At 42.4% G+C, this 111289-nt stretch overlaps 3 protein-coding genes and 1 long non-coding RNA gene across 5 annotated transcripts; 1 reads left to right on the top strand and 3 right to left on the bottom strand.

Annotated features, from left to right (window-relative positions):
* Window positions 1-2358: 2358 nt before the first annotated feature.
* Window positions 2359-11957, bottom strand: LOC106561125 (synaptotagmin-1). 2 transcript variants are annotated; one of them, XM_045688115.2, is made up of 8 exons: window positions 11871-11957; window positions 9511-9680; window positions 7852-7938; window positions 6745-6912; window positions 6442-6609; window positions 6143-6260; window positions 5705-5838; window positions 2359-3726 (listed from the first exon to the last, which is right to left on the bottom strand). In XM_045688115.2, coding segments are annotated over exons 1-8 (1086 nt in total). In that variant the 5' UTR covers window positions 11872-11957; the 3' UTR covers window positions 2359-3486. The 2 variants fall into 2 exon arrangements, with proteins under 2 accessions (XP_045544071.1, XP_013980243.2); XM_014124768.3 differs by lacking the exon at window positions 11871-11957 and having other exon boundaries at window positions 9511-9854.
* Window positions 11958-13700: 1743 nt separating this feature from the next.
* On the top strand, window positions 13701-18885 carry LOC106561018 (cytosolic 5'-nucleotidase 1A). The gene is made up of 6 exons (XM_014124566.3): window positions 13701-14012; window positions 14135-14257; window positions 14415-14544; window positions 14662-14784; window positions 14982-15148; window positions 18091-18885. Exons 1-6 carry the CDS (start codon window positions 13977-13979, stop codon window positions 18361-18363), a joined length of 852 nt encoding a protein of 283 aa, XP_013980041.1. The 5' UTR covers window positions 13701-13976; the 3' UTR covers window positions 18364-18885.
* A 20951-nt stretch (window positions 18886-39836) lies between these two features.
* On the bottom strand, window positions 39837-41594 carry LOC145858548 (uncharacterized). The gene is made up of 3 exons (XR_014378949.1): window positions 41161-41594; window positions 40964-41044; window positions 39837-40037 (listed from the first exon to the last, which is right to left on the bottom strand). It is a non-coding gene; the product is annotated as an uncharacterized LOC145858548 (long non-coding RNA).
* Window positions 41595-43632: 2038 nt separating this feature from the next.
* On the bottom strand, window positions 43633-46204 carry LOC145858547 (uncharacterized). Its single transcript, XM_082956598.1, has 5 exons — window positions 46166-46204; window positions 45756-45849; window positions 45344-45451; window positions 45027-45155; window positions 43633-44370 (listed from the first exon to the last, which is right to left on the bottom strand). The coding sequence occupies exons 2-5, from the start codon at window positions 45839-45841 to the stop codon at window positions 44283-44285; spliced, it is 411 nt and encodes a 136-aa protein (XP_082812724.1). The 5' UTR covers window positions 45842-45849; window positions 46166-46204; the 3' UTR covers window positions 43633-44282.
* Window positions 46205-111289: the final 65085 nt, after the last annotated feature.

Here is a 111289-nt window from a genome sequence, read left to right as displayed (position 1 = left end):
AAGACATGCAGTTGCCCATGCCCAGGACATTGCCTCAACATTCTACATGTTCATCACACCAGCCATCGAAAAAATCATCCTGCAAATGACAAATTCTGAGGTTTTCTGTAAATATGGAGACAACTGGAAAAGGATGGATGAGATTGACCTGCGTACGTACTCTATGTAGTGCTGCTAGTCTTAGCGGGTGTGTATAGGTCCCGAGGCGAGGCTACATGTAGTCTCTGGGATGCAGAGAGTGGAAGGGCGGGTTTCCGTGCCACGATGCCACTGAAAGTCTTTCACACTTTCTCAAGAATGCTACGATTTGATAACAGTGAGTCAAGACCTGCAAGACGTGTGAGAGACAAACTGGCGGCCATAAGAGAGGTCTGGGAGAAGTGGGTGGAGCATCTGCCATACCTCTACAACCCTGGGCCTGAAGTAACAGTGAATGAGCAACTGGTTCCAGTCAGAGGTCCATTTTTAGTTTCATATTTGTAATATAAGTGATTTTCACTGTTCATTTTATTATGTATTGCTGTAATATCATTGATTTATGTGATTGTTTTCTGTGACACTGATACTAATTACAGATAGGAATCTCTTTTGTCTAAAGGTCGCTGTCCTTTCCGGCAGTATATGCCCAGCAAGCCAGAAAAGTATGGCATCAAGATATGGGTGGCCTGTGACGCACAATGCAGCTAAGCTTGGAAGATGCTAGTCTACACAGGGAAGCCGACCAGTGGAGGCCCGGAAAAGAACCAGGGGATGCGGGTTGTGCTTGATGTGACACATCTTATAAACTCAGCCACCAGCTCCTGTAGAGGAAGATCACCATGGTTGGCGTTAGAAAGAACAATGAAGTGAAGTGTTGGTGCAATGTTGGACGCTTATGAATGCATGGAGACAGACACACAACGTCCACAGGGTGGGTGGGCACAATTTACATTTCAAAGAGCCCCCTTTATCGCCTCAGCTCTTCATTTTCAGGTGCCTGACGTGCTTCGATAAGAACTTTGTCAGACGACCAGGGAAGGCCCCGCCTGCCTGTGGTCAAGACACCTGCCCCCCCCCAAGGCCTTTCTATCTCCCCCTGCCTATTATTCAACACCTGTTATGAAAACATTGACGACAAACAGACTTCAAAGACTTTGAGTGTGCAGCGTGGCTTGGGCAGCTAACACCAACATTATGAATTAGATGGAGCCCCATTGACAGATAATCTGCTTGTTTTCTGTCCATTGGCCTCATGCCAAATGGCTCTTGGTGTCATGTGATGTATCTGATACTTTACCAGGGAGTATGCCATCCATGGTTTATTGATTAGGCCCGTAGTCACGATCAGAAAACAGAGGTTTCATGGTTCTTTGATGTAACTGTGCCCAGCCTTGGGAGGCTTACCACAGGCCAGGTCACCCAGCGGGAGGCCATGTGTCACAGGACCGTGAACATGGACGGGCCAGAGCGGATCAGAAAAAGGATCAGAGCTGACTGAATAGACAGCAGCGTGAGGCATGACCTTTGGTTTTGGCTCTGCTGCTGGATCACTTAGATACTCAGGTTCTGGGAACACATCTGCAGTTCTGCACTCACACACACTTGTCATCCATTCATCTCTTTCCAAAGAAGTAGCAACAATTCACCAGAATCATTCAGAGGATTCAGAAAAAAAATCTATTTGATTTGTAATGAATCATTTGAAATGGAAACGAGAGAAACTCCATTTGATTTCCAATAAAAAACGTTTGGAATTGAGGACATTTTCTTTAAATCCTTATTATATATATATTATATATTTCCTCTTAAAGTCATAGCTTCTTCTTCGACTTCAACTGTCAGAAATCTAGCATGACTACAATCCGGGTCAAACAAAGTACCATGATTTAAAGTCAAAACATTTCTGAGTTACACCCAAGCTTTCATATTTGTTGCAATATTATTGTATTGAGCATATGTCTGACAACATACCCTCAAATGATAAAATAAATGTATTTACTTCTGTCATACCATTTAATGTGTTACACCTGACCACCTGCGAGAGCTGTAAGCAATATCCCAGTAAAACCAGCTCCTTATTAGGAGGTTTTAAGGAACCTGTGTACAGTAGGTGCTGATGACACTGAGACAAAGCCTCTATAAACATTATAAACCATCTCTGGCTGAGACTCCAAGCCCTTGATCTGTTTTCATCCCTGTTAATGAGGTATCATAAGGTCCTACAGGCTGACACTACTGTGGCTCCTTGATTTCCCACTGTCCCAACTCTGTGTCACTTGGGAGACAGGAGGCTGCTGAACTCAGGTTAATTGAGCCATGGTAAGCCACATGATATTATCACCTGAAATTCAATCAGACACAGTCAATTAGACGCTTGCGGAAATGAGAAGCCATACATGGATTTATTGCATATTTCCATCAATTAAGAGTATTAGACTATTTCCATATAGGGGCAGTGTTTGTTGAATAACTTGAGGCAGACACTATGACATTTGTTCTACAATTGAGACAAATATACTGAACAAAAATATAAACACAACATCTAAAGTATTTGTCCGTTGTTTCATGAGCTGAAATAAAAGATCCCAGAAATGTTCCATATGCACAAAAAGCTTATTTATCTCAAGTTTTGTGCACACATTTGTTTACATCCCTGTTGGTGATAATTTCTCCTTTGCCAAGATAATCCATCTACCTGACAAGTGTGGCATATCAAGAAGCTGATTAAACAGCTGCACCTTGTGCTGGGGACAATAAAAGCCACTCTAAAATGTGCAGTTTTGTCACATAACACAATGCCACAACATTTGACGGAGTGTGTAATTGACATGCTGACTGCAGGAATGTCCACCAGAGCTGTTGCCAGAGAATTGAATGTAAATTGCTCTACCATAAGTCGCCTCCAACGTTGTTTTCAAAAATTTGGCGGTACATTCAACTGGCCTCACAACCGCAGACCACATGTAACGCGCAAGCCCAGGACCTCCACATTCGGCTTCTTTACCTGCGGGATCATCTGAGACCAGCCACCCGGACAGCTGATGAATTGTTAAAGCCCTTTTGTGGGGAAAAACTCAATCTGATTGGCTGGGCCTGACTTCCCAGTGTGTGTGCCTGGCTCCCAAGTGGGTGGGCCTACAGTATGCTCTCCCAGGCCATGGAGTCGTTTTGTATGCTAGTCATACTGTCTGTGCAGCATTCAAGTTTGACTGTAATGCTATACTATACTATACTTGAGTATAAAACCAATAAACAATGGGCTACATAGAAAATAGTTAGATTATTTTCCTATTGTTAACTGGACCTATCACGTATGTATTTCATAAAATGTCTATAAAAATTGCAACTATTTCAATCCATATTGGAATATTTTATCAGCGTTTAAAAGTGCTAGAGCCTCCAAGCTGCTATTAGCTAAATGAAGTAGAGGACGGAAGTGGGTTATTTCTAGCCTCTTCCCACAGTCGCTGGAGTGCCATGAGTCTGGCAAGCAAGTCTTAAGTTTTCTCAAAAGTTCTTATTAATGAAGGGGATCCTGACTGAGTGTTTGAGTTCGAGGATGGAGTCCACTTGTTCACTGGAAAACAGGTTGTGCCACTGGGCCACAGGCTTACGGGGGTTGGACAGCATGTCTGCCCAGTGCCTCTGCTGGTTCCCCGTAGCATCACAACCCAGGAAGATCTTCCCAATAGCATCGTTCCTGGTAAACTTGTCATGGTCCCACACGGAAATCACCAGCTGAAGCCTCTGGAGGGAGGAAGCAACAGCAGACAACAGTCACTGAAAACTGTACTACAGAGGAGGTCCCATCACCTTTTTGTTTAAAGGGGCAATCTGCAGTACAAACAATATTGGTTTTGGTAAACAGCTGAGGAATGGGGTTGAAAAAATATAACCACTCTCAAATGTATAGACAGAGCTATGGATGCAAGGACTGACCATCCATTATATCAAAATGATAGTTTAACCATGCTTTGATGCTATACAGTGTTTGTTTACAATTAAATCAAGCTGTCGAAATGTTGGACATTACATTTTTGCATCTGAGCTCCTAGGGTGTGCGGCTCTCCCTTATTTTCAAGTTTTCTACTCCGCTAGCCAGCACCTCGCCTTAATAGGTGTGCGTTTCTTTTTCTTCACGGAATGAAGGGTACCTGTCAAACCACGATGTGTTACGACAGGAAAAACTAAATGTCACCTTACGTTATTCAGTGGTGTTTTCCTTGGGTTTAATTTATTTCAATCATGCCCACATGCCCACAGCTGGCAGCACCTAAGTAATCATCAATTCGGAGCGCAGCTGCACCGGACCCGATCATGAATGCCCATGGTCAATTTGGTTTGACATTCAATATCCCTATGGGCAAGTTAAGGACCACAGGAGGCTGTTGATGGGAGGACTGCTCATAATAATGGCTGGAATGGAGTGAATGGAATGGTATCAAACACATGGAAACCATGTGTTTGATGAGTTCGATACAATTCCATTGGCTCCATTCCAGTCATTACTATGAGCCCGTCCTCCCCAATTAAGGTACTACCAACCTCCTGTGTTAGGGACGATCAGTCAATTGCACAATGTACAGGGGACAATATTTTAAAATGTCAAATGCTCCAAATTTCAATGACTTAAAAACAACAAACCAATTATAAACTGCTGAAATTCATATACAAATATTGAAAGCATTTAACGAGACAACTAAAAGATGTGCAACATGAAAATGTCATATTTACATTGTGTAGTTCATTGACGGTCCCTAACTATCCCCACAGATAGACAATCCAAAGTCAAACCAATTTTGCCACAGGTCGCACACCAGCCGGCTAAAGCTATTTGGCGAAAGAAGTTGGCTAGCTTGCTAGCTAGTCTAGGCTACTTCCAAAGACAAGACCTGGTTATACTGTTTCAAGTTATCTAGAAATGTGAGTGACTGTAACTGTGTACTGTTTTGCAGAGTGAAAGAACAAACGCTTCATGAGATACCCACATCAGAGATACACATATCAAAGCACTCCTCCAAGACACAAATCTTGTACTCAGTCAAATTACATAATGAGGAGAATTGAAACCAAGGCTAAAACAAGAAGTTCAGCCCCCTTTAAGGTTTAAGACTTGCTGCCACTCCAATCTGACCCCTATACATTTTAAATTGATGGGGCACTATAACCGCATAGGAGTTGAATTGGTACAACATTCTCACTCATGGGTGCAAAAGGTTAGCTTCTTACAAGGCACAACTCAAAATATAATAATGAGCCAGAAACAACAATACCATGCACCCACTAGTGGTCAAAAGGTTTTTGCTGCTCCAAAGGTACAGTACAGTACTGTATTCTATGGGGTGGAATGGAATTCCATTCTAAATACAGCAATTATTTCCCTGCCTACAGCATTTTCCCACAATGCACCATCATTTACAGTATGCTTCAGTAAAACGTTTCTGAGTATCTAACTGTTGATAATACCATAAATTACCGTATAAATTACAGTTTCGTTAAATATAACTTACAGCTTCGTACTGTGCATTCTTTAAAAATAGTAAAAATTGATATACAAATCGCAGATTGATGATTTAAATTACTTTAGACAAAATATAACAATGGATTGTGAAAGGGATGGCTTCTTTTCTGGAGCTCCATAACATGCAGGCAGCTGAGCTTGAAACTGTCTGGAGAGCCAAAAATGCCTCATCTTAGCCATATTCTGAGATACGATCATACTTACTTGAATTTGTTCAAATGACACCACAAATGTAAAAGATTCGTTGAAGTAGGGATTTTGTGTGGACTTTTTAACAGATGTCTTCTTTCTCTTCCACTTCTTCTTGTCCAGAGCTAGCTGCACTTTTACATAGGGATCTACAGTGTACATGAATGACAGTAGAATGTAGTTTTAGCATCCGGTATTATTTGTAATAATCTAAACTGGCCACAATAATCCTGTAGTATTATTTGTAATATTCATAACTTAGCCTGGAATCCAGACCTGTTTTGTAACAGTCCACTCCTTGTTACTCCATGTCATATGTTTGGCATGTGACACTTTGTACAAGGAGTGGAATTTCAGCACAAAACCGGTCTGGATTCCAGGCTAATCATAACTAGCCTCTTCACAATAACAACCATTCAGTCTTCCTCTCGGAGAGCCAGGGCTTGGACCTACCTGATGAGCCCCCTAAATCCATACTCTTTAGGTTCTTGGCTTCCAGGATGACAACAGTCAGTTTGCTGGTGGTCGGGACGTAACGCAATGAGAAGCAGATCTCCCCCAGAATTATATCCTGTAATCGCAGAAGGTAACCAGAAACGACATGAACAATCAGTTGGAAGTACAGTATGTAGGCCAATAGTATCTAAATGAAAATTAGGTAGAGGTAGACTAAAGAGGTAGACTACAATTATTTTGCTTCCTGTTCTTGTATCAGCATTATGACCGGTCCAAAAATCAAGTCACATCCTAACCTCAGACTTTGAGGGTTCACTAAGGTTTTTCCACTCCTCGATCACATGATTCCAGTCGTTGGTTCCGAGCTGCAGCCTCAGCTCCCCGATGACGTCATGTTTGGAGAACCTATCGAAGTCGAACACCTTCATGACTACAGTGGACTCATTGAGCTCAGCTTTGTCAATCTGGACACAAGACAGTCAGATGAGATTGAAGAGTGGGGCAGAGACACAGACTCACTAACACTGTATATGAAACAATAGCCTGGCTAAAAAGCTCTCAAACATATAAAACATACAATAGGAATATCAATCTAATACCTCAAATGTGAAGTGTTCATTGAAAACAGGGTTGAGGGTTTTCCTGTAGACCTTAGTCTCGAATGTCTTTGACTTGTTGGGGGTGATGTAGACTTTAACATAGGGGTCAGAGGTGCCTCCCAGGTCCATAGCTGGCAGTGCTGCAGCCTGTTTAATCCCCACTGTCAGCTGCAGGGGATGAGAGATGGCAGGACAGTCAAAGACAGTAGGGAAGATAAAGGGCCACACACACATGCAAGATCACTGTAATTCCAACTGTTGTATGGTATAAAAATAAAGACACTGAAGTATACTTAAGTGACATTTTGAAAAATCAGACATTTCTCTCTTGTAATGTGTAATAATTCATATAATATACTGTATATAAAAACGTATGTGGAAACCCCTTCAAATTAGTGGATTTGGCTATTTCAGCCACACTTGTTGCTGGCAGGTGTATAAAATCTAACACAAAGCCATGCAATCTCCATAGACAAACATTGGCAGTAAAATGGCCTTATTGTAGAGCTCAGTGACTTTCAACGTGGCACCGTCATAGGAGGCTACTTTCCAACAAGCCAGTTCGTCAAATTTCTGCCCTGCTACGGCTGCCCTGGTCAATTGTAAATACTGTTATTGTGAAGTGGAAACCTCTAGGAGCAACAAAGGGTTAGCCGTTGAAGTGGTAGGCCACACAAGCTCATAGAACGGGACAGCTGAGTGCTGAAGTGCGTAGTGCATAAAGATTGTCTGTCCTCGGTTGCAACACTCACTACCGACTTCCAAACTGCCTCTGGAAGCAACTCAGCACATGAACTGTTCATCAGGAGCTTCATGAAATGGGTTTCCATGGCCAGAAGCCGCACACAAGCCTAAGATCACGATGCGCAATGCCAAGCGTTGGCTGGACCTCACTAATGCGCTTGTGGCTAAATGGAAGCAAGTTCCCGCAGCAATGTTCCAACATCTAGTGGAAAGCCTTCCCAGAAGAGCGAAGGCTGTTATAGCAGAAAATAGCAGAAAAGTGGGGACCAAGTCCAAATTATTGCCCATGATTTTGGAATGAGATGTTGGCTTGTGGTGGCTACAGGGTTTTGATAAAGTTACAAGTTCAAAAAACGAACTAACCTCTTGTGCCTTGTATTCCAAAGAGTAGAGTAGTCTTCCACGGTTTTTAGCTGAGCCGTAGTTTGCATCATCTGAGCCAGGTTGGACCTGCCCATCAAGAACACTGTCATAGCGTGAACCAGCCAATCACATTCATTGGCTACACAATCAATCCCTCAAGCAGTGGCCCATCCTAACATACAGTCAAAAGTTTGGATACACCTACGCATTCAAGGGATTTTCTTTATTTGTCCTGTTTCCTACATCGTAGAATAAAAGTGAAGACATCAAAACTATGAAATAACATATAGGGAATAATGTAGTAAGCAAAATCATGTAGTAAGACTTAAACAAATCTAAATATATTTTATATTTGAGATTCTTCAAAGTAGCCACCCTTTGCCTTGATGACAGCTTAGCACACTCTTGGCATTCTCTGAACCAGCTTCATGAGGTAGTCACCTGGAATGCATTTCAATTAACAGGTGTGCCTTTTTAAAGGGAATTTGTGGAATTTCTTTCCTTCTTAATGCACTTGAGCCAATCAGTTGTGTTGTGACAAGGTAGGGGTGGTATAAAGAAGATAGCCCTATTTGGTAAAATACCAAGTCCATATTATGGCAAGAACAGCTCAAATAAGCAAAGAGAAATGACTGTCTATCATTACTTTAAGACATGAAAGTCAGTCGCAAAGACCGTCAAGCGCTACGATGAAACTGGCTCTCATGAGGACCGCCACAGGAATTGCTGCAAAGAAACAACTAATAAAGGACACCAATAAGAAGAAGAGACTTGCTTGGGCCAATAAACACGACCAATGGACATTAGAGCGATGGTAATCTGTCCTTTGGTCTGATAAATATAAATTGGAGATTTTTGGATGATGTCCGCAAGTGTGGTTCCCACCATGCATGGAGGAGGAGGTGTGATGGTGTGGTGGTGCTTTGCTGCTGACACTGTCTGTGATTTAATTAGAATTTAAGGCACACTTAACTAGCATGGCTACCACAGCATTCTGCAGCGATACTCCATTCCATCTGGTTTGCGCTTAGTGGGACTATTGTTTGTTTTCAACAGGACAATGACCTAAAACACACCTCCAGGCTGTGTAAGGGCTATTTGACCAAGAAGGAGAGTGATGGTGTAGCATTAGATGACCTGGTCTCCACAATCACCCAACCTCAACACAATTGCTTTAGGATGAGTTGGACCGCAGATTGAAGGAAAAGCAACTAACAAGTGTTCAGCATATGTGGGAACTCCTTCAAGGCTGTTGAAAAAGCATTCCTCATGAAGCTGTTTGAGAGAATGCCAAGAGTGTGCAAAGCTGTCATCAAGACAAAGGGTGGATACTTTGAAGAATCTAAAATCTAAAATATTTTTTTATTTGTTTAACTCTTTTTTGGATAGAACATGATTCCATGTGTGTTATTTCATAGTTTTGATGTCTTCACTATTATTCTACAATGTAGAAAATAGTGAAAATAAATTAAGAGAAACCCTTGAATGAGTAGGTGTGTCCAAACATTTGACTGGTACTGTACATAAGGAGCTAAGGCTACACCTCTACTTCACTCCTCCACAACGGCGACCAATCCAAGCAACAAGAAATGGATAGAATGGAGCAGACGCTCTGAGTTATCCCACGAAGACCAAGCTAGTACTACCACCTTTACTTACTAGCGATGTAGTCGTGGAACCAGTCACCCCTTGTAGATTGATCTGATGGTCCGGCTTGTTCTTTCTCTTTTTCTTGCTCTTGCAGCAGTATTTCACAAAGACCCAAATAATACACACCAAAAACAGCAAGATGATGACGGCAAAGATGGTGTAAATGGCCCATCTTGGCACTGCGTGAGATAGAAAAAGACAGCAGTTTGTCTCATTATGACACACTTCTGAAGCATGAGGCAAGAGCACAGCCAGCAAGATTAAGGAGAAATAAACTTGTAACAAGCTGAAATGGAGAGCTATTTGAAAACATTTGCCTTGCATTTATTTGACAGCAGCAGCCCCTAGCTGCCGAGTCCTGAGAGTCAGTGTAGTCAAGTAATCTCACACATCTGAATCATGCAGCAAAGAGCGCAGCCAGCAGGAGATATGAACATATATAACAAGTGAAAATTGAGAGCTAAGAAATGTGCGCTTGGAGTGGAATTTGGAATTAGATATGTCACATAGAAACAGGTGCCCAGGCAGGCAGGCAGCTCTACTCGTCTATGTCTGTTGAAAGTGGGACAGATGGGGGGCAGTGTAGGGGTGCCCACTCATGAGAGTGTGTGTGTGTGTGTGGGGTGGGGGGGGTGGGGGGGGGGGTCAGAAGAAGAGAGGGGGTGGAAAGATAGATGAGGGAGAGGTGTGGTGGAAGAGGTGCGGCAGTTAGGTGGTTACTTAGTGAATCTTGTGCAGCAGCTGGTCTATAAACGCCGTTAGTGGGCGTTAGTGGGGCTGGCGTTAGTGGGGCTGGCAGTAGTTTTGTTATTAAGTAGTGGTAGGGGTTATTTTGCCGTTTGCTAATGGGGTTTTAGGAAACATGGTGTATGTATAGTGTGAATAGCTGAGACCCAGAATCAAGAGGAAACAGCAAAAACAGGCAATGAGGAAAAGCAATTTGGGTAATTCATAGCTCAGGTTGTTACTGTGTCTGCTGACAGCAACTGCTCCTTTAACACAGTTACTGTACTGTTGCTCCACAGCAGCCTCTTCTGGTTAAATAAAGCACTAATCATTTTCATAGCTTTGATGTTGAAACTATTTTCAAACTCATGTTATACCCCCCACCCATTCTTTCTTAACATCCATTCTTTAAAAACATTGTGCCTCTGCTTGCAAAAACTTGGTTGCCATGACAGAGAGCGGATACTTAGCCATAACCATTGTTAAACAACTGCAGAGTTGAGTGCTGACAGCTCCACACAGGCAGTAGCCCATTAAAAGAGGGTGTGCTGCACACCCTGATAATTTGAGACAAAATGGCCATAGCACAGGGGATTACTTTTCTTTACATGTACACAGCAAATTGGCCAGTATTACCTAGTGTTGATTTTTCAGTGTAACATTTCTAGAGTTGATTCAGGAGTTAAATTAACTATGTAAGTGTTAAATTAACATTCATTGGTGTTAACAACCAGTGTTGAACCAAAACCACACCCATCAGTATCATATATCCCAGAATGCTCTTTTGTAGGTTGATTTTTCGAATTGTTTGTTTCAATATCTATGTTTTTGCAGGGACATAGATTGATTAATAATAATCCAATGTGTTACTTAATTTATTGCACCATTACTAAAATGGTTGTTCCAGTTTAGATGCTTTAGGTAGTCTCATATCTTAGTCTTCCTGACCCTGGCAATCATTCTGAATGCAGGTTGTGGGTGAATAAATTTTCAAAATGTTGGATATCCCCACACTGGCCAGCATAATGTGACTTGCTGACCTGATGTGGACTGTAAACCATGAGTTTGAGGCCACTGTATTAAGTTAAAACTAGGCCCTCAAAATAAGGCCTTATGAAATACATATTAGATTGTTTTAAATAATTACATTTTAATGATAACTTCATATTCACTTAGGATCTCACTTGGTGAAGTCCACACAACTGAAAATGAATGAATGCAGCAACCATGTCTCTGTCAGTAGCAATACAGTCACGGGTGGTAACTCTACAATTCATTGAAAAGCACTTTGGGAAATATGCAAATAAGGCTTTAAACTAAGCAGTGTGTTAATTTAACACTGAAAAGTGTGGACCCATATAGACACTGGAACAGTGTTAAATGTAATACTCTCAGTGTTTATTTAACCCTGGAGAATTTGCTGTGTAGTAAATACAGTTCACATAATTTGAGCGTTAGAACAAAAGTTGAAAGAAAGTACCACAAGAGTTTGTCTCACAAGAGCTTGAGTCGTTGTTCCCATGAACACAACCAACAACCATACAATAGTTCAAAAAAACCTAATCAATAGATACCTATATTCTGACAGAATCAAGTTTTACAATATAGGAAAACGAATATGTAAGCACAGAGTTAACACTCACTGTTTCAGTACCAGTGTAGTTTGTATCCTTATTACTGTAGCCTACTTGAAGACTGTATTACTCTATCCTTCATCCATGCAGTTCTCCAGCAAAAGGGAGTTACAGGATAACAACAAATGAGGGGAAGGAAGTCACTTTGCCCTGAAAGTCTGAAAGTGGCTGGATCAGCCCATAAGCGTTCTGTATGAAGTGTTGATCAGTGAGAAGAAGACGTGATCGCATGGGGAAGATAAATATTATACCATTATGCATTTTGCATAGTTCATTGCTAAGTAGATAAAGGCCAACTTAGTTAGGCTGTAGCCTTTAATATTGTTCCAACTACAGTATCATTTAGAATACAATTTTTGAGTAACCTATGTTACAGGTGCGTATTACTAGTATAAAACAACACAATAAGCGGTGTATTCTGGTTTACACACATCTTTCTGTAGTGTTCAAGTACTCAATCTTCAGCCATACAGAGTTTACACTTTACAAACACACATTTAGGTTATCTATTGACAGAGTTGATGCATGTGTCAGTATACCTAATAAGTAACACAACAAAGACATTTCCAGAATGAACCACCCATGGTTTTGACTATATTACTCTAAAAAAAACATGTATTTTAGACAGTCACGTGATAAGCACATTTTGGAGAGGCTTGAGTGGGTTTCTTTTAAATGTGTAAATATTGCACTGGTATATTGCTTGACTTACCTTTTTGTGCAATGATAACATATAAGTTTGTTTACAGAACAAACCAATGATGTGTGCTGATCCCAATCAAAAATAAATAAATAAATAAAAATAAAAAATAGATATAGATGTACTATTGTAAAGTGGTTGTTCCACTGGATATCATAAGGTGAATGCACCAATTTGTAAGTCGTTCTGGATAAGAGCGTCTGCTAAATGACGTAAATGTAACTGTAATCGCTTCCCTTTATTTCGTTACAACTTGTAGATAGGTATGGTAGGAAGCCAGTGGAGGCTGATGGGATGAGCTATAGGAGGACGGGCTCATTGTAATGACTGGAATGGAATCAACGGAACGGTATCAAACACGTCAAACATATCAAAACCCGTGTTCGATTCCGTTCCATTTATTCTATTCCAGCCATTACAATGAGCCGGTCCTCCTATAGCTCCTCCCACCAGCCTCCACTGTAGGAAACTTTGATTTATACCCTAACACATTTAACAGAGGCAGTGACTACAACAACTCATGTACACACAGTGACACCATACAGTGCGCGCATGCGTGTGCTTGTGTGTCAGGGAACACGTACAACATTGGAATGCTTGGCTCCATCAGGATTAGAAGAGGAGAGACATTCGATTGGCTAGGAGATAGTACAGTAGTCTGGAAATGTTTTATACACATGGGGTATACGCCTTCTACAGTAGAGTATCAAATAACATCTTGGAGGAAAAGCAAGAGTAAACAGAAGCATTTTCATTTACATATGAAGTAGCATAAAAAATGGTTCTGTTACACCACTGTGCAAAGTGACAACCGTCCCTCCATGAGTGAAGAGTCACCTCTCCTATCATCTCATTAACTATTTATATTTATCTCATTACTCTCTTGTATTCAAATTACAAACGTGCTCTATTGATGGACTCATCTGACTACTTTGTATTTATACTGCAAGTTTTGAAGTCCTCTTGGTTTCATAAATATGCAATTTATAAATATGGTTGCCATGACAAATAAATAACATCATCTCATAATTTGCGAAGTTCTGTGGAGTTCTGCTAGTCCTACTACTCCTGTACAGCGGGTGGCAGTATTGGATAAGTATCTGAGAGTTTTTTTACGAAAAACACTGTAGAAAGGGAGGGCAATTTTACGGCACTCGTTTAGGAACTCGCTCACAGGAAGGCTACTAGTTTCAAATGGTTCTTTATTCTGCATAATCTGTTCAACATATGTTGAAGTTTGTCATTATAGCCTATTCAAATAGACCATTTTGCAAGAACAAATGCCTTCTAAAGTATTCCTGAAAGTAAATTGGCTTTGTACTTTCGTTTTCATGGTTAAGAAACTTTAGAGTTTGGAGATTGCTTGCGTTATTATTTTTCAAACTATTATCTTTCAAACTGCTTTATCAAGCAGGATGGATTTAATGGTGCGCAACCCGGATGTCAAGCAGGTGAGACAACGTCATGTCACATATCCTGCGGCAGAACTGTATTTTCATAATAGTCAACAGAAAAACGACTTATATACGTCTATGTTTGAGCACTGCCGTTGAATGTTTATGTCTGTCTCTAGAGAGACGCAGCTCAGGCTGTGGTTGTTGCAGTGTCATCAGATGCAATTTTTGACCCAGAAGTTGAGCAAGTCCATGGAGCAACAGAACCTTTGAGAAAGGGAGATGCTTTTTCTTTCATGAAGGTGAATAATCGTTGTTTTAAGCACCCATAATGTCTGCACAGGTAGCAGTATTACGAAGTGACATTTAAAAGTGTTATGCACATAGAAATGGAATTAGTATTTACAGAAATATAGTTGGCCTTACGGTTATGGTTTTGCATGCTTTCATCCTCATCAGGCCATCCAGGTAGTGAATGAAAGACTGCTGACCATGAACTCTGATGAGACATTGCTGTTTGATGTGATTCTGCTGTCCAATGACAGCGAAGAAAAACACTCACGGATCATTGCCAGTGCAAAACATTATGGTATGGCATACACTCCGAATTAGGCCTACAATTGGGGTATTGGAGAGTACACAGCAAGATACTGTATGTAAGATGAATCACTATTTTGTGTTTTGTATTTCTTGTATTTGCCAAAAGGTCTTGATATTGGCAGATTTTGCTTCTGCAACAAGGAGGATTCCATTGAGAGCCTGCAATCAAACAACGTGAAACTGTTCCTATCAATGGATACTAATGATGTGTGCAAGGCCTTACAAAAAGGTATGGTTTTTCGAAGTCTTACATTAACTCAGAAACAAACCTTAATTTGGTGAACATTTGTTATCGTAAAGGTTTTAATTAAATACCGCCCTCACTCTCACACACACACACACACACACACACACACACACACACACACATAATCTGTCTCTCAACCCAACTGTTACATTCCCCTGTTTCTTTGGCCATTGTGTCAGGTGTTCCAGCAGCCCAACTGTACCGTCAGACAGACCCACATCAGACAGAGGATCAGCTCAAAGTGGTGTTCTCAGGAGACGTGATTGGATCCTCAGAGGAGATGCTGCCTGGCCTAAGAGAACAGGGCTTCACCGAGACCCAGCTGCAGGGCTTTAAAACTGCAAAGGTACAGTAGTTGTGGTATAACAACATACCTGTCCTACCCTTCTAGAAGACATGACTATATAGAACCATAACGGGTTCAAAGGCTTACTTCATATGGCCTTCAAAAAGGTTCACTTCATATGGCCTTCAAAAAGGTTCTATATAGAACTGCAAAGCACTTTTATTTTTAGCAGTGTAAATAAGAGGTCGACCGATTATGATTTTTCGCCGCCGACCGATTATTGGAGGGCCAAAAAAAGCCGCTGCCGATTAATCGGCTGACTATTATTATGATTTTTTTATATATATATATATATATATATATATATATATATATATATATATATATATATATATACATACACACACACACACACACACACAGCTCTGAAGTGACAACGATACTGAAGAGTCTGCTTAGGAGACAAATACTCTCAACTGTTTGAATAATAAAAATAGAGTTTAAGTTACCTGTGATGAATGCTGAAAACAAAAACTGTAATTTCTATATGCAGGAAATCCTATTTTAATAATGGGCATGGTAAGAATTGACTACCAAAGTGCGAGTCATAATTCCCATGACACCTTCGAGCAAAATCTGAAAAGCGGTTCCTTCATTTATTCCATAGGATATTTTTAGATAAACTTAAAATAAGGTCTGTGTTTGGTTTAGGCTTACACCACCTTGCCAATTTTCTAACTGTGTAGATATCCATAGGATATAACTCTGATCAATATAAGCGAAGATAATTTTTTTTGTAGAGTGGATTTATGAAAATATGTTGACAAACGTTACCTAGTGAGATTTACACGGGTATCAAAACGCCGAGGCGGTTTAAGCACAAAACACAGACCTTATTTGAAGTAGATCAAGACATTCTCTATGGAAGACATGAACGGTAAAATAACGAAGGAACCCCTTTCAAGTTCAGCCGCAAGTTATTACAGGAATTATGATGCATTATTTCTCTCTAAACCATATATCTTTGACTATTACGAGCCTGCTGCTGCCTACCACCGCTCAGTCAGACTGCTCTATCAAATATCAAATCATAGACTTAACTATAATATAATAAACCTTAGTTTCCGGATTTGACCATATTAATGACCTATCATCTCGAAAACATTATTCTTTCAGTGACATACGGAACCGTTCCGTATTTTATCTAACAGGTGGCATCCATAAGTCTAAATTTACATTTTACATTTACATTTAAGTCATTTAGCAGACGCTCTTATCCAGAGCGACTTACAAAATGGTGCATTCACCTTATGATATCCAGTGGAACAACCACTTTACAATAGTGCATCTAAATCTTTTAGGGGGGGGTTAGAAGGATTACTTTATCCTATCCTAGGTATTCCTTAAAGAGGTGGGGTTTCAGGTGTCTCCGGAAGGTGGTGATTGACTCCGCTGTCCTGGCGTCGTGAGGGAGCTTGTTCCACCATTGGGGTGCCAGAGCAGCGAACAGTTTTGACTGGGCTGAGCGGGAACTGTGCTTCCTCAGAGGTAGGGGGGCCAGCAGGCCAGTGGTGGATGAACGCAGTGCCCTTGTTTGGGTGTAGGGCCTGATCAGAGCCTGAAGGTATGGAGGTGCCGTTCCCTTCACAGCTCCGTAGGCAATCACCATGGTCTTGTAGCGGATGCGAGCTTCAACTGGAAGCCAGTGGAGAGAGCGGAGGAGCGGGGTGACGTGAGAGAACTTGGGAAGGTTGAACACCAGACGGGCTGCGGCGTTCTGGATGAGTTGTAGGGGTTTAATGGCACAGGCAGGGAGCCCAGCCAACAGCGAGTTGCAGTATATATTCCTGTTACATTGCACAACCTACAATGTTATTTCATAGTTCCGTAAAATTCTGGCAAATTAGTTCGCAACGAGCCAGATTCTCTATACCCTGATTTTGCGTGCAACGAACGCAAGAGAACTGACACAATTTCACCTGGTTAATATTGCCTGCTAACCTGGATTTCTTTTAGCTAAATATGCAGGTTTAAAAATATATACTTCTGTGTACTGATTTTAAGAAAGGCATTGATGTTTATGTTTAGGTACAGTCGTGCAACGATTGTGCTTTTTTTCGCAAATGCGCTTTTGTTAAATCATCCCCGTTTGGCGAAGTCGGCTGTCTTTGTTAGGAAGAAATAGTCTTCACAGTTCGCAACAAGCCAGGCGGCCCAAACTGCTGCATATACCCTGACTCTGTTTGCAAGAGAAGTGACACATTTTCCCTAGTTAAAATAAATTCATGTTAGCAGGCAATATTAACTAAATACGCAGGTTTAAAAATATATACTTGTATATTGATTTTAAGAAAGACATTGATGTTTATGGTTAGGTACACGTCGGAGCAAAGACAGTCCTTTTAAGCGAATGCGCACCACATCGATTATATGCAAAGCAGGACAGGCTAGATAAACTAGTAATATCATCAACCATGTGTAGTTAACTAGTGTTTATGATTGATTGATTGTTTTTTTATAAGATAAGTTTAATACTAGCTAGCAACTTACCTTGGCAACGTAAAGCAGGTGGTTAGAGCGTTGGGCTAGTTAACGTAAGGTTGCATCCCCAAGCTGACAAGGTAAAAATCTGTCGTTCTGCCCCTGAACAAGGCAGTTAACCCACCGTTCCTAGGCCGTCATTGAAAATAAGAATGTGTTCTTTAACTGACTTGCCTAGTTAAATAAAGGTTTAAAAAAATAAAAAATTATAACATTTAAAAATATATATATATAATAAAAAAAGTTACAAAAAAAATAAAAATATTAAAAATACTTTTTACAAAAATCGGCAAATCGGTGGTCAAAAATACTGATTACCGATTACGATTAATCGGCCATTCCGATTAATTGGTCGACCTCTAGTATATAATACTGTATGGGTTTCCATTGATAATGCACTTACTATATGTGAGTTGGATTAATTACTCGCTTTCACTAAAGTATTGCTGTTTGTACTCAAGGGTTCCATGAAAGAGTTTACCGTATTGATGGGAGAGATGAGGAGGAGGTTTGGGTTGGAGGGCAGCCCCCTCTGCACCGGCCTGATGACAGTGTGGAGCTCCAGGGATGTGTGTGCCAGCGCCCTGAAGACTCTACGAGGCTGGGGACTGCTTGTGGATGAGGCCTTTTGCCTGGCCGGAGCCCCTCGTAGCCCCATCCTTAACTTGGTACGGCCTCACATACTCTGCCTCGATGGCCTGTATCACATGGAGGGGTTCACTGCAATGTCATGATGGAATCTTTGGAATGCAAGAAAGATTATTTGGAAGGTAAGAAGGGTTTTACATAGAACCCTTCTGAATCTGAATAAGCTTTTTTATCGTATTTTTTTTCTTTATTTTAAATAGTGACCGAGCATTAGTGTTTGAACTTTAGCATCAGGAGTGAGTAATCTGATGTGTAAAAACATAGGTTTGAGAATGTTTTAAACTGTACCTATATGGGAATATTTGTGTATGCATCTGGTATTCCCTTGATCATTTTACATATATAGTAGACATAGTGGTTATTTTTGACATGATTTCTGTCTTTCTATTATTATTTTCTGTTATTTTATTAAGCTGAGAGTAGGAGAATAAAAGGGAATAAGTTAACCGGCTGTTGATGTTTCACTGTAACATGTATAGTGTTGATTCAGGAGTTAAATTAACTTGACACTCAGAGGTGTAAAAGAACCACACTGTTGGTGTTCATAACCAGAGTTGAGTGTGCTTTTGTCATATTTACTCTGTGTAAAGTAAAACACTCAAAACCAGGCTCATCATTATTATATTTCCCAGCATACTCTATTGCTGGTTGATTTTCAGAATTGTTTGTTTCAATATCTTTCTTATTGCATGTACATTCATTTGTTGATTAATATTATTCTACACACAAAGATAAATAACATACATTTTTCTAAAATAATCCAATTTGTTAGTAGTTGGATTTATTGCACCCGTTAATGAGATGTTTTTTTCCAGTTTAGATGATTTAGGTAGTGTCCTTACTCAATCTTCCTTACACTGGTAGTCATTCTGAATGCAGGTTGAGGGTGATTAATTCCAATTGTTGGATGTCCTCACTGGCTGGATTCTAATAGGAATTACACATCACTTTGTTAGCCAGCATAATGTGACTTGCAGGCCTGATGTAGCCTGGAAACCAGGAGTTTCCTAACATCACTGTGTTAGGGTATAACTAGGCCCTCAAATATATGTATTATGATATTTGAAACGTATTGTCATAAAAAGTCTAATTATAAAGGCTAATAAGGCTGGTGGAACAGTTCATAGAGGGTTCTACGAACAACCCTTCAAAGATAAAAGGTTCTCAGGGGAACCATTTATAGGGGGTTCTAGGCAGAACCCTTCATAGAGGGTTCTATATAGAATAATTTACAGGGGGTTCTATGAAGAAACCAAAACAGAGGATTCTCGGTAGAACCCTCTGCAAAGGGTTCTACATACCACCAAAATGGGTTCCCCTATGGCATGTGTGAAACTCATGGAATTAGTTTGACACCCCTGCCCTATGGGGACAAACCAAAGAACCCTATATAGTTCTTCTTAGCACCTTTTTTCTAAGATAGGAATAAACATGAGAATTGTAACTTCATGTCTTAGCTAGTTTGTTCAGAAAACACCATATAAAACGGATGAGACATTTATTGTTGTATTGCAGTGATTCATCGGAAATACAATGAAACCAAGTCCAGCGCATATGTCAAGGAGGGAAGAGACTATTCAATGTATTATGGACTGGAAGTGTAACTATTTATCTCAGCCAGGATACATACACAGTATGTTTGAAATGGAGGAGAAACACATTTTTGTCACTGACAGATTATATAGTTTTAAAACATCTTCTTTGCTGATCACTTTAGCTCTACCCTATATCACAATATGATCTTTCTTCTGTTCCATTGACGTCAGAATACCTCTTTCCCAATGGAGACCTCAGTATCTGTGGCCCACAAAGTGCAATTTGTCTCTCTAGTTTCCTTGATATAAAGACTAAAGGCTTCTGTTTTTACCCCCCATCCCACACCCACTTGAGAGATCAACTTTATGTGCATGATCAAACTTCTTAAAATCAACTGCTCCTCTACATTCTGTTTCCCTAACTAAATAGTTGAGTGTCATTGGCAGAATTAGCATTGGGGATGTACACTGTGTAAAGGTGGCTGTGAGGTCGTGGTGGGCACTGGCACCTCCCTGATCCTTAGCCCCTATGATGAGATCAACGCTCTGCAGAAGGCTGTTGAATCTGTGCCCTGGAACCATGGAAAAGTAGGACATAACAGATGACATATTACATTTCTAGAATCACCCAATAATCCTTTATTTTTTTACATTCTGATGTCCACATCCTTCTTGTATCTCCCATATTCAAGAGGGTAAAAATTATTTTGCGTTTAGGTAGGTCCTTGAATACCCATTTCACAACCCTCTAGAGATTCTAATGCCATTCACGCGTGTAAACTGTGAGAGGGAGTTAGATGCTTACTGTTGTTAAACGCTAGCTGTCATTTCGCTGTTGTTTCACAGTGCATGGTTGACTGTGAGAAACTGCCTCCCCACTGTCTCTTTCACTATCAGTTGAAGGGTCTAACATTTACATTTTAGTCATTTAGCAGACGCTCTTATCCAGAGTGACTTACAGTAGTGAATGCATACATTTCATAAATTTTTTTCCCATACTGGTCCCCCGTGTGAATTGAACCCACAACCCTGGCGTTGCAAACACCATGCTCTACCAACTGAGCCACACGGGACCACCTCTGACTGAGAACAACAGTACATTACAGGCAGTTTGTAGAACAAACTTAATGTACTACTCACTTTGACCAGTCGAGGGCAGCATACCATTACTATACAACCTTGTTAGTAGATCAAGAGAGGAAGGGGAATAGAGGCCCAACTCAGCGGAAAATCTGTCTCCCTCCAGCAGGTGGCGTTTTTTCATTGTTTTGCCCACCAACCAAGGAGTTTTTGTATGGAGGTCAATGAGAGTGTTGAATTTGTTCAACAAAAAAATATATGGTTTATTTGCTACATGGGGTTTATTTGATTGAATAGAAGTTTTGTAATTCTTAAGTTGTTACAAGTGTACTGATATAAGTAGGGCATGTGACATCCCGGCAACTTTGAGAACAAACACTTTATATTGAAGTTGTCTCGAGAAGGCTATGCATATTCATGGTATGAGGTTAGTAGCGTAGCATCTCTCTCCATTGAATACAGGCGGTTGACGTTAACAACCTCATCGAATATTCAAAAAAGGATTACAATAATGAGATGTATCCACCATTCCAAAGAAAGGATAGGTTGGAGCTAGGCAGCCCGCCGTGCCGCTTTGTGGACAATGACTTTCATTGTTAGGGCGGAGAGACTATCTTGTCAGTATATCCTTAATTTTTGGTATATCTGTAGATGTCACTGATGCTCTTTCTTACCTTCTTAACTGTGAGTGTGTGTGCGTGCCTGTACAAATGTCATTGTACTGTAAATTAGCTGCTGAGATTAATTGCACTATGCTTTCATAGGTTTAGAAGTATTATTTTATAATAACAAACTTTGTAAAATTATATTTGGCCTGTAAATGAGGCAAGGAGACAATGAACTTCTCTCACACTGGTATAATTTATTTTAAATGATTTTATCACAGTATTCAAAGTTATTTTTTTTGTGTGTGTCAGTTGAATCTATGACTAGTTTGGTGCCAGTTTATTTGTGTTCATTTCCCTGTTGAATCTCCCTATTTAAACATGACCTATTTTTTAAGTTTTTGTATGTGAAGATATGAATGAATCAAATAAAGACTTAACACCCAGTTATTTGGCCTTTCTGTGTACATTGTGTTCTTTCAGAGTAATTGCAGCTGATTGGGTGTAGCTGCAATGTTGCACCAACAGCAATGTTTATCAGGATGTGCTATGGTTGGCTGTTTTCATGAGGAAATGAATGTGATTTCCTTTGACCCTTCCACTTCAGTCCCATCTACAGTATATGGATTGTCATTAGTCCAGATGCCCTCTACGTGCTTTTCTTCCTGGGTACATGCATACTGTACATGTCATTTATTCAATGTTATGAGGATATTAGGCTACTTTATGTTCCGATTTGAGCAAGGAATTTGACATTAGGTAACAGTGATATTACCAGTGTTATGTTCAAGACTACCTAAAGCGAGACCGATTCAAGACCAGAACCGGAGCAAATTGAGACCGAGTCAAGACCGAGACCAGAAAAATGCAAGTCCAATTCAAAACCACGATTGAAATTTTGTCAAATCACCAACATAATAAGAGTTCAAAATGTCCAGTATTTTTGTGTTCATATTTCAGAACAACATATGGATTCTTTAGACCAGGGCTGCCCAACCCTCTTCCTGGAGATCTACTGTCCTGTAGGTTTTCAGTCCAACCCTAATTTAGTGTATCTGATTCAGCTAGTTAAGGTCTTGTTGAGCAGCTAATTAGTAGAATCAGGTGTGTTAAATTAGGGTTGGACTGAAACCACACAGGACGTAAGATCTCCAGGACGAGGGTTGGGCAGCCCTGCTTTAGACAGTCAGAATAGTGAAAAAATTAATGCTGAGGGAAAATAGAGCCACTCTACAAATGATTAATAAGCAAAACACAGTGGGGAACAATGAGCCCTTCAGAAAAGGCCTAAGGATTTATAAAAATAATGATTACAGTAACATAACAAGAATGATAATTATATTATTATTTTCAATGACCTTGTGATTTAATCTCTTCAGTTTTTGTTGGAAAGGAAAGGGTTTTAAAACTGAAGAGAAAAAAGAGAAAAAAGATCCAATCAGGATTTTTCTTTGCTGTTCTCTGGGGAGATACATCTAGCTAGCTACATCAGCGATTGGCTAGGCCATCAGAAGCTAGATAAAGGCATCTGCCATTCAACTGTATTAGGGCAATTTTTTGGAGTGACAGTGGAATCAAACAATCATATTTTGACTTAATGGGTGGGACTGTTTTTACAAAACCTATGGAAACTTCTGCCTTCTTAAAGGCAACAGGTCACAATAGCAATAGACAGCAATAGTTTTCCCACGTTCCAGCTAGCTAGCTAGCTTTTGTTGTCGGCTAGTTTGCAGCGGCTGCAGCAGGTGTTATCAAAGAGGATGATGTTGCTAATTTGTTAGCTTCTCCCTTTTCAAGAATAACTTTCAACAAGAAGGTGATCATCTGGTGAGCGGAACTGAGTTTTTTTATTGCAGCGGGCTTGCTGTTAGCCATCTCTTTGAAAATAACATGTGTGTGAAACATTGTTGCATTTAAAGTGGAACTGAAAGCATTTTAGCAACATTAGATCTTATAAAAAATCTGTTTATATACACCCCCAGGAAAAATGACACTTTTTTTATTCTTAAATTCTTAGAATGTTTGGGAATTAGGTATACTAATTTGAAACTTCTATACTAATATAGAGTGGGAAAGAGTTTGTGCGTTTGGACAATGAATAGACATTGCAGTAAATATGTCTTTTTCATATCTGCAAAGTAGGTCACCGGTTACTTTGTGTGGTAAATGTGAAATGTTTTTTTGCAATGAGAAGTAATAGTTGTACGTTTCGATTGGGAAATGCTTAATGGTTGTGTTTTTGTATTCTTATGATTGTGACCCACTGGCTCATTATTATATCCGAGTGTATGGACTGCTTAACATCATGCTGTGTGTGACTGCTGTCTTTCCATCGGCCCTATGCAGTGGTGTAGTGGTGCCTGGAGAAGTGCATATACTCTAATTTTGTCAAAACGTTTCCAAACGTCCAGCCCAGCGAAGGATTATTCACACAGGGGGCTTTTCCTATGTTTTCCTATGGTTTTTTATGAATTTTCTTATAGATTTTTCAAATTGTCACTCTCAAAATCACACTTTTCTAATTGAACAAAATACCAAAATGTCATGGTTTAAGTCTACAACAATGCTTAAACCACATCAATCTGATTGGGTGGGCCTGTCAGGGCCTGGCTCCCCAGTGGGTGGGCCCCAGTCCACCCAGGTCTACGCCCCTGATGCAAACAGCCCATGATGACCATTGCGCATCACAAATAGCCTACTAACCAACACTTCGGACTAAACTTTTTAAATCTAGTTTGCATACCCATTCTTGTCTTAGTTAGCATTTACTGGTAGATATCGTAAGTTGAAACGTCTTGCCTACCCTACCGGCTACCGATGTCATTCTTCTGTGAGCTGCTCCATGCCAAAACCTGTTGACAGCTGTACACTCTTGCTACCTGCAGATGATATTCCGTTGAAACTAGGCTATGTGTGCGGCACGCATGTGAATACACGATTTCAAAGCACGTGAAATATAAACTACTTTGTGCATGATTTCTCTATTGTACTGCATAATACCTTCACTACACTACATTGATACGCATCAGTAGGGGTTAAGAAGTGAATATATGCAATGCCCACTGAAAAAAAGTGGTTATTGGGCTTATACCTGCATAGGCCTACCCTCCCCTACACCACTAGCCCTTTGGTTTTACAGAAAGTGCACTCTCCTACATGAGGGTGCTGGTATTACGGTTGCTGTCCTTTCAGTATCACAAACCTGTCACACACCCAAGTCCTATAGGTTTGCCACTGCGCAAACATGTCTATAATAGATATAAAGCCTGTTAAGATATTCATGTTTAAAGAAAATACTTTATATATTTGTCCTGGCAAAGTGGTTTTATGCCCTGACTGAATGGAAGCTGAAAATTCTTTTTTTTTTTTTTTTACTCTGCAGTTCTTGGAAAGAAATTATGAGTCCTCACTGTCCAAGACCGAGTACAAATGTATAAAATATGTTTTATTGTAACATTAACCGGATGTGTGGTGTTTTACAGGCCCCTGGAGCAAATTAGGGTTAAGTGCCTTGCTAAGATTTTCCACCTTGTCAGCTATTCGAACCAGCAACCTTTAACCGCTAAGATACCTGCAATTACAATTCGGTTACAATTCGACACAAATACTGCAGTGATAAATAACAGCAACGAATTGAGTTAAGTCTGTGCTATTGATTGGATCGAGAAGTAGACTTTTTGACCCCATGGTATGTCATGGGCAGTGGTGGAATAAGCACTAAAATTGTCATACTTGAATGAAAGTAAAGATACCTGAATACAAAATGACTCAAGTAAAAGTCACACAGTAAAATACTACTTGATTTAAGTCTAAAAGTATTTGGTTTTAAATATACTTAAGTATCAAAAGTAAATGTAATTGCTAAAATATACTTAAGCATCAAAAGTATGATAAATCATTTCTTATTCCTTATCTCAAGCCAACCAGACGGCACAATTTTCTTATTTTTTTTCTCCCATTTATGGATAGCCAGGGGCACACTTATAAATAAAGCATTTGTCTTTAGTGAGTCTGCCAGATCAGAGGCAGTGGGGATGACCAGGGATGTTCTCTTGATCAGTGTGTGAATTGGACCATTTCCCTGTGCTGCTAAGCATTCAAAATGTAATGAGACTTTTGGGTGTCAGGGAAATGTATGGAGTAAAAAGTCCATTATTTTCTTTCGGAATATAGTGGAGTAAAAGTAGTCGAAAATAAACAGTACAGTACAGATACTCAAAAAATCGTACTTAAGTAGGACTTTAAAATATTTTTACTTAAGTACTTTACACCACTGGTCATGGGTACCTCTTGAGCTGACAAAAATCCTAGTCCTCGAAAACAGGTTCTAGGCTGTTTAAATAAAATGTATCGAATAAAACTGAAAAGTCTAACATAAATATGACTTAGTTGGTTTTCAGCTCTCCGCTGTGCTCCCAATGGTGTGCATCATACTGTCATACAGTGGATGTAAGTGGTACTACATTACCTATTTTTGTAACAGTCCCTGCTAAATGTTCATTGGCTCAGAGAGGCTCATGTGAGGATGTAGATATGCTTGTGAAAAAAAGACAGCTGAGAGAAGTCCTAGTGGAACCATGGGCCTCTAATCTTGGTGGAAGTGAATGCCAAGTTTGAAACGAGAAGCGTGTCGAGTGGAGTTGGAGAAGATTACGGACAACAGTAGTGTCGAAGAATGGAATTAAAAATAAGTGTCCATAATTGAAGGGGATGTCAAGTGTATTCCGAACTAGGATTTGTTTCTTGATGGGGTGCGATTATTATAATTGTTTTATTTATTCTTTTTTTGATGAGGATGTTTATCTGGGAGATCCCTTTGGGGTCTCAAAGATGGTGAATCGTATGTTGGGAAAGTCCAACAGTGGGCTTATCCTGATAAATTGTGTGTCTGAGGAACAAAGGAAGATGGCAGTGGGCCTCACAAGAGTCATTTCCGGGGTGTCGGTGGAAGTTAAGGAAGAAAACCTCCTGACGAGAATCCCAGGTGTGGTTTGTAAAGGAAATTGTGAAATATTTGGCCATGTTTCAAGTGTGTGCTGACAGGTGGAGTATACACAAGTTTGGAATGAAGAACGGCCATGTTACAATTGTGGTGGGGATCATGACTCAGAGTTTGTCGAGTGCCCTGTAAGAGTGAAGGAGGTTGAGGTGGCAAAAGTTAAGGTGGTACATCAGATTTCCAATCTGGAAGCAATTAAAAGAATTGAGAGAGCAAGTGAAGTTGAAGAAATAGTAGTGGATGGGGCACAGCCCATAGTGATAGGCCTATTTGTCAACCAAGATAACCAGACATGCTGCACTTGAAGAAAGTGGATTCTGTGGCGTTCATTGCAACTGTGATAAACTCCATGGCTCATGTAGCATGGAAATCGAAGAAATTGGACATCATTGTGGCTGCAGGTCTCGTCAGGGGAGAGTAGGACTGACAGAGGTTTAGTTTGCAGTGTTGTACGGAGAGAACTTGAATTCAAGGTGTTGGTGAAGTTTAAGGGTGGAGTCACGGCAGTGAGTCCGATCGAATTGACTAGTGATTTGAAGAGTACATTTTTCGTAATGGAAGTTTGGTGGCATTGTGTGCCGATGCCAAACAGCGTGAGAAGGCTCTCAAACTCAAGCAGGTATGTAAAGGTGTGGTTGATAGTAGAGTGCAGGATAAAACCGCGTGGCAGTGGGTTATTACAGGAGTTCCAGAAAGTGTTAACAGGAAAAATAAATAAAGGAACACTTGAAAGGAGGCTCTCTTATTGAGGATATGAGCCTCCAGATGACACGATATAGGAAGAAAGTGGATAACCTTTCAGTACTACTAAAGTTTGAGGATCTGGTACTGACAGAAAAAGTTAGGATTGGGTATATGATTTACTATGTGCGAGCTTATGTTCCGAAACCATTGCGTTGCTATAACCGTCAAACGTTTGGGCATGTGACGGCAGTGTGTAAAGGCAAAAGGAGATGTGTGGGGGAGAACAGGCATACGGGGAATGTGGAGAAGTGGTCCGCATACCTTTTATAAAGCAGGGGATCCCATATAGGCTTGTGGGAAAGGGAGTTGAGCAGGAGTATGTAGTGGTGAAGTGTGGTTGGGAGGGGGAATCTGGTAATAGTGAACTTTTACATCCCGTTTTAAGACTATAGTTGGTGGCCCTTGAGAATGTAGAAGGTCAAGATAGGAGACGGGTAAATTGGTGTGGGGATTTTAATGCCCACAATACGCTCCGGGGAGGGTCACAGACTGATCTAAATGGACAAGTGTTGGAGGAACTCCTGGATAAGAAAGGGCTTGTGAGTCTTAATGACGGCCGGGGAAACAGGATTGACCTAGTAACTGGAAATGAAAGGATCTTACTCTGATCTCAAGTTCAATGGCAGGAACATGAAGTTGGAAGGAATCTACAGTGGTTAGTGATCACTATCCAATCATGTGTATGGTAGGAATAAGGGTGGAAGATACAGCAGGAAATGCTTTGAGGAGATGGATATTTGGGAAAGCGGAATGGGGTCAGTTTCAGGAGTTGAGTGAACAGGGGATGTTGCAGGTGGATCTCAGTGCAGATATAGAAACAATGAATGCTGTAGTAAGAGGAGAAATAGAAGGGGCCGCAAGGCAGGTGATACCCATAGGTACAGGGGGGAGAAGGAGGAATGCAGTTCCCTGGTGGACTGAAAAGTGCAGAGAAGCTGTGAAGAGCAGGAACGGGGCTTTCAGGGTGTTGAAAAGGTCCCATAACTATCAGCACTTGATACAGTATTAGCAAGCACAAGTAGTAGTGAGGAGGACCATTAGGACACCTAAGAGAGAGTATTGACGTCAGTTCTGTTGAAACATAGGCAGTACTACTCCTGTGGGAGTGGTATGGGGGATGATTAAAAGGATGAATGGGGTCAGAAGAGATTGAGATCTCCCTGTGCTGAAAAGTGGGTGGACTGTTGCAGAGAGACATGGAGAAAGCAGAGATGTTAGCCCAGGCATTTGTGAAAATGCACAGCTGAAATAATATGACAGAGGAGTGAAAACGTGGGAAAGAGAGGGTCATAGGTGAACATCCAGGGATCCTGGAAGAGAGAGGTGGTGGAGGATGCATTGAATGCCCCTTTTACATTGGCTGAGGTGTGTGTGTGTGTGCTAAAGCTGGGGTAAAATCTCCTGGGAAGATTACATCATGATCCTACATCATGATGGCTCATCTCAGTGACACTGCAATGGGAAAAGTGTTGGGCCTTTGCAATAAGGTGTGGTAGGAAGTGAAGCTGCCTAACAGTTGGAAGAAGACCGTAGTGATGCCGATACGGAAACCAGGGAAAGACCCAACTAATCCATCAAGTTAGGCCGATTAAAAATAGGCCAATAGCGTTGACATTTCATGTCTGTAAACTTACAGAAAGGATGATAACAGAGCCTGTGCTGTGCCAATTCACACACATATGGATCAGTCCAATGTATTCTACATCTCCGAAGCTTTCTATGGATATAAGGGTTTACTAGTCCTTTCTTCATGATTCTCTCTATACTTTCTTTAATCTGGGCATAGCAAGTAAAGGGGTTACCGTAAAATTGACAGTAGTTTACAGCCAGCTCGGTGCAAAGTAAAATTCTGTATTTCATATTCCAGTACACCTAGGTAATATAAATACAGTATCAAAGCAAGTACTGTGTAATGATAATCACAGTACAATACCATAAAATGTACTGTATTATACTGTAAAAAAGTAAATTCTACCTTAATCGGAATGGATGAATTAATGAAATTCATTGAGGGGGTTTGTATTTTACCGTAATTAAAAGAGATTGGTGCTAGCAGGTTGGCTGCTAGGTAAAGTGTATACACATTACAGCATATTAATTCATATTTGGTGTTTATTACTTGCACTACAGGGCAAAACAGATCAAAAGGACATGGCAAAATGCTGAACCATTTAAGGTTTAACACTTGCTGACACTCCCATCTATCCCATATACATTTTAAGTTAATGGGGAACAATAACCACAGGACCTATATTGGTACAGCATTCTCACTCACGGGTGCAACAAATATAGCCTCTTACAAGGAACGCTCATGTTAATGAGCCAGAAACAACACTAGTGGTCAAAAGGTTTTTTGCGCTCCAAAGGTACAGTACTGTATTCTCTGGCGTTGAATTATAGTACCATTTGGAAATACAGCAATTCTTTCCTTTCCCACAATGCACCATCATTTACAGTAGGCTGCACTAAAACAATTCAGGGTATTTTACTGTTGATAATATCCCAAATTATCGTAGAAATGTTTGCCATTACAGTGTAGGTGAAAATTGCTCCAAGGCTGTCAGCTTAAGAGATGTACAGTGGGGGAAAAAAGTATTTGATTCCCTGCTGATTTTGTACGTTTTCCCACTGTCAAAGAAATGATCAGTCTATAATTTTAATTGTAGGTTTATTTGAACAGTGAGAGACAGAATAACAACAAAAATATCCAGAAAAACGCATGTCAAAAATGTTATAAATTGATTTGCAATTTCATTTATTTGTAAATGGGCAAACGTACAAAATCAGCAGGGGATCAAATACTTTTTTCCCCCACTGTAGCCATTCTCACAAAATGTAACATTTGAATGTACATGGATTATTTAATTACAGTACAAAATGCACTTGTTTGCGTCACTCTATTGCTCTTTACAGGCCTGCCTGCTGGTAACAAGGGCCTTATCATAAACAAGCACTAACAATGGGTTGTCGCTATCAGCATCTGTACTGCCAGCTATTTTACATTCAGACCCTGAAGCTGTGTCCCTGTCAATGTCCAATAATAATCTCAGTTTAGTAATACTTACCCTGTTGAGCTTGAGTTGATCTGTGATGCAAAAATACAAGCAGAAAACTCAACACGGTTCTCAAAGACACTATTTATACAAAAGTATATGTGGACACCCGTTCAAATTAGTAGATTCGGCTATTTCAGCCACACGTGTTGCTGACAGGTATAAAATTGAGCACACAGCCATGAAATCTCCATAGACAAGCATTGTCAGTAGAATGGCCTTACTGAAGAGCTCAGTGACTTTCAATGTGGCACCGTCATAGGATGCCACCTTTCCGACAAGTCAGTTTGTCAAATTTCTGTCCTGCTAGAGCTGCCCCGGTCAACTGTAAGGGCTGTTATTGGGAAGTGGAAATGTCTAGCAGTAACAACAGCTCAGCCGTGAAGTGGGCCCGGTGAAGCGCGTAAAAAGTGTCTGTTTTCGGTTGCAAAGCTCACTACAGAGTTCCAAACTGAATCTGGAAGCAACGTCAGCACAAGAACTGCTCGTCGGGAGCTTCATTAAATGGGTTTCCATGGCCGAGCTGTTTCACACAAGCCTAAGATCACCATGCGCAATGCCAAGCGTTGGCTGGAGTGGTTAAAGATGCCACAATTGGACTCTGGAGCAGTGACAACGTGTTCTCCTGAGTGATGAATCACGCTTCGCCATCTGTCGGTCTGATGGACGAATCTGGGTTTGGCAGATGCCAGGAGAACGCTACCTGCCCGATTGCATAGTGGCAACTGTAAAGTTTGGTGGAGGAGGAATAATGGTCTGGGGCTGTTTTTCATGGTTCGGGCTAGGCCCCTTAATTCCAGTGAAGGGAAATCTTAATGCTACAGTGTACAATGACAATCTAGACGATTCTGTGCTTCCAACTTTGTGGCAACAGTTTGGGAAAAGCCCTTTCCTGTTTCAGCATGACAATGCCCCCATGCACAAAGCGAGGTCCATATAGAAATGGTTTGTCGAGATCGGTGTGGAAGAACTTGACTGGCCTGCACAGAGCCCTGATCTCCAAATCAAAATCAAATCAAATCAAATTTATTTTTATATAGCCCTTCGTACATCAGCTGATATTCTCAAAGTGCTGTACAGAAACCCAGCCTAAAACCCCAAACAGCAAGCAAAGCATGTGAAAGAAGCACGGTGGCTAGGAAAAACTCCCTAGGAAAAACTCCCTAGAAAGGCCAAAAACCTAGGAAGAAACCTAGAGAGGAACCAGGCTATGAGGGGTGGCCAGTCCTCTTCTGGCTGTGCAGGGTGGATATTATAACAGAACATGGTCAAAATGTTAAAATGTTCATAAATGACCAGCATGGTCAAATAATAATAATCATAGTAGTTGTCGAGGGTGCAACAAGCACGTCCGGTGAACAGGTCAGGGTTCCATAGCCGCAGGCAGAACAGTTGAAACTGGAGCAGCAGCACCCCATCGACACCTTTGGGATGAATTGGAATGCAGACTGCGAGCCAGACCTAGTCGCCCAACATCAGTGCCCGACCTCACTAATGCTCTTGTGGCTGAATGGAAGCAAGTCTCCGCAGTAATGTTCCAACATCTAGTGGAAAGCCTTCTCAGAAGAGTGGAGGCTGTTACAGCAGCAAAGAGGGCACCAACTCCATATTAATGCCCATGGTTTTGAAATGAGATGTTCGACGAGCATGTGTCCACATACTGTACTTTTGGTCAAGGTGTCCACATACTGTACTTTTAGTCAAATATCCACACTTCCCTTTGAGGACCATGTTGAGCTTTCTGCTTGTGTTGTTGCTTCACAGATCAACTCAAGCTCAACAGAGTAAGTATTACTAAACTGAGTAATACTACATTCAAGATTAAAACATGCCCTGCTCCATTGTACTATCAATCCTGATGAAATAGAGTAGGAATAGTGTGGCCTTTGTACCTGCTGGGTACTTGTCTGCAGTGTCAGTCTGGCCTGAGGAGAGAGAACTGACCTCAGTCCCAACCTTTGTAACTATAGGGCTCATCTGTTTTATGATCAGAGGAGAGGAGCATGTCTATGGTGGACTTTTCCACTCATAAAACACACACATTTGTTCTGGAGACATCAGACAATAATGCGAGCCGCATGACTCACGTTTCATTTGCAAAGAAGTTAATGAAAGCAGATCTGTTTTTGAGATTGAGATGAGATCTATTTGTCTGATCATTATATGACAAATGTGCACGTTATCTGTTTTGAGGGCAGTATGGGAGCATACTGTATCCAGTCCTATAGGCTATAGCATACAGAGAATTGAACCAAAATGTGAATAACCTGTATGAAGAAATAATGTAAGGTATGACCTCCCTAAAATACGAGGAATAAGGCCGTATATGGTTCTATTATGGAACTACTAGGACACAAGTTCTGAAGGATAATGAAAACGGGAATGTGTGGAGGCACGTTTAGTCAGTGGCTATAAACGTCATGCCTCTGTGCTGTAAATGTACAACAACCATCCACATGAGCCAGACAACAAATAACAGACGTTACAAGAAATCTTCCGGTTTTTTTTCTTGCTTTGACTTTGTGAAAAGGGACAGCATGACGAATGATTGCGTAATATGATTTTACTATGGCACCACACACAAACCAAACACACAGAGAACAGGAAACCGTTGGCCAGTGGGAGTCTGCCTCGTATAAGGAGGGAACAGAAGCAGGAGACAGATAGGCCTATATTACTGACTATGCATGCATCACTGTTAACTACCCCGTAACACATTTCCGGTTGTTTTTATGGTAACTTACTGTATATGCAGTGAGCTGTCTGTAAGTTACAGTAAAAAAAAGGTACAGTATGTTACCATAGTGAATTTTAATGTAGCCAATACTGTTACTGTAATGTTTTACCGTTGCTTTTACATTAACTGGCTGCTTGTAATTTACCATAAAACAGTACAGTGCGTTACTGTAATCTTTTTACCATAATTGTAATTAATTAAATTAATTGAGGGGAAATGGGGTTTGTATTTTACCATAATTGCATGGGATTGGTGCAAGCAGGTTGGCTGTGTTGAAATTACGAAATTTCAATTAATATTTGTTTTTTTAGTTCACTTCTAGAGGCCTAACAAAGGTGTCAAAACTGGCTGCCACTCCAATCTGTCTCCAATATACATTTTTTGAGCATTACAGTGGCTTGCGAAAGTATTCAACCCCTTTGGCGTTTTTCCTCTTTTGTTGCCTTACAACCTGGAATTAAAATATATTTTTTTGGGGGGGGGGGTATCATTTGACTTACACAACATGCCTACCACTTTGAAGATTATTTCTATTTTTTTATTGTGAAACAAACAAGAAATAAGACAAGACAATGAACTTGAGCATGCAAAACTATTCACCCCCCCCAAAGTCAGTACTTTGTAGAGCCAAAATGTTATAACCCAACCCTGATCTGTACTTCTCCACAAATTTGTCCCTGACCTGTTTGGAGAGCGCCTTGGTCTTAATGTTGCTGCTTGCTTGATGGTACCCCTTGCTTAGTGGTGTTGCAGACTCTGGGGCCTTTCAGAACAGGTGTGTGTGTGTGTGTGTGTGTGTGTGTATGTGTGTATATGTGTATATATATATATATATATATATATATACACACACGCACCACTTTGCCGTTATTTTTTTATTTTTTTATTTATTTTTTTCATCTTCACCAATTTGGACTATTTTGTGTATGTCCATTACATGAAAACCAAATAAAAATCTATTTTAATGTCACGTCCTGACCATAGAAAGATGTTATTTTCTATGGTAGAGTAGGTCAGGGCGTGACGTTTTTTTTTCTATGTTTTCTATTTCAATGTTGTCAGGTTCTAGGTTTGTATTTCTATGTTGGGGTTTTGTTTGGGATGATCTCCAATTAGAGGCAGCTGGTCCTCGTTGTCTCTAATTGGAGATCATACTTAAGTAGGTTTTTTTTTCTCCACCTGGGTTTGTTGGAGATTATCTTTGAGTCAGTGTATGTGTCACCTTTTGTTGTTTTTGTTATTCAGTTTATTCCTATGTATTGCATAGTTTCACAGTGTAAATAAAATGTGGAACGACACACACGCTGCACTTTGGTCCGTTTCTCCTTCCTACAACAACCGTGACATTTAAATTACAGGTTGTAATACAACAAAACAGAAAAAATGCCAAGGGGGATGAATACGTTTGCAAGGCATTGTACTATCACATATCTGTTAAATTGGTACAGCATTCACATGAACAGGTACCACAAATTTAGCTTCTTACAAGGCATGCCTCAGAAACAACAATACCATTTACCCACTAGTGGTCAGAAGGTTTTGGGGGCTCTAAAATTACGGTACGGAACTGTATTCTGTGGGGTGGTACAGTACCATTTGAAACGCAGCAATTCTTTCCCCGCCCACAACAATATCCCACAATGCACCATCATTTGCAGTATACTGCTGTATAATGCTTCACAGTATTTTACTGGTGATGAATCTAAACATTTATCATATAAATCAGTGTTCCATTACAGTGTAATATTCGGTATGATAAAAAAAATTAAACGTATGTTGTACACACTTTGTTTGGTTGGTTCACTTCAGACCTTGATGTCTCTCAATCCAATCAGAGTTGTTTGGAAAAAGTTGCTAGTTACCAATCCTACAATACTGTGCGGTTACGGTAATGTACTGTTAAACCAATAGTTATTTGGAATTAACGATATTATTATTCTTTTTTTATTTTACCTTTATTTATACAGGTTTTTCTCATTGAGAGAACATCTCTTTTCCAAGAGAGACCTGGTCCAATATTTAGCATTTATGCCTAAAACCACCCAGAATGCATAGCCATTTACAACATTTTGCTGTAAATAATGCATATAGTACTTTAGTGTTAGTTTTTACAGTATTATACAACTTTTTTTTCTTTTTTTTTCTACAGTGTATAGCAGACACTACAAATGATTTGGGGTAAATTACATCCATAAATGGATTTTACCTCTACAGGATCGGTCGGTCCCCCGGGGTACGGTTGAGCTAACATAGGCTAATGTGATTAGCATGAGATTGTAAGTAACATTTCCCAGGACATAGACATATCTGATATTGGCAGAAAGATTAATTTCTTGTTAATAATCTAACTGCACTGTCCAATTTACAGTAGCTATTACAGTGAAAGAATGCCATGCTATTGTTTGAGGACAGTGCACAGTTATGAACAGTTATGATGTATTAATAAACCTATTAGGCACATTTGGACAGCCTTGATACATAATTTTGAACAGAAATGCAATGGTTCATTGGATAAGTCTAAAACTTATAATGTACATTGCTGCCATCTAGTGGGCAAAATCTAAATTGTGCCGGTGCTGGCATAATACATTTTGGCATTTCTCTTGTATTTCAAAGATGATGGTACAAAAAAAGTACTAAAAAGAGCATGTTTTTTTGTATTATCTTTCACCAGATCTAATGTGTTATATTATCCTACATTAATTTAACATTTCCACAAACTTCAAAGTGTTTCCTTTCAACTGGTATCAAGAATATGCATATTCTTGCTTCAGGTCCTAAGCTACAGGTAGGTAGATTTGGGTATGTCATTTTAGGAGAAAATTGAAAAGAAGGGGCAGTCCTTAATTGGGCTATACACTAATTAAGAAATACAATGGGTTAATAAGGAAACGATTGGAAGTAAGATGGTTGTATTATTCAGATGAGAGATGGAGGACCTTTGAATGGCTGGAACTCAAGACAGGGGTTAGAATATGGTATATAACCTAGTTTCAGGTAACATTTTACTCCTGTCCAGACTCCCTGAGCTCATCTGTGATTCTACACCTCAAGGCTATTTAACTCCAGCCACCAATGGCTGGTTTTCATTATTTGTTTTTATGTAGTTCAAAAATAGATTTAGATCTTGGAGGCCAGGTGTGTGGACTGACTCTCTGGCCATATATTGGCAACGACAAACCCAGCATGTTTATACTAAATGTACTCAAAGCTGAAGCCTCAGAGTCCAGGTGAGACCTTTGATAACCAACTGTGTGCTGTGCAGTCCAAATGTCAGCAGTTCTGCACATTGTGTTCATATTCATTACATGCATGTAGCACTAATTCCAAAAAGTTTTGTGACACTGTAAAGTCCATGGAGAATAAGAGCACCTCCTCCCAGCTGCCTACTGCACTGGGCATTTGGAGAATAGGAAACATTGTCACCACCGATTTTAAATCTACGATAATCGATCATTTCAATAAGCATTTTTCTACGGCTGGCCATGCTTTCCACCTGGCTACCCCTACCCCGGCCAACATCTCAGCACCCCCTGCAGCAACTTCCCCAAGCCCCCCTCCCCTCACTTCTCCTTCACCCAAATCCAGACTGCTGATGTTCTGAAAGAGCAGCAAAATCTGGATCCCTACAAATCATCTGGGCTAGACAATCTGGACCCTCTCTTTCTAAAATTATCCACCAAATTGTTGCAACCCCTGTTACTAGCCTATTCAACCTCTCTTTCGTATAGTCTGAGATCCCCCCCCAAAAGATCTAAAATCGTCGAAAGCCAAGTTAACTTCACTAGGGTAGGGGCACTATTTTCACCTCCGGATGAAAAGTGTGCCCAAAGTAAACTGCCTGCTACACAGGCCCAGAAGCTAGGATATGCATATAAGTGGTACATTTCGGTAGAAAATGTAAAAAGTTTCCAAAATTGTTAAAATAATGTCTGTGAGTATAACAGAACTGATATGGCAGGCGAAAACCTGAGAAAAATCCATCCAGGAAGTGTGATTTTTATTTTGTAGTTTTCTATTTAACGCCATTACAGTATCCATTGACTTAGGACTCAAATTGCACTTCCTATGGCTTCCTCTAGATGTCAACCGTCTTTAGAACTTGTTTCAGGCTTGTATTCTGAAAAATGAGGGCGTTAGACCACTTTGAATGAGTGGACCATTCAGTGTCCCTGAGGTTTTTCATGCGCGAGACCGAGAGCACGCCTTTCTTGTTTTCTTTTTATATTGACGAAGGTTTTGTCCGGTTGAAATGTTATTGATTATTATGACTAAAAACAACTAGAGGTTTGACTATGTTTCTACGAACTTTACTGATACTTTTCAGGTTTTTCGTCTGTCTGTTAACATCTGTTAACATTAACACTCTAGTGTTAATGTTTAACCGAATATGCCTTTGAGCCTGTGGATTACTGAACAAAACGCGCGAACAAAACAGAGGTTTTTGGATATAAAGAGGGACTTTATCGAACAAAACAAACATTTATTGAGTAAATGGGAGTCTTGTGAGTGTAACCATATGAAGATCATCAAAGGTAAGTGATTCATTTTATCACTATTTCGGACTTGTGTAACCTCTCTACTTGGCTGGTAACTGTTTGTAATGATTTGTCTGCTGTGCGCTGTTCTCAGATAATCGCATTGTATGCTTTCACCGTAAAGTATTTTTGAAATCTGATACTGTGGTTGGATTAACAAGAAGTTCATCTTTAAACCGATGTATAACACTTGTATGTTTTTATTAATTTTTATAATGAGTATTTCTTTTTTTGAATTTGGCGCTCTGCAATTTCACTGGATGTTGGCCAGGTGGGATGGTAGCGTCCCACACCCCCTAGAGAGGTTAACAAACAGATCACCAACCATTTCGAATCTCACCGTACCTCCACTAAGCAATCTGGTTTCCAAACTGGTCATAGGTGCACCTCAGCCATGCTCAAGGTCCTAGACGATATCATAACCGCCATCGATAAAAGACAGTACTGTGCAGTCATCGACCTGACCAAGGCTTTCAACTCTGTCAATCACCGTATTCTTATCGGCAGACTCAACAGCCTTCGTTTCTCAAATGACTGCCTCGCCTGGTTCACCAATTACTTCTCCGATAGAGTTCAGTGTGTCAAATCGGAGGGCCTGTTGTCCGGACCTCTGGCAGTCTCTACGGGGGTGCCACAGGGTTCAGTTCTCGGGCCGACTCTTTTCTCTGTATATATCAATGATTTCGCTCTTGTTGCTGGTGATTCTCTGATCCACCTCTATGCAGACGACACCATTCTGTATACATCTGGCCCTTCTTTGGACACTGTGCTAACAATCCTCCAAACGAGCTTCAATGCCAGACAACACTCTTTCTGAGGCCTCCAGGTGCTTTTAAATGCAAGTACATTTTTACATTTTTACATTTTAGTCATTTAGCAGACGCTCTTATCCAGAGCGACTTACAAATTGGTGCATTCACCTATAATATCCAGTGGAACAACCACTTTACAATAGTGCATCTAAATCTTTTAAGGGGGGGTTAGAAGGATTACTTTATCCTATCCCAGGTATTCCTTGAAGAGGTGGGGTTTCAGGTGTCTCCGGAAGGTGGTGATTGACTCCGCTGTCCTGGCGTCGTGAGGGAGCTTGTTCCACCATTGGGGTGCCAGAGCAGCGAACAGTTTTGACTGGGCTGAGCGGGAACTGTGCTTCCTCAGAGGTAGGGAGGCGAGCAGGCCAGAGGTGGATGAACGGAGTGCCCTTGTTTGGGTGTAGGGCCTGATCAGAGCCTGAAGGTACGGAGGTGCCGTTCCCCTCACAGCTCCGTAGGCAAGCACCATGGTCTTGTAGCGGATGCGAGCTTCGACTGGAAGCCAGTGGAGAGAGCGGAGGAGCGGGGTGACGTGAGAGAACTTGGGAAGGTTGAACACCAGACGGGCTGCGGCGTTCTGGATGAGTTGTAGGGGTTTAATGGCACAGGCAGGGAGCCCAGCCAACAGCTAGTTGCAGTAATCCAGACGGGAGATGACAAGTGCCTGGATTAGGACCTGCGCCGCTTCCTGTGTGAGGCAGGGTCGTACTCTGCGAATGTTGTAGAGCATGAACCTACAGGATCGGGTCACCGCCTTGATGTTGGTGGAGAACGACAGGGTGTTGTCCAGGGTCACGCCAAGGCTCTTAGCACTCTGGGAGGAGGACACAAGGGAGTTGTCAACCGTGATGGCGAGATCATGGAACGGGCAGTCCTTCCCCGGGAGGAAGAGCAGCTCCGTCTTGCCGAGGTTCAGCTTGAGGTGGTGATCCGTCATCCACACTGATATGTCTGCCAGACATGCAGAGATGCGATTCGCCACCTGGTTGTCAGAAGGGGGAAAGGAGAAGATTAATTGTGTGTCATCTGCATAGCAATGATATGAGAGACCATGTGAGGATATGACAGAGCCAAGTGACTTGGTGTATAGCGAGAATAGGAGTGGGCCAAGAACAGAGCCCTGGGGGACACCAGTGGTGAGAGCACGTGGTGCGGAGACAGATTCTCGCCACGCCACCTGGTAGGAGCGACCTGTCAGGTAGGACGCAATCCAAGCGTGCGCGGTGCCGGAGATGCCCAGCTCGGAGAGGGTGGAGAGGAGGATCTGATGGTTCACGGTATCAAAGGCAGCAGATAGGTCTAGAAGGATGAGAGCAGAGGAGAGAGAGTTAGCTTTAGCAGTGCGGAGGGCCTCCGTGACACAGAGAAGAGCAGTCTCAGTTGAATGCCCAGTCTTGAAACCTGACTGATTAGGATCAAGAAGGTCATTCTGAGAGAGATAGCAAGAGAGCTGGCCAAGCACGGCGCGTTCAAGAGTTTTGGAGAGAAAGGAAAGAAGGGATACTGGCCTGTAGTTGTTGACATCGGAGGGATCGAGTGTAGGTTTTTTCAGAAGGGGTGCAACTCTCGCTCTCTTGAAGACGGAAGGGACGTAGCCAGCGGTCAAGGATGCGTTGATGAGCGAGGTGAGGTAGGGGAGAAGGTCTCCGGAAATGGTCTGGAGAAGAGAGGAGGGGATAGGGTCAAGTGGGCAGGTTGTTGGGCGGCCGGCCGTCACAAGACGCGAGATTTCATCTGGAGAGAGAGGGGAGAAAGAGGTCAAAGCACAGGGTAGGGCAGTGTGAGCAGGACCAGCAGTGTCGTTTGACTTAGCAAACGAGGATCGGATGTCGTCAACCTTCTTTTCAAAATGGTTGACGAAGTCATCCGCAGAGAGGGAGGAGGGGGGGGGAGGGGGAGGAGGATTCAGGAGGGAGGAGAAGGTAGCAAAGAGCTTCCTAGGGTTAGAGGCAGATGCTTGGAGTTTAGAGTGGTAGAAAGTGGCTTTAGCAGCAGAGACAGAAGAGGAAAATGTAGAGAGGAGGGAGTGAAAGGATGCCAGGTCCGCAGGGAGGCGAGTTTTCCTCCATTTCCGCTCGGCTGCCCGGAGCCCTGTTCTGTGAGCTCGCAGTGAGTCGTCGAGCCACGGAGCAGGAGGGGAGGACCGAGCCGGCCTGGAGGATAGGGGACAGAGGAAATCAAAGGATGCAGAGAGGGAGGAGAGGAGGGTTGAGGAGGCAGAATCAGGAGATAGGTTGGAGAAGGTTTGAGCAGAGGGAAGAGATGATAGGATGGAAGAGGAGAGAGTAGCGGGAGAGAGAGAGCGAAGGTTGGGACGACGCAATACCATCCGAGTAGGGGGAGAGTGAGAAGTGTTGGATGAGAGCGAGAGGGAAAAGGATACAAGGTAGTGGTCGGAGACTTGGAGGGGAGTTGCAATGAGATTAGTGGAAGAACAGCATCTAGTAAAGATGAGGTCAAGCGTATTGCCTGCCTTGTGAGTAGGGGGGGAAGGTGAGAGGGTGAGGTCGAAAGAGGAGAGGAGTGGAAAGAAGGAGGCAGAGAGGAATGAGTCGAAGGTAGACGTGGGGAGGTTAAAGTCACCCAGAACTGTGAGAGGTGAGCCATCCTCAGGAAAGGAACTTATCAAGGCGTCAAGCTCATTGATGAACTCTCCAAGGGAACCTGGAGGGCGATAAATGATAAGGATGTTAAGCTTGAAAGGGCTGGTAACTGTGACAGCATGGAATTCAAATGAGGAGATAGACAGATGGGTCAGGGGAGAAAGAGAGAATGTCCACTTGGGAGAGATGAGGATTCCAGTGCCACCACCCCGCTGGCTCGATGCTCTAGGGGTATGCGAGAACACGTAGTCAGACGAGGAGAGAGCAGTAGGAGTAGCAGTGTTATCTGTGGTGATCCATGTTTCCGTCAGCGCCAGGAAGTCTAGGGACTGGAGGGTAGCATAGGCTGAGATGAACTCAGCCTTGTTGGCCGCAGACCGGCAGTTCCAGAGGCTGCCGGAGACCTGGAACTCCACGTGGGTCGTGCGCGCTGGGACCACCAGGTTAGAGCGGCAGCGGCCACGCGGTGTGGAGCGTTTGTATGGCCTGTGCAGAGGAGAGAGAACAGGGATAGGCAGACACATAGTAGACAAGCTACAGAAGAGGCTACGCTAATGCAAATGAGATTGGAGTGACAAGTGGACTACACGTCTCGAATGTTCAGGAAGTTAAGCTTACGTTGCAAAAATGTTATTGACTAAAATGATACAGTACTGCTGGCTGGTGGAGTAGGCTAGCTAGCAGTGGCTGCGTTGTTGACTTTGAACGTGTAGCAAGTAAAACTAAGTGCATGCTCTTTAACCGATTGCTGCCCGCACCCTCCCGCCCAACTAGCGTCACTACTCTGGACGTTTCTGACTTAGAATATGTGGATAACTACAAATACCTAGGTGTCTGGTTAGACTGTAAACTCTCCTTTCAGACTCACATTAAGCATCTCCAATCCAAAATTAAAACTAGAATTGGTTTCCTATTTCGCAACAAAGCCTCCTTCACTCATGCTGCCAAACTTACCCTTGTAAAACTGAATATCCTACCGATCGTTGACTTCGGCGATGTCATTTACAAAATAGCCTCCAACACTCTACTCAGCAAATTGGATGTGATCTATCACAGTGCCATCTGTTTTGTCACCAAAGCCCCATATACTACCCACCACTGCGACCTGTATGCTCTCGTTGGCTTGCCCTCACTACATATTCGTCGCCAAACCCACTGGCTCCATGTCATCTATAAGTCTATACTAGGTAAAGCCCTGCCTTATCTCAGCTCACTGGTCACCATAGCAATACCCACCCATAGCACTCGCTCCAGCAGGTATATTTTACTGGTCACCTCCAAAGCCAACACTTCCTTTGGCTGCCTTTCCTTCCAGTTCTCTGCTGCCAATGACTGGAACGAATTGCAAAAATCACTGAAGCTGGAGTCTTATCTCAATCAATCCAATCAATCAATCAAATGTATTTATAAAGCCCTTCTTACATCAGCTGATGTCACAAAGTGCTGTACAGAAACCCAGCCTAAAACCCTAAACAGCAAGCAATGCAGGTGTAGAAGCAAGCAGTGCAGGTGTATCTCCCTCTCTAATTTTAAGCATCAGCTGTCAGAGCAGCTTACCGATCACTGTACCTGTACACAGCCAATTTGTAAATAGCATACCCAACTACCTCATCCCCATATTGTTACTTATCCTCTTGCTCTTTTGCACCTCAGTATCTCTACTTGCACATCATCATTTGCACATCTATCACTCTAGTGTTAATGTTAAATTGTAATTTTTTTGCCTCCATGGCCTATTTATTGCCTTACCTCCCTACTCTTCTACATTTGCACACAGTGTACATAGATTTTTCTATTGTGTTAGTGACTGTACATTTGTTTGTAACTCTGTGCTATTGTTTTTGTCGCACTGCTTTGCTTCATCTTGGCCAGGTCGCAGTTGTAAATGAGAACTTGTCTCAACTGGCCTTACCTGGTTAAATAAAGGTGAAATAAAAATAAAATGGTGCAAATTAGTTAACAAGGGTCTCTTGGCTTGAGGAAAACTAGTTTCCGCTTTCAGTGTTATCACCAAACACATGGACATAAACAACAAGTCAAATACTCTTTATTCACAACAATGACAATAAAGGAAGGAACATCATGTGACATTTCAGAATTGTTATCAGATTAATTTACAAAGAAAAGGGTAAGTCCATGACAGTCTTTATATACTCTCTTAGAAAAAAAGGTGCCATCTAAAACCGAAAAGGTTCTTCAGCTGTCCCCATAGGAGAACCCTTTGAAGAACCCTTTTTGGTTCCAGGTAGAAGAACCCTTTTGTGTTCTATGTAGAACCATTTCCACAGAGGTTTCTACATGGAACCCAAAAGAGTTCTGCCTGTAGCCAAAAAGGGTTCTCATATGTGGATAGCCAAAGAACCCTTTTGGAACACTTTTTTCTAAGAGTGTAGTATCAGGTTCAGGTATCATTTTACCTCCCGTCTATAGATTCTTGGGTAACATTTTGTAATAACTTTCATAAATTAGCCATTACTTTTAAAAGTGTTATAAATACTCATAAATAATCATGCTTATAAATGTTTACAAATAATGAAGTACATATTTATGAATAGTTTGTTAATGCTTAATCATGAAAGGAATTATTTGTAAAGTGGTACTGACACTGGTGGTACAGGTAGTGTGTGTGTGTGTGTGTGTGTGGTGTGTGTGTGTGTGTGTGTGTTATTTATATATAGCACTGAGACATTTACAAAGAGTGCACATGTAAGAGGGGTAAAGAAATAGTTTTGGATCTTACACATCCACTGAACAGCCAATATACGGTACTGCCATCAGGGCACCGTCTCAGGTTCTTAGCTCTTTAAACCAAGAGAGCCACTAACAGTCTTGCACTGATATCAGTACATCTTTTAAGTGAACATTTTATTTGTGTGACTTGTGTTTGTCTTGTAGAGAACAGCACTTTTAATGAAATAGATTTGTGTAACTTACATTTACCTTGTGTATATACCTTGTAAGCATTTATATCTGTCATGTGTGAATTTTGCTGTTTATATGTTCACTATATATCGTTAGAGTTATCTTATCCAACTTGCCACAACTGAAGTTCCTTCTGTATGAATAAAGTAATTCAAATAACTACAGATTAGTCTAATTAATAAAACATATTTATTACCCCCTGAGACCTCAATGTCATAACTTTCCATGACTGATTAAACATAATCTAATAGAATAGTATCTTAAAATGATCAAGCAGCCCACTGGTTACCACTGTAACATTAGGCCGTCAGACTACCATAGTAGTCCAGCTGGAGACTTCAGTCGTTTCCAACATTTCCAGCCCTGTTGTCCTCCAGTTATAACTCAGCCGCCCAGTGGTAGACATTGGGACACATGTACTGCTTCAACAGCAGGTTGACCTTCTCTGTATCTCCTCCTAACCCACTGTGGACAAGCATACAGAGTGATACATTATGATATATTAAATCAGGGACGGGGAACTTTGATGGGGGTGGGGGCCACAAAAAATATCAGCTCATCATGAGGAGTAGCAGTGGCTCACGACCCGGTCTGCGTACCCACATCCGTACCCACACATGCAGTCAGAGCCAGACCTAGCCATTTGGGGGCCCTAAGTTAAATTGTGATATCTGAGTGAGAGTGACAAACTCAATGTGAGCCCCTGGTCGGTAATTCAACTATGATTTCTACAAGTTTAGATAGCTGACTAGACTAACCCTACCAATCCAAAAAATTGGTACGGGACCATGATGTGTTGGTGTTTCCTGCTGTTTGTATCAAAACAGTTTAACACAGGGATGGGCAACTTGGAGGCCCATGGGGAAAAAAAAATCAGTGGGCCTACAAAAGGGCATGTTGCCCATCCCTGTGTTAAACTATTACGAGTTTTGATATGTACACCAGGAAACAACAACACGTCATGAAGATGTTTGTTACTTAGTTCATGTTCTGTTACAGAGAGAGAGACAATATGATGACCCTGGTGACATCATAGAACTAGAACCTATAAAACTGACATCCACATTCAAGTTAACGTTCTGTGATAGAATTACTATTTCCATGGGTGACACTGACGTTACCTTTTCTTAGCACTCTGCATGCGTCGGAGGAACGCGCAGATTGAGCTGTGCTTAGCTTTGGACCTCAAGTACTCAGCGTATCTATTGGAAAACTCAATGTCCCCCAACTGTCTCGTCTGTGGGCCCGATCTGGATTGAGTGGAATAACAGGCGGATAATTGAAATGGTGAAAACGTGAGTATTATATTGTACTTATATTGCCAATATGGTCTTATTAGGATATTTAACTAATGCAGTTATATGTCACACATGAAGCCCCCATAGTAAGAGAGATTGGTTGATATGAGGAGCATGGACGGGGCCTCTGTGTAACTTACCTCAGGCTGGCTTCAACCAGGGCATTCACATAGTTCCTGGCGAACAGGGACTGGGTGTTTAAACGACTGATCTCACTCCTGATGATCCCCTCCAGACCCCCCTGGTTACTGTGGTGATGACATGATATGATATTATGTTGTAGGATAACATACACCAGCTACATACACCCACTAATCATGGTCCTCTATAGATTAGTTGCTAGAGCATGGCACTTGCATCGCCAGGATAGTGGGTTTGATTCCCAGAACCACCAAATTAAAAGTGTCTGCTAAATCTAATAACTGATTATATTACCCATGTATGATCCCAGCGGGCAAAACTGGTTGAAATTATGTAGTTGCAGAGGACCAAATGGAGTAAAATCCAGATCAGTCAAGGTGATCTCTAAATTAGTGGAAAAGAGAATCTTACCTCTCCCACAGAGGAAGGGATCCTGTGTGGTGGAAGATAACTGTTGTGAGCAGTAGCATCTGTCCCAAGGTGATGAGAAAGGCCATGATTTTACCTTGGAAAAATACAATCCTTCAATAGTTTGGGACTAACAAGAGAATCACCATTGTCCTACAGTAGATCTAGTCTTCAAGTCCCATAATCTGACCAAAGATGTTATACAAGTCTAATTAATCATACTGTAGGCCTTCATGAGACCTTTTTCACCAGATTTGAGCACAAACACAACAGTGAAACACTAACAATCCCAGTCGCCAGACTAGCACTAAGAGTCTCAACGCCTTAGAAGTACCTTGAGCTGCTCCATTCAGCTGAAGTGGCGGGTGCGCTCCAGATCTAACAGAGAGGAATGAGGGCAGTAAGTTACTCACCCTGGGCTGGTGCGGCGTGGAGCAGAAGAGTGACCTTCACTTCAGAGAGAATGCAGGGTCCCTTTGAGCGGTCGCCTTATGTAGCCCTGGACAATATTGATCCTCTTCACAGAACCGATGTGCTATGATGTCAGCGGCACCCTTCACAATCAAACTGACCCTCTTTTCCTGTCTGTCATATACTTTTATTGTCATTCCTATTTGCTAATGTCATTAAATCTCTGTGTAATTAGTGTTCTAATCAGGGCACGATGGTCGTGTTTACTTTATTTAATAGAGATCGATCACATTACCGGGCTTCACTTCCTTAATTGGTTTGAACTGCTGCAGATTGCTACTGTTTGGCATGTCATACGGGTGTTTTCACATGATGAAATCTGAAAAAAATAAATGTCAGAGAACTGATTGCTTGACATACATTAAAATGTAGGAGTTGATCCTAGATTATCAAGTACTTGCCCACTGGGAACAGATGTCAGTTCAATGTCTAGTTTTGATTTACATTTGTTTGAGTTGTCAATTAACGTGAATTTAACATGAAATCAACAAAAAACTATTTCAGTGGATTTAGGTTAAAAGACAAAATGCCCTTACGTTGATGACTTTTAGCAAATCCAATCAGTTTTCCATGTTGATTTAAAGTCATCACATAGATTTTTTGGGTTGAAATGATGTGGAAACAACATTGATTCAACCAGTTTTAACCCAGTGGGTAGTTTGCCTCATTGGCACAGAAAACAGACACGTTAATGTGGCAGATGTATCAATTACAAGTACTGTAAGATTCTCTGACCAGTCAGGTCGGTTTTGACCATGTAAGATTCAACAACAAATGTCTCTGAGTGTGATTGGTTAAATGTTTCTGGAAATGTCCTTCAGTCCACAATCTGTTCATGCTGGATCTGCTACAGTATTTTGCAATAATAAATATTGTTGGGAACAGAAACAACTGTAGATGGCAGCACGGAGCCAGCATAGCCAGAATCATCAATGTGGGCTGAACGTATGGCCGATCTAGACGTTATTCCCTCCATAACCATTCAGGACAGAGAGAGTAATTATAAGCCATATAGAGCTTCTTCTAGTAGCATCTTTCTTTCTCTCTCTCTCCCTCTGTGTGTGTGTGTGTGTGTGTGTGTGTGTGTGTGTGTGTGTGTGTGTGTGTGTGTGTGTGTGTGTGTGTGTGTGTGTGTGTGTGTGTGTGTGTGTGTGTGTGTTTGTGTGTTTTTTAAACAGTTAGCAAATGTCAGCCTCCATCATTTTCAATGGGAATTAAAATGTTATTCTAATTATGGCCATATTCAAAGTCTAATCCTCAAGGACATACAATTGATAAGAAAAAAATCTCCTCAGGAAAATAAAGCCTTAAATAAACTTCCGTGAACTTGAATGAAATTCATTGTAACGGAAACCTGTCATTGATACAGTAATTTGGGGTATTATCGACAGTAACATTTTGAATGGTACTATCATTCCATCCTTCAGAATACAGTGCCATACCATATTTTTGGAGTGCCAAAAACTTTGGACCACTATTGTGGGCATAGTATTGTTTTTCCTGGATCATTATCAGGTGTGCCTTTGTTGGAGGTTATATTTGGTGCACCCGTTTAGTGAGAGTGCTATACCAATTTAGCTGTTATGTGGTAGTAGTGCCCCATCAACTTTAAATGTATAGGGGACAGATTGGAGTGGGAGGAGCAAGTCTAAATAACCCTTTAATGGTTGATCATTTTGCTAAGTAGCACGCTGTCAGTTTGGAAGCCTTTGTTAAGGCCTCTAGAAGTGCAAGTGATATTAAACACCAAATATTCATTGAGATGCTGTAATGTGTAAACACAATACCTCGCAGTCAACATGCTTTCACCAATCCCATGTAATTAAAGTAAAATACTGTGAAATACAAACCCCATTTCCCCTCAATTAATTCCATTAATAAATTAATCCATTACAAGTACAGCAGCATTTACAGTACTTTTTTGTACAGTATAATACATTACATTTTATGATATTGTACTGTGTCATTAGACAGTACTTGCTTTTGATACTGTATTTAGATTACAGTAGCTGTACTTCATTACGAAATATAGTACCTTACTAGCTGCCTGTTCCACTAGCTGCCTGTAAGTGACTGTCAAATTGACGGCAACCCCTTTAGTGTTGAATAACTTTGTATAAATATTTAAATAACTTTAATTAAGTTATGAAGTGGGACGGGACCATATTTTCTATCCTCAAGTACATCTATATTCCATTGCTCCCTTCATTGCATACACACAACAAACTCGGGTGCAAGACAACGAATGACCCAAAGGTAAATACTACATTTATTTCAGCATTGAGACGACAGGAACAGACTAGATAACGTCAAGCATTTAGAATGAGACTTGTCTGCCACAGTTCAATGGGTTTCTGCTTCTAGGAATGCACATTGATCTCAAGTGGAGTTGCTCATTCTTCAGCTAATCTTAAAAACAATTAAAAAATACATGGATGCTGAACTTAAAGTTTTATGAATGAGACTTTGTGTTTGCAGTATATTGATAAATTCTCAAACACAGAAGCTTACTGTGAGCTGCTTGATGGCATGCCAAGTGCACTAAAACAATAATGGTTTCAGGCAACTCACTGTCCCCTCAAGTCAGGTTCTTTGGAAGTGCAGTATACTATGGAATACTATTCATAATATTCTGGTTATGTAACTCATTCCATCACACAATGTCAAATTCCTTATTATGATTTGACCTGTGGAGATCTCAGAGACAATAACAGGGAGATGTATTCAGGATTTTTTTCAATTTACAAATAGCATTCATAGCTGAAGTTTTACTCTATCCCTCTCCCTCTCTTTTCGCTCTCAAAGGATCCTCTGACATGTAGATCATCACTGCAGTTTTAATTTGCCCTCTCTGTCTTTTAAGCACTTAGCCTGGCTGGCGTGACCCACGTTTGGTATCGCCAGACTAATAAGCACCGGATTACAAATCGTTAATAATGTACTGTCATCATGATACTGTGGCTGTGAATAGGAGATTGTCACTTTCTAATTTGATGGTTCAATCATTTGCATCTTCATATGACGAGAACGCAAATGACAGAATAACACACTCTGTGTTGGAGTTTATTAAAAGCATTTATATACTGCTGCACACAGTTATGAGCTAGGAGACAGCGTGGCCTGGACTGCCTGGTATGGCAACTCCTCGGCCTCTGACCGCAAGGCACTACAGAGGGTAGTGCGAACGGTCCAGTACATCACTGGGGCTAAGCTTCCTGCCATCCAGGACCTCTATACCAGGCGGTATCAGAGGAAGGCCCTAAAAATAGTCAGACTCCAGCCACCCTAGTCATAGTGTTCTCTCTGCTACCTCGTGGCAATTGGTATCGGAGCGCAAAGTCTAGGTCCAAAAGGCTTCTTAACAGCTTCTAGCCCCAAGCCATAAGACTCCTAAATACCTAATCAAATGGCTACCCGTTATTATCTATTACCTCGACTAACCAGTGCCCCCGCACATTGATTGACTCTGTACCGGTATCCCCTGTATATAGCTTCACTACTGTTATTTTACTGCTGCTTTTTAATCATGTGTTACTTTTGTAATTTGTAATTTTTAACTTATCTATTTTTTTTACTTAAAACACTTATTTTTCTTACAACTGCATTGTTGGTTAAGGGCTTGTAAGTAAGCATTTCACTGTAAGGTCTACAGCTGTTGTATTCAGCCTATGTGACATAACATTTGATTTGATTTGACTCTCACATCCACTTGCGCAAGCATTAGTAGGGCCAGAAGTCAGAGATGGAGGGGTTAGGGTGTATGTGTGTGTGTGTTTGTCCTCTGAGCTTTGCAAAGTACTTCTCATAGAGTCTGGCTAGATGGATTGTGTTCAGTTTGAGAGACAGCTTCTTTATGTATGGAAAGGAATGAAGCAAGTCCTCTTTTCTGACACACAGGCAAGGTACCCATCCAGCTCCCCTGTACCTTGTGACCTTTTAGGCATCAGCGATGAGGAGAAATCCTCTTTATCAGATGAATGCTGCCTCAGTTGCTCTGTCTCGTCCTCTATCGTTGTGTCAAGATGATTCTTCAGGTAGACCAAACCTGTATTGTGGCAAATACACAACATAAACATATTGAATATTTCAGCAAATTCTGCTTCATGTGGCAACTTAGTTAATCATATCACTGACAATACAATAGCCTAAACACAGACATCCCACACTTGTTATTCTCAGATACTGAGACTGAAGTGAGTCAGGTGTTCTCTAACCTAAAAAAAGTGTCTAATGTTGAGATGAGTAGGTCTAGCTGTACCTATTGTGTATGCTCACAGTTATATGCAAAATAAATTAATTTAAACCAACTAATCTATTGTTCTCCCTCACTTCACATATGTTACACACACACACTGAATAAAATGAGAATGATGTGTATATAAAACATTATTTGTGAGAGACACTGATGTTGAATGAATATGTCAATCATGAAGCTTAATGTAATGAATAATAGGCGTACTTCCACTCCCATTAATGTGTCATGAATGTCTTCATAAAGGTGTTATTAATGCTTATGTAAAGTTTAGATCCCAGGCCCCAGTTATATTAAAGTTTTACTGTCACGTCCTGGCCAGTATAAGGGTTAATTGGTATTGTAGTTTGGTCAGGACGTGGCAGAGGGTATTTGTTTTATGTGGTTCATGGTGGTGTTTTGGTAAAAGGGTGTTTGATTTAGTATTTCCGGGTTTTTGGTTTATGATCTATGTTTAGGTAATTCTATGTCTAGTCTAGGTAGTCTGTGTTTCTATGGTTGATTAATTGGGGTTGGGACTCTCAATTGAAGGCAGGTGTTTTCTCTTTGCCTTTGATTGAGAGTCCCATATATTAGGGTGTGTTTGTGTTTGGGATTTGTGGGAGATTGTTTTTGCATTGTGTGTTTTTGTGAGCCTGCAAAACTGTCATTTGTCGTGCTTATTGTTTTCTTGTTTTTTCTCGTGTTCAACGTTCTTTAATAAATTAAGAAAATGAACACCAACTCTACTGCGTATTGGTCCACACTTTCAGACGACGATTTCGCTATATCATCGGATGATGAAGAAGTTCGTGACAGAATCTCCCACCTAACCAGGACCAAGCAGCAGAGGAAGAAGCAGAGGAATTTTGATTTGGACAATCGGGAGAGATGGACATAGGAGCAGGTTATGGCCGGAGAAGGCCCATGGAGTATGGCTGGTAAGGACCGGGAACGTTTCCGAGGATCAAGACTGGCGTTGAAGCACGAGAGACACCCCCAATACATTTTTTTTGGGGGGGCACACGGGTAGTTTGGCTAGGCCTAGGAAGAGCCGGAAGCCAGCTACCCGTGGTTATATGGAGGAGCGTATGAGGTGGAGAGCGCCATGTTTCGCTGAGGAGCGCACTCTCACCCATACGCACGCACAGTCCGGTGCGCGTTATTCCAGCCCCTCGCAGGTGCTGTGCTAGAGCGGGCATCCAGCCTGGTAGGAGGATGCCTGCGCAGCGCATCTGGTCGCCGGTACGCCTCCGAGGACCAGGCTACCCAACTCCCGCTCTACGCACGGCTACCATCAGGCCTCTGCACAGCCCAGTCTGTCCTGTACAAGCACCCCGCTCGTACAGGGCTACTAGTTCCATCCAGCCAAGACGGGTTGTACAGGAGGTAAGATCAAGACCGACTGTGCGCCTCCATAGCCCTGGGTTTCCAGCTCCTGTCTCTCGTGCGGACCCGGAAGTGCGTCAACCCAGTCCGACTCGTCCTGTTCCCGCTCCCCGCACTAGCCTGGAGGTGCGTGTTCCCAATCTGGTACGCCCAGTACCAGCACCACGCACCAGGCTTCAAGTGCGTAAACCCAGTCAACAGTCACCAGAGCTGCCCGCCAGTCAACAGTCACCAGAGCAGCCCGCCAGTCAACAGTCGCCAGAGCAGCCCGCCAGTCAACAGTCGCCAGAGCCGCCCGCCAGTCAACAGTCGCCAGAGCCGCCCGCCAGTCAACAGTCGCCAGAGCCGCCCGCCAGTCAACAGTCGCCAGAGCCGCCCGCCAGTCAACAGTCGCCAGAGCCGCCCGCCAGTCAACAGTCGCCAGTGCCGCCCGCCAGTCAACAGTCGCCAGTGCCGCCCGCCAGTCAACAGTCGCCAGTGCCGCCCGCCAGTCAACAGTCGCCAGTGCCGCCCGCCAGTCAACAGTCGCCAGTGCCGCCCGTCAGTGAGGAGTCGCCAGAGCCACCCACTAGTCAGGAGCTGCCAGAGTGGCCAGACTGCCCCGAGCTGCCAGAGTGGCCAGACTGCCCCGAGCTGCCAGAGTGGCCAGATTGCCCCGAACTGCCAGAGTGGCCAGACTGCCCCGAGCGGCCAGAGTGGCCAGACTGCCCCGAGCGGCCAGAGTGGCCAGACTGCCCCGAGCGGCCAGAGTGGCCCGACTGCCCCGAGCGGCCAGACTGCCCCGAGCTGCCAGACTGCCCCGAGCTGCCAGAGTGGCCCGACTGCCCCGAGCTGCCAGAGTGCCCCGACTGCCCCGACTGCCCCGAGCGGCCAGACTGCCCCGACTGCCCCGACTGCCCCGAGCTGCCAGACTGCCCCGAGCTGCCAGAGTGGCCCGACTGCCCCGAGCTGCCAGAGTGGCCAGACTGCCCCGAGCTGCCAGACTGCCCCGAGCTGCCAGAGTGGCCAGACTGCCCCGAGCTGCCAGAGTGGCCAGACTGCCCCGAGCTGCCAGAGTGGCCAGACTGCCCCGAGCTGCCAGAGTGGCCAGACTGCCCCGAGCTGCCAGAGTGGCCAGACTGCCCCGAGCGGCCAGAGTGGCCCGACTGCCCCGAGCGGCCAGACTGCCCCGAGCTGCCAGACTGTCCCGAGCTGCCAGACTGGTCCGAGCGGCCAGAGCTGCCAGACTGCCCCGAGCTGCCAGACTGCCCCGAGCTGCCAGAGCGGCCAGACTGCCCCGAGCTGCCAGAGCGGCCAGACTGCCCCGAGCTGCCAGACTGGTCCGAGCGCCCCGAGCTGCCAGACTGCCCCGAGCTGCCAGACTGCCCCGAGCTGCCAGACTGCCCCGACAGCCTGGAACGGCCAGAACCAGAGCCACCTCCAGAGATAGGTGGGTTGGGGAGGGGGGGTGTAGCACAGTGCCGTCGTTGATGGCAGACACCCTCCCAACCCTCCCTTTAGTAAGGGGGAAATTTTATTTTGGTGTTGTTTGGGGTTATTTTTGTTAAGGTGCTTCTGGGGTTAGCACCTTTAAGGGGGGGGGGGGGGGGTACTGTCACGTCCTGGCCAGTATAAGGGTTAATTGGTATTGTAGTTTGGTCAGGACGTGGCAGAGGGTATTTGTTTTATGTGGTTCAGGGTGGTGTTTTGGTAAAAGGGTGTTTGATTTAGTATTTCCGGGTTTTTGGTTTATGATCTATGTTTAGGTAATTCTATGTCTAGTCTAGGTAGTCTGTGTTTCTATGGTTGATTAATTGGGGTTGGGACTCTCAATTGAATGCAGGTGTTTTCTCTTTGCCTTTGATTGAGAGTCCCATATATTAGGGTGTGTTTGTGTTTGGGATTTGTGGGAGATTGTTTTTGCATTGTGTGTTTTTGTGAGCCTGCAAAACTGTCATTTGTCGTGCTTATTGTTTTCTTGTTTTTTCTCGTGTTCAACGTTCTTTAATAAATTAAGAAAATGAACACCAACTCTACTGCGTATTGGTCCACACTTTCAGACGACGATTTCGCTATATCATCGGATGATGAAGAAGTTCGTGACATTTACCCAGCAAACATACATTTATGTTATTGAATGATGTGATACTTGGCTATTCTCTGCTTTCATACATCATCTGAGTGATCTAAACAAATATAGTTAGCTAAAATAAGAATACAATTTGACCCATTCTGTCTGGCTTTTAGATTAACATTATCCTAATTTACACAGACAAAGTACATAGTTACAAATTCTAGGTCTCTATAAATATGTCATGACCAAGCAACCTAACGTTAGCTAGCTAGCACTTGCTGACATTAGCCAAGCTCAGGGACATGTGATTGTATACAAATGTAAACAAGGTTTGAAATTATTGTTTAGTCTAATATTATATCTGTTTGAGTTTATTGCGGCCCATTTGTTGTCTATAAATTATTTGTAATCATTTGTAGAGAGAAAATCATGCTGTGGCTGATGATCCCTGGCTTAGCTAATGTTGTTAGCTAGCCCAGATAACTTGCATGGCTAGCTAGCCACCACCACACATAAGGTGCTATCCACAATAAAGGCTATTATCAACGGCTGGTGGTTAGCCATGTAGCTACCTAGCTAACTAACAAGCTAGACAACAAGGCTTCTAGCTGCTAGGGTCAATCATAGCTACATTTTTGTTAATTCATATCTCGTTATTATGGAAGTCCAGAAAGGACATATGAATAAAAGGAATTCCTTCGTTATGTCGAAATCACAACTTATTTATCTCATGATCACTGTGCATCTGACTAGGTATCCCCCGTTCCCTTTCCCTTCACAAAAGTTGTTTTGTCGAGATCACAAGATAATTTTCTCATGATTAAGACATAACAAAAGTTCCCTTGTCGAGATTACAAGATAATCAAAAGTGCTATGCATCATCCATTAATTTGTTCAGATGCACGATAACCACCTCATCAAGGAGCCCTGTGGCTGCGTTGATCGCAATACACTCGTGGGGCATTTAAGCCCTGATGGACACCTGACAGGCAGCATGCCGCCCCAAGACCACAGCCAATTGCATGCAAGGAACAATGCAGCTAACTTGGGTAGTCTTGTGAGCTAGATAGTTACTTAAGTATTTGTGTTAGCTAGCTAACGAGCTAGCTTGTTATCTTTCCTGGTTGTTAGCTTACATAACTGATGTGTATAATTATCAGGGACCCTTCATGTTTCGTTGATAATATTTAAATTTACAGTTGATGAGCTCCATTTCAGACCGGCTGATCAGATTCAATAGCAGCCTCAGAGGCTAATAAATTGGGATGCTGCCTTGTAGGCTGTTCCATATGTAACGTTCCTTGCAGACAGCCTACAAGGCAGCATCCTGACTTGTTAGCCTCTGAGGTTGCTATTGAATCTGAACAAGCTCTGAGGCTGAAATTGAATCTGATCAGCTTGTCAGGAATGGAGCTCACGGCACTCTGTAGATTTGTCCCTCACAGTTATACACATATCAGTTGTGCAAGCTAACAACCAACATAGATAACAAGCTAGCTATCTAGCTAACAAGATTTCCTAGCTAACAAGACCAGCAAAGTTATCTGTGTTGCTGCTTGCGTGCGATTGGCTCTGGTCTTGGGGGTGGAACACAGCCTTGGAGACAGGGATGCCTGTCAGGCTTGTTCAGAACTTAAATGCCCCACGAGGGCTTAGCTCCCCCATGAGCTCTTAGCCCAAGGTAAGAGAGATTTCGCTTGCTAATATTCTAACTTATAAACTGATAATGAGCTCCAAACACAAATAAAAGCATGGTATTAGCATGAAATGTACCATCCCTAAGTGTAGCAATCAATAAAAACGTATGTGCTAATCCATTGTGGTCTCTGCCGCTTCAGCCATACTGTCAATGGGCAATTTTTGCTGGCTCCGACCGAAAACTTTCCGTGCCATCATGATCTACTATTATGTATTACATACAAATTTGTACTCTGTAATGGATGGCTTTAAAAAGGTAGCGAAGTGCAATACTTAATTGAAAACATATACTATTTAAAACCTTTTTGGGCTCGAGGGCACTATTTTCACGGCCGGATGAAAAGTGTGCCCAAAGTAAACTGCCTTCTACTCAGGCCCAGAAGCTAGGATATGTATATAATTGGTGGATCTGGATAGAAAACACTTTAAAGTTTCTAAAACTGTTAAAATTATGTCTGTGAGTATAACAGAACTTATTTGGCAGGCGAAACCCTGAGGACAAACCATCCAGGGAAAACAATTTGAGCTCACTATCTTTTCAATTGGTTTTCATTGGGGAACTAGATTTGAGGGACCTGGTTGCAGTTCCTAGGGCTTCCACTAGATGTCAAGTCTTTAGAAATTGGTTGATGTTTTTCCTTTGAGAAATTAAGAAGTAGCCCTTTCCTTTCTGAGTGTAGAGCCAAGTGGACTGTTTTGTTTCGTGCGCATGACCTGAAACTCGCTCCACTTTCATTTTATCCGCTATTGAACACAGTTGATCCCCTCTTAAATTGTATCGATTATTTACTTTTTGAAAAACCTAAAGTTGGATTAGGAAAGTTGTTTGAAATGGTTGGATCAAGTTTACAGGTAACTTATTAGATACTTTGTAGTCATGTTGGGCGAGTTGGAACCGGTGTATTTTCTGAATCAAACGCGCCAAATAAATGTACATTTTGGGGATATAACGACAGAATTTATCGAACAAAAGGACCATTTTTTATGTTTAATGGACATATTGGAGTTCCAACAGAAGAAGATCTTCAAAGGTAAGGCATGAATTATATTGTTAGTTCTGACTTTTGTGTCGCGCCTGCCTGGTTGAAATCTGATATTCATGTGTTGGTATGCTGGTCGCTGTCCTCAGATAATCGCATGGTTTGCTTTCGCCGTAAAGCCTATTTCAAATCTGACACTGCGGCTGGATTAACAAGAACTTCATCTTTAAACCGATGTATAACACTTGTATGATTTATGAGTATTTCTGTTTTTGAATTTGGCGTGCTCCAATTTCACCGGGTGTTGTCAAATCAATCCCGTTAACAGGATTAGCGCATGAAGGGATCCATAAGAAGTTAAACAAAAGTATGTGGACACCCCTTCAAATTAGTGGATTCGGCTATTTCAGTCACAACCATTTCTGACAGGTGTATAAAATCGAGCACACTGCCATGCAATCTCCATAGAGAAACGTTGGCAGTAGAATGGCCTTACTAAAGAGCTCAGTGACTTTCAATGTGGTACTGTCATAGGATGCCACCTTTCCAACAAGTCAGTTCGTCAAATTTCTGCCCTGCTAGAGTTGCCCCGGTCAAGTGTAAGTGCTATTATTCTGAAGTGGAAACATCTAGGAGCAACAACGACTCAGCCTCAAAATGGTAGGCCACACAAGCTCACAGAATGGGATCACTGAGTGCTGAAGCGCATAGCGTGTAAAACTTATCTATTCTTGGTTGCAACACTCACTACCTAGTTCCAAACTGCCTCTGGAAGCAACATCAGCACAAAAACTGTTATTCGCGAGCTTCATGAAACAGGTTTCCATGGCCGAGCACACAGGCCTAAGATTACAATGCCAAGCGTCGGCTGGAGTGGTGTAAAGCTCGCCACCACTGGACTCTGGAAAAGTGGAAACGCGTTCTCTGGAGTGATGAATCACGCTTCATATTCTGGCAGTCCGACGGACCAATCAGCACCATGGAGTGAATCCTTATCACCGCTACACCTGGCTATCAGCGGAGCCTTGTCTGGCAGCGAAACAGTTAATTCAGCCTCATTTACTGCCTTTTAGAAAAACTGCGGATATGGGTGACTTGCTTAAATAAATGTGGTTTCTTCTGACAATTGAGATGTACAAACTATGGCATAAGGGAACGATGAGCGGATAAGAGGCAATCCGAGCTAGGATGGACGTAAGCAATATAACAATGTGTTCAACACTTTTGAAATGTACAGCGACAGAATTCAGAACATGGGCCGTTCTTACAGTGTTCTCCCTGTACACCAAGTCATAGCCTAAGGATAAATAAAGGTGGCATATAAGCAGACAATGAAAGCTCTTACAATGTTCAATGATTACATTTATCTAAAACACGCTATAGGCTACATGTGCACCACCAAGTTAGAATAGTAGGCTAAGTTATGAGGGGGAAAGGGACCAAATTATTAGGTTGAGGCACATGGGCTACTAGCAGCTTACTACACAACATACACTTAGTATTACTTTCTTGGCTACAGTATACTGTACATATCTCCCTGGCATATTACATCATTTATGTAGCAGCATATAAAAAAAGTTTGGACTCACCTTGTTGTGCTGTGCTCACTTGAACAAGAAGGTGGTGCGGCGGTCCTTCTTGTGCGCTCTAGAAAGAGGTCAGAGTTCCCGACTTGGAATTCCGAGTTGGATGACCTTTAAAAATAATTTTCTGTATTTTCCCCAGGCGGAGCTAGCTTTTTTCAGAGTTCCCAGTTGTCTTGAGCTCACTGAAGTCTAAGATATCCGAGTTTCCAGTTGCATTGGATATATTTACCATATCATATGGCGAAAGAAACATAAACATTTTACCTTATTATAAGTAGACATAATTGCAAATGATTAAATCCTTCTAATAGAAAAAAAACTATTGTTACGAATTGAACTTTAATTGAGTTGACTCTTCACATGGGCTGATTTCACTGAACAACAAAAGAAAGGGAATATTGAATGATCCCCAATGATTCATTGCATCTCCAAAAAAGTTTTCAACATACAGTTGAAGTTGGAAGTTTACATACACCTTAGCCAAATACATTTAAATTCAGTTTTTCACAATTCCTGACATTTAATCCAGTAAACATTCCCTGTCTTAGGTCAGTTAGGATCACCACTTTATTTTAAGAATGTGAAATGTCAGAATAATATCAGAGAGAATGATTTATTTCAGCTTTTATTTCTTTCATTACATTCCCAGTGGGTCAGAAGTTTACATACACTCAATTAGTATTTGGTAGCATTGCCTTTAAATTGCTTAACGTCTTATAGCTGGGTGGCAGTATTGAGTAGCTTGGATGAATAAGGTGCCAAGAGTAAACTGCCTGCTACTCAGGCCCAGAAGCTAAGATATGCATAGTATTAGTAGATTTGGATAGGAAAACCTCTGAAGTTTCTAAAACTGTTTGAATGATGTATGTGAGTATAACAGAACTCATATGGCAGGCAAAAACCTGAGAAAAAATCCAACCAGGAAGTGGGAAATCTGAGGTTTGTAGTTTTTCAAGTCTTGGCCTATCCAATATACAGTGTCTGTGGGGTCATATTGCACTTCCTAAGGCTTCCACTAGATGTCAACAGTCTTTAGAACCTTGTTTGAGGCTTCTACTGTGAAGTGGGGGAGAATAAGAGCTGATTGAGTGAGAGGTCTGCCAGAAGGGCATGAGCTTCAGTCATGCGCGCACCCGTGAGAGGTAGCTGAGTTCCATTGCATTTCTAAAGACAAAAGGAATTCTCCGGTTGAAACCTTATTGAAGATTTATCATAAAAACATCCTAAAGATTGATTCTATACATCGTTTGACATGTTTCCATGAACTGTAATGGAATTTTTGGAGTTTTCGTCTAGCCTGCGCGTTGTGAATTTGGATTTGTGAACTGAAGGCGTGAAAAAAAGGAGGTATTTGGACATAAAGGATGGACTTTATCTAACAAAACAAACATTTATTGTGGAACTGGGATTCCTGGGAGTGCATTCTGATGAAGATCATCAAAGGTAAGTTAATATTTATAATGCTATTTCTGACTTCTGTTGACTCCAACATGGCGGATATATGTATGGCTTGTTTTTGTGTCTGAGCGCCGTACTCAGATTATTGCATGGTGTGCTTTTTCGGTAAAGCTTTTTTGAAATCTGATACAGCGGTTGCATTAAGGAGAAGTTTATCTAAAGTTCCATGCATAGCACTTGTATTTTCATCAACATTTATGAGTATTTCTGTAAATTGATGTGGCTCTCTGCAAAATCACCGTGGTTTTGGAAGCAAAACATTACTGAACATAATGTGCCAATGTAAACTGAGATTTTTGGATATAAATATGAACTTCATCGAACAAAACATACATGTATTGTGTAACATGAAGTCCTATGAGTGTCATCTGATGAAGCTCATCAAAGGTTAGTGATTCATTTTATCTCTATTTCTTCTTTTTGTGACTCCTCTCTTTGGCTGGAAAAATGGCTGTGTTTTTCTGTGACTAGTTGCTGACCTAACATAATCGTTTGGTGTGCTTTCTTAGTAAAGCCTTTTTAAAATCGGACACTGTGGTGGGATTAACAACAAGTTTATCTTTAAAATGGTGTAAAATACTTGTATGTTTGAGGAATTTTAATTATGAAATTTCTGTTTGAATTTGGCGCCCTGCACTCTCACTGGCTGTTGTCATATCGATCCCATTACCGGGATTCCAGCCATAAGAAGTTTTAACTTGGGTCACACGTTTCGGGTAGCCTTCCACAAGCTTCCCACAATAAATTGGGTGAATTTTGGCCCATTCTTCCTGACAGAGCTGGTGTAACTGAGTCAGGTTTGTAGGCCTCCTTGCTCGCACATGCTTTTTCAGTTCTGCCCACAAATGGTCCCATGGTGTTTATACTTGCGTACTATTGTTTGTACAGATGAAGGTGGTACCTTCAGGCATTTGGAAATTGCTCCCAAGGATGTACCAGACTTGTGGAGGTCTTGGCTGATTTATTTAGCTTTTCCCATGATGTCAAGCAAAGAGGCACTGAGTTTGAAGGTAGGCCTTGAAATACATCCACAGGTTCACCTCCAATTGACTCAAATGATGTCAATTAGCCTATCAGATGCTTCTAAAGCCATTACATTATTTTCTGGAATTTTCCAAGCTGTTTAAAGGCACAGTCAACTTGGTGTATGTAAACTTCTGACCCACTGGAATTGTGATACAGTGAATTTGTGAAATAATCTGTCTGTAAACAATTGTTGGAAAAATTACTTGTGTCATGCACAAAGTAGATGTCCTAACCGACTTGCCAAAACTATAGTTTGTTAACAAGAAATTTGTGGAGTGGTTGAAAAACGAGTTGTTTCCTGCATTAGCCTTAAGGAAGAGTTCCAATAAGGAAAGAAATAACATTTTGTTTCAATGTCAGCACTAACATCTAAATCACGCTAATAAAATACTCTATATGCAAATGTTACACCACAAGAACAAGGCAGACACAATAGATTGCACTGGAGACAAAGAAGTTCAATGGACACGAAAAGTATACTGTCGGTGATAGTAACCTCTGTTGCCATAGCAACAGATTCAATACAATTTGGGAAGCCTTTTTAACTTGTGGCACTCCAATCTCATTTTCACCTCATTTAACACCTGATTTACATAACAAAAGGTACATCTCAATTGGTTGTCCAGGTAAGTCATGAAATAACACAGACGGTGGAGTGGGTTTTTCCTCTGTTTCTCTATTGCTCCTCTATTGTTTATCAAGCAAGGGGGAGGCCGATGACATCATGGATTCCCATCAGACCAAGTCCTTGAATGCCCTTCTCCTTAAAGTTTGCAGTTGTCTGAAAACCAATATTTTGGTCCCCCAAAAAATGACCCTTTTTTAGTTCAGGGTCAACCAAACTGGGGCCCGCGGGCCAAACCTGGCCCGCAACGACATTTGGTTCGGCCCTACAGAAGGAACTTAGTCATGACCTCAATTTACTGTTAAGTTACAAATTTAGAATACATAAGGTGCAATTTCGAAATGTGGTAGTGCATCAGCAGTTTTTCACTTATGTCAGTCACTGACAGTCACTCAATTTGTCCATGTCAGCTGAATGTTTTTAGATTGCTAGGTAAGGTAGTCTAGCCAGCTATCTAAACCTTCTGGTAGGCTAATCATCACCACATTACCAACCGGGCACGCAGGGAATGTGCCCAGGGGCCCTGACCTCCAAGGGGCCCCCATTTTGATTTTGTTAGTCGCTCTCACTCATATGAACATGGATGTTGCATCATGGAAATTAGCAAAAGTTTCTCTACACTCCATGGGAAAATGGGTCAAATTGCAGAAAAATCTCGCTTAGGGCCCCAAAAAGGCTGGAAGCGCTTCTGCCTGATGTGCTTCCCTGATGTTTTCCTGAACTTTTCAATACCTTTTTTCAATACCTTTTTTCAATAGCTATTGTTTAAAGACCCTAAAAAACAATTGTTTACCTTTTTATGTTTCTAAATACATAATGTATATTTGTTCGGCCTGCTGTCCACCACTCCGATTATATTTTGGCCCACCAAGCCCAAACGTTTGTTTGTATCACATGCAGGATCCTCCCTGATGTCTGACCCTGTGTAGATGTGTATTCTCTGTTTTAATATATGAGCTATATGACTGTCAACACAGTAGAGCCCAGCAGGGGTTCCATGAAATGATCTCCTCCATGTCATAAACTAAACTGAAAAATATAAAAAAGACAACATAAAGAAACCATGATAAACATCAGCTGTAAACTATGAAATGACTTGTTTTCACGATGAGATGCATCTTCTAAACATGGAAGAGGAGGTGGGGGCAGAACCCAAAGAGGATGGATGACCAATTGTATTTGACAGTCCCACCTCTAACTTCCCACTGAGCACACACCGATTGAATCAACGTTGTTTCCATGTCACTTCAACTAAATTATGTTGAACCAATGTAGAATAGACATTGAACTGATGTCTGTGCCCAGTGGGCTCTGTCTACCCTTTTAACCAAATCCTTTTACTGCACTGTCTGTCCTTGACACTACATGCAGTAGGATGGCACTGAATAGCACTAACAGTACTGACAGTTAGCAGGGTGCCAGTGCCATCCATGTGACAAGTTGACCCATCACAGCAGCCGGTGCCCAGCTCCATATGGCACTTCCCAAATCCTCCTGGCACCCATATGCAGACACTACATTGCATTGGAAGGCGGTGATGGCTGAACTGATGTTAGCCTGGGCGCGAGTCGGTTTCTGCTGTCTTAAGGTTGGCAAGAGTACAAACAGATCTGGGAGCAGGTTGCATTGACGTGACCTCAGCATGCAGAACCAATCTCAGTAATAGAAGGCATGGCAGCACAGGCCAAATGAAGCATCTGAACCTGTGGAATGAGCCATCTGTGCTGGCCTGCCATGCAGAGTCCCACAACGCTGCGAAGACACTCGCATTTCTCTGAGTATCAATGCCCAGAAACGTAATCCTTTTGGCACTTATTTCTCATACCTGTTCAGCTCAAATTTTTCACCTTTTACCATCAAGGTGAGAGGGACGAGAGCCTTTTGGAGAAATTTGGTGTTTAATGCTGTTTACAGATTTTGTTCGGCAGAGAAACTCAAGCCCACTTTCTTCCTGTATACCTCTGATAGTGCCTGTAATGGATCACTCACATTCCATCCGAGGGCTGCAGGAGGTGGAGTGTGGCTCAGTTGGTAGAGCATGGTGCTTCTAAGCCAGGGTTGTGGGTTCAATTCCCACAGTGGGCCAGCATGAAAATGTATGCAGTTGCTCTGGATAAGAGTGTCTTTTAAATTACTACAATGTAAATATACAATTAGGACAGGGAAGCCAAGGTGAGCCGTTCCCTTTCTCTGGCGTCACCACAAGGTGACGCCCAAAGCTGCCCTGTTTTCTAATCACTGTCTCTCTTCCTAACTCCAGCAATCTGTCTCCAGATTACCTCATTGAGCAGGTAGGCATGAGAACCTTCTCTGGAGAGACAGAGATGATGAATCACTCCAACATCTGATCGGAGGGGGGATGTTTGGGATGAAGACCCCTGATGCTGTCTAACAACCTCATATCATCAGTTCATGCCTCATTGTTGAATCATGATGATGTCATTGATCTTCAGGCCATAGCTCTAGAAAGAGGCCGGATTTACAATTTCGAGTTGGATGATCATTCAAAATGTATTTTCCCAGTCGGAGCTCATTTATTCCAAACTTTCCAATTCTCTTGAACTCACTGAAGTCAAGTTTTTCGCAGTTCCGAGTTAACAGTTGTTTCGAGCGCGGCACAAATCATGCTTCATTGACAGCATGGCCAGTGTTGAATGTTTATAATTTTACACTTGGAAAGAGCCCCTTAATCCCAGATTTGGGACCACAAAGTCACTCCACTGAATACTGGATAGTGATTGCTTTGCAATGCTTGCAGATAGCCACTGTCACTGATTCCTTCCAAACCACCCATTGTTGAATTTGCGATTTGCAACTTGTTCTGTAATGTTTATGTCCAATGGCCGATTAGCGTAGATACATTTTATATATAATTTCTCTTCATATAACAAGGATTAAAATGATTTACCAGTAGATTGTCAACTTGATTCATGATGATGACTGCTAGCTAAGATTTTTAAAAGTACGATGTTGATCAGTCCAATCAAAGCTACTCTACATATAATGTGATTTGACGTAATTTTATCTGTGGCCAATGACCTTGAGCCTTCTTGGATGGACACTTCTAATGTAACTCTATGGCAGCACACAAGGGGCTAGAATGTTCTAGCTCTACCCTTAAACTTGACAGTGACGTAGTGTCCCCATGAGTGACAGAACACTAAGTCAATCACGACGCAAAGCTCTGTATTTTCTGCTGGTTTGCCCCACCAAAACAGAAAGCACTGAGCTAGGCTGAAACACCTGCATTTTGGAGCTGCCTTACTAAAGAAAACAAAAAAGAGACCACGTTTGTATGCAACTTTATTAACTCAATGATGTATACATTTTCTACATTGTTTGCATACTGATATGTGACACGTATTAATGGCAAAATAACATTGCTAAAAATGTGGGGCTTAAAACAGGTGGGGCTCTTCCCCACCTGCCCTGAATGACGGGTCGCCATTGATGCAGACAGTTCCCCATTACTTCTACTGTATGAAGGGATCTTATTGAGCCAAAAAGACACCACACCAAACATCAAGGCTGTCTTGTTTTTAATCCCTAACCTTCCAGGATGAAGCTTGCCTCATCAGCTCATGTAGAAAAGCCTCTGTTACATAACCACAACTTGATGCTATCCACAAAAACACCTCATTAGTTTTGAGAAAGAAAAACACCACCCAGGAAAATGTATTAAGTTGTCTGCCGCCCTATGAAAATAGTGACATTTTGATTGGTGGCGAATTATTAAAACGAATGATTAAATATTTGAATGGTTTTACACTACTTAATTATGTATTATTTCATGTTTTTTTTAAACCATTATTGAATTATGTATTATTGCATTTACATTTTTGATCATTATTGAATTATTTATTATTTCATTAACATTTTCTATGATTATTTAATTTACATTTTCGGATTTGAACATTTCTGGTTGAAAACAGCCTATGTGGCTTTAGTAGAAGTAATAAACATATGTTCTAGACCCCAACTTTAGTAAGATATCCTGTTGGGTCTAGGGGGCAGCATTTGCACGTCTGGATAAAAAAAATGTACCCGATTTAATCTGGTTACTAATCCTACCCAGTAACTAGAATATGCATATACTTATTATATATGGATAGAAAACACTCTAAAGTTTCCAAAACTGTTTGAATGGTGTCTGTGAGTATAACAGAACTCATTTGGCAGGCAAAACCCTGAGACATTTTCTGACAGGAAGTGGATACCTGATGTGTTGTATTGACTTTAAACCTATCCCATTGAAAAACACAGGGGTTTAGGAATATTTTGGCACTTCCTATTGCTTCCACTAGATGTCACCAGCCTTTACAAAGTGTTTTGAGTCTTCTGGAGGGAGATCTGACCGAACAAGAGCCATGGAACGGTGATGTCCCATTAGACACCTGGCGCGCTACTTCATGTTGGGTACCCTCGTTCCAATATGTTATAAAAGACTATGCATTCGTCCACCTTGAATATTATTCATGTTCTGGTTAAAAAAGGCCCTAATGATTTATGCTATACAACGTTTGACATGTTTGAACGAACGGAAATATATTTTTTCCCCTCGTTCATGACGAGAAGTCCGGCTGGCTTACATCATGTGCTAACGAGACGGAGATTTTTGGACATAAATGATGAGCTTTTTTGAACAAAACTACATTCGTTATGGACCTGTGATACCTGGAAGTGACATCTGATGAAGAGAATCAAAGGTAATGGATTATTTACATAGTATTTTCGATTTTAGATCTCCCCAACATGACGTCTAGTCTGTATCGCAACGCGTATTTTTCTGGGCACAGTGCTCAGATTATTGCAAAGTGTGATTTCCCAGTAAGGTTATTTTTAAATCTGGCAAGTTGATTGCGTTCAAAAGATGTAAATCTATAATTCTTTAAATGACAATATAATATTTTACCAATGTTTTCTAATTTTAATTATTTAATTTGTGACGCTGACTTGACTGCCGGTTATTGGAGGGAAACGATTTCCTCAACATCAATGCCATAGTAAAACGCTGTTTTTGGATATAAATATCAACTTGATAGAACTAAAAATGCATGCATTGTCTAACATAATGTCCTAGGAGTGTCATCTGATGGAGATTGTAAAAGGTTAGTGTATCATTTTAGCTGGTTTTATGGTTTTGGTGACCCTGTCTTTGACTTGACAAAACATTACACACAACTCTTGTAAATGTACTGTCCTAACATACTCTAAATTTATGCTTTCGCCGTAAAACCTTTTTGAAATCGTAAAACGTGGTTAGATTAAGGAGATGTTTATCTTTCAAATGGTGTAACATAGTTGTATTTTTGAAAAATTTGAATTTTGACATTTATTTGGATTCAAATTTGCCGCTCTTGAAATGCACCTGCTGTTGATGGAGTGCACCACGGGTGGCACGCTAGCGTCCCACCTAGCCCCAAGAGGATATCTTTGGTTATGTGGGAGACTTACTCTGAACAAAAATATAAACTTAACATGTAAAGTGTTGGTTCCATGTTCCATGAGCTGAAATAAAAGATCCCATAAATGTTCCATAAGCACAAAAAGCTTATTTCTCCATTTTTTTTGGCACAAACATCCCTTTTAGTGAGCATTCCTCCTTTGTCAAGATCCATTCCCCTGACAGATGTGGCATATCAGGAAGCTGATTAAAGATAAATACACAGGTGCACTTTGTGCCGTCCCCTGAAACATGACCCGCCACACCTGCCCGCTTAACCCGAAAGCCAGCCGCACCAATGTGACGGAGGAAACATCGTTCAACTGACGACCTAGGTCAGCCTGCAGGCGCCTGGCCCGCCAATAGTTGCTAGAGCGCAATGAGCCAAGTAAAGCCCCTGGTCAAACCCTCTCCTAACCCGGACGATGATTGTGCGCCGCCCTATGGGACTCGCGATACGGCCGGTTGTGATACAGCCCGGGATCGAACTCGGGTCTGTAGTGATGCCTCTAGCACTGTGATGCAAATCAAATCGCATTTCATTTGTCAAATGAGCTGAATACAACAGGTGTTGTGAAATGCTTACTTACAAGCCCATAACCAAAAATGCAGTTCAAGAAATAGAGTTAAGAAAATATTTACTAAATAAACTAAAGTGAAAACAAAATAAATAACAAGAAAATTACATTACAATAACGAGGCTATGATAAGGGCTACCAGTACCGAGTCAATGTGCGGCGCTACAGGTTAGTCAATGTAATTTGTAAAGTGATTATGGGGGGGTGGGGTCAATGTAAATAATCTGGGTGGCTGTTTGATTAATTGTTCAGCAGTCTTATGGCTTGGGGGTAGAAGCTGATAAGGAGCCTTTTGGTCCTAGACTTGGTGCTCTGGTACCGCTTGCCATGCGATAGCAGAGAGAACAGTCTATGACTTGGGCGACTGGAGTCTTTGACAATTTTTGGGGGGGCTTCCTATGACAGCGCCTGGTATATAGGTCCTGGATGTCAGGAAGCTTGGCCCCAGTGATGTACTGGCCCGTATGCACTACGCTCTGTAGCTCCTTATGGTCAGATGCCGAGCAGTTGCCATACCAGGCGGTGATGCAACCGGTCAAGATGCTCTCAATGGTGCAGCTGTAGAACGTTTTGAGGATCTGGGGACCCATGTCTCCTGATGGGGAAAAGTTGTTGTCATGCCCGCTTTACAACTGTCTTGGTGTGTTTGGACCATGATAGTTCGTTGGTGATGTGGACACCAAGGCACTTGAAACTCTCGACCCACTCTACTTCAGCCCCGTATATGTTAATGAGTGCCTATTCGGCCCTCCCTTTCCTTTAGTCCACGATCAGCTCCTTTGTCTTACTCACATTGAGGGAGAGGTTGTTGTCCTGGAACCACACTGCCAGGTCTCTGACCACCTCCCTATAGGCTGTCTCGTCGTTGTCGGTGATCAGGCCTACCACTTTTGTGTCGTCAGCAAACTTAATGATCGTATTGGAGTCGTGCTTGGCCACACAGTTGTGGGTGAACAGGGAGTATAGGAGGGGACTAAGCACCAACCCCTTAGACCGTAGCCACACTTTTAGATGTGATGATGTAACAAAGTTTTTTTTTACATGAACTGAGGGAGGCGCTCTCCATCCTGGAGGGTTAGGCGTGCCAGCGCCTCAGGCTTGACCTTCTTGGATACTGGTTGGTGCTGTGGAAGCGAAGTGGCCCGGGCCTTACTGAACCCCTCCCGGAGGCCCTGGTACTCTGCAGAGCTAGCGGGGAGGTCCGGGGCAATTTCCAAGCCCCCAGGAAGACATCCCGGGGCAGGCCGAGCTGACTTCAGGAAATGAGTGTGGCAGGACGGGCTCCAGCCCACGATGGCACCAGTAGCCCAGTCAATAGAGGGATTGTGTCACTGGAGCCAAGATAACCCCAACACCACGGGAACCTGCAGAGACTCAACCAGCAGGAATTGGATCGTCTCCCTGTGGTTCCCCGACACTCGCAGGGTGATGGGGGCCAACGTATAACGCAATACATTTTCTTATTTATTGGAAAATGTCACTAAAACCAAATGTCTGATCTGAGAGGAAATATACACTGCTCAAAAAAATAAAGGGAACACTTAAACAACACAATGTAACTTCAAGTCAATCACACTTCTGTGAAATCAAACTGTCCACTTAGGAAGCAACACTGATTGACACATTTCACATGCTGTTGTGCAAATGGAATAGACAACAGGTGGAAATTATAGGCAATTAGCAAGACACCCCCAATAAAGGAGTGGCTCTGCAGGTGGGGACCACAGACCACTTCTCAGTTCCTATGCTTCCTGGCTGATGTTTTGGTCACTTTTGAATGCTGGCGGTGCTTTCACTCTAGTGGTAGCATGAGACGGAGTCTACAACACACACAAGTGGCTCAGGTAGTGCAGCTCATCCAGGATGGCACATCAATGCGAGCTGTGGCAAGAAGGTTTGCTGTGTCTGTCAGCGTAGTGTCCAGAGCATGGAGGCGCTACCAGGAGACAGGCCAGTACATCAACAGACGTGGAGGAGGCCGTAGAAGGGCAACAACCCAGCAGCAGGACCACTACCTCCGCCTTTGTGCAAGGAGGAGCAGGAGAAGCACTGCCAGAGCCCTGCAAAATGACCTCCAGCAGGCCACAAATGTGCATGTGTCTGCTCAAACGGTCAGAAACAGACTCCATGAGGGTGGTATGAGGGCCCGACGTCCACAGGTGGGGGTTGTGCTTACAGCCCAACACCGTGCAGGACGTTTGGCATTTGCCAGAGAACACCAAGATTGGCAAATTCGACACTGGCACCATGTGCTCTTCACAGATGAAAGCAGGTTCACACTGAGCACGTGACAGACGTGACAGAGTCTGGAGACGCCGTGGAGAACGTTCTGCTGCCTGCAACATCTCCAGCATAACCGGTTTGGCGGTGGGTCAGTCATGGTGTGGGGTGGCATTTCTTTGGGGGGCCGCACAGCCCTCCATGTGCTCGCCAGAGGTAGCCTGACTGCCATTAGGTACCGAGATGAGATCCTCAGACCCCTTGTGAGACCATATGCTGGTGCGGTTGGCCCTGGGTTCCTCCTAATGCAAGACAATGCTAGACCTCATGTGGCTGGAGTGTGTCAGCAGTTCCTGCAAGAGGAAGGCATTGATGCTATGGACTGGCCCGCCCGTTCCCCAGACCTGAATCCAATTGAGCACATCTGGGACATCATGTCTCGCTCCATCCACCAACGCCACGTTGCACCACAGACTGTCCAGGAGTTGGCGGATGCTTTAGTCCAGGTCTGGGAGGAGATCCCTCAGGAGACCATCCGCCACCTCATCAGGAGCATGCCCAGGCCTTGTAGGGAGGTCATACAGGCACGTGGAGGCCACACACACTACTGAGCCTCATTTTGACTTGTTTTAAGGACATTACATCAAAGTTGGATCAGCCTGTAGTGTGGTTTTCCACTTTAATTTTGAGTGTGACTCCAAATCCAGACCTCCATGGGTTGATAAATTGGATTTCCATTGATTATTTTTGTGTGATTTTGTTGTCAGCACATTCAACTATGTAAAGAAAAAAGTATTTAATAAGATTATTTCTTTCATTCAGATCTAGGATGTGTTGTTTAAGTGTTCCCTTTATTTTTTTGAGCAGTATATTTTGTCCAGAATGTACCTAGCATTGCAAATTTGCAAAATTGTATTGATGTTTTATCAGTATGTAAAGTTTCTCATATTGAGATGTACTGTATGCTGATGGAAAGTAAGATCCGGACTTTCCCCATCTGGTTATCTATGGCAAACTAGACTCTATTAAACTTGTTCTTCAGGTCTGAGATTTGTGAGATAGCAAGTTATTTTGGTGTCTAACTTGACATCAACTATTTTTAGATACTTGGTAGTTTAGATACTTCCTCCGCAGGCTTGAATATTATAGACAGGAATATTCTTTAAGGAGGTTGCTTCTGGGGTTGGGTTAGCTGACAAAACTTGGGTTAGTTGTGAGGTTAAATATCCTGTCTGAGTATTGTGGAGTGACACGGCTGTGTCTTGTAAGTTTGGATTGCGTCTCGAAAGTTCTTCCTTTTGCCGAGTGTGTATACATTTCCCCCTGTTTGTGTGTTTTAATGTTAGTGTTTTACCCCTTAGATTCTGCTGGTGTGATGAACACTGGGGCTTGGAAGTCTCTTCAAGTGCATGACAGTCAAAGTAGGATGAAATCAGATACTTTATTTTTTAAATCTAAATTGCTATTTATCAATATGAACATGCTATATATGATTTTTTTAAATTACAGTTAACCTTTCTAGGGGAGGTGGGACAAAATCGTCCCACACTATTCAACAGCCAGTGAAAAATCAGAGCGCCAAATTTAAAACCACAAAATGTCATAATTCAAAGTTCTCAAACATAGGACCATTTTTACACCATTTTATAGATACACTTCTCCTGAATCGAACCACATTGTCCGATTTCCAAAAGGCTTTACAGCGAAAACAAAACATTAGATTATGTTAGGAGAATACATAGACACAAAAAACCACACAGCCATTTCCAAGCAACTAGCATGCATCACAAATACCCAAAACACAGCTAAATGCAGCACTATCCTTTGATCTTCATCAGATGACACTCCTAGGACATTATGTTATAGAATACATGCATGTTTTGTTCAATCAAGTTCATATTTATATCAAAAAAGAGCTTTTTACATTAGCATGTGATGTTCAGAACTAGCATACCCACCGAAAACTTCCAGTGAATTTACTAAATTACTCATGATAAACGTTGACAAAATACATAATTATTTGAAGAATTATAGATACAGAACTCCTTTATGCAATCGCTATGTCTGATTTTAAAATAGCTTTTCGGCGAAAGCACTTTTGCAATATTCTGAGTACATAGCTCGGCCATCACGGCTAGCTATTTTGACATCCGCCAACTTCGGGGTCACCTAAACTCAGAATTACTATTAGAAAAATTGGATTACCTTTGCTGTTCTTCGTCAGAATGCACTCCCAGGACTTCTACTTCAACAACAAATGTTGTTTTGGTTCCAAATAATCCATAGTTATATCCAAATACCTCCGTTTTGTTTGTGCGTTCAGGTCACTGTCCGAAGGGTAACACGCATTTCGTGACAAAAAAATTCAAAATATTCCATTACCATACTTAGAAGCATGTCAAACGCTGTTTAAAATCAATTTTTATGCTACTTTTCTCGTAAAATAGCGATAATATTCCAACTGGGCAACGTTGTTTTCATTCAAAGGCTGAAAGAAAAAAATGGAGAAGTCTCGTGAATGCGCATCTCCAGTCTCACTGTCCCCAGGCTGACCACTTACAAACTCTGCTGCTGTACTTTGCCCAGAGACAGCAGACACCCCTTCTGGCGGCTTTAGAGAGCCAATGGAAGCCTTAGAAAGTGTTACGTTACAGCACAGATGCTGTAATGTCGATAGAGATGCAACAGACGGACAACAAACTGTCAGACAGGGCAATTCCTGTATGGAATCTTCTCAGGTTTTGGCCTGCCATATGAGTTCTTTTATACTCACAGACACAGAAACTTTAGTGTTTTCTATCCAAATCTACTCATTATATGCATATTCTAGTTTCTGGGCAGGAGTAGTAACCAGATTAAATCGGGTACGTTTTTTATCCGGCCGTGAAAATACTGCCCCCATACCACAACAGGTTAAACAAACTGGATTAGGTGAATAATTACTGATAATGATCTCCATATGTGACCTGATTCACATAGGCGTATGTCGCAAGTCTTGACTTCACAGGAGAGCAGTTTGAACGTAAACAATTTTTTTTCATCAAAATGCGTTTTGTTTGGTAGAAATTCCTTCTTGAACATGTGAACTTTCATGGGCCTTAATAACAAACTTGTATGCTGTCTGTAAATACAAATACAATTATTAAATTACGAGCCTTGTTGGTTAAGCCACATAAAAAAACAGCAACCTTCCCACTAGCCATGATTGGCTGAGGTAATGAGTGGGCTGGAGATGACGAGAGATGAGTTTGAATTGGTCTGTCATATAGAAGGCTTTTGTCTATTTGAGCTGGTCAGTCTGTGTTGGTCATCCTGTCGAACGCAGCTTTTTTTAATGTAGCTGCATAAGTGTTGCTCTCCACTTTCTGGAGGATCGAGTTTCCAAACCAGTGGAATTAAATTGTTAGCTAAAGATGGGGAAAACACCTCTTTCCAGATTACATCTTCAAACTAAGGGCATTTGTGGCATGGATCTGTGACAGGGAGACGCGTCCATCATGCATGATGATGTATATGGGTAAGATAGTCTAGCTAGCTACATTTTCAGATATTACACGTTTCTAATTTTGGCAGAAAGTGGTTTAATTTCAAGCTAAAGTGAACTGTTAGCTAGCGTTAGCTGGCTGGCTCCCTAGCCAACATTAGGTGGCTGGCTCATTAGCTAACGTGACGTGATGTGTGTGATCTTACATGTTGTTTACCTAGCTAGGTTTTTGTTTACCTAGCTACTACAATTTGTACAGTCTTGGTATTTGTAATATTATTTTAGATTATGATATGATTTTCTTAGCTCAAAACAGGCCAAGTTAGTAATTTGGCACGGACCAGTGCATGTTCTATCGTTAGGTCATTCACTGCCACCTGATCCTACCAAAGTTTTGCAGGAAAATTGTGAAAATGTATATTAATGATAAAATTCACCAGCTTTTCAATTTAAATATATTTTAGATTTAAGAATAACTACGATCTGCGGCAGATTTAAACCGCCGAAATGTTGTAAAGAAAATAAACTAAAATCCCCTGGAAAAGTTCAAATCCACCTCGAGGTATGTGAAAGAACCGTATATCAAATATGTATCAAAAAAGTAAGATTACTAGTTGCTAGATAATGCACCTGTTCATGAAAGGATTTTGGAGGAGATTCTGGATCGTATGAGAAACAAAAAGGAAATAAAATAAACAAACTCGTTGAACATTGAAGCATTTGACACACTCATGGAACGTTGAAGGAGATGAAGTGGTATAATACAATGTCGCAATAATTGTAACGATCGTCTGAAAGAGGGGACCAAGATGCAGCGTGGTAAGTGGTCATAATTTATTATAAATGACGAAACACTTAAAGAAACAAAAACGAAAGCTAACAGTTCTGTCAGGTGAAAAACACAAGACAGAAATCAACTACCCACCAAATCCCAAAGGAAAACAGGCTGCCTAAGTATGGCTCCCAATCAGCGACAACGATGTACAGCTGTCCCTGATTGAGAGCCATACCAGGCCAAAACAAAGAAATACAAAGCATAGAAAAAAGGACATAGAATGCCCACCCTGGCCTAACCAAAATAGAGAATAAAACCCTCTATGGCCAGGGCGTGACAATAATAAAATAATATGTACCCCCCCTATAACTATTCCCCAGGTCGTTGCTGTAAATGAGAATGTGTTCTCAGTCAACTTACCTGGTAAAATAAGTGTTAAATCAAATATAAAAGCTAGACAAGGATATTCATATATTTAAGAAGAATACCTTATTATTATATTATTTCTGCTAAACCTAGTCAGGGAGACCGTATCAAAAACATTGAATTATACAGGCTTCAGTTTATTTATGTAGCCGTTTTATCAGATATTAGTGCCTGACTAGGATATTAGATTTGATTAGGTCTAAGACGACACAATCTGAATCTTGTATGTCAGGACATGGCTTTTACAGATATTCCAATGAAGAGAATGACTTAGGTACAAGATTTGGGAGAGAGCGCGGTTAATCACCAAAAATAATTGACAGAACAGAGAGTAAATGGGACAGGTGGTTTCAGAGTGTTTTTGAACACCGTTAACTTTCAAAGTTACTTGAGTGTTGAACTACACTCCCTATCATGTACGTACACCGTACACTTGCATCTACATTCATCATCACGAGGATACACCCACATTCCCAAGTGAACAAAATTAGTCCGACCATCCAAGTTAGTACTATCACTTTCGACAGTGGGGGTGAAGATTGGAAAGAAATGCAAAATGTTTTTGTAAGGACCTGGGACAGGTAGACTAATTAAAGTCAGCCCCGGTGAAAGTTTATCCAACTTACTAGAGACAAACTTAATACCGGTAACTCACTGGTAAGTTTTTCAGTTAACTTTCCCAGTTTCTCCAACTCATACACTCAGCCACTCTCTGAGACTTCACCTCTCTCTCTCTCCTTCTCACACATGACTCACAAGTTTTTTCTTTTGGAAAGCTCTCTTCTCTCTCACACTATCCCCCCGGGACCTGGGTATGTGCCTCTTTGGCCACATCGGCCTGCTCCACTCTTAGGATCCTATAGGTTTTTTGGAGCAATCTAGCCCATGGAGGACTGACTGGAGCCATGTAGGAAAATGACCAGTCACACAGTTGAAGTCGTCAGCCCTCCCAGCTCTGAAAAAAATATCTCAACCTCTAAAAGTGTCTGGAACCCCCATTCCACCTCCCCAGTCCCCACTTCCCCTTGTTTTTTTTTTTTTTCCAATAAAATGAAATAGCTCCCGCTAAGTAATTATACAGCGACACCCTTTATCTTTGTGTTTTGCATTATGCGATATGCTAGATCTATCTACAAACGTCATGTCCTGTTTAGTGAATTAATGCAAAATACTTATATCATTGCATTGCTCACATTGCTCCTTTTGAGTGGGCAGGAAAATCATGTCTTAATATAAAAGAGAAAAACATAATTATGCTGTTAATAACATTGAGCAAGTTTCGTAATGGCTCCCAGCATGAGGTGGCTTGATGAGAGTAGCTACTATTATTACAGTAAACAAATGTATTTAAACAAGGGAGAAGATTGGATATGGTCTGGCCGCATTGTTATCAACACAGCAATCCATCTATCTTTGACTGTAAAGGTCCTGTGTGTAGCTGGTGTAGAGTCAGGCGCAGGACAGAAGATTTGAGTAATCAACATATTTTACTCAAAATACACAAATTCCAAAGCAATATAGCGAGCCCATAATAACGATTTACCAGGAACAATTACTCACAAACAAACATCAGGGAACAGGGTTAAATAATGAACAAGTAATTGGGGAATTGAAACCAAATGGAAAATGAAAAGTGGATTGGCAATGGCTAGAAGGCCGGTGACGTCGACCGCCAAACGCCGCCCGAACAAGGAGAGGGACTGACTTCGGCGAAAGTCATGACAATACCCCCCACTTGACGTGCGGCTCCAGCAGTGCGCTGACACCGACCTCGGGGATGACCCGGAGGACAAGGCGCAGGGCGATCCGGATGGAGACGGTGGAACTCCCGCAGCAATGAAGGGTCCAAGACGTCCTCCACCGGCACCCAGCATCTCTCCTCCGGACCGTACCCCTCCCACTCCACGAGGTACTGAAGGCCCCTTGCCTCGAGTCCACAATGGCTCGAACAGCATACGCCGGGGCCCCCTCGATGTCCAGAGGGGGCGGAGGGACCTACCGCACCTCAGACTCCTGGAGTGGACCAGCCACCACTGGCCTGAGGAGAGACACATGGAATGATGGATTAATACAGTAATCTGGGGGAAGCTGTAACCTGTAGCATACCTTGTTCAGTCTCCTCAAGACATTGAATGGCCCCACAAACCGCGGACCCAGCTTCCGGCAGGGCAGGCGGAGGGACAGGTTTCGGGTCGAGAGCCAGACCCGATCCCCAGGTGCGAACACTGGGGCCTCACTGCGGTGGAGGTCAGCGCTCGCCTTCTGCCGACTCACGGCCCGATGCAGGTGCACATGGGCGGCATCCCAGGTCTCCTCCGAGCGCTTAAAACATTCGTCCACCGCAGGAGCTTCAATCACGTGAACTGGGGACCCCGATCAGAGACTGGCACCCCGTAGTGCCGGAAGACGTGAGTGAACAGGGCCTCCACAGTCTGTAGGGCTGTAGGGAGACCGGCAAAGGGAGGAGACGGCAGGACTTAGAAAACCGATCCACAACGACCAGGATCGTGGTGTTGCCCTGTGAGGGAGGAAGATCCGTCAGGAAGTCCACCGACAGGTGTGACCACGGCCGTTGTGGAATGAGTAGGGGTTATAACTTCCCTCTGGGCAGGTGCCTGGGAGCCTTGCACTGGGCGCACACCGAGCAGGAGGAAACATAAACCCTCACATCCTTGGCCAAGGTGGACCACCAATACTTCCCACTATGGCAACACACCGTCCGACCGATGCCAGGGTGACCAGAGCAGGGTGACGTGTGGTCCCAATAGATCAAACGGTCGCGGACAGTAGACGGAACGTACAGGCGCCCAGCTGGACACTGGGGGGAAGTGGGCTCTGTGCGTAATACCCGCTCGATGTCCGCGTCCAGCTCCCGCACCATCGGTGACACCAGGCAAGAGGCCGGAAGTATGGGAGTGGACCGATCCTCTGTGTCATACATCCGGGACAGTGCGTCTGCCTTAGCGTTCTGGGAACCTGGTCTGTAGGACAGAGTGAAAACAAAACGGGTAAAGAACATGGCCCACCTTGCCTGGCGAGGGTTCAGTCTCCTCGCCGCCTGGGTGTACTCCAGATTGTGGTGGTCAGTCCAGATGAGAAAAGGGTGTTTAGCCCCCTCAAGCCAATGTCCCCATGCCTTCAGAGCCTTGACAACAGCCAACAGCTCCCGGTCCCCCACATCATACTTTCGCTCCGCAGGGCAGAGATTCTTCGAAAAGAAAGCACAGGGGCGGAGCGCTGAAAGAGCACGGCTCCTATCCCAGCCTCGGACGCATCCACCTCCACTATGAATGCCAAAGAGGGATCTGGGTGAGCCAGCATGGGAGCCGAGGTAAACAGAGCCTTCAGGTGACCAAATTCCCTGTCCACCTCAGTCGACCACAGCAGCTGCACCGGTTCCCCCTTAAGCAGTGAGGTAATGGGAGCTGCTACCTGACCAAAACCCCGTATAAACCTCCGGTAGTAGTTGGCAAACCCTAGAAACTGCTGCACTTCCTTTACCGTGGTGGGAGTCGGCCAATTACGCACGGCTGAAATGCAGTCACTCTCCATCTCCATCCCTGAAGTGGAAGAACAGACATTTCTCAGCCTTGACGTACAGGTCATGCTCCAACAGTCGACCAAGCACCCTGCGCACCAGGGACACATGCTCGGCGCGTGTACCAGAGTATATCAGAATGTCGTCGATATACACCACTACACCCTGCCCGTGCAGGTCCCGGAAAATCTCGTCAACAAAGGCCTGGAAGACTGGTGGAGCATTCATCAACCCGTACGGCATGACGAGGTATTCATAGTGCCCTGAGGTGGTACTAAATTCCGTCTTCCACTCGCCCCCCTCCCGGATACGCACCAGGTTGTAAGCGCTCCTGAGATCCAATTTTGTGAAGAAGCGTGCCCCGTGCATTGATTCGATCGCACTGGTGATGAGAGGCAGTGGGTAGCTGTACTTCACAGTGATCTGATTGATACCTCGATAGTCAATACACGGGCGCAGACCCCCATCCTTCTTCTTCACAAAAAAGAAACTTGAGGAGGCAGGTGAAGTGGAGGGCCGAATGTATCCCTGCCCCAGGGATTCGGAGACATATGTTTCCGTAGCCGCCCTCCTGTGACAGAGGATACACGTGACTCCTGGGAAGTGCTGCGTCTACCAGGACATTTATCGCACAATCTCCCCGTCGATGGGGTGGTAATTTAGTGGCCCACTTCTTACAGAAGGCGAGAGCCAAATTGGCATATTCTGAGGGGATGCACACAGTGGAGACCTGGTTCCACCGTAGTCGCACCGATGAAAACCCCTACACATCTCCCTGAGCACTCTCATGACCACCCCTTGAGAGCCCTCTGTTGCCACGAAATAGTAGGGTCATGACAGGCCAACCAGGGTAGGCCCAGCACCACGGGAAACGCAGGAGAATCAAAAAGGAAGAGACTGATTCTCTCCTTGTGACCCTCCTGCGTAACTATGTCTAGTGGAGCGGTGGCCTCCCTAATCAGCCCTGACCCTAATGGTCGACTATCTAAGGCGTGCACAGGGAAGGGCATATCCACAGGAACAAGGGGATCCCTAAACTAGGGGCAAATTAACAGTCAATAAAATTCCCAGCTGCGCCTGAATCTACGAGCGCCTTATGCTGGGAATGCGGGGAAAACTCAGGAAATGTAATAAACACATACATGTGAGCAACAGGGGGCTCTGGGTGAGCCTGGTGCCGACTCACCTGGGGTGACACGATAGTGCCCTGCCTGCTGCCTCGACTCCCTGAGGAACCCCCCCAGCACCAACCAGCAGTGTGCCCTCTGCGGCCACAGATGGTGCAGGGAATGACCCCTCCTCCGGTCACCCTAAGTGCAGCACCTCCCAGCTCCATGGGCGTCGGATCGGAGGTGCTGGGGGATGGAACTGACGGGCCCCGATCCGGACGTCCACGGGTGGCCAGCAGGTTGTCCTGCCGGATGGAGAGGTCCACCGGGTAGTGTCTCGGCAGGCCAACTCCCGTCGGACGTCCTCGCGCAGACTGCACCTGTAGTGATCGATCAGGGCCCTGTCGTTCCATCCTGCGCTGGCGGCCAGGGTCCGGATATCCAAAGCGAAATCCTACGCGCTCCTCGTCCCCTGCCTCAGATGGGTGGCTCGACCCTCAGGCGGGTGGTCGAACACTGCCCGAAAGCGTCGGGTGAACTCTGCGTAATGGTCCAACGCCGCATCTCCCTCACTCCATACGGCGTTGACCCACTCCAGGGCTTTGCCTGAGAGGCAGGAGAAGAGGGTGGACACGCGCTCATGTCCCGAAGGAGCCGCGTGGACGGTCGCCAGGTAGAGCTCCAGCTGAGTAGGAACCCCTGGCATCCGGCAGCTGTCCCATCATACTCCCTCGCAAGTGCGAGCCGGATCCCGCTGGGACCGTGTGAGGGAGGGGTGGACCGTGGAGCCTGCTGTAGTGGGGCTGGTGGAGACACTGGAAAACCTCCTTCTCTCTCCCATCTATCCATCGTCTGCAGCATGCGATCCATGGCGATACCCAGACGTTGTTAGAAGGTCGCGTGCTGCTGGACATGCTCTTCGACCGAGAAAGGGGGGCCGTCTGCTCCTGCTGACTCCATTTCAGGTGAGTAATTCTGTAAAGCTCTTGTGTGTAGCTGGTGTAGAGAGTCAGGTGCAGGACAGCAGATATGAGTAATCAACGTATTTTACTCAAAATACACAAATACAAAGCAATATAGCGAGCCCACAATAACGGACCGATTTACATCGAACAATTACTCACAAACAAACATGGGGTACAGAGGGTTAAATAATGAATGAGGGTTAAATAATGAATGAAGTAATTGGGGAATTGAAACCAGGTGTGTAAGATAAAGACAAAACAAATGGAAAATTGAAAAGTGAATCGGCGATGACTAGAAGGCCGGTGACGTCGACCGCCGAACGCCGCCCGAACAAGGAGAGGGACCGACTTCAGCGGAAGTTGTGACATTGACTTTGTCCTAATACATTTACCCAATAGATAAGAAGTTACATGCAGATATACAGTGCAATTTAACGTTTACCAATGTCACCATTGAGAGATTGTAGTGAAGTAATATTTATCATATAATGTTTGTATATTATATATACACACCTCACATCCAACCCATGATAAGAGTAAGCAATTAATATTAACAAAGTCTATTAAACCATGATATCTGACTCCATAAAGATGATTTAGCAATGTGCAAGCAGGACTGTTGATGATGAGTTACAAGAATTGGCTATCAAGAAAGGCCTGAGAATTGTCTATTAAAGGCAAACAGATGTAGTTACATTGTAAAGTGAATGATCCACATCCAAGGCATAAAGCTTAAGATACAAGGTATTACTGACCTTTGGCTTTAATAATCTAGACATGATCAGAGAGGGAGAGAGAAGTCATTGCTTGTCCATGCAGAGGAGAGGGAGAGAAAGAGAGTATATCACTAGAGCAGGACCTGAACAAAATAGACACTTTTTTATAAGCATTTGACCATCTTTAGATTGAAAATCTGAGTTGTAACCAATAGCATTACTGTTGAGTGAACTTCCAATCAGATATCAGGCCTACAGGATATAGACAACAGCACCACTTGCTTCACAGAGATGTGCCAAGAGAGGGTTAGTGAGATAATGAGGCATTCCTATGACAACACAAAGGCATCCTTGCATACAGTGTTGATAAAAGAGTTAATCGGCCCACAAAATAATGAAGTCATGTGACTTTTCCAAAAAATGTCCTGTTTCAAATGGGGATTAACATTTATTTATCATTTTTTGTCAACGATCTTCACAAAATTCTCATGTCAAAGTGGATGAAAAATTTGAACAAGTCAATTTAAGTCAAAACTGTAACTAGGCCGCTCTGGAACATTCAATGTCTTCTTGGTAAGCAACTCCAGTGTATATTTGGCCTTGTGTTTAAACCCTTCAAAATGTTACGTTTGCAACTTTGAAATGTGATGTTTGAGAAACAGGGATGAACGTCTAATTCTGACATGAGACTGTGAGAGCTTGTTGGACATTTGGCTGATGAAGGCTGTCAGCTTGGTGTGCTTGTGTGCGTGTGCGTGTGTGTGTGTGTGTGTGTGTGTGTGTGTGTGTGGGGGGAATGCGTGTGTGCATGTCAGCCTATTAAGGAAGATGAACTTAGAATAGCTGAAGAAGAGTCTCTTATCAGAATACAAGTAAAGTGTGAGCTATCACTGCCAGCTGTTGAGACGTGTGCGTGTGTTTGTGCACAAGGCTGTCAGCCGGGGATGGGTTCACATTGTATGTGTCTGTGTGTATGTGTGCGTGCGTGAGTGCATGTTTAATGGCCTGTCCCATTATAAATATAACCCGTTCTAAAGTGTCAGCATGTCTATGTATTGCCGTGGTAATTAGTAAAGTGAATGGCTCTGTTTTTTGGACCTGGCTATCAACAGGGATGATGAGCTGGGAGACTGCTGCATTCATTCTATCAGAACAGAAGTAAAGTGTGAGCTATCACTGCCAGCTGTCCAGAAGTGTGTGTGTGTGTGTGCACGTGCCTGTTTGTCCACAAAGCTGTCAGTCGTGTGTGTGTGTGGTGTGTGTGTGTGTGTGTGTGTGTGTGTGTGTGTGTGTGTGTGTGTGTGTGTGTGTGTGTGTGTGTGTGTGTGTGTGTTTATTTAATGGCCCGTCCCATATACAGTGCAGTTTCAAACCCCGTGACTATTTCCACATTTTGTTACGTTACAGCTTTATTCTAAAATTGATAAATCGTTTTTTCCCTCATCAATCTATACACAATACCCAATAATGACAATGCAAAAACAGGTTTTTGAATTTAAAAATATATTACAAATAAAAAACTGAAATATCACATTTACATAAGTATTCAGACCCTTTACTCAGTACTTTGTTTAAGCACCTGTGGCAGCGATTACAGCTACAAGCTTGGCACACCTGTATTTAGGGAGTTTCTTCCATTTTTCTCTGCAGATCCTCTCAAGCTCTGTCAGGTTGCATGGGGAGCGTTGCTGCACAGCTATTTTCAGGTCTCTCCAGAGATATTAGATCGGGTTCAAGTCCGGGCTCTGGCTGGGCCACTCAAGGACATTCAGAGACTTGTCCAGAAGCCACTCATGAGTTGTCTTGGCTGTGTGCTTAGGGTTGTTGTCCTTTTGGAAGGTGAACCTTCGCCCCAGTCTGAGATCCTAGGGCTCTGGAGCAGGTTTTCATCAAGGATCTCTCGGTACTTTGCTCCATTCATCTTTCCCTCGATCCTGACTAGTCTCCCAGTCCTTGCCACTGAAAAACATCCCCACAACATGATGCTGCCCCCACCATGCTTCAGTGTAGCGAACATGCCAGGTTTCCTCCAGACATGATGGTTGGCATTCAGGCCAAAGATTTCAATCTGGGGTTCATCAGACCAGTCTTTTAGGTGTCTTTTTGCAAATTCCAAGCAGGCTGTCATGTGCCATTTACTGAGGAGTGATTGGTGGAGTACTGCTGAGATGGTTGTCCTTCTGGAAGGTTCTCCCATCTCCACAGAGGAACTCTGGAGCTCTGTCAGAGTGACCATTGGGTTCTTGAACACCTTCCTGACCAAGGCCCTTTCGCCCCGATTCAGTTTGGCCGAGCGGCCAGCTCTAGGAAGAGTCTGGCCTCATCACCTGGCCAATGCCATCCCTACGGTGAAGAATTGTTGTGCCAGCATCATGCTGCAGGGACTGGGAGAGTAGTCAGGGTTGATCCTTGATGAAAGATGTTGGTAATAATGTTTGTTCCTTAAGGTTATTGTCCTGCTGAAAGGTGAATTTGTCTCCCAGCATCTGTTGGAAAGCAGATTGGACCAGGTTTTCCTGTAGGATTTTGCCTGTGCTTGGCTCTATTTTTTTTACTTAGAAAACTCCCTAGTCCTTATCGATGACAAGCATACCCATAACATGATACAGCCAATACAATGCATGAAAATATGAAAAGTGGTACTCAGTGACGTGTTGGATTTGCCCCAAACATAACACTTTGTATTCAGTACATCAAGTTAATTTCTTTGCCACATGTTTTGTCGTTTCACTTTAGTGCCTTATTGCAAAAAGGGTGCATGTTTTGGTATATTTGTATTCTGTACAGACTTCCTTATTTTCACTCTGTCTTTTCGGCAGTGGTGGAAAAAGTACATAATTGTCATACTTAAGTAAAAGTAAAGATACCTTAATAGAAAATGACTCAAGTGAAAGTCACCCAGTGAAATACTACTTGAGTAAAAGCCTAAAAGTATTTGGTTTTAAATATAGTTAAGTATCAAAAGTAAATGTTATTGCTAAAAACTTAAATATCAGAAGTAAAAGTATAAATATCAAATTCCTTGTATTAAGCAAACCAGATAGCATAATTTTCATGTTTTTTTCATTTACGGATAGCCAGGGGCATGCTCCAACACTCAGACATCATTTACAAATGAAGCATGTGTTTAGTGAGTCCTCCACATCAGAGGCTCAATTTTCTTGCTAAGCATTCAAAATGTAACAAGTACTTTTGGGTGTCAGGGAAAATGTATGAGGTAAAAAGTACATCATTTTCATTAGGAATGTAGTAAAAGTAAAAGTTGCCAAAAAAATAGTAAAGTCAAGCACAGATACCCCCAAAATACTTATTGACTCAAGACATTTCAGCTTTCCACTTTTAACTAATTTGTAAACATTTCTAAAAACATCCATTTTGACATTATGGGGTATTGTGTGTAGGCCAGTGACACAAAATCAAAATCTAATCAATTTTAGATTCAGCCTGTAACACCCCAAAAAAATTGTGGAAAAAGTTAATGGGTGTGAACACTTTCTGAAGGCATTGCATATACAACTACAGATCAATTCAGGGTGGCAGGTATTACACTCAGGCCATTCAACACACACCACTCTGACAATGCATAATATGTGCTCTTGGGTGGACTTCATTGAACTGATAACAACTTCACAATGCTGTGGCGGTGCTGTGCTGTACTCTGACCTAGCCTCACCTTCATGTATAGCAACCTGTAGAACTTCAGCACCTCAGCCAGTCAGCTTGCATCAAACGCCATAGCAAAGACAATCCGTTATAGACAGCATAACATCTTCATGTATTGCCAAATTAAGGCCAGGCCAGGGTCAACAATCCCAGCAACCACTTGAAAACACACATGTAATACACCTGGGACAACACACATGACTGAGCTTCCTGTCAAGCAATCTAACATTAGACAACAATGTTGCTCCAGGTTAAAAAAAAGTTAACCCTAAGACACCCACACTGCATGCCAATATCAGGAGATACAGACATCTCAGGCTCATCTCCATTATCAGTTTGACCAGGAGAACACAAATGCAGCCTCTCTGACATCCAGCACTGTCGGTGAACCATAAATAGCTCAACATCGTTGTCGATATTAAATTCCTGAGCCAACACACCAACTTAACGAACGGTTATCATATTGCACATATACAGAACAGTTGAAGTCAGAAGTCTACATACAGTGGGGGAAAAAAGTATTTGATCCCCTGCTGATTTTGTACGTTTGCCCACTGACAAAGAAAGGATCAGTCTATAATTTTAATGGTAGGTTTATTTGAACAGTGAGAGACAGAATAACAACAACAATATCCAGAAAAACGCATGTCAGAAATGTAAAAAATTTATTTGCATTTTAATGAGGGAAATAAGTATTTGACCCCTCTCAATCAGAAAGATTTCTGGCTCCCAGGTGTCTTTTATACAGGTAATGAGCTGAGATTAGGAGCACACTCTTAAAGGGAGTGCTCCTAACCACAGCTTGTTACCTGTATAAAAGACACCTGTCCAAAGAAGCAATCAATCAATCAGATTCCAAACTCTCCACCATGGCCAAGACCAAAGAGCTCTCCAAGGATGTCAGGGACAAGATTGTAGAACTACACAAGACTGGAATGGGCTACAAGACCATCGCCAAGCAGCTTGGTGAGAAGGTGACAACATTTGGTGCCATTATTCGCAAATGGTGGAAACACAAAAGAACTGTAAATATCCCTCGGCCTGGGGCTCCATGCAAGTTCTCACCTCGTGGAGTTGCAATGATCATGAGAACGGTGAGGAATCAGCCCAGAACTACACGGGAGGATCTTGTCAATGATCTCAAGGCAGCTGGGACCATAGTCACCAAGAAAACAATTGGTAACACTACGCCGTGAAGGACTGAAATCCTGCAGCGCCCGCAAGGTCCCCCTGCTCAAGAATACATATACATGCCCATCTGAAGTTTGCCAATGAACATCTGAATGACTCAGAGGACAACTGGTGAAAGTGTTGTGGTCAGATGAGACCAAAATGGAGCTCTTTGACATCAACTCAACTCGCCGTGTTTGGAAGAGGAGGAATGCTGCCTATGACCCCAAGAACACCATCTCCACCGTCAAACATGGAGGTGGAAACATTATGCTTTGGGGGTGTTTTTCTGCTAAGGGGACAGGACAACTTCACCGCATCAAAGGGACGATGGACAGGGCCATGTACCGTCAAATCTTGGGTGAGAACCTCCTTCCCTTAGCCAGGGCATTGAAAATGGGTCGTGGATCGGTGTTCCAGCATGACAATGACCCAAAACACATGGCCAAGGCAACAAAGGAGTGGCTCAAGAAGAAGCACATTAAGGTCCTGGAGGGGCCTAGCCAGTCGCCAGACCTTAATCCCATAGAAAATCTGTGGAGGGAGCTGAAGGTTCGAGTTGCCATACGTCAGCCTCGAAACCTTAATGACTTGGAGAAGATCTGCAAAGAAGAGTGGGACAAAATCCCTCCTGAGATGTGTGAAAACCTGGTTGCCAACTACAAGAAACGTCTGACCTTTGTGATTGCCAACAAGGGTTTTGCCACCAAGCACTAAGTCATGTTTTGCAGAGGGGTCAAATACTTATTTCCCTCATTAAAATGCAAATAATTTTATAACATTTTTGACATGCGTTTTTCTGGATTTTTTTGTTGTTATTCTGTCTTTCACTGTTCAAATAAACCTACTAATAAAATTATAGACTGATCATTTCTTTGTAAGTGGGCAAATGTACAAAATCAGCAGGGGATCAAATACTTTTTTCCCCCACTGTACAGTCGTGGCCAAAAGTTTTGAGAATGACACACATATTAATTTTCACAAAGTCTGCTGTCTCAGTTTGCATGATGGCAATTTGCATATACTCCAGAATGTTATGAAGAGTGATCAGATGAATCGCAATTAATTGCAAAGTCCTTCTTTCCATGCAAATGAACTGAATCCCCCAAAAACATTTCCACTGCATTTCAGCCCTGCCACAAAAGGACCAGCTGACATCATGTCAGTGATTCTCTCATTAACACAGGTGTGAGTGTTGACGAGGCTAAGGCTGGAGATCACTCTGTCATGCTGATTGAGTTCAAATAACAGACTGGAAGCTTCAAAAGGAGGGTGGTGCTAGGAATCATTGTACTTCCTCTGTCAATCATGGTTACCTGCAAGGAAACACGTGCCGTCATCATTGCTTTGCACAAAAATGGCTTCACTGGCAAGGATTTGCTGCCAGTATGATTGCACCTACATCAACCATTTATCGGATCATCAAGAACTTCAAGGAGAGCGGTTCAATTGTTGTGAAGAATGTTTCAGGGGGCCCAAGAAAGTCCAGCAAACGTCAGGACCGTCTCCTAAAATTGATTCAGCTGCGGGATCGGGGCACCACCAGTACAGAGCTTGCTCAGGAATGGCAGCAGGCAGGTGTATCTGCATGCACAGTGAGGTGAAGACTTTTGGAGGATGGCCTGGTGTCAAGAGGGCAGCAAAGAAGCCACTTCTCTCCAGGAAAAACATCAGGGACAGACTGATATTCTGCAAAAGGTACAGGGATTGGACTGCTGAGGACTGGGGTAAAGTAATTTTCTCTGATGAATCCCCCGGAAAAAAGCTTCTCCAGAGAAGACAAGGTGAGCGCTACCATCAGTCCTGTGTCATGCCAACAGTAAAGCATCCTGAGATCATTAATGTCTGGGGTTGCTTCTCAGCCAAGAGAGTGGGCTCACTCACAATTCTGCCTAAGAACACAGCCATGAATAAAGAATGGTACCAACACATTCTCCAAGAGCAACTTCTCCCAACCATCCAGGAACAGTTTGGTGATGAACAATGCCTTTTCCAGCATGACGGAACACCTTGCCATAAGGCAAAAGTGATACCTAAGTGGCTTGGGGAACAAAACATCAATATTTTGGGTCCATGGCCAGGAAACTCCCCAGACCTTAATCCCATTGAGAACTTGTGGTCAATCCTCAAGAGGCGGGTGGACAAACAAAACCCCACAAATTATGACAAACCAAGCATTGATTATGCAAGAATGGGCTGCCATCAGTCAGGATGTGGCCCAGAAGTTAATTGACAGCATGCCAGGGCGGATTGCAGAGGTCTTGAAAAAGAAGGGTCAACACTGTAAATATTGACTCTTTGCATCAACTTCATGTAATTGACAATAAAAGCCTTTGACACTTATGAAATGCTTGTAATTATACTTCAGTATTCCATAGTAACATCTGACAAACATATCTAAAGACGCTGAAGCAGCAAACTTTGTGAAAATTAATATTTGTGTCATTCTCAAAACTTTTGGCCACGACTGTACACCTTAGCCAAATACATTTAAATTCCGTTTTTCACAGTTCCTGACATTTAATTATTGTAAAAATTCCCCGTCTAAGGTCAGGTAGGATCACCACTTTATTTTAAGAATGTGAAATATCAGAATAATAGTAGCAAGAATGATTTATTTCAGCTTTTATTTCTTTCATCACATTCCCAGTGGGTCATTCCCAGTTTGGTAGCTTTGGTAGCCTTCCACAAGCTTCCCACAATAAGTTGGGTGAATTTTGGCCCATTCCTCCTGACAGAGCTGGTGTAACTGAGTCAGGTTTGTAGGCCTCCTTGCTCGCACACGCTTTTCAGTTCTGCCTACAAATTGTCTATAAGATTGAGGTCAGGGCTATGTGATGGCCACTCCAATACCTTGACTTTGTTGTCCTTAAGCCATTTTGCCACAACTTTGGAAGTATGCTTGGGGTCATTTCATTTGGAATACCCATTTGCGATCAAATTTTTACTTCCTGAGTGATGTTTTGAGATGTTGCTTCAATATATCGACATACTTTTCCTCCTCATGATGTTACCTATTTTCTGAAGTGCACCAGTCCCTCCTGCAGCAAAGCACCCCCACAACATGATGCTGCCACCACCTTGCTTCACGATTGGGATGGTGTTCTACGGCTTGTAAGCCTCCCTCTTTTTCCTCCAAACATAACGATGGTCATTATGGCCAAACAGTTCTATTTTTGTTTCATCAGACCAGAGGACATTTCTCCAAAAAGTACAATATTTGTCCCCATGTGCAGTTGCAAACCGTAGTCTGGCTTTTTAATGGTGGTTTTGGAGCAGTGGCTTCTTCCTTGCTGAGTGGCCTTTCAGGTTATGTCGATATAGGACTCGTTTTACTGTGGATATAGATACTTTGTATCTGTTTCATCCAACATCTTCACAAGGGCACATCTGTCTAGTTGTTCCTGAGGGTCGCTAGGAATACACGATCATATTAGACTAACGTTGTGCAATAATTTGGGACTTGTAGCCTATTTGAATCATTATGGAACTCAGACCACACAGTTTAAACCTGAAGACTGGGGCACGGTTCATGACGACTGGACCGTTGTTATACAGTTCCATCAGGATTAGGGTAGGTTTATATGACTATTATTCAACCCCTATTGTAAACTTTTTTCCATTGATCCCTATATTCTGAACCCCTTCTCTCTATTTATTCTAATGAGTCTGTTGACAAAATTTGAATTAAAGGTACACCGTATTTAAAGGGTTGGCTTAAGATAAATGTAATGAAAACCCTACTGAATGCAAACTCCATAAGAAAATATTTGAGCCAGCAAGTGGGAGGGTTTTCAGCGGTTGAATTACATTTATTCAGCGGCCAAGGAAACCATGCCTGCAAAGCCTGTTATGCACCTGCATAAGGTAAGTCTGAATACCAACTACTAAGAAGTGCGTAGGAAGGCTTGCGTAGGAAAGGTGTACATTTCTTAAGCCTGAATCGGGCCCTAAGAACCACCAATAGAATCAGTGAAATAATAGTCTCTCAGCTCATATTAAATTATTACAGCTTATACTAGATGTGATTTTATGGAGACCTACTGTTTTGATTACGTTCATCCTTTTGAGGGTCGCCTTCTGTTTAAGATTTAGATTCAACCAGACAAAGTTATGGATGTTGGAGTAATGGCCAAAGCTATAGAGACAGCACATAATAGGCCTATTGAGTTTTAGAGCTCTCACCCCCAAGGTATTGATTTGATTAAAACAAGGAAGTGGCAGCACATAATAGGCCTATTGAGTTTTAGAGCTCTCACCCCCAAGGTATTGATTTGATTAAAACAAGGAAGTGGCAACATCATACTGTATTTCCCTTCAGTCTCGCTCGATCAATACCAAATTGCACGAATAGAGAAATCAATGGGTTTGTTTACTGACTCATCTCATATCACACAACCCAATGGCTTCCATCCAAAAAACAAGCTGAACCTGGATGCTTTCCAGAAGCTTCCTGCTTATTAAAAAAAATGTCCTGAAAGTTTTGAGGAGGACCCTCCACCTCGTCTTCCCCCAGATGATCCTCCTCAAAAAGTCACACTTAAAGGAATGTAATTACCTGTGAATGATGTCAACCACTTTTATTGAAATTAGATTCAAATATCCTTTAAGTAAAATATTTCTAATCAGTGAATTTCCTATCTGAAATGCTTGAGCCAGATGTCCTTTTGTTCTTTCCCCTAAAATCATTTTATTCAAGCACTAATAAAATAAACAGTCACACTACTGTAATACTTAACCATACTGTGTCAAAGAACACAGACAGAGCCTCATTGCTTATCTGCTACAGTCAGAGACACCGAACAAACTGAGACAGATTGATATGGTACATTATTAGTACAACAGTCTTCAAGAGCATCTGTAGAGCAACAGAGGTGGCCTAGATGATATGACTACTATGTGTAACTCTTCATGAGAAAGTGGTGGAACTAATGCACCTTCTTCGGGATTGGTGTCCCTTCCACGGGATGGTTAGGCTAACGTAGGCTAATGTGATTAGCATGAGGATGTAAATAACAGGAACATTTCCCAGGACATAGACATATCTGATATTGGCAGAAAGCTTAAATTCTTGTTAATCTAACTGCACTGTCCAATTTACAGTAGCTATTGCAGTGAAAGAATACCATGCTATTGTTTGAGGAGAGTACACAGTTTTGAACATGAAAAGTTATAAATAAACAAATTAGGCACATTTTGGGCAGACTTGATACATTTTGAACAGAAATGCAATGGTTCATTGAATCAGTCTAAAACTTTGCACATACACTGCTGCCATCTAGTGGCCAAAATCTAAATTGCACCTGGGCTGGAATAATACATTATCTTTGCATTTCAAAGATGATGGTACAATATAAATACAAATTAACGTTAGATTTTTTTCTATATATTATCTTTCACCAGATCTATTGTGTTATATTCTACTACATTCCTTTCACATTTCCATAAACTTCAAAGGATTTCCTTTCAAATGGTACCAATAATATGCATATCCTTGTTTCAGGGCTTGAGCTACAGGGAGTTAGATTTGGGAATGTAATTTTAGGCAACATTTAAAAAAAAAGGGGCTAATCCTTAAGAATTTTTAAATCAAACCATAGAGAATGATAAAGGCCTCTAGTGGCCAAAAGGCTGTATTAGCATGGGCAGCGCAATTTAGGCCTTACACCATTTTAATGTAGTCAACTGGGGGAGACTTCTAACTTCATTGGCTGATCCCTCCTGGTGACCCTGTTGGAGTCATGTCCAACCGGGTCATCACGGGGATCAGCCAATCGTGAAGAAGAAAGTTGACTACTTCAAAATGGAGACTGTAAGCGCACGGCAGCGCCATTGAGCCAATCACCATAGGGATGCTTTCTCTATGAGTCCAACCAATGTGAACCCATGGTGCCTGTAAATTCCTGTGGGAGTTAAGGCTGCATTTACACAGGCAGCCCAATTCTGATCTTTTCCTACTAATTGGTCTTTTGGATGCCTTTCAGAACGCATTTTAAAACCCCACTGTTTCAATTTGGTTGTCAGTGGTTAATTCGTAAGTTCTGTTTTTCTGTTGCGAGACGATTTTTGGCTTATTGAGGAAAATAACATTTCTGTTCCAAGCCACAGGCAAAGGGTGTTGGGGGTTGGGGATGATTTAGGGTTGCATCTGCCAAATCTTGAAGTCAACTTCAAAAGCCCTCAAAGTCAGAGTCAGTGCAGATGTTCAGGCAACTGGATATCTCAAGAAAAGAGGCCCAACTGACAAAATGACATAACAACTGCAGTAGAATAAATGTGCCAGTTACACTGTATGACAGATATTCCACCTGACCTCGCCCCAAAAATAGTCCTTCTAAAGCAAATGACAATCAGTCAGGGAGATGAGTGTGCTTATGCTGTAGTGGAAATTGGCTAGGCAGATTGAGATTCTCATAATTGAATGTGCAGCAGTGCCAGGTCGCATGATGACGAGGCGACTAGAATCGCTGAAAAATATTGTCAACGGGACCATCACTGCGTTCCAAATGGCACTAGTCCCTATATAGTGCACTACTTTTGACTACTTAGGGCTCTGGTCATAGGGCTCTGGTCAAAATTAGTGCACTACTGCATTTAGGGAATAGGGTGCCATTTAGCCCTTCACTAATGACCCTCCACTGATGGAATGCTTGTGTCTGGCTCGGAAGGAGCTGTGGAGTGAGTGGAGCCCTGATCTGTTTTGACTGAATGTTAAACTGGCCACTAACGCTGCCAGAACACCAGTACACTCCATTGTTGTCATTCTGAACCTGGGCTAGATGGCGCTGCCGAGCGGTCACATATTGTCTGCTTCTGAAATGGTGCACTATTCCATATGTAGTTCACTACTTTTGACCAGAGGGTTGTTCCACCTCCAAAAAGCACAAGAAGGAGGATTTCCACACCATCCATATAAGATTGTTCGAAAATTGTTTCTGTAGTTAGGAACAGATAAGATTAGCATTACTGCATTATTTTGTTGAAATATAGTTATGGTCCTTTGTTGGTACAGTATGACACTTGTAACGCCAGGGTTTGGGTTTGAATTACAATTATGTCAACAATTCATGCCCCCTTTTGCCTATTATCATGTGGTAGCAAGGTGTTTTCTGGGAAAAGACTGGGCGAGTTCGCTTTACATGGCCCAGTGCCCCGGGCGGCCAGAGACCTCTCCTTAGGAGGATTAATGTAATGATAAAAAATTAGCAAACAACGCCCACCCAGGGCACCTTGTCACGCAAAACGAACTCAACCACTGGAATGACTTCCCCAGACAGTGGTGAGTACTTGCCTCTTGGCTTCCATAAAGTTGATAAACAATCTTAGGCAGATGGCTAGGATATGAATTAAATCTGACTAGCTTCTAATGTACTTGGGCTGTCAACTGTCAAACCTGAGACTGGTGTGTTGTTGGTAAGTAGCTACATTTGGTTTATAGTCATTATTTGATAGGCTATGCCATGATACTAGACTATGATGCTGTGATGTAACTAGCTAAATGCATAGCTAACATTGCACCTGAAGACATGTTGGGTCCATAGACATGAAAACCAATAGGTAGTGATAGTGCTGATGTCATCCACGTATTCTTATGTAAAACTCCTGATGGCACATGAAGCATTTTAATTTGAAGCGGGCCATACAGTATTTCCGAATGGGGCTGAATGGCACCAAAAAAATCAGTGGCAGTAACTAGCGAAGAATCATGGTTGATGTAGTCATTATCATCCTGCCTGAGAAAGTCAATCCAACGCTGCTGGGTGTATGTGCAAAGAGTGTCCGGGCCTCCTCGTAGCCTGCCGGCCCGTGATTGATTGGTCTGTGTCAGCACGTGGTCCTGTGTGATGGCAAATGTAGTAGTCAGAATGGATCACTATTTAATTAAATCTCGATTTGTAGCTTTAAAATATTTAACAGTGGGGATCAAACTTCATCATAATAAACACATTTTAGAGGCCAAAATGTATGTCTAAAAAAAATCATGTTTGGCCATTCTGGCCATCGTAATTTACATAGGCTTTCTAGTGCCGACCAGGGCTTTTGACACCACTAGGTTGCTATGCAGTAGCTAACCAGCAGAGCTTGTGACTTACGCTCCAGACCTGACACTAGGGGTCTGGTTTGATCCCTGATAGCTAACGTTAGCTAACCTGACGACATGTTTGATGCATGTTGCCAGCTTTCTTTCAGTAATGTTTTTTTTTACGTGAACTGGCTAGCTACTGTCCTTGTTTGTTGTGATTGAATGGCAAAGACACACCCAAGAAACACCCACATCAAGCCACACCCCCAAGACAACTCTCATTTGCAGTCTGTCATGGCCGCTAACATTTCCTAATGAGCATTAATATTATGTTTCAGGGAAGACCCATATGCAGACATGGAGACAAAGGGCTGTGAGACATGGGTTTGATCTTAAACACATGAAAAGTGAGATGTATACGGAGGGTACAGGGCAACAGAAGACGAACAGCAGAGGGGCTAAGTATCCTGGAGATGGGTAAAGGGCCGACTAAACCAGTGGGAAAGTGTGCAGGACTCCACCCAGAGGGGCAGATCTCGGGTGGACAGCCCGACAATTTGCAAGACAATACCTGGGAGCCGGGGTCCGGTGGCGGTCCGCTTGTTGTTGATACCTGGAGGTGGTCTTGAGAAGAGCCAACTGGGCTCTCTTCCAGGTACGGCAGCAGTGGACAAACATCTGGGCTGAGGGTATGCTGACCTCTTTCTCTTGCTCCGGGAAGAGCGGGGGCTGATAACCCAAGGAACAATCAAAGGGCGAGAGACCCATGGCAGAGCAAGGAAGGGTGTTGTGGGCATATTCGACCCACACTAGTTGCTGGCTCCAGGTGATGGGGTTGGTGGAAACCAGGCAGCGAAGAGTCGTCTCCAGGTCTTGGTTGGCTCGCTCCGACTGGCCGTTGGACTGGGGGTGGTATTGTGGGTGACCCAGCCTATAGAGTGCCCATCCAGCGTTCTAACATCCATGGGAATGGAGAGGGGCTGAGTTGGGATGCCCAGCTCAGACACCAGGGTAGCGTCCATAAAGCTATCGTCAGCCCCAGAGTCGATGAGTACCCGGAGACTTCGACTGGTTCCCCCATAGCAAGATGGCATGAAAAGGGGTGCGAGTAAAGGGAGAGGAAAAGTTCTCCGTATGGCCCACCAGAGTACTCGCTCCTACCGGTGAGCCTGGTCTTTTAGTGGACAGGTGGCCACGAAATGACCAGCAGTCCCGCAATACAGACAACTCTTCGTGTGAAGCCTGTATAGCCATTCGGCTGGGGACAGCCTAGCTCTGCCTAGTTGCATTGGCTCGGGAAGAAATTAATTGGCATAGTTTGGAGACTCTCTGGGGAACTCGGGTAGCCTCGGGTTCTCTGCAACGGAGACAACAGGGACTTCCGGGATGTCTCGAATGGTCAAGGCGATGAGCAAGTCGAACCTCCCAGACATCAGCGCTATGATGAATGCTATCCTTGAGCGGTCCAACGGGAACGAAGAAGGCTGTATAAATGAGGGAGCACTGAGAGAGAAAATCCCGACAGGTTCCGGAATCAGCATAGCGCTCCAGAGGTTGTAAGTGGGGTTCTTGGAACACTGGGGTAGGCTGGGAGATTATAGGTATGACCCGCTGCCCAGTGGGGAATCCGCTGAATTGCTCCAGCAATGTATCAAACTCCTGGTCATGGCGTTCTGCTAGGGTATGGAGTCCCTCCATAAGACATTGAAGTAATGTCTTATGGAGGGACTCCATACCCTGTAATTCCTGGTAAACTGGTACACCGCTAATGTCATTCCTGGCAAACAAGTACACCGCTAGGCTACAGCAGTCCTAATGGTTTCAAAGTTATGGTCTACAATGGTAAAAGTCCAATAAACACATAAACAATGGCAATGGTATTGGGTTGGTTTTAATGGTAAATATCACTTATGATACTATAGACAGAGATGTTTTCTAATCATTTTATTGGAAAACATAAACTGCCATGCAATGGTTTATAATTGTTTTATTTTATTAGGGTTGTCACAGCAGTTTAGTCACTAGCCCATTTCTCCATCAAGTTTTGGGCTTGTAGGAAAAGTCTTCATGAGAATTGCACCATAGGATAGCCCTCTCAGAGAGCTGCCATTTGTTAGACTATTCAAGGAGAGTTGGGTTGAAGCATTAGGTTGCTACAGATGGACAAACTGAATTGCTTTCATGGAGGACTGCCTTGATTTGTGAGGATAGCCACACAATTGATTTTCATCATAGTTTTCTACCCAGACTTGCAAATAAAAATGTTGGGGTCCATTTTTTATATTTTTTTTCACCAATGGTTTCCAATTGATAGTTAGTCTTGTCTCATCGCTGCAACTCCCATAAAGACTCAGGAGAGGCGAAGGTCAAGAGCCATGCGTCCTTCGAAACACAACCCATATTTAACCCAGAAGCCAGCCACACCAATGTGTCAGAGGAAACACTGTACACCTGGTGTCAGCGTGCACTGCGCCCAGCCCGCCACAGGAGTCACTAGTGCGCAATGGAACAAAGATATCCCTGCCGGCCAAACCCTCCCCTAACCCGGACGACGCTGGGCCAATTGTGCGCCACCCCATGGGTCTCCCGGTTGCAGCCGGCTGCGACAGAGCCTGGACTCAAACCCAGAATCTCTAGTGGCACAGCTAGCGCTGCAGTGCCTTAGACCACTGCGCCACTCGGGAGGCCATGTTATGATCCATTTAATAAACACAAGTCCAACAAACTGGATATAAGGGTGGGTAGCAGGAGCAGCATCATCTAGTGGGCAAAACCAAGTACTTTCACACTCTATTATGGTAATTAAGACAAGAGGTCTTTGGGGATTCCTCACGTATTAAGAAGATGTTTGGTCCAAGTCGAATGTTGGGTACTATACTGAACAAAAATATAAACACAACATGCAACAATTTCAAAGATTTTACTGACTTAAAGTTCACATAAGGAAATCAATTATTGAAATAAATTATTTGGGCCCTAATCTATGGATTTCACAGGACTAGGAATACAGATATGCATCGGTTGGTCACATATACCTTAAAAAGAAAGGTAGGGGAGTGGATCAGAAAACCAGTCAGTATCTGGTGTGACCACCATTTGCCTCATGCATCACGACGCATCTCCTTCGCATAGAGTTGATCAGGCTGTTGCTTGTGGCCTGTGGAATGTTGTCCCACTCCTCTTCAATTGCTGTGCAAAGTTGCTGGATTTGGTCGGGAACTGGAACACGCTGTAATACACGTGGATCCACAGCATCCCAAACATGCTCAGGGGGTGACATGTCTGGTGAGTATGTAGGCCTTGGAAGAACTGGGCCATTTTCAGCTTCCAGGAATTGTGTACAGATCCTTGCGACATTGGGCCGTGCATTATCATGCTAAAATATGAGGTGATGGCGGCAGATGAATGGCACGACTATCAGCCTCAGGATCTCTTCACGGTATCTCTGTGCATTCAAATTACCATACATAAAATGCAATTGTGTTTGTTGTCAGTAGCTTATGCCTGCTCGTACCATAACCCCACCGCCACCATGGGGCACTCTGTTCACAACGCTGACATCAGCAAACCGCTCGCCCACACGACGCCATACACGTGGTCTGCATTTGTGAGGCGGGTTGGAGGTACTGCCAATTTCTCTAAAAAGACATTGGAGGCGGCTTATGTTAGAGAAAGGAACATTAAATTATCTGGCAACAGCTCCGGGGGACATTTCCTGAAGTCAGCATGCCAATTGCACGCTCAATGCCACTGACATCTGTGGCATTGTGTTGTGTGACAAAAATTTGGCCTTTGACTGTCCCCTGCACGAGGTGCGCCTGTGTAATAAACAGGCTGTTGAATCAGCTTTTTGATATGCCACATCTGTCAGATGGATAGATTATTTTGGCAACAAAGAAAGGCTCACTAACAGGGATGTAAACACATTTTTGCACACAATTTGAGAGAAATAAGCTTTTTGTGCTTTTATTTCAGCTCATGAAACATGGGACCAACACTTCACATGTTGTTTATATTTTTTTCAGTGTGGATTAATTGAATGTCTGAATCTTATAAATGAAAATAGCCAATTTCGTTGCAATCAATTAGCTTAATGTTTCAGTGATTTCAACAATATAATGTTGCAGGAATGCTTATCTTATCGGAGAGGATACCATGATATGATGCTATACAGTATGAACTGAGTTCTAAGGGAACACGCCTAGGATTCATAGCTTCCATTACTGTACATTACATTAGCTCATAGTAAAATGCATCCCAATGGCCACCACAGAATGCTGAGTGGATAATGTTAAGAACATTCAGCATTATTAAGGTAATTTGTAAGGCACGCTTACAAGTCTCCATGGACTAAAAGGGCAGAGGGTTGAACTTCTGATTATGTTGATAGACTCCTCATTAAATCATCAAGTCTCAGATGTAAATTAGCATGGGGTGCATTCGAAATGGAACCCTATTCCCTATATAGTGCTCTTCTTATGACCAGGGATAGGGCTCTGGTCTAATGTAGTGCACTATATAGGGAATAGGGAGCCATTTCAGATAGAACCATGCTTTTTTTCTGTTATAAATGACACACGCCCATCTAGATGCTTGAAACTGAGGATGTAATTGGATGACAGCAAAGTGAAAATAGTGAAAGAAGGCGCTTGACTGAGCACTAAAAGACAAAGTGTGAAACCGAGGAGAAAACAACGTTAATAGCACTTACACCATTTATGGCAGATATCATAATGTTATTTTCACACCATTTCCAAGCAAGGGGGGAATAAGTTTTGACATAAGATAGCAACACAATGTCAAATATTTCCTCTTTGTAAAGGATAATGAAATTTATTCAATTGAAAGTGAAATTGAATTAGATTGAACGTAGAATTGATGTCATCGCTGACGTCAAAACAACTCTCTTGTGGATATTGAAATTGAAACCTATTTGATCAGTAGGCTTAGGCTATAGATCATGAATATCATAGTGCACTTGCTATTGATCTTAGCCTAAAATGCAACATTATTGATTATGTTCCATTTAATCAATCAAGGTTCTTGAAAAAGGTCATAAGGGGTCGTGCATTATTATGATGGTTGCATGACCACTTTTAAGATCTATGTTTTAGGTTCAGTTAAACTTTGAATTCCTTGACTATTCTGTTAATGCTAATTCCCCAGATTGGGTGACAGGTAGCCTAGTGGTTAGAGCGTTGGGCCAGTAACCGAAAGGTTGCTGGATCAAATCCCCGAGCTGGCAAGGTAAAAATCTGTCTTTCTGCCCCTGAACAAGGCAGTTCCCTGGTAGGCTGTCATTGTAAATAAGAATTTGTTCTTAACTGACTTTGCTAGTTAGGTAAAGAAGATGGAGAGTGGGATATGAATAAGGTATTGTACTGAATCACAAATATCATGTCAGCAACAACTCAGTCAGTTGCTATAATAAATCCAAACCCATTTGGACATTTTTGTAACTTCAAGCCCTCCTCCAGGAGCTTGGCAGCTGAATAGTAATAGGTACCCTACTGAAATGTCAAAGACGCCATGGTCGATATGACTGCTTGCATGAGCTCATGGACCAGATAGACTCTGCGATTATACTAACTAACCAAGTGAAAACATGCAGCTCGGACTGGGTCATGCACGTTGGTAATCTATTATCAACATAGACCCTATTCGGTTCTGCTTTAAATGACATGCAGCTTATAAAGCCTTCATAAACACTAAATAAATGTGTCACAAATCCTCTAACTGTATGTTATGATCTATAAAGGGTTCATAAATGGGTCATAACTGTGTGAAATAACCACCAATGTCAAATGGAACATAACCCACTATGTCAAATATGACATAAACCTGTGCTTTATATAGGGTGGCATAAGCACCACTTAATAAAGACTTTATTAATCACATTAAATTGAGGCTTCACAAAGCATTTTTATAACCTTGTCATGCATCTTGGTAGAGCTTTGCAATGCCAGGATTGTGGGTTCGATTGCCGGTTCCACCAATAAGTAAAAATGTAAGCACGCATGACTGTATGTTGCTTTGGATAAAAGTGTCTACTAAATTGTGTGCTGTATGTTATATTATATAACTATAAAACATTTCTAGGGTTGCCCAACTTATTTCTCTCTTGGGTGCATAGCCAATATTGGACTTGACCTAAACATTCCCAAAAATGCTGGAAGGCCTTTTAAAATCAGTTAATTCTGTTTTTTTCCCCAATTCTGTTTCCTCGGTTGTGTTTTTCCAGATTTCAAATTTCCCCTTTTTTTTCTGATTTTAGTTCTGGGAAACATTTAAGAAACTTTTAAGTGTAGTTGCCCATTAATTCAGTGCACATGCCCTGCTCTGCCCTGTTAGCGGTGTTTCTGTAGCTCAGTACACGCACATGTGATGAGTTCGCAAATCAAATGCCCACTTTTGGTGCCACTGGACAGTGAAAAACAAGTAAGTTAACCTTTATTGTCATTTAAATTAATTTGTAGTAATTAAGTGTTGAGCGATTAACTAGCTACATCAATCATTATTTCAAAGAATTTCAGTGACTTCACAGAAATTGCTATCTAGTTAGCTAACCAAATGTAACTAGCTAGCAGGCTCAGCTAAATAAAAATCCCCCTAGAAACACGTCTCACAGTCATGTCATGACATTTGTAAATGAAAGAGAAATATAATAATATGAATCAAATTGAGTTTTCCATCTCCCCATTTAGAGTTTTTCTGGCGTAGCACAGAAATGCCCTTTTCCAGATGGTGTGACAAAGGCATTTCCTAACAGACCTAACTTTCTTTGTTGTTACATTGAAGGCTGGAACCAACATGCAGCACCTCCAGCAGGCAGAGAGGCATTCTACACTATTCACAGCCCTGTTCAATGTATTTGCATTGCTGGACTTTGTATTGTGTTAAAAATGAAAAAGTATGTCTTTAATGTTTATTTGTTTTAGCTGCTATTGATCATTCACTAAGTGTTAATACATTTGTGTTTGCATCATTAATCAAATCAAATTATTGGTCACATACACGTGTTTAGCAGAGGTTATTGCGGGTGTACCGAAATGCTTGTGCATTAAGCTTTTACAATGGGGGGAAAAAAGTATTTGATCCCCTGCTGATTTTGTAAGTTTGCCCACTTACAAAGAAATGATAAGTCTATAATTGTAATAGTAGGTTTATTTGAACAGTGAGAGACAGAATAACAACAAAAAAATCCAGAAAACCGCATGTCAAAAATGTTATAAAATGATTTGCATTTTAATGAGGGAAATAAGTATTTGACCCCTCTGCAAAACATGACATAGTACTTGGTGGCAAAACCCTTGTTGGCAATCACAGAGGTCAGACGTTTCTTGTAGTTGGCCACCAGGTTTGCACACATCTCAGGAGGGATTTTGTCCAACTCCTCTTTGCAGATCTTCTCCAAGTCATTAAGGTTTCGAGGCTGACGTTTGGCAACTCGAACATTCAGCTCCCTCCACAGATTTTTTATGGGATTAAGGTCTGGAGACTGGCTAGGCCACTCCAGGACCTTAATGTGCTTCTTCTTGAGCCACTCCTTTGTTGCCTTGGCTGTGTGTTTTGGATCATTGTCATGCTGGAATACCCATCCACGACCCATTTTCAATGCCCTGGCTGAGGGAAGGAGGTTCTCACCCAAGATTTGACGGTACATGGCCCCGTCCATCGTCCCTTTGATGCGGTGAAGGTGTCCTGTCCCCTTAGCAGAAAAACACCCCCAAAGCATAATGTTTCCACCTCCATGTTTGACGGTGGAGATGGTGTTCTTGGGGTCATAGGCAGCATTCCTCCTCCTCCAAACACGGCGAGTTGAGTTGATGTCAAAGAGCTCCATTTTGGTCTCATCTGACCACAACACTTTCACCAGTTGTCCTCTGAGTCATTCAGATGTTCATTGGCAAACTTCAGATGGGCATGTATATGTATTCTTGAGCAGGGGGACCTTGCGGGCGCTGCAGGATTTCAGTCCTTCACGGCGTAGTGTTACCAATTGTTTTCTTGGTGACTATGGTCCCAGCTGCCTTGAGATCATTGACAAGATCCTCCCGTGTAGTTCTGGGCTGATTCCTCACCATTCTCATGATCATTGCAACTCCACGAGGTGAGATCTTGCATGGAGCCCCAGGCCGAGGGATATTGACAGTTATTTTGTGTTTCTTCCAATTGCGAATAACCGCACCAAATGTTGTCACCTTCTCACCAAGCTGCTTGGCGATGGTCTTGTACCCCATTCCAGCCTTGTGTAGGTCTACAATCTTGTCCCTGACATCCTTGGAGAGCTCTTTGGTCTTGGCCATGGTGGAGAGATTGGAATCTGATTTGATTGATTGCTTCTGTGGACAGGTGTCTTTTTTACAGGTAACAAGCTGCGGTTAGGAGCACTCCCTTTAAGAGTGTGCTCCTAATCTCAGCTCGTTACCTGTGTAAAAGACACCTGGGAGCCAGAAATCTTTCTGATTGAGAGGGGGTCAAATACTTATTTCCCTCATTAAAATGCAAATCAATTTATAACATTTTTGACATGCGTTTTTCTGGATATTTTTGTTGTTATTCTGTCTCTCACTGTTCAAATAAACCTACCATTAAAATTATAGACTGATCCTTTCTTTGTCAGTGGGCAAACGTACAAAATCAGCAGGAGATCAAATACTTTTTTCCCCCACTGTATGTACCGTATATGATATGAATGACCAAAGGTTTCTGACTTCATGGTAAGTACAGCGTCGTATGATACAAGGCATTTATGTATGTATTATAAATGACCAAAGGTGTCTCACTTCAAACTAAGTATTACAGGATACTACATAGTTTAAATAATTTGGTTATTAACGTTCTGCTGATTTATGAAGGCTCTCTCATGATCCACAGGTTACTGTAGGGTGTGAGAGGTATTTAAATAGGTTAATGGACCTGCAAAGTGTGTGTGTGTGTCAGAGCCAAGATGATTTGGAGTAGTCCAACCTGAGACTACCACACCAGGTATTCCTCTTCTGTTCCCATGCTGGAGACCAGGGCTTGATTACAACCTACTACAATTGTGCCAACATTTTGTGGCTGATCTTTCAGCGGGGGAGTGGGTGAATGTGTCAAAGACCTGACTGGGCCTAGCACCGCACGGTATGGCTCATTATGTTGAGTTTTACTGAGGAACATGCAACTTGGTTCCAGAAGAAATCCACTTTCAATTTCCTTATGTTGGTGGCTTTTATCAAGGTAAGTATTTCTTGGTGTAACGTTGTCCTCAGGCTATTGCACACACAGGACATATAAGCCTGGGATATCAACCATTCAAAATTGGAATAAGTGGGAGTGACCATAGAATTCTATGGGAGTGACCTTACTGAGTAAAGTATTTGTCATCAGGCTTTTCCGTTGATAGTAATATGTTTTTTCTTTCTCCCTGGTTGTCACTAGTTAACACAGCCACAAAGTCATAATTATGGCTAAACCCTGTCCATGTACACAATTTATCTTCTTAAAATGTGATTTTAAACCTAACTAATGAAGGTCAAGTTTGATGCGTTGGTCCACCAGACCATCCGTGCATTTGGACGGAAGTTTCTGGGAAACGTATTAACTTCTTTGGGGTAGGGGGCAGTATTCGGAAGTTTGGATGACTGAGGTGCCCAAAGTAAACTGCCTGTTACTCAGGCCCAGAAGCTAGGATATGCATATAATTGAACCCAGTATATTCCGTCTTAAATTTGATTGATTATTTATATATTAGGGTACCTGAGGTTGGATTAGAAACGTTGTTTGAATTGTTTGGACAAAGTTTACAAGTAACTTTTTAGATTCTTTCGTAGGCATGTTGGGCGAGTTGGAAGAGGTGGATTTCTGAATCAAACGCACAAAATAAACTGACATTTTTAGGATATAAAGAAGGACTCTACCGAACAAAATGACCATTCATTGTGTAACTGGGACCCTTTGGATTGCAAAAAGATGAAGATCTTCAAAGGTAAGTGATTTATTTTATCGCTATTTTTGAGTTTTGTGACACCTGTGCAGGTTATGAATTTATGTTAATGCAGGAAGTGGGTGAGGCGCTGTCCTCAGATGATCAAATGCTATGCTTTTGCCGTAAAGCCTTTTGTAAATCAGACAAAGCGGTTCGATTACCAAGATTCTAAGCTAAAGAATGGTGTATAACACCTGCCCGCTAGGTGGGACGCTAGCGCCCCACCTCGACAACATCCGGTGAAATTGCAGGGCGCGAAATTCAAAACACAAAAATCGTAATATTAAACATTCATGAAAATACAAGTGTCTTACATCATTTAAAAGCTTAAAGGAAAAGGTTTCTTCCAGTCCGCGGTGAGTGATCGCTTTTCTGATGTCCAGAAGATCTTTTCAGTCATAAGAGACAGTAGCAGCTTTATATACACAATAAGTAAAAAAATCAGTTAGACAAAACGCAAAAAAAAATAAAAAATTTGCACAATTGGTTGGGAGAATCTAATACGTCAGCCATGTTCTTTGGCGCCATCTTAAGGCTAGGGGCCAGTTTTCGGAAGTTCGGATGACTGATGTGCCCAAAGTAAACTGCCTGTTACTCAGGCCCAGAAGCTAGGATACGCATATAATTGATAGCATTGGATAGAAAACACTCTGAAGTTTCTAAAACTTAAAAAATGTCTGTGAGTATAACAGAACTGATATGGCAGGCCGTTCAAATGCTTTTCTATGGGATATTCAAAGGCATTCTGTCATCGTTGTCGTTGGTAATGGAGGACCAAAACGCAGCAGGTATGTGTATACTCATCTTCTTTTTAATAAATTTCAAAATGAACACCAAAATAACAAAAGAAACACACCGACAATAAACAGTCCTGTAAGGCTTGACGCTATACACGGAACAATCTCCCACAAATCACAAACACAAACACACCCTAATATATGGGACTCTCAATCAAAGGCAAATAGACACACCTGCCTTCAATTGAGAGTCCCAACCCCAATTAGCCAAACATAGAAACAAACACACTAGACTAAACATAGAATACATGAACATCAAACAGTGCCCAAACACCCCGGAATACTTAAATCAAATGCCCCTTCATGACAAACACCATCTTGAACCACATAAAACAAATACCCTCTGCCATGTCCTGACCAAACTACAATAACAATTAACCCTTATACTTGCCAGGACGTGACACATTCCTCCCAGATTGCAGTTCCTATGGCTTACACTAGATGTCAACAGTCTTTAGAAATGGTTTTTTGGCTTGTTTTTTGAAAGTTAGTAGTTGTAGTTTTCCAGGGTGGCTCTCATTTGGACTGTAGTCTTGTGGCGCGCATGGATGAGGGCGCACACTTCGTTATTTATCTCCGGTATTGAACATACTACATTCCGTCTTAAATTGTATCGTTTATTTACATATTAATGTACCTGAGGATTGATTAGAAACGTTGTTTGACTTGTTTGGATGAAGTTTATTGGTAACTTTTGGGATTCCTTTGTCTGCATGTTGAACGAGTGGAAAGGGTGGATTACTGAATCAAACGCGCCAACTAAACTGACTTTTTTGGGATATAAAGAAGGACTTTATCAAACAAAACAACCATTTGTTGTTAAGCTGGGACCCTTGGGATTGCAAACAGAGGACGATCTTCAAAGTTAAGTGATTTATTTTATCGCTATTTCAGATTTTTGTGACGCCTCTGCTGGTTTGGAAAATGTTTTAAATGCTGGTGTATGCACGGCGCTGTCCTCAGATAATCGCATGGTATGCTTTCGCCGTAAAGCCTTTTTGAAATCTGACAAAGCTGTTGGATTAACAAGATGTTAACCTCTCTTGGGTAGAGGGCAGTATTTTTACATCTGGATGAAAAGCATGCCCAAAGTAAACTGCCTGTTACTCAGGCCCAGAGGCTAGGATATGCATGTAGATGTGGATAGAAAACACTCTAAAGTTTCTAAAACTGTTAAGATTATGTCTGTGAGTTTAATAGACAATACATGCATTTTTTGTTCTATCAAGTTCATATTTATATCTAAAAACTGCATTTTACATCGGCGCGTGACGTTCAGAAAATGTATTTCCCCCAAAACTGCCGGTGAATCATCACTACGACGTCATAAACGTTGATAAAATATTAAACTGTTATTCAAAGAATTATAGATTAACATCTCCTGAATGCAACCGCATTGACAGATTTCAAAATAACTTTACTGGGAAAGCACACTTTGCAATAATCTGAGTACTGTGCTCAGAAAAATACACTACGCAATACAGATAGCCGCCATTTTGGAGTCATCTAAATGCATAAATAGCATTAGAAATATTTACTTACCTTTAATAATCTTCATCAGAAGGCACTTGCAGGAAACCCAGGTCCACAACAAATGTTGTTTTGTTCGATAAAGTTCATAATTTATGTCCAAATAGCTCCTTGTTGTTCACGCGTTCAGTTCAGCTACTCCGAATGTAGCGCGGAAAATGTGACGACGAAAAGTTTAAAAAAATCTATTTACGTTCGTTCAAACATGTCAAACGTTGTATAGCATCAATCTTTAGGGCCTTTAGAACGTGAAGATTCAGTAATATTTCAACCGGACGGTTCCTGTGTCTTGAAAAACGATTTGGAACAAAGGATCCTCCCTCGTGAACTCGCGCCAATGAAGTGATGTTCTTCCCTGGGTGACCAACTTCCCAGCCTTCTCATTCGGTCTCTGTTCATCGTAGACGCCTCAAACAACTTTCTAAAGACTGTTGACATCTAGTGGAAGCCTTAGGAAGTGCAAAATGAATCCTTAGTCACTGTGTGTTCCATTGGCAATGACTTGAAAATAGTACAGCCACAAGATTTTCATTTCCTGCTTGTATTTTTCCTCAGGGTTTTGCCTGCCATATGAGTTCTGTTATACTTACAGACACCATTCAAACAGTTTTAGAAACGTCAGAGTGTTTTCTGTCCAAATATACTAATAATATGCATATTCTAGTTTCTGGGCCAGAGTAGTAACCTGTTCAAATTGGGTACGTTTTTCATCCGGCCGTGAAAATACTGCCCCCTAGCCCAGACAGGATAACAGAACTGATATGCCAGGCGAAACCCCGAGGACAAACCATCTCCCCCCTGGCTGAAACACTTTATCGTGTTTGGCAAGTGGCCGATCAGAGGACAATGGGCTTAGGCGCGTGCCCGAGTCGACCCCGTGCTTTATTTTCTCTCTCTTTTTACCTAAACGCAGATTCCCGGTCGGAATATTATCGCTTTTTTACGAGAAAAATGGCATAAAAATTGATTTTAAACAGCGGTTGACATGCTTCGAAGTACGGTAATGGAATATTTAGAATTTTTTTGTCACGAAATGCGCCGTGCTCGTCACCCTTCTTTACCCTTTCGGATAGTGTCTTGAACGCACGAACAAAACTGCTGTTTGGATATAACTATGGATTATTTGGGACCAAATAAACATTTGTTATTGATGTAGAAGTCCTGGGAGTGCATTCTGACGAAGAACAGCAAAGGTAATAACATTTTTCTTATAGTAAATCTGACTTTGGTGAGTGCTAAACTTGCTGGGTGTCTAAATAGCTAGCCCTGTGATGCCGGGCTATCTACTGAGAATATTGCAGAATGTGCTTTCACCGAAAAGCTATTTTAAAATCGGACATATCGAGTGCATAGAGGAGTTCTGTATCTATAATTCTTAAAATAATTGTTATGCTTTTTCTGAACGTTTATCGTGAGTAATTTAGTACATTTTTAGTAAATTCACCGGAAGTTTGCGGGGGGTATGCTAGTTCTGAACGTCACATGCTAATGTAAAAAGCTGGTTTTTGATATAAATATGAACTTGATTGAACAAAACATGCATGTATTGTATAACATAATGTCCTAGGTGTGTCATCTGATGAAGATCATCAAAGGTTAGTGCTGCATTTAGCTGTCTTCTGGGTTTTTGTGACATTATATGCTAGCTTGAAAAATGGGTGTCTGATTATTTCTGGCTGGGTACTCTGCTAACATAATCTAATGTTTTGCTTTCGTTGTAAAGCCTTTTTGAAATCGGACAGTGTGGTTAGATTAACGAGAGTCTTGTCTTTAAAATGGTGTAAAATAGTCATATGTTTGAGAAATTGAAGTAATAGCATTTCTAAGGTATTTGAATAACGCGCCACAGGATTCCACTGGCTGTTACGTAGGTGGGACGATTTCGTCCCGCCGACCCTAGAGAGGCTAGCATACCCACCGAAAACTTCCGGTGAATTTACTAAATTACTCACGATAAACGTTGACAAAATACATAACAATTATTTTAAGAATTATAGATACAGAACTCCTTTATGCAATCGCGGTGTCAGATTTTAAAATCGCTTTTCGGCGAAAGCACATTTTGCAATATTCTGAGTACATAGCTCGGCCATCACGGCTAGCTATTTTGATACCCACCAAGTTTGGGGCTCACTAAACTCAGAATTACTAATAGAAAAATTGGATTACCTTTGCTGTTCTTCGTCAGACGAAGACACTATCCGAAAGGGTAAATAAGGGTGACGAGCATGGCGCAATTCGTGACAAAAAAATTCAAAATATTCCATTACCGTACTTAGAAGCATGTCAAAAGCTGTTTAAAATTAATTTTTATGCTATTTTTCTCGTAAAATAGCAATAATATTCCAACTGGGCAACGTTGTATTCATTCAAAGGCTGAAAGAAAAAAATGGAGTAGTCTCGTGAATGCGCATCTCAGTCTCACTGTCCCCAGGCTGACCACTTACAAATTCTGCTGCTGTTCTTTGCCCAGAGACAGCAGACACCCCATTCCACTTTCTGGCGGCTTTAGAGAGCCAATGGAAGCCTTAGAAAATGTCACGTTACAGCACAGATGCTGTATTTTGCAACAGAAGGACAACAAATTGTCAGACAGGGCACTTCCTATGTGGAATATTCTCAGGTTTTGGCCTGCCATATGAGTTCTGTTATACTCACAGACACCATTCAAACAGTTTTAGAAACTTCAGAGTGTTTTCTATCCAAATTATATGCATATTCTCATTTCTGGGCAAGAGTAGTAACCAGTTTAAATCGGGAACGTTTTTTATCCAGCCATGCAAATACTGCCCCCTAGCCCCAACAGGTTAAGGAGAAGTGTATCTTTAAAATGGTGTAAAATAGTCGTATGTTTGAGAACTTTGAATTATGACATTTTGTTGTTTTGAATTTGGCGCTCTGATTTTTCACTGGCTGTTGAATAGTGTGAACTGTGGGTGGGACGGTAGCGTCCCACCTGCCCAAGAGAGGTTAACGAGTCCTCCAAGAAGGATATCCTGCTTTCACTGGAACAGGCCCAGATCCACGCCTTTTGCGTGAAGAAAAGATGCCAGAAAAGGGGCCTCAGATCGGGCATCCTTCTGAAAATCCGGAGGCAAGCGAGTAAACTCCCACTGCCTTCCATTCTTCTCGCTTACGTGCAATCATTGAAAAATAAAATGGATGACCTACAATTAAGAATATCCTACCAACGGGACATTAAACATTGTAACCTCTTATGTTTCACCGAGACGTGGCTGAACGAAGATACGGACAATATAGAGCTAGCAGGATTTTCCATGCACCGGCAGAACAGCGACGCTACCTCTGGTAAGACGAGGGGTGGGTAGTGTGTCTTTTTGTCAATAACAGCTGCTGCGCGATGTCTAATATTAAAGAACTCTCGAGGTATTGCTCGCGTGAGGTAGAGTACCTTATAATAAACTGTAGACCACACTATCTACCGAGAGAGTTCTCATCTGTATTATTCGTAGCCGTCTATTTACCACCACAAAACGAAGCTGGCACTAAGACCGCTCTCATGCAACTCTATAAGGCCATAAGCAAAGAAGAAAATGCTCACCCAGAAGCGGCGCTCCTAGTGGCTTTAATGCAAGCAAACTTAAATCCATTTTACCAAATTTTTAACAGCATGTCACATGTGCAACCAGGGGGAAAAAAATCATAGACCACCTTTACTCCACACACGGAGATGCATACAAAGCTCTCCCCCGCTCTTCATTTGGCAAATCTGGCAATAATTCTATTCCTGCTTACAAGCAAAAACTAAAGCAGGAAGTACCAGTGACTCGCTCAATACGGAAGTGGTCAGATGACAAGGATGCTACACTACAGGACTGTTTTGCTAGCACAGACTGGAATATGTTCCAGGATTCATCCAATGGCATTGAGGAATACACCACCTCAGTCATCGGCTTCATCAATAAGCGCATCGATGATGTCATCCCTAGAGTGACTGTACATACATATTCCAATCAGGAGCCATGGATTATAGGCAACATCCGCATCGAGCTAAAGGCTAGAGCTGCCGATTTCAAGGAGTGGGAGACTAATCCGGACGCTTATAAGAAATTCCGCTATGCCCTCAGACAAACCATCAAACAAGCAGTGTCAATACAGGATTAAGATTGAATCCTACTACACCGACTCTGACGCCCGTCGAATGTGGCAGGGCTTGAAAACTATTATGGACTACAAAGGTAAACCCAGACACGAGCTGCCCAGTGACGCAAGCCTACCAGACGAGCTAAATGCCTTTTTATGCTCGCTACGAGGCAAGCAACACTGAAGCATGCATGAGAGCACCAGCTGTTCTGGATGACTGTGTGATAACGTTCTCGGTAGCCGATGTGAACAAAACCTTTAAACAGGTCAACATTCACAAAGCCTCAGGGCCAGACGGATTACCAGGACGTCTACTCAAAGTATGCGTGGACCAACTGTCAAGTGTTTTCACTGGCATTTTCAACCTCTCCCTGACCGAGTCTGTAATACCTACATGTTTCAAGCAGACCACCATAGTCCCTGTGCCCAAGGAAGCGAAGCTAACCTGCCTAAATTATTACCGACCCGTGGCACTCATGTCGGTAGCCAAGAAGTGCTTTGAAATGCTGGTCATGGCTCACATCAACAGCATCCTCCCGGACACCCTAGACCCACTCCAATTCGCATACCGCCCCAACAGATCCACAGATGACGCAATCTCAATCGCACTCCACAGCATCGAGAGCATCCTGACCGATTGCATCACCGCCTAGCATGGCAACTACTCGGCATTTGACCATAAGGAGCTACAGAGGGTAGCGCAAACGGCCTAGTACATCAGTGGGGCCAAGCTTCCTGCCATCCAAGACCTATATAATAGGCAGTGTCAATGGAAAGTGCATAAAATTGTCAGTGGCTCCAGTCACCCAAGTCATAGACTGTTTTCTCTGCTACCGCACGGCAAGCGGTACCGGAGCGCCAAGTGCAGGACCAAAAGGCTCCTCAACAGCTTCTACCCCCAAGCCAAAAGACTGCTGAACAATTAATAAAATCTCCACCGGACAATTTACATTGACCCCCCCTCCTCCCTTTTGTACACTCACTGTTTGTTACTTATGCATAGTCACTTCGCCCCCATCTACATGTACAGATTACCTAAACTAGCCTCTACCCCCGCACACTGACTCGGTACCCCCTGTATATAGCCTCGTTATTGTTATTCTTATTGTGTTACTTTTAGGATAAGTTTTTATTTTAGTCTACTTGGTAAACATTTTCTCCTTCATGAACTGCAGTTGGTTAAGGGCTTGTAAGTAAGCATTTCACGGTAAAGTCTATACTTGTTGTATTCGGCGCATGCAAAAAATAAAGTTTGATTTAGATGTTGTGTAATGTGACTAACATGTCTTCAATTTAGAGCGTGTGCCATCCTTCAGCACAAAATGTCATCCTTTATAAAGCACACGTTTGTATAGTATTCGACATGTTGAGTTAAGTGACATTTGACATTGGTGATTGTCACAGCTGTGCCATATTTATGAACCCTTTATAAAGCATGACATACGGTGATATATGCTTTGTAACACATTTGTAACACATTTATGTAGTGCTTATGAAGGCATTTTGAAG

Source organism: Salmo salar, chromosome 10 (assembly GCF_965601325.2).
Source record: "Salmo salar chromosome 10, fSalSal1, whole genome shotgun sequence".
NCBI lineage: Eukaryota > Metazoa > Chordata > Actinopteri > Salmoniformes > Salmonidae > Salmo > Salmo salar.
The sequence above is the reverse complement of the archived record's forward strand: the minus strand, read 5'-3'. Positions and strand labels throughout refer to the sequence as shown.

Bases quoted from the DNA above. Each gene is read 5' to 3' on its own strand.
- LOC106561125 (XM_014124768.3), bottom strand. From the start codon at position 9,825: ATGCAAGGCAAATGTTTTCAAATAGCTCTCCATTTCAGCTTGTTACAA. The intron at 6,913-7,851 runs GTTAGTTCGTTT...CATCCCCTGCAG, and splicing joins TGGAATACAAGGCACAAGAG to CTGACAGTGGGGATTAAACA. The intron at 6,610-6,744 runs GTATTAGATTGA...TCTTGTGTCCAG, and splicing joins ATGAACACTTCACATTTGAG to ATTGACAAAGCTGAGCTCAA.
- LOC106561018 (XM_014124566.3), top strand. From the start codon at position 13,977: ATGGATTTAATGGTGCGCAACCCGGATGTCAAGCAG. The intron at 14,013-14,134 runs GTGAGACAACGT...GTCTGTCTCTAG, and splicing joins GCAACCCGGATGTCAAGCAG to AGAGACGCAGCTCAGGCTGT. The intron at 14,545-14,661 runs GTATGGCATACA...ATTTGCCAAAAG, and splicing joins TGCCAGTGCAAAACATTATG to GTCTTGATATTGGCAGATTT.
- LOC145858547 (XM_082956598.1), bottom strand. From the start codon at position 45,841: ATGGCCTTTCTCATCACCTTGGGACAGATGCTACTGCTCACAACAGTT. The intron at 45,452-45,755 runs GTAAGATTCTCT...TCATCACCACAG, and splicing joins TCCCTTCCTCTGTGGGAGAG to TAACCAGGGGGGTCTGGAGG. The intron at 45,156-45,343 runs GTAAGTTACACA...CACTCAATCCAG, and splicing joins CTGGTTGAAGCCAGCCTGAG to ATCGGGCCCACAGACGAGAC.